Source organism: Manihot esculenta, chromosome 8, assembly GCF_001659605.2.
Source record: "Manihot esculenta cultivar AM560-2 chromosome 8, M.esculenta_v8, whole genome shotgun sequence".
NCBI classification, from domain to species: Eukaryota; Viridiplantae; Streptophyta; class Magnoliopsida; order Malpighiales; family Euphorbiaceae; genus Manihot; species Manihot esculenta.
Genome location: NC_035168.2, coordinates 25,587,951 through 25,732,129, shown reverse-complemented (window position 1 = coordinate 25,732,129; position 144,179 = coordinate 25,587,951). Strand labels below are relative to the sequence as shown.

The window sequence follows — 144,179 nt, the reverse complement described above, 5'->3', positions numbered from 1 at the left end:
AAATACTTAAAAACATTTTAGAAAACTGTTCTCTTACCCTTCTAGAAACCTCTGACATCCTCGAAGTCCACCGGACGGTAGGAATCCCGATGCCTTTGGACCCCTTTGTGCATATACTTGAGTATATGTGAGTTAAGGAGTTGTGTTATGCATGTTTTGAGAGTTGGAAGGATTGAGGAGCTTGGTTGTGCACGAAGCTGAGTTCTGGATGAACTCAGGTTAGGCAGCCGAAAGTGCATTCGGCCGCCGAACCCCTTGAGAGGTGGCTTTGGCTGCCACAGCTCACCCCCGAGAGTTTTGAGGTTCGGCTCTGGAAGGGGGATTCGGCCGCCGAAGGTGCCGCCGAAGTTTAGAGACTTTCGTCTCTGGAGTGTGTTTCAGCCCCTGAACCTTGCCCCCGAAAGGGTTCAGCAGCCGAAAGTAGAGATTCGGCCGCCGAAGGTGCTTGAGTTTCAGCTCTGGAGAGGACATTCGGCCGCCGAACCGGCCGCCGAAAGTGTTCTGTCCAGTCTTCTTTTGCATGCTTTATGTGATTGATCTAGGATGTTTGAAAGGGTTATGGGGAGTTCTATAGAATTATGATTGAGCTAGTTTGACACCTCATTCGAGTCCATTTGTGTAGGATTGGACCCGAGAGATCGAGGAGGTCACCAGGGTTAGGTGTTGCAGAGTCAGTTCAGTTTTCTGCTAGAGGAGCAGAGGTGAGTAGAACTAAACTTAATCTTTTATACTGAGAAAATGGAATGCTTTAGCATAGTTCATGCATCATGGATGCCATGTTATGTACTAGGGTGATTGCATTAGAGTCACGACTATGGTGCATTGCATTATTTACTGATAGTGGGGATTGGACCAAGGCGACATCAATAGCCCATGATCTGTCATGGTAGTGAAAATCCTGTGTGAGTTCCTTCGAGAATCGGGTGCCGACAGAGGGAGTTTTGAGGTCATGTCTAATCCGAGATGTGAAATGTTTGTGTTGTGACGCATTTCATGAAAGTGTGTAATTAATGAACTGTTTTTCGTGTTTCTACTCACTGGGCTTTAGGAGCTCATCCCTTTCCTGTAATCCCAGTTTTGCAGGTTCAGAGTTAGCTGGGAAGTCAGAAGCAGCAGAGTGTTGCCTAAAGGATTGCTTGTGTAATAGAATAGTATGGACATGATGTAAATGAAAGAGACATATGTAAAGGCATGTAACAGATAGTAGGTTAGTGTGATTATGGTTTAGTATGTGCTTTGCCTAGTGTTTGCTTAATCCCTAGTGTATGCATGTATCCTGTTTTATGTTTCTTGATGAGAAATGAGTCAAACCAGGCTTAATAGATGTTGTGTTTCGAAAACTCCAGTGAAAATATAACTGTGAGGGAAGACAGGGTTTGATTCCCTTGACCCAAGACCAGGCTGTGAGGGAAGACAGGGCTTGATTCCCTTGACCCAAGACCAGACCGTAAGGGAAGACCGGGTTTGATTCCCATGACTCTACGGACAGAGTTACTGGTTTGGACCGTTACAGAGAGGTATCGGTTTCCGGGCTGTTACAGATGGTATCAGAGCATAGGGCCTCCTGAGTACGGTGTGTGAGCAGTTTTGTTCAAGGATTAGAGAGATCCCACATCGGAAAGAGGTTGGTTTAGAGTCATAGAAAGGCAAGCACAATAAGTAAAATCATGTCCACTAGGATAGGATGATGAGTTTTGTTTTGCATGATGATGTAAAATGCCATGAATTCATACATGTGCATTAATGGTATGCTATGTATGCATGTATGTGTTGTAAGTTCATGTGTCTTTCATATGAACTATATGTGTGCTAATGTTTGTTTGTTTGTGTTTTGTGCTTCAGAAGAGCTAAGATGAGTGGTGTTAGTCAATCTGTTGACTCAGATCCGTCTGAAGGGTCTTTTGATGAAAGCAGAGAAGGAATGGATCTAGGGAGAGTATCTGGCGATAGGAGAAAAGTAGAGTTAGATGTGCAGAAAAGGGAGGTAGGTCTGCAGGTGAATATGGACGAAGAGTCTTTAGAAGATGCTCAGACCAAGGATTCCAGGATTTCAGGTTTAGGAGAGAATGATCCTTCCATTTGGAGTACAGCTACCTCGAAAGGAGTGAAGTGGGGAAGAACCAGGAAACCAAAAGTTAGAGGGCTTAAAGGGTCAAGGAAAAAGGAGTTCTGGAATAGGGTAAAACCTAGTCTGGATTGTGGTGCTAGTTCGAGTTCTGGTATAGGCAGATCAAAATGTTTGAGGTGTGGACGGCTGCATAAGGGAGTCTGTCTTGCAGGGACAACAACATGTTTCAGGTGTGGTCAAGAGGGGCACATGGTTTGTGAGTGTCCTACTGCGCCTTGGATGGCTCAGTCCCAGCAGACTTTTGCAGGCAGAGCGGCTCAGGTCAGTAGACAAGAGAGAGAGGCAGACACATCTGACACAGAGGTGCCAGGTATGCTCATGTTTTTTAGTATTCTGATGCGTATGTTTTGTGGACATCCTAGAGTTAGTAGCTAGAGGTTAGTGAACCAAAGAAAAGCTAGAAAGAGAATTGCTATGAGATGTTGTGACCTTGAGTTTTATAATTCCAGGTGTAGGGAGAATGATCTCTCATCTTTAAGTATAACCTCGTAAGAGGAAGTAAGATAGAGTAAGAAGAGTAAGTGAGTCAGAGACCAGAATAAGAAGCAGAGGAATAAGTGAGATAGATCAGAAGAAGAAGGAAGAGTAGGTGTAGAAAAAGGTTAGAACCAATCTGGGATTAGGTGGTAGCTGAGGCAGAGGAAAGGGTTAGCTTTTCTTCAGTAGATTCCTGAGGGAAGTTCCGTAAGCTTTAGCTTGGATCTTCACCCTGATTCAGCAGGAGGCTAACACATCAAACACGGTGACGTCAGATACGTTCACGTGGAAGTGTTTGGATGTGTATGCTATTTGTTTTGAACCCTAGTGATTCTCTTTCTTTATTGCTTTGAGTGAGCTGGTGATAAAGTGGGTTTGATGACTTTTGGGCTTAGAGTGTTTTTCTCTGGGTTAGTGGACCCGAGTATGATCCATTTGAGGCAGAGTCAGTCAGTCAGTTCAGTTCAGAGTTTCTGGTGAGTAGATGCCTTCCAGCTGACCTTATGGTTCTAGATTTGACTATGTGATGTCATTCTAGGGCGGATTGGCTAACTACTCGTAGTACTACCTCAGAGGTAGTCATGTTCAGAGTGCCGAATGGATCAGAGGTTGTCCTTGGAGGGGACAGAGTATAAGTGCCTAGAGGTTTGATGTCAGCCCATCAGGCTCATCGTTTACTCAGGAAAGGTTGTCAGAGGGTTCTAGCTCTTGTGAGCAAGTTTAGCAGTCAGGTCAGAGAATCAGCCTCAGTGCCCGTTGCTAGTGAGTCCTAGCTGTTTCCCAGGCGAGCTGTCAAGTTTACCATCTGTCAGGGAGTTAGAGTGTGGAATGAGAGTGGTATCTGGACGCGGAACCATTTCTTTCCTTCCCCTACAGGATGGCACCTGCAGAGAGAGAGAGAGAGAGGTCAGAGGTAGAGGTTTGGGACCTAGTACCTCACCCGGGAGTATTCCAGAGTTGTTATGGGAAACGAAGGATGGATCCTTGAGACTTTGTTGTGACTGGAAGCAGTTCACACAGTCACTACTAAAGACAGGTATTCCTAGTGAGGATTGAAGAACAGCTAGTAGAAGCTGGTTGTGGTTTTAGTGTGATCAGAAATTTGGGTACTACCTGTTGAGAGTTAGAAAGTGAAAAGTGAGAAGAGAGGTCAGTTGAGAAAAGATGAAGAGAAAAAGGTTAAGGATCAGAGTGCGCAGCGGAAGCTGTGGAATTCAAGAGTAGGTTGAGGTCTTGATTGCTTATTTGGTTGTTTTTGTTTTAACATTCGAGGACGAATGTTTTTAAAGGGGGGAAGAATGTAATACCCGGCTAGCTCAGGCATCGGAATTCCTACCGTCCGATGGACTTCGAGGATGTCAGAGGTTTCTAGAAGGGTAAGAGAACAGTTTTCTAAAATGTTTTTAAGTATTTTAAAGGTTTTGAATGAGATAGGATGAGTTTTTAAAGAGAAAAGACTATGGGGACAATTGCCATGTTCGGCCGCCGAAAGTGCTCTAGATTCGGCTTCCGAAGTTCATGTTCGGCCGCCGAATGTTGCATGGTTTTGCATGCAGGTTTGGCTGCCGAAGGTGAGTCGGTCAGCCCCTATAAAGCATCCCTCAGTCGGTGAAATGGACAAATGTTGCCTCCAGGTCATAGACAGAGGTGAGGCCACGTTCTCCATGAGTCCTCTTCATGATTTTGTTAAAGTTTGCTAAGTTTTAAAGAGTTTTGTTGTGGTTTGGAAGGTTTTGAGTTAAAAAGCTAAGTGTTGAGGTTTGGAGAATTTGAAGAAGAGTTGCTCCATATTTTCAAGTTCAGATCGTGCAGCTTCTTGTTATCAAGAGGTATGTGACGATTCTGAGCTTCTTTTGCGGATTTATAGAGGTTTTATGGAGGTTTTGGGTAGAGTTGCATGTTTAAGTTTAAAAGTGTGTTTTTGGTGTTTTGATGATGAAAGTATATTTATGTGTTATGCTATGTTGTTTTGTTGGGGTTGTAAGTTCGTTTTGGACCCCTTTGTGCATATACTTGAGTATATGTGAGTTACGGAGTTGTGTTATGCATGTTTTGAGAGTTGGAAGGATTGAGGAGCTTGGTTGTGCACGAAGCTGAGTTCTGGATGAACTCAGGTTCGACAGCCGAAAGTGCATTCGGCCGTCGAACCCCTTGAGAGGTGGCTTTGGCTGCCACAGCTCACCCCCGAGAGTTTTGAGGTTCGGCTCTGGAAGGGGGATTCGGCCGCCGAAGGTGCCGCCGAAGGTTAGAGACTTTCGTCTCTGGAGTGTGTTTCAGCCCCCGAACCTTGCCCCCGAAAGGGTTCGGCAGCCGAAAATAGAGATTCGGCCGCCGAAGGTGCTTGAGTTTCGGCTCTGGAGAGGACATTTGGCTGCCGAACCTGCCGCCGAAAGTGTTCTGTCCAGTCTTCTTTTGCATGCTTTATGTGATTGATCTAGGATGTTTGAAAGGGTTATGGGGAGTTCTATAGAATTATGATTGAGCTAGTTTGACACCTCATTCGAGTCCATTTGTGTAGGATTGGACCCAAGAGATCAAGGAGGTCACTAGGGTTAGGTGTTGCAGAGTCAGTTCAGTTTTCTGCTAGAGGAGCAGAGGTGAGTAGAACTAAACTTAATCTTTTATACTGAGAAAATGGAATGCTTTAGCATAGTTCATGCATCATGGATGCATGTTATGTACTAGGGTGATTGCATTAGAGTCACGACTATGGTGCATTACATTATTTACTAATAGTGGGGATTGGACCAAGGCGACATCAATAGCCCACGATCTGTCATGGTAGTGAAAATCCTGTGTGAGTTCCTTCGGGAATCGGGTGCCGACAGAGGGAGTTTTGAGGTCATATCTAATCCGAGATGTGAAATGTTTGTGTTGTGACGCATTTCATGAAAGTGTGTAATTAATGAACTGTTTTCCGTGTTTCTACTCACTGGGCTTTAGGAGCTCATCCCTTTCCTGTAATCCCAGTTTTGCAGGTTCAGAGTTAGCTGGGAAGTCAGAAGCAGCAGAGTGTTGCCTAAAGGATTGCTTGTGTAATAGAATAGTATGGACATGATGTAAATGAAAGAGACATATGTAAAGGCATGTAACAGGTAGTAGGTTAGTGTGATTATGGTTTAGTATGTGCTTTGTCTAGTGTTTGCTTAATCCCTGGTGTATGCATGTATCCTGTTTTATGTTTCTTGATGAGCAAGGAGTCAAACCAGGCTTAATAGATGTTGTGTTTCGAAAACTCCAGTGAAAATATAACTGTGAGGGAAGACAGGGTTTGATTCCCTTGACCCAAGACCAGGCTGTGAAGGAAGACAGGGTTTGATTCCCTTGACCCAAGACCAGACCGTAAGGGAAGACCGGGTTTGATTCTCGTGACTCTACGGACAGAGTTACTGGTGTAAGCCCTGGGGGCTATTTCAGATTGATATATCTGAGTGTTTTAAGGTTAAGTCTGGTCGTTTTTAAAGAAAAGTTTTCCAGTTGTCTGTTTAGGTCGGATCATGTATGGGATTTTGTCAGCTATTTGGAGTTCAGGTTAGGCTTGCTACGGGTTCTGGCGGCCTTAAGCCGATCTGGATCCTAGCGCCGAGCAGTTTGGGCCGTTACAGAGAGGTACCGGTTTCCGGGCTGTTACAGCTTGCCATCTAGCAGAAATCTGTTTAGAGGCAAGATTTTTAGCATCTTTCTTTAAAACATCATTTGCCGATTTACAATCAATTCTGACTAAAAACTTTTGATTCAACAAATCAGACTGAAATTTATTTATGCATATTACAATACTCAAAATTTTCTTTTTAATAGTTGAATAATTTAATTGAGCTAAATTTCAGTGACCTGATGTAAACTGGATTATCCTCTCTTTATTATCTAATTTTTGTTTTAAAATTCCTCCATACCCTATATCTGAAGCATCCGTCTCTACAATTTTAAAAGTTTCTGGATTAGGAAGATATAAATATATAAATATGAAATTTCCTTTACTAGTGATTTTATATGCCTTATAATGCTGGTATGTTCTTCAGTCCATGGTCCAGCATTTTTCTTAAGTCTATCATGTAATGGTTTTATCATTCTATTTAAATTTGGGTAAAAATCTATAACATAATTTAGGCAACCTAGGAATCTTTATAATTGGGTTTTATTAGTTATTTCATCAGGAAACCTATCTCCAAATATCATTATTCTTTCTATAGGCTGAATTATACCATGTTCTATATAATGTTCTAAAAATCTAATTTTAGTATGGAATAGATTCATTTTAGTTTTACTTAGAGCTAATCCATTCTTTTTTATTACCATGCAAAATGTCTTGAAGTGTTTAAAATGTTCTTCTATACTCTGACTGAATATTAAGACATCATCTATATAAACAATACAGAATTTTGAACAGGAATTAAAAATATTATTCATAATTCTTTGAAATTCTGATGGCACATTTTTTAAATCAAAAGGCAAAATGTTCCACTCATACTGCCCAAAAGGAACTGTAAAAACTATTTTATACCTATCTTTAGGGTGAATTTGAATCTGCCAATATTCCGATTTCATATCAAATTTACTAAAAATATTTGCATTATATAATCTATTTAAAAGGTCTTTCTTATTAGGAATGGGATACCTAATCCATTTTAATGCTGTATTTAATGGTTTATAATTTATAACTAACCTGGGTGTACCTCTTTTTATTTCTGCATTTTTATTAACATAAAAAGCTGCACACGACTAAGAACTTATCGATTTACTAATCAGTTTTTTATTTTCTAATTCCTTAATCTCCTTTTTACAATGTTCTATTAATTTTGGACTCATCTGAATTGGTCTTGCCTTAGTAGAGATTGTTTTTTCATCAAAACTTTCTTCATATGGTAGGTCTACCATATGCTGTTTCCTATTCCAAAAGGCATTAGGGTGCTCAGCACATAATTCTTTTTCCATATGATTTTTTAATTTTTCTATTCTAGTCTTTATAATTTCACTCCCTAATTGATTTTTAATTCAAGTTATATGTACATTATTCTTTAAATCTTTTAAATTCTCTGTTCTAGATTTTATTATAGAAGTTATTTCCATTGTCCTAATGGAATGTGTTTTTATTAGATTTAAATTTTTTTTTTAGGTTTCTCTGTAAAATCCATCTTAATCTTTTTATTCTTCATTTTAATTTCTATACAATCTTCTTTTACTAAATAAGATGTTATTAGATTTATAAAGGGGTTCCTAGTATTACCATATGATTTATCTGTTGAGACAATAAAAACACAGTTTTTATTTCTAAATCCTAATTTACTATTAATGCCTCTGTCTTCCCTAAAATATTTAAATTAGTCCTATTTGTTGTTTTTAATTTTTCTTTAGTCTCCTGCCAAAACCTTTTAGGTACTAAACTTGATTTTATACAATTTAAATTTGCTCCTGTATCAAATAATGCTATAGTATCTATTAGAGATAAGGGTTGGTTGTTAATATTGATAGCTGTACAGATAGATATTGTTATATTTAAACTTGTAATTCTGGTAGAATAGATAACAACACTCACGTGTATACTCTGTATAAATAGATTCAAGTTATGTTAATAAAGATTAAGCCTTACAGAATTGTCATGGTATCAGAGCCTTAATTAGGTTTAGCAACCATGGGTGATACATCACCAAAAGATCAGAGTCCTGTCAAATTCCCTTCTGCTTCTTCGTCTTCTTCTTCTTCTTCGATTCTTGCTTCTTTGTCTTCTGTCCCTAATGTTAGTAATCAACTCTCCTGAAGATCCTGCTGTATATGCGATTAATAGACTTGTCACACCTTTGTTGCCTCACATGTCACCATTTGCTCGGTTGTTTGGAAAACAACCAAATTTACATGCTTTGCGGACTTTTGGTTGTATTTGTTATCCTTTTACTAGACCCTACAATAAAAATAAACTGGAAAATCGGTCTGTTATGTGCTTGTTTGTCGGCTATAGCACTATACACAAAGGATACAAATGTTTGGATGTTGTTAGAAATCGGCTCTATATTTCGCGTGATGTTGTTTTTGATGAGTTAAATTATTATTTTCCAAAGCAGCAGGTTGCAGCACCTGGTTTATCACGATTCGTTCAAAATATGGAGTCTGGGATTTTAGGTCCTCCACCGGCGCCACTTAATAAAACATGCAGAATTTTTCCACCACTAACTAATGCGAGTTTGCAGGATCCTTCTCTTGGTTTTCCTTCTTTCCAACCAGTGACACCAACTAATACTTCTGCTTCTCTCGAGTTAGTTGATTTCGTGGCTCCAAGAGGAGAGTTGCAGGCAGCTGGTTCGACTGTTTTGCCAGCAGATGCTTCTGACCGTTTCGTGCCGTCGGTGACACTTCCTGTTTCATCCTCCACTGCTGTTAGTAATGTTCATCCAATGCAGACCAGGTCAAAAACCGGGCATTCAAGACCAAAACTCTTAGCAGCCATTACACCTCCAAGGCAGCCAGGTAGTGTCTCTGAAGCTAAGAAATTTAAAGAATGGCGTGCGGCCATGGATGATGAGTTAAATTCTCTCATTAAGCTTGGCACTTGGGACTTAGTTGTGCCACCAAAGGATGCTAATCTTGTTGGTTGCAAATGGGTTTTTCGGGTAAAGGAGAATGCTGATGGCTCTATTGCTCGCTACAAGGCACGGTTAGTAGCTAAAGGGTTTCATCAACGACCGGGTGTTGATTATTTAGAAACATTCTCTCCGGTTGTAAAACCTACAACTATTCGTTTAGTTCTTGGGATTGCTGTTACTAATAAATGGACAGTTACACAGTATGATGTCTCGAATGCTTTTCTCCATGGCACATTGGATGAAGATGTGTATATGGTTCAACCTCCTGGGTTTGTTGATTCTTCTAAGCCGAATTATGTGTGTAAGTTACATCGCTCGTTGTATGGCTTAAAGCAAGCTCCAAGGCAGTGGAATAATTGCTTAAAAGAGGCTTTGATCAGTTGTGGTTTTGTTCAATCTCACTTGGATCATTCTCTTTTTGTTCTTCGAAGTGGTGCTTCTGTTTTATATTGTTTAACTTATGTTGACGATTTGTTATTGACGGGAAATGATTTAAAAATGGCCTCCGATGTTGAAGGCAAATTGGGTGATCGTTTTTTGTTAAAAAATTTGGGCCAATTGCATTATTTTTTGGGAGTGCAGGCCACATGGAAGGGTAATTCTTTGTTTTTGTCTCAAACAAAGTATATTAATGATCTACTTCATGGAGTACAAATGACCAGCTCTAAGGCTGTCTCCACTCCAGCTGCTGTCACTCATTCTAAGTCCACTGAATTGACCACGGCTTTCTCTGATACAACACTCTACAGAAGTACGCTAGGCCGCCTTCAGTATCTATCTTTCACCCGTCCTGAAATTGGTTACTTCGTTAATAAGCTTGCTCAATATATGCATTCTCCAATGGTCTCGCATTGGCAGGAAGTTAAGCGGATCTTACGATATTTGCAAGGTACTGCTGGTTTTGGAATAACAATTTCTCCAACCTCTTTAACTAAGTTAAATGCTTACAGTGATGCCGATTGGGCAGGATCGGTTGATGATAGAAAGTCAACAACGGGTTATGCCATTTATCTTGGATGTAATCTTGTTTCGTGGAGTTCTCGCAAGCAAAAAAGTGTCTCTCGTTCTTCGACGGAAGCAGAATATGGGGCACTTGCCAATACTACTTCTGAGGTCATTTGGATTCAAAACATGATGGCAGAGCTTGGAATTACAGTTCAGATTCCCTTATTATGGTGTGATAATTTGGGTGCAACTAATTTAACTGTTAATCCTGTTTATCATAGTCGAATGAAGCATGTTCAAATTGACGTTCATTTTGTTCGGGATCAAGTTGCTCAAAAGAAACTGACTGTTTGTTATCTTTCCACTAAAGATCAAATAGCCGACATTTTAACAAAATCACTTTCTAAAGGACGTTTTCTACAGCTGCGGGACAAGTTAACTATCTCTTCACCAGGATAGATTAACTTGTGGGGGCATATTAGAGATAAGGGTTGGTTGTTAATATTGATAGCTGTACAGATAGATATTGTTATATTTAAACTTGTAATTCTGGTAGAATAGATAACAACACTCACGTGTATACTCTGTATAAATAGATTCAAGTTATGTTAATAAAGATTAAGCCTTACAGAATTGTCAGTATCTATCCTAAAATCTTTTGATAACTTAATTGTTAATTTTACTAAATATTTTCTAGAAGTTATTTTCTGTAATAATAGAATAAAATTATTATCTACTTCTTCACTTTTTAATTGACTTATTTTACTATGTTCATTTCTTTCCTCTTCTACTTCATCGGATGATGAGGATGATTCAGAGATTAATTGTTCTTCTAAAAATTTTATCCTTTTCGAATCCTTTTGAAGCTGGTGCTTTAAATCTTTTACTTCAGTTTTTATTATCCTAATTTCCTTTTGCAAATCCTCTATAGATACTGTCTCTTTAGGTTTTTTATTTTTACTTAATATCTTAGTTAAATCGTAAGTTTGTTTTTCTATTTTAGGAATGGTACTCTTAACTTCTTCTATTTCATCAAAACTTTTTATTAATTTTTTAAGAAATTTTTCCTTAGTACTATTATCTTCTATATTATTTATTAATTCCAATAACGAACCCTGTTCTTTAGTTAAGACACTTATTGATTTTTCTGACGAACTAGTTTCTAACTCATCTATCTGGTTCTCACTTTCTATGAGTTCTGATTCTGAGCTTTCTGAATCTATCTATAATTCCTGAATTTTATTTATTATTTTCTCTTATAATCCTAATTTGTTTAATTTTTTATTAAACATACAAAACTTAGACGTATGACATTTCTTTCCACAATTATAATATATTAAATCTTTAAAGAATTTTTTATTCGGAGTCTTATTTACTAAGGCTTTCTTTCTATATTTCTTATAAGGTTTATAACTTTTCTTTTTATAATATTCTTCTTTACTAGGCTTTGCTATATATTTTTTCTTATAATACTGATCTTTCTTATAATATTTTTCTTGGTTTAGATTTAGAACACTGACTATTACAATTTTTATCCTGGGCTACTCCATAATCAAACGGTTTACAAAAAAAATCCTAATTATTGCTTTGTTTTATGCATTTCATATTTTAGAGTTCTTTGTAGCTTTAAGTCTTAACAAATCTGTAAACCTTCATTCTATATTATACTAACTAACTGGCCATATATCAATCTTTTATATGGTATTGGATTACCAAATTGTTGTTTTAAATTATTCATAACTTTCTCTCCTAAGAAATAAGAGAGTCCTGCTAAGAATTTTTCTTTCCAAAAATCTTGATTTGAATCTTCTCTTAACATCAACCTAGTAAAAAATGTAGTTTTATAATATTGAAAATCACTTAATTTTTTTACATTTTAAATTACTTAATAGTTCAGCATTTTTATCTTTTAAATGAGAGGGGTCTCCTATAAAATGTAAGGAAATAGTTAGAATTAATGCTGATACTGTATCCTGAATAGTTCCTCCTAATTCATTATATATATATGTTCACCTTCACTATTTACTTGGATTGAGTTTAAAATTTCTAACTGCTGCATATCTGTTAGATGGTAATCCCACCATCCTTTTAACTGTCCTGTGAAACCTGCTATAATTATTTCAGCTATTGCCCTATCTGAAGCAAAGGACTGTGTTTTATATGCATTGGCTGCCATAGTCATCTGTTGTAATAAACTTAGAATATTATATTCAAATAATCCATCTATATTCCATTCATAGACTGTTGAGGCATTATACTTAAACTGGGAAGTAATATTTGGTTTATCTAATAATCCTAGATCTGGTGCTCTACTTACTATTTCTTTGTGTGTTATGGGATTTATTTCAAATTGTTTTATTTCTTCTGACTCTGGCTGGCTTTGCTCAGTTTCATACTCTGACTCTTCTTCTAATGCATTTATATTTCTGGATTGAGGGGTTTCTGGTACTATGTTCTTACTAGATTCTAAAGTCTCTATTTTACTTAACTGATCCTTTAAACTCTGTAGAAATTCGTTTTTATTACTCTTTAATTCCTTTTGACTTGAACTAGATATCTGATAAGGCTTAAAAATATGTGGTTTTATTTCTTTTTTCTCTTCTATTTCTACCTCTTTTCTTTTAAGATTTTTTCTATCTTTTTTAACTGAGTTCCTATACATATTAGACTAGCATTACTAAAATTATTCTATTCTATAACCTTCTTATCCGTATCATTTTCTTTAGCTATTTTATAAGGTGCACAAATTATCTCATTTTCTCCATACATTATTTTACTTATAGTTTTAGGTGGAAAATCACTTTGAATTACATTATCATTTATAATCCATTCTGGCCTTTTATCTCTTACCGTTATTGGATTTATATTTTTTGTCTTTTTTAATTCAAACTACTCAAAAAATTTTATTTTTCCTATTTTACTAACATATTCAAAATATTCTTCTTTTAACTTTTCAAAATTATTTTCTTTAACAATTTTATTTAATTTTCTTTAATTTTTTGTCTTAGTTATTTCTTTTAGGAATTTCTTTTCAATTTTCTCTTTACTAAGAACATTTAATTCCCTATTTATATTATTTATATTCTTTGTTATAGCAGATGCTGATGGTGATGAAGGTGCTATCTCAGCTTGCTGATTTAGATAATTTTCTACCGGATTATATACTGCCTGAGGAACTGAAGAACTATAATCTACTCCTATCATTTTAAGGTTTCTATCTGGGATATCTGATGTAGAAAACCTGGGTTTTACTATAGTCTGAATTACAGGTTTAGATTCATCTTCTCTATATGTAGCATATATTACTGAAGGTATATTTGATACTCTTCCTATATCTTCTGTTACTACTGAGGATGACGATCCTCTATATCTACTACTTACACTTCTATTGAATTTTAATGATACTTTACCATCTTCAAATTGCTCAATTTTACTTAAACTTGTATTTGGTTTTACCTTTTCTAGTTATGGGGGAGGTACTATACCTTCTAATACCCATTCATCTAGCAAGATTATATCATTCCACTGAATTATTTTAGGAATTACTGTATTTGTTTTAGTTAAATCTGTCTGTAAAAATTTTGTTTCTCCCAATTTAGGCTGCAACTTATACTTAGTCTCAAATGTTGAATTCATAGCTTTATAATGAATTTTATATATCAATGCTATAGGAATGGAACCTTGTTTCATCCTATAATTATGAGTTTTTATTTCTAAAACTACACTTTCTAAAATATTTAAATCATTTAATGAAATGATCATATCTGGATATACTTCAAAAGATATGGGTCCTTCACTTAGACTGGTTTCCACAGATCCTAACAAAGAATTCTGAAAATTTAAAAATCTTGCATCCCTAACTACTGCTAAAATGCTAGTATTTAATCCTTCTCGAGTTAAAGGTTTTATTCCTACCTGAATTAATCCTATATGAATATACTTATACTTTTTACTCCTATGATGACTTAATGTCTTTGGTGACAAAAGAGTTATTTTTTCAAAAGGTTTACTTAGCTGAAAATCTTTCTTCTGTTTTTATTACATAATTTATTTTAAAAACATTAAACTTTGGGATTTTATAAATTTGTTCCTTATCTACCTTAGGAATTTCCCACTCATCTATAGATTTTACAAACTCTTCTAATATTAACTCATTTTTATTTATTACCCTCTTAATTTCTGAGGATTCTGAATCATTTGATTTTACTTTACTATACTTGCTGATTTACACAAAAAAGATCCTTTTTTAGTTATGAACTATATCGCGGCCACTGCCTGTTCTACCCTAAAACACGCCTACCAATGGCTAAAAACGGGTTCAATCGGCATACCCAAAACTCATTCACAACATTTAAAATGGATTCTTAATTGTATAAACATGCACATACATCCAATGGCTCTGATACCATATTTTTTACGGGCGGGTCACGGGGTTCGAGCCTCGGGGAGGGAAGAGGCCAAAGGGATTTAATATATCCGAAAGTGCCCAAATGTGGCTCCCCAATGGGCACGTGGAGACGTTACAGTGTGAAAGATTCCTGGGCCATATAAGATTAAAGTAGCGCGCCTCTACTAACAGTTTAAGATTTTGATAGAATGGTATGCGCCCGTAAAAAATATGTTATCATATATATATTTTATTGATAATTATATTTTACAATTTTCTTTATAGTTAATAGGAGATTTTTGATCTGTAGTCATGGCTTCAAATTGAAAGAAGGAAATTTTCTAAGCTTATTTTTTGCTCTTTCTCTTTATCTATATCAGCCATTTTTTCTTATTATTTTTATAATTTTTTTTCCACATACGTCATTTTGTTTATTTCTTATTATTTCTGTACCTATTAATAGAAGGTTTTTCATTCGCAATTATGGTTTCAGTTGAAAGAGGAAAATTTTCTATTTTTTCTCTTATTTTTCATCTATATGAAATATTTTTTTATTATTTTTTATAATTTATTTTTTTTATGTATGTTAACTTTTCTTTTCTCATTAAATTATTTTTTTAATCACTTATCAAAATTTCTAAATGTATTAGTTTAATATAATTTTATAAGTATTGGCATACATTACTTGAATTCAACTCATTGAGTTGTGGAGGAGTTGAGTTGAAGACTATATTTATTTAGCTTGTGCAGTTAGCTAAGTAGTTCACACGTGTTAAATAGATAATTCATTAGTGTTTCTGTGTGTTATCTAACTTCTTCCCTCGATGCACATGATCTAGTCTCCAATCAATTTTTTTTTCTCTCGTTTCATTTTCATTTTATAAAAATCACAAATATTAGTTTAATATTTCTAAATGTTTCAACATAAACCATTAAAGGAAAAAACAATTCTCCAAATTTAAACTCATATATAAAGATTCATGTTTTTATATTTTGGTATGTATTTTAAACAACATAAGTTAATATATATTAAATTAATATTGTAAAAAAATTATCTATTTTTTTCTTTTAAATATAAGGAAGTGAGATCTTTAAAATATTAATTCAAACTAAGTCAATTAAGTGAGGTAAATTCAAATTTCAGTGGGCCTTGTTCACCATATTAATGGTTTGACTACCTGTTAATTGTTAACCGTTTTAATAACTGCTTCAATAGCTATTTCACTAGGTCTTAGCTGTTAGATATTAAATGTCAGCGGTTAATTATTTATATATACCTTGTTAAATATATTAGTGGTTTAAATAGATTACTTGTTTATATAATTAATGATATGAGATCTAGAAAATAGGGTTTTACGAGGGTTGAGTGAACTTGGTATGAGAGGAAGGTGCTCCTCTCCTTTTATTCTTTTCCTTTGCCTACCAGTGACGTGTAACGGCCTCACTGCCATTGGGCCACCTGTCCCTGCCATACGGATATGGACGTACGAGAATATCAGATCTCTGCTCCATTAGTAACGACCATTTAATTCCCCCCTGGCACGCTTGCGGATGGACCCACTAGGTGAATGGGCTGGCTACCTTTTCTCCTCCGGACTGGACTGGTTGGTGAGATTAGGACTGAAGCTCAGGTTCATTTAGGAGGCTTAAGAGCCTTCAAGTAAAGGGCTTTGATTATGGGCTAGGTCTCAAACTGGGGTGGTGAAATCCAGCGGTCATCAATAATCATTACCTGTTTCACTAACTATTAGATATTAGCTGGTTAGTTGTTTATATGGTAATTTAAAGTAGAAGTGTTCGATATAAAATAAAAATTGAATTAGCTATTAAATACAAAATGATAATAAATGACATGAATGAATATCTATAAATCAATAGCTTTCTAATAAATCAATATAGAAAATATAAATTATTTTTAAACTAATAAATTAGTTGTATCTTTTAGTACGCTATAAACGATCAGTAATATTATTATTAATATGATAGGCTGACTACACACCACAAAGAATAGTAGAAAGTGATAATAAGAAAAGTTTATATATAAAAATTTGAATTTATAAATTTGTAAAAAATAAAAGGATATAAGTGTCATTTATTGCTAAACGATAAAGAGAGCGGTTTTTCAATACATACTAGTTCAACTATCAAATACTATTATAAAAAAGAAAACATTGTTAATTACCAAATAAAGTCATAGTGTTATAATGTTCAAAGTAAGAGTGTTGGACACAAAATAAATATTGGATTAGCCGTTACATACAAAATAAAAATAAAGAATATAAATAAATATGTAAATTTAAAAAAAGAATATAAGTATAACAAAAATATAACTAGTCATCGTCAATCATTAAATGTTAGGAAGAGTAACTTTTCAATAACCACTAATTCAACAATCAAATACTAATATAAAATAGTAGCTACTAAACACTAAATAATAAAAATTATTGTTTTAAATTAACCTAAGCATCAAACACTACCATTAAACACGGTTGCCTGAAGAAGATAAGACAGCTTGGTTGGCTAGGAAATAAGCAACTTTATTAGCCCCAATAACAATGTTGAAACCAAACTCGCCAATGATGTTGAACTAAAGACTTGCATTGCAACAACATGCACCCAATTTGCAAATGTGCTTGTGCGGAAGAAGAAATCAAATCTAGAGCAACCTTGGAGTCATCTCTACTACCAATGAATGACAACTATTATTTAAAGCTAAATGAAATCCATGAAAAATAAGCTAAAGTATTATCATACACCTGAGGCTTAATACAAACTAACCTTGAAGGTAAAAGGTAATCCTGATCTCAAAAGACCCATTCATTTTTCCACTTCCAAAATCACTACATTGTAATTTTCAAAACAGTCGAAGACTCAGTATCTTGATAAAACCATGTGGAAAGTGAATTACTATTAGAAAAATAGTCTAGGACTGAAAAACTAGAGTTTGTCATGGAATCAACCTCCCAAACTGGTGATGGTGGAGAAATGTCTTACATGTGGTCCTCCCTTATTTCTCAATAATCTCTAGACTCATCTAGCTTTATTGAGTAGAGTGACCCTTTTTTCTAGCATTAGTAGTTTTGCTCTCCACAACTCCAATACTTCAAATCGATTTGGTATTTTCTATGTTTTGTTATGTTATTTGTCGTGACTTTTATCTAGATGTGGAGTTCTCTAATTGTTTTTGTTGAAACTAGGTTACTAGAGGATCAAGTTTGATAGTTTTTCGTTGATGCTTGTTCTTTATTCTGTTTGGGCTTATTTTCTCTGGGCGGGTCTTGATTGTATGGATCTTGGGCCTTAACTTTGTAATTCTAGTTTTTTTTTTTTTCATTATAATTGTTTTAGGTTTGGATTATTTTTATGAATGGAAAGATCTCTTATTTTAGATAAAAAAAAAGAATTTCAATCGGACTCTGAAGAGACTTAATATACTGGACCCAAACGACGCCGTTGAAGGAGAAAGAGAGGCACAATATCATAATTGGAAACAACGCCGTTTATGAAGAAGTAAAACGACGCCATTTTATTTATAGTTATAGCACATCCTAGAAGCTTCCAGAATATTGTAGAGAGCCAAAAATTGTTACAAAATCAGTTACTTTTCAGTTACTCAGCATGTATATAAACACAATTATCATTCAATAAAGCATATACATTTTTCCTCTACCAAACACAATTATTTTCACATGGTATCAGAGCATATCCTGTGTAAACTACCCTGCCAAAACCAGATCTAGATTTGGAGAGAAACCTCCCTTTCTTTTCCATACAGTTTACCTTACCTAACAGGAATAATGGCACAAATTGCTGAAGAAGCTATACCAAGAATCGCTGACAACGGAGAGAAGATGATCAAATTGCAGAATTCTGATTCCCCCAACATGACCCTGGTCAGCTCCCCTTTGAACGGAAACAATTACCTAACCTGGAGCAGATCAATGGTCATCGCATTGAAGGCAAAAGACAAGCTAGGATTCATAAATGGAAAATGCAAAATGCCAGAACAAGATGACAAAAATTATGAAGAATGGCAGAAAGCAGACAATATGGTAATGTCCTGGATTTTAAATGCTCTCACAAAAGATTTAGCTGAGGCTTTCCTTTATGCTACTAACGCCTATGAACTATGGGAAGAATTAAAAGAAAGATTCGGGGATAGTAATGGCCCCATAATGTACCAATTAATGAAAGAAATCAGTAATGTCAGTCAAGCAAACAACAATATCATGATGTATTACACAAAATTGAAGAAATTATGGGATGAATATGCATGTTTAGAACCAATTCCAGTGTGTGACTGTGGTGCGACAAAGATATTTGCTGATATGGAAAGCAAACATAAACTGATGCAATTCTTGATGGGCCTAAACGAAACATATGACCATGTGAGAAATCAAATACTCATTATGGAACCCTTACCTAGTGTTAACAAAGCTTACTCTATGATACTTAGAATTGAAAAACAGAGAGAAGCTCAAGGTGAAGAATCTGGAAATAGCGCTATGATAGCAAAAGTTCCAGAGATCAATAGAGATAAGGCATGGAAAAACCAGTACAAGAAGAAGGAGGGCAGAATCTGTACCTACTGCAAGGCCACGGGGCACATAAAGGAAACTTGTTTCAAACTCAACGGATATCCAGAATGGTTCAATGAACTCAAGCAGAAAAAGATTAAAGAGAAAGGCAGCATTGTAGCTCATGTGTATGAGACACCCCTGAATTGTGATGACAGTTATATTCAAAATAAAACAGACTGGAATATGGAAACATTGATGCAGGAAATGATGAAGTACATGAAGAATCATGGCCAAGGTACCACAAACAGTAATGAGGCTAATTGTGCAAATTATACTGGCTTTGCAGGTATGTCTTCACCCTACTGTTACTCTAATGCCTATAAGACTGAAACTATGGGAGAATGGATCATAGATACAGGCGCCACAGCTCATATGTGTAATGACCTATCTTTTTTCTCAAACCACAAAATTCTAACCAAGCCAAGTTTTGTTACCTTACCCGATGGCAGTATGAAGGCCATAACCAAAATTGGAACAGTTTATCTCAACCACAACATACAACTATTGAATGTACTATATATACCCACTTTTAAACACAATCTGCTGTCTGTAAGTCAAATAACACAATCAGATAAATTTACCCTACAATTTTTTCATGACCAATGTATTTTGTAGGACCTAGTGACTAAAAAACCACTGGCAATTGGGAGGATGCACCAAGGATTATACAAACTAAATAAAGAATCATTTAGCCATCCAGGAAACAGATTGAAGACAGTCAACACAGCATTAGCATCTCAGCAACATCAAAACAAATATGAAGTATGGCATAGAAGATTGGGACATGTGTCCAGAAATAAGTTGTTGCATCTAAATGTAATACAGGCTAGTGATTGTGATTCCTATGTGTGCACCATTTGCCCCATTGCAAAACAACAAAGGTTGAGTTTCAATAAAAGCAAAATTACCACTGAAGCACCTTTTGAATTAATCCATGTGGATCTGTGGGGCCCGTATTCAGTACTTTCAATCTCAAATACAAGATATGTACTGACTATAGTTGATGACTACACTAGAGCCACCTGGACATATCTACTACAACACAAACAATCTGTATTTTCTGTATTGAAGGAATTCATGGCTATGATTCACAATCAATTTCACAAAACAGTGAAGCAATTAAGGACAGACAATGGGACAGAATTCGTGAATCAAGATTGCAGCAAATGGTTGAAAGAAAAGGCATCATTCATCAGAAATCATGTCCATACACTCCACAACAAAATGGAGTAGTAGAAAGAAAACACAAACACTTGTTACAAGTTGCAAGGGCTTTGATGTTCCAGTCAAATCTACCCAAAAGGTTCTGGGGTGAATCCATACTTACAGCTACCCACATCATTAACAGACTCCCTAGCTCAGCGATCAACTGGGAAACTCCTTATTTTCGCCTACATAAAGAAGCCCCCAACCTTCACCTACTTAAAACTTTTGGTTGTCTATGTTTTGCAACCAACACTTTGCCCCACAAAACAAAGTTTGAAGAAAGAGCTTTTAAGAGTGTCTTCCTTGGGTATATCCCTGGAATGAAAGCCTACAAGGTCTATGCTTTGGATCTTAACAAAACCCTAATTTCTAGAGATGTCATATTTCATGAAACCATTTTTCCCTTCAAAACCCAGCAGGACACTCATGAACTTCCCAAAACAGTTTTACCAAACCCAATCTCAGAACCTGAGTTAGCAGTATCACCCCAAATACATACCCACAGTCCTTCCATAGACATTCATCCCCATGAAACCCCAACAACCACAGACTCTACATATGCAGAGGAAGCCCCCATCACATCTGAATCACTAGACATCTCAGCAGAAGACATTGAAGAAATCACAGATACAATGCCAATAAGGAGAAGCACAAGATTACCAACTAAACCTAGATGGCTAAATGACTTTATTGCAACGTCCATACATACTAATAATCCTGGTGTATCCCCCAATATCTCAGGTAAATCTCCTAATAGCTTATCTTGTTTCATTTCCGAACCTACCTTTACACCTCATTACTTGAGCTTTGTGGCAAACATATCTATGTTTCATGAACCTAAGTCATATCTTCAAGCAAAAGAGGACAACAGATGGGTGCAAGCTATGCAGGATGAGCTAAGTGCACTAGAGCTAAATAATACTTGGTATCTGACTAGCCTACCAAAAGAAAAAAAAGCCATTACCTCTAAATGGATTTACAAAATCAAGCATCGGCCAGATGGATCTGTTGACAGATTTAAAGCCAGATTGGTGGCCAAAGGTTTTCACCAACGGCCTGGAATTGACTATACTGATAATTTTTCTCCAGTCGCTAAACTAGTTACTGTGAGAATGTTCCTAGCTATAGCGACCACCAAAAGGTGGCCAGTGCATCAGTTAGACATCAACAACGCCTACTTACATGGTCATATAGATGAAGACTTATATATGCTACCCCCAGAAGGCTATGACAAAGCCCAATCAGGTCAAGTATGCAAACTTATCAAAAGCATCTACGGTCTTAAACAAGCAGGGAGAATGTGGAATAAAGAACTCACAAATTCTTTGAAGCAGTACAGATTCACAAAATCTTCTTTTGATCACTACCTATTCACAAAATCACAAAACGACAGATTTTTAACTTTGCTCGTTTATGTTGATGACATACTCATAGCAGGAAATTCAGAGGAAGACATAGTAAATGTAAAAACATACCTTGACAAACTTTTCACCATTAAAGATCTGGGTTATGTCAAATATTTTCTCGGACTGGAGGTTGCACGTTCTGAAGTTGGCCTCTTCCTTCACCAAAAGAAATATGTGTTAGATATCCTCCAAGAAGCAGGCTTTATGCATGCTAACACATCTAACTTCCCTCTACCACAAGGGCTTAAACTAGATAATACAACAGGACCGGTTTTGACAGATCCAGACAAATACCGCAGACTAGTAGGTAAGCTACTTTACCTCGGAGTTACCAGGCCGGACATCTCATACGCAACGCAGCACCTCAGTCAGTTCATGCAGCAGCCTCGACAGCAACACTGGGATGCGGCTCTCCATGTACTCCGATACTTGAAAGGCCATCCATCACGAGGCCTCTTTTTCCCAACCCAAAATAACTTCAAGATCCGAGCTTTCTTCGACGCAGATTGGGCGTCTTGCCCGCTGACCAGAAAATCACTCACCGGCTACTGCGTTTTCCTCGGACAATCCTTGATCTCCTGGAAAACAAAAAAACAAAATACCGTTAGCAGATCATCAGCCGAAGCCGAGTACAGAAGTATGGCAGCAACAGTATGTGAACTTAAATGGATTACTTATGTAACGACCCGGAAATCCGACCCGTTACCGGCGCTAGGATCCAGATCGGCTTAAGGCCGCCGGGACCCGTAGCAAGCCTACATACCTCCTGTAAACCTGTGGAATCCCATACATAACAACATATACATGATATGTAAAAAATTTTCTTTTCTCTTATCCAAGCAAAGCCTGTGCATGCACAAAATCATACATAAACCCCACACTGGAGTCCTCATCAAATACTCCAATGGGGTATCATCATCATACATATCAGCTTGGATAATCATGGTCATTAACATCATTACTCATTAAACACTCTGTACATAATGGGGATTCACACACCTCTAGGTCAAGCACTACTATAATCCTCAATACATCATCAAATCATTCATTACATTACATGGTCATAAATACTCGTTACATCATGTTCATGTCCACTACTATCTATTACAATATACATGACTTAACTTCACTCTAGCCGACTTCCCGATCTATCCTGTACCTGCAACTCTGGGGATAAAGGGAGTGGGGTGAGCTACTAGAGCCCAGTGAGCAGAATAATAAAACATCAATTTAAATCATGCTTTCATGTATGCGCCATAACACAAACATTTCACAACAAGGATGAACTTGTCACCATTTAGCCCCTATCTTTCTTACTTATACATGCCGGGGGCGTAGAGCCGTAGCAGGCACACCCGGACTCCCATAATCAGTCATAGTGCCAGGGGCGTAGAGCCGTAGCAGGCACACCTGGACTCACATAGGCTATCATGACATAAAAGGGCTAATGGATCATTCAACATTCATCCACATCAACAACAAAGTATGCAATGCAACATATTCGTGAATTCTAATGCAAACAATCCTGATATATCTCATGGCATTCATGATGCGTGAATCATGCTAAAACATTTCATTAATTTGCTTTAAAACTTAAAGTTTATTCCACTCACCTCTGGCTAGCTCTGAAGAGACTCTGAAGCAGCTGGCTCACTGCTGGGGGTCTCGGTTCCTCGGGTCCGAACCTACACAGGTGGACTCAAATGAGGGACCAAACATACCTGAATATGACTCTAAAATACTCCCCAAAAACCCCCTAAAACATCCTGAAAACATCACATGAAAACATGCAAGAAATGGCTGAACAGGGCACTTTCGGCGGCAGGTTCGGCGGCCGAAAGTCCCTCTGCAGCCGAAAGTCATGCAGGTTCGGCGGCACTTTCGGCGGCCGAACCTCCCAGACAGAGACGAAACTTGAGTTTCGGGGGCAGGCTTCGGCAGCCGAAACTGCCTCCACAAGGGGGTTCGGCGGCCGAAAGTCACTTCGGCGGCCGAACCTGAGTTTCTGCCGAAGGGCAGAAACTTGGCTCCCTTGTGTCCACAGCCTCCAAAACACCTCAAAACATGCATAAACTTGTTTCTACACATGCATACACATCATACATCACACCTAGGGGTCTCAAACTATAATATACCCCAACTACAACACTTCAAACAACACATTTCCAACATACATTGTTCAAATCACAACAAAAACCCATAAACCTAACAACAAGCCTAAACATGCATTCTACCCCATCAACTTGCATAAAACTTTCATAAAACATAAAAGAAGCATAGATCGAAGCTTACCTCTTGAAGATCGAGAGGAAGAACGACCCTAGCTCGGAAAATGGAGGGATCTAGCTCCAAGACTTCCAAGCTCCAAACTTGCTTAAAAACACTCAAAAATCTTTGTGGAACCTTAAAACTCAAAGAAAATGGTGGGGATTGAAGGAAAAACACGAGATTTGGGAGAGGGAGGTCGGAAGCTTGCTGCGGCTGAAAATGGGAGAAAACTCTCTCATTTCGGCTAAGTGCCCCTTTTATAGGTGGCTGGCCAGGCCACGTTCGGGGGCCGAAAGTGCCTCCGCATGCATGCAAGGTTCGGCGGCCGAACTTGGAGTTCGGCGGCCGAACCTGCATTTCCCTCACTCAAAATTTTCGGGCGCCTAAAGTCCCTCCGAAGCATGCATGTTCGGCGGCCGAACTTCGAAGTTCGGCGGCCGAACCTGGGTTTTCCTCCAAAGATTTTTCATGCAAAAAAACTCATTTAATTCTTACTTAAAAACATGAAATACATGAAAACATTTCATAAAATCATAGTTTTACCCTTCTAGAGGTTTCCGACATCCGAGGTCCCACCGGACGGTAGAGATTCCGATACCGGAGTCTAGCCGGGTATTACATTCTCCCCCCCTTAAGAACATTCGTCCCCGAATGTTCCTCAACTAACATACAAAACATGGCATCAATCATAACATACAACATATCATACATGCAACACATAGAACAACTAACACTCACCTCAAAACAGATGGGGGTATTGCTGGAGCATGGACTCCCGTGTCTCCCAGGTGCATTCTTCAATATTGTGGTGGTTCCAAAGGACTTTCACCATCGGGATTTCCTTGTTCCTCAGCTTTCTGATCTGAGTGTCTAGGATCCGCACTGGCTGTTCTACATAGGTGAGATCCTCATGGATCTCCATATCAGGCTCACTAAGAACCTTTCCAGGATCCGACACGTACTTCCGTAACAGAGAAACATGGAAAACCGGATGGATTCTCTCCATCGAAGCGGGCAAGTCTAGCTTGTACGACACATTACCGACCCTCTGAAGCACCTCGAAAGGACCGATGTACCGTGGAGCTAACTTACCCTTCTTCCCGAACCGAACCACTCCTTTCATAGGAGACACCTTGAGCAAAACCAAATCCCCCTCCTGAAACTCTAGCTGTCTTCTACGGATATCTGCATAACTTTTCTGCCGACTAGCAGCAGTCTTGATCCTCTCTCTGATTATGGGTACCACCCTGCTGGTAAGCTCTACTAACTCCGGACCCGCAAGAGTCCTCTCTCCTACTTCCTCCCAGCAGATAGGTGATCTGCACTTCCTCCCATACAAAGCTTCATATGGAGCCATCCCTATGCTAGCATGATAGCTGTTATTGTAGGCAAACTCCACCAAAGGTAGATGCTGCCTCCAAGAACCGCCAAAATCTAGCACACACATTCTGAGCATATCCTCTATTGTCTGGATGGTCCTCTCTGACTGTCCGTCTGTCTGTGGGTGGAAGGCAGTACTGAAGTCTAATCTGGTACCCATAGCGTTCTGCAGACTCCGCCAAAACCTGGAGGTGAACTGGGGCCCTCTATCTGACACTATAGATACCGGGACCCCATGCAGTCTGACAATCTCATCTACGTATACCTGCGCCAACTTGTCCACAGAGTAACCACTCCTGACAGGGATGAAGTGAGCAGATTTGGTGAGTCTGTCCACAATCACCCATATGGAGTCTAATCTGTTGGACGTCGCCGGTAACCCCACTACGAAGTCCATATCTATGTTCTCCCATTTCCATTCTGGAATAGGTAGCGGGTTAAGCATTCCAGCCGGCTTCTGATGCTCTAGTTTCACCCTCTGACACACATCGCAGGCTGACACGAACAGTGCCACGTCCTTCTTCATAGCTGGCCACCAATACACTCTCTTCAGATCCTGATACATCTTGGTGGCTCCCGGGTGAACACTATACCTGGTATTATGGGCTTCCCCCATAATATCTCCCTTCAGGCCAATGTCATCTGGCACACATAATCTGTTCCCGTAGCGGAGGATCCCCTTATCATCAAACTTGAACTCATTACTCTGGCCTGACTGAACCGTTCTGGCTATCCTGACCAACTCTGGGTCCTCATGCTGTTTCTGAGCTACCTGCTCCAGAAACACGGGTGTCACTCTCATCTGAGCCACTAAGGCACCTGTTCCAGACAACTCCAACTGTAATCCCTCACTCATAAGTCTGTGGAACTCCTTCACCACCGGCCTCCTCTCTGCTGAAATGTGGGATAGACTGCCGAGTGATTTCCGGTTTAGGGCGTCTGCCACAACATTCGCCTTACCCGGATGGTATTGAATCTTGCAATCGTAGTCACTCAACAGCTCTACCCATCTCCTCTGCCTCATGTTCAGTTCTCTCTGACTCAGGATGTACTGCAGGCTCTTATGATCTGTGAAGATCTCACACTTTACCCCATAAAGGTAATGCCTCCACATCTTGAGTGCAAAGATCACTGCTGCCATCTCTAGGTCATGTGTGGGGTAATTCAGCTCATGCTTCTTCAGCTGCCTAGAAGCATAAGCGATCACCCTCTCATTTTGCATTAGCACACAACCCAGTCCCACACGGGACGCATCACAATATACTGAGAAGTCATCATCACTTTTTGGCAGAGCTAACACCGGTGCTGAAGTCAACCTCCTCTTAAGCTCCTCAAAGCTTTCCTCACACTGATCGGTCCATATGAACTTCTGATTCTTCTTTGTCAATTTGGTCATAGGAGCCGCAATCTTTGAGAAGTCCTGAACGAACCTCCTGTAGTAACCTGCTAAACCCAGAAAACTCTTGATCTCGGTCACTGTGGTGGGTCTAGGCCAGTTAGCTACAGCCTCTACCTTCTTGGGGTCTACTTCAATACCCTGTTCTGACACAATGTGCCCCAAGAATGATATGCTCCTAAGCCAAAACTCACACTTGGAGAACTTGGCATACAAGCCATGCTCTCTCAAGGTCTGCAAAACTGTCCTCAGGTGATGGGCATGCTCCTCTGCATTTCTGGAATACACTAAGATATCATCTATGAAGACAATAACGAAGTGATCCAGATACTGACTGAATACTCTGTTCATGAGGTCCATGAATGCTGCAGGGGCGTTGGTCAACCCAAACGGCATTACAAGGAACTCATAGTGCCCATACCTGGTCCTGAAAGCTGTCTTCGGTACATCTTCATTCCTCATCCTCAACTGATGGTACCCTGATCTCAGATCTATTTTGGAGAAACAACCTGCTCCTGTTAGCTGGTCGAATAGATCGTCGATCCTTGGCAAAGGGTACTTGTTCTTGGTAGTGACCTTGTTCAACTGTCTGTAGTCGATACAAAGTCTGAGGGATCCATCCTTCTTCCTCACAAACAAAACCGGAGCACCCCAAGGTGAAGTACTCGGTCGGATGAAACCCTTATCTACCAGCTCTTGCAACTGTTCCTTCAATTCTTTCAATTCAGCTGGTGCCATCCTGTAGGGAGGGATAGAGATCGGTCTGGTACCAGGCATTAACTCAATCTCGAACTCTATCTCCCTAGCAGGTGGTAACCCTGGTAGCTCGTCTGGGAAAATATCTAAGAACTCACTCACCACAGGCACTGAGGCGGGCTCTCTGACATGACTACCTAACTCCCTCACATGAGCTAGGAACCCCTGACATCCCCTCCTAAGCAACCTACGAGCCTGAAGAGCTGAGATCAGACCTCTAGGTGTACCCCTCTTGTCTCCTCTGAAGACGACCTCTGACCCATCCTGATCTCTGAATCTGACTACCTTGTCTCTACAGTCCAAGGTAGCACCATGGGTCGATAACCAATCCATCCCTAGAATGACGTCAAAATCTGTCAAGTCTAGAACCACGAGGTCGGCGGAAAGGCATCTTCCCTCTATGAATACTGGACTACATTGGCAGACTGCCTCTGCCACTGACGGGTCACACTTGGGTCCACTGACCCATAGGGGACACTCTAACCCAGAGACCATCAATCCTACCCTCTCCACGACTCTCGGAGCAACAAAAGAATGAGATGCACCCGGGTCCATTAAGGCATAAACATCAGAACAACCAATGATGAGATTACCTGCCACCACGGTGTTGGATGTGTTGGCCTCCTGCTAAGTCATAGTGAAGATCCGTGCCGGAGCTGATGGACCTTCACCTCTGTATCCTGCTGATGAAGAGGCTGACCCTCTCCCTCTGCCTCTGCCACTGGCCTGTGTTGCGGCTGGAGCTACTGGCTGCACCACACTGCCGGAGGCTGTCTGCTGAGACGGTGCTGCAAAGGCTGCTCTAGGACAATCCCGAGCCAAATGACCCGCCTGTCCGCACCTGAAACATGTGTTTGTCCCTGCCAGACATACTCCCTTGTGTGGTCTCCCACATCTCATACATGCTGTAACCTCTGCGCCAGAGCTTGAGCCACTGCCTAAACCCAGACCTGACTTGATCTTGTTCCAGAACTTATTCTTCTTAGATTTTCTGTGGCCTCTGTCCCACTTCTTACTGCCTGCAACTGCTGCACTCAGAGAAGAAGAGTCTAACCTTTCCCCACCTGGGGTCTTGGAACCAGAAGACTGTGCCACTGACTGTTTTACCTTCCCCTCAACGATGGCACAAGCCTCCATTCTCCTAGCCATATCCACTATGGCATGGAAACTCTCCCTCTCTGCTGATTGTATCAAAGAGGAATACCTGGAGTGCAGCCTCATAATATATCTACTTGACTTCTTTTGATCTGTGTCCAAATTCTGCCCAGCATATGGCAACAACTCCAGGAACCTGTCTGTGTACTCCTCCACACTCATCTGTTCAGTCTGCCTCAACTGTTCGAATTCTATTATCTTCTGCTCTCTAGAGCTCTCAGGGAAAGCCCATCCTGCAAACTCATTTGCGAACTCCTCCCAGGACATACTGTCCGCTCTCGGGTTCACATAGTTCTTAAACCAACCACGTGCCTTCTTGCACTCTAGTGTGAACCCAGCCATCTGAATGGCTCTACTGTCATCAGCCCCTATCTCATCTGTAATAGTCTTGACCCTGTTCAGATACTCAAATGGGTCATCACCTGCTCTGTACTGAGGAGCACCCAACTTCATGTAATCGGTCATCTTGACCTTGCTCCCTCCAGATGAGGTAGGTTTGGGTACTTGTGTTTCCGGGACAGTAGGTACTGGTGGTGGTGGAGGTGCAACATCCCCTGGGGTAGGGTTTGCTGTACTGGTATAGGGAGGTGGAGGTGGGTACGTGGGGTACTGAGAGTATGGTGGGTAGTAAGGTGGGTATGGCATGTGTGGAGGATAAGGGCTAAAACTGGGGTAATCCGATGTACCTCCCATCGAATACCCTGGATGGTGTGAATAGGGTGGGTAGTGATGTGGCTGGACATAACTCGAGGCCTGAGCGCCTCCTTCTGATTCTCCCATGCCCTCTTCCGGCATGCTCACACCGAGACTGCCATCCCTCCTCTAATCTACTTCCATATCCTCAGACATTCCTCCCTGCACTGTTCCCCTTACTGATCTGCTTCTACCCAGATCCAAAGACCTTCTAGGGTCTCTAGCCACTCTGTCTCTGTTGGATCTACTGGACATTGCCCTAGGCAAAGCTGAAGGACGGGCATCAGCGCCCTCGTCCTGAGGTGGCACTCCAGTCAATCGTGCAGATCGACGAGTTCCTCTCATTCTATCTTCTGAAAAGCAGCACATAGCATAAACAATCATTAGCATCATATGGTTCATGTGGAAACACATGAACCCTCATCACATACATAGCATCATATCATAGCATTTATGCACATGCATATCATCATGGCATATCATATCATCATATAGACAGGACTCTACATCCTATCCTAGTGGACATGATTTTCCTAGTGTGCTTGACCTTCTAGAACATCTATGAGCCCGACACTCTAGGTCCGACCATATGAACCTAGGGCTCTGATACCACTCTGTAACGACCCGGAAATCCGACCCGTTACCGGCGCTAGGATCCAGATCGGCTTAAGGCCGCCGGGACCCGTAGCAAGCCTACATACCTCCTGTAAACCTGTGGAATCCCATACATAACAACATATACATGATCTGTAAAAAATTTTCTTTTCTCTTATCCAAGCAAAACCTGTGCATGCACAAAATCATACATAAACCCCACACTGGAGTCCTCATCAAATACTCCAATGGGGTATCATCATCATACATATCAGCTTGGATAATCATGGTCATTAACATCATTACTCATTAAACACTCTGTACATAATGGGGATTCACACACCTCTAGGTCAAGCACTACTATAATCCTCAATACATCATCAAATCATTCATTACATTACATGGTCATAAATACTCGTTACATCATGTTCATGTCCACTACTATCTATTACAACATACATGACTTAACTTCACTCTAGCCGACTTCCCGATCTATCCTGTACCTGCAACTCTGGGGATAAAGGGAGTGGGGTGAGCTACTAGAGCCCAGTGAGCAGAATAATAAAACATCAATTTAAATCATGCTTTCATGTATGCGCCATAACACAAACATTTCACAACAAGGATGAACTTGTCACCATTTAGCCCCTATCTTTCTTACTTATACATGCCGGGGGCGTAGAGCCGTAGCAGGCACACCCGGACTCCCATAATCAGTCATAGTGCCAGGGGCGTAGAGCCGTAGCAGGCACACCTGGACTCACATAGGCTATCATGACATAAAAGGGCTAATGGATCATTCAACATTCATCCACATCAACAACAAAGTATGCAATGCAACATATTCGTGAATTCTAATGCAATCAATCCTGATATATCTCATGGCATTCATGATGCGTGAATCATGCTAAAACATTTCATTAATTTGCTTTAAAACTTAAAGTTTATTCCACTCACCTCTGGCTAGCTCTGAAGAGACTCTGAAGCAGCTGGCTCACTGCTGGGGGTCTCGGTTCCTCGGGTCCGAACCTACACAGGTGGACTCAAATGAGGGACCAAACATACCTGAATATGACTCTAAAATACTCCCCAAAAACCCCCTAAAACATCCTGAAAACATCACATGAAAACATGCAAGAAATGGCTGAACAGGGCACTTTCGGCGGCAGGTTCGGCGGCCGAAAGTCCCTCTGCAGCCGAAAGTCATGCAGGTTCGGCGGCACTTTCGGCGGCCGAACCTCCCAGACAGAGACGAAACTTGAGTTTCGGGGGCAGGCTTCGGCAGCCGAAACTGCCTCCACAAGGGGGTTCGGCGGCCGAAAGTCACTTCGGCGGCCGAACCTGAGTTTCTGCCGAAGGGCAGAAACTTGGCTCCCTTGTGTCCACAGCCTCCAAAACACCTCAAAACATGCATAAACTTGTTTCTACACATGCATACACATCATACATCACACCTAGGGGTCTCAAACTATAATATACCCCAACTACAACACTTCAAACAACACATTTCCAACATACATTGTTCAAATCACAACAAAAACCCATAAACCTAACAACAAGCCTAAACATGCATTCTACCCCATCAACTTGCATAAAACTTTCATAAAACATAAAAGAAGCATAGATCGAAGCTTACCTCTTGAAGATCGAGAGGAAGAACGACCCTAGCTCGGAAAATGGAGGGATCTAGCTCCAAGACTTCCAAGCTCCAAACTTGCTTAAAAACACTCAAAAATCTTTGTGGAACCTTAAAACTCAAAGAAAATGGTGGGGATTGAAGGAAAAACACGAGATTTGGGAGAGGGAGGTCGGAAGCTTGCTGCGGCTGAAAATGGGAGAAAACTCTCTCATTTCGGCTAAGTGCCCCTTTTATAGGTGGCTGGCCAGGCCACGTTCGGGGGCCGAAAGTGCCTCCGCATGCATGCAAGGTTCGGCGGCCGAACTTGGAGTTCGGCGGCCGAACCTGCATTTCCCTCACTCAAAATTTTCGGGCGCCTAAAGTCCCTCCGAAGCATGCATGTTCGGCGGCCGAACTTCGAAGTTCGGCGGTCGAACCTGGGTTTTCCTCCAAAGATTTTTCATGCAAAAAAACTCATTTAATTCTTACTTAAAAACATGAAATACATGAAAACATTTCATAAAATCATAGTTTTACCCTTCTAGAGGTTTCCGACATCCGAGGTCCCACCGGACGGTAGGGATTCCGATACCGGAGTCTAGCCGGGTATTACAACTTATCTATTACAGGACTTCCATGTCGAACCAGTACTTCCTATTCCCTTGCACTGCGATAATCAAGCAGCACAACACATCGCAGCCAATCCGGTCTTCCACGAAAGAACGAAGCACCTGGAGATCGATTGTCATATCGTACGTGATCACCTCTCTAAAGGGTTTATTTCGACAGTGCATGTGCCATCTCGGCAACAAATCGCCGATCTGCTCACCAAACCCCTTGGTGCGGCGCATTTTCAAACCCTACTGTCCAAGATGGGATTTCACGAAATTAGGGCATCTCCATCTTGCAGGGGGGCTGAAGAGACTTAATATACTGGACCCAAACGACGCCGTTGAAGGAGAAAGAGAGGCACAATATCAGAATTGGAAACGACGCCGTTTATGAAGAAGTAAAACGACGCCATTTTATTTATAGTTATAGCACATCCTAGAAGCTTCCAGAATATTGTAGAGAGCCAAAAATTGTTACAAAATCAGTTACTTTTCAGTTACTCAGCATGTATATAAACACAATTATCATTCAATAAAGCATATACATTTTTCCTCTACCAAACACAATTATTTTCACAGACTCCCGTAAATGATGGGACAAACACATAGCACATAAAAACCAATATCAACTGAGGCACCACAATTAGTAAGAACAACCATCATAGTAAACTTTTTCGGCTTCTTTCATGATTTGTCATTGAAGAAAGTTATAAATCTATCCAACGTATGGATTCTTTGTCATGTATTTGAATATATAAATCTTAATCTATGTTTAAGTATAATATTTAGAACTATTATTTGTGGTACTAATATCTAATGTAATTATATATATTTAACGAATTATATTAAAAATTTTACAGTCGAAATATGTAACTTGTTTGTAGAATTAAAATGTTTTACACCTTATTTCAATGTTAAAAGTAGGACTATTAATCATAGAAGCTTTTAAATTTTTTTGAATTTAAAAAATAAATAAATAAATAAGTTGTTTAAATTTTAAAGATGCATTAAATAAGACATTGAATAGTGATATATAAACACTTCAAATTTCAATGTAAAAAAATATATCAAAAAGAAATTGGATGATAATTATTTTCAATTCAAACCTAATCAAAATTGTGCATAAAAATCATTTAATTATCGGTTATCATGCATATAAAAACTATAGATAACGGTGGATATCTACTTAATTATATAGCAAATTAGTAAATCATGTCTCATAGAATGATTCAAAATACTTTACGGTTTTTTTATTTTGGTTGTAATTACCATCACTGATTTAATTATTATCTAATAAGATTTGATCCCAATTATTCTAGTGAAACATGAGCAAGTGATATTTACCTACAAATATTACTGGACGATATTAATTAGGGATATGAAATAAAATATGAAATATATATATATATGAATTATAAGTAAGAACTTATTTAATATATTTTATAAAAAAGTTTATTTCTTCTATTTTTAAGAATATAAAAGTTTACATATCTCCAAGAGTTTATGTGGGTTATTTGCAAAATTTTAAAAAAAAATTATTTCAACTATTTCACGGTTGGAAGGCTTATTTAACTTTAAAACACCAAAAATAAAAACTACACATTTTGTATAATTGTTAATTCTCAAGTGTCAAAAAAAAAAACTTTAGTCATAAATAAAATATATTTTTTTCCTTTTATTTTTATCAATTTTCAATATATTGCATTTTGATAAGATCTATTAGATTATATTTTTCAGTATATTACATTTTGATAAGATCTATTAGATTATATATAATGAGATTGAAAAAGTATATCAAAGTCTCATAATCAATGCACTCACAGATTTAACCTAGTTGTAAGTATATCTTAGTAATAAAAGGTTTTAGATTCTACTCTTCTAATCTCTCATCTCAATTTTTTTTAAAAAAAAAATCTCATAATCAATAAAAAAAAATCAAATTGAAAAAGCAAAATAAGTAAACAAACCAAAAGATAACCACCTGACTAGCCACAACAGTTGGCAATCAGAACACCCTCTCTATAAAAGAATTGGAGTCCTCAAAGTATCCAAATTTAGCAAAATAACACTCTCACATAAAGACAACGAAACTTGCAAAACCTATAAATAAGAAAACAAAGAAATTCAAAACAAACTAAAATCACCATATCACTAGTGAAAAGAGCTAGAAAAGGATGGACCTTCAAAAAATAAACAAAAAAAAAAAAAAAAAAAAAAAATTCTAATAGTTATACCAAACCTCTTATCTAAATACCTCCACTCATAAATATCTGAGGTCACGTGTAAGGGACCAACAGCATCCTCCTCTTTCTTTTTTAACAAATCTCATATTGTATAAGCTTGCTTGGATTGGAATGAATCTGTACACAATACATCACTAATATTATTTAATAAACTTTCTGTCGGTTGGTCAGCCACCATCTTTTTATCCACGTGTCTTAAGCTTTATACATTTTAATCCATTTTTCCGGATGATGAAAGCGTCGGCTGCCACGTCTTACAGAAATAGACCCAAGTTCATCAACTGTTGCCCATCTCCAATTTCAAACATATTTTATTCCCATTTCTGGACGGCGATGGATGCAGAGGGACTCAACTCGGTGTCGTTTTCTCACACAGATGTCGTCATGCTATCATGCGAAAATGCTTACCTGGATGTGCAGTGTTGCCAAATCATCATCATGGAGCTGTTGAGCCCCACCTAAGTCCCAACGGGCGGTGATGTCGGACATAGAAAATTCACCATAAACCTCTCTAATGTCTGAGACTTATCCTGCGTTTGGAAAAGTTAACAAGAAAAAAAGAAAGAGAGAGAGAGAGAGAGGGACAGAAAACGTGCTGAGAGCTCATTAATGTTACCATTGATGTGTGTTCATTGTAATTTAGAATGCATTCAGTATCATTACAGAATTTTTATTTTTTGTTTTCTCAAAATTAAAAATTATTTTTTAATTTTTATTATTTACTTTTTAAAAATTATTTTTTAAAAACTGTTTATATAAATATAAAAATAAAAATAAATATAAATTTTTATATAAAATCAGAAATAAAATATTTTTTTAAAATGTTATATTCAATAATAAAAAGTTATAATATATTTGTATAATTTTAATATTTTAAAATACTTAAAATTTTATTTAAAAGTTCGATTTATTTGAATTTTGATATTTTAATAGAATAAACAATAATTAAAGAATAATAAGAGGAAAATCGTGTTTAGTCTCAATATTATAAAATTAAAAAAAAAGTCATGAATATAACTAAATTTATAAGAAAATTAAAAAAAATCATAGATATAACTAAATTTATAAGAAAATAAGGAAGTAAATTCATATTTAAACTCCAACTCTTGGACATATGTTATGGCATAATGTAATATTGTAATATGAATTTAAATTTTAAAAGATTTTGTGGTTGTTGAAAATTTTATTTGTAAGATTTTTTTTTTGTTGAAAATTTGATTTTTAAATCTGATCGTTATGATTTTATTATATTATTTTAAAATTTTTATAACCGCTTATAACTGCCATTTTCTAATTTATTCTTTTTCTTTTCTATATTTTTTTACTGAATTATAAATTAGAAATAAATTTTTATTGTCTGATTCTAAAAATTAAATTCTAAAAGGACCTGTTTAATTTTGGAGGATTGCAAAATAAATTCTTAAAAATAGTATCTAATACGACTCAAATTTTATTATTTTATTATATTTTTTCAACAATTTTAAGGATTTAGTATTATTTTTAAATGGTAGGAAAAAATCTTCTCATTGGAGAAATTCTTATTCTTTACTGATTGGGGAAAATCTTATCTTTCAATTATAAATGAAAATTTTATTTTTTAATAATAAAAAAAATAATTAGAGGCCTATTCGAGAATGGCATTGAACTTTGAACTCATCAAGGTGCGTGTTATTATTATTATTATTATTTTTCACGTTTTGATGATGACCATTACAATTCAACTAAAATCTCTTTTATTATATTTTTTAAAATATTGATAAGTTTATTTCTTGTAAATTTGATTTCCTAATTCTATGTTTAGCTGCTAGATTGATGAGTTGCAAAACTCACCACTTTTTCTTTATTAAATTCTATGATTTTACTATAATTTTGATATAAACAATTAATTTTTACTTCAAATTTAATTTGGAATAGATTTTTAAACAAAAATTGAGAAATACAAAGTTCAGATAAATTTCAGATTAAAGTAAACATAATCAGATTGAGATTGAGATAATATAGGAGTAGTAGAGTTTCTTTTAAATTGTGAATATTTATCTTTTATTGCAGAAAAAGCCTATATAAAGGCTATCCTAGAATTAACCTAAGACATCTCAGATTTTTCTTTTCTCCTCATCTCTCATATTTGGCCCTCTCTAGCCGCCTTCTTCTTACTTTTTTTTTTTATTTCTTTGCAATTTTATTATGGCCTTTAAAGGCTAAACATTTCTTTTTTTCAAAGTTGTGAGATTATGTTCTTGACTTCTCTTCATCTTATTTTTGTTTTCAATTAATTTCTTGTTTTCGATCAACACCACCTCTATTTTTATCATATTAGGAATTCAAGAGGCCTAATAACATATTGCTAATTAACACAATTAAATCTATAATTGTTTAATTGGGTTAATAACAAGTAGTCATTAGTATATTCATTTATGTTAAGGAATTAATTGATTTGATCTAAATAATTCGCGTGTTATTATTGATTAAGTTTGGATTATTCTCTCTTAAAACGGTTAACTAATTGAATCTACACACATGTTGGGATTACTAGTTAATTAGGAATTAATTTAAGCGCGTAGCGAATTAATTTAATCGTAAGGAAGAATTGATGGTATTCGCGTATTTGAACACGATAACCAAATAATAGATAATAAAATGAATTATCTTTTTAATCAATGATTAACTAACAACCCCTCAATTTGATTACCTTCGCTAAATTTTAATTTAATTATTTATTTTGCCATCTTAATTACATTATTTTTCTTCTTTCAGTTTTATTTTTAAATCAATTTCTCCGAACAACGATTCTCTTCTTCTCTCTTTTTGTTTTAAATTATTTTTCTTATTCTACTAGTCATCTAAATTAAATAAAATTAAGATATCCATGGGATCCACACTCATTTGCCCTATCTACAAATTTTTTTAAATCAAAGAAAGGGAAATAAGTTTTAATTGATGGATTCGACGTCCGTTATGAGTTATAGAAAATGCAATAGATGCATTAAAAAAAGAAATTGAGATGAGAAGTAGAAAAAATATTTTATATAGTATCTATATTCTTATTGACAAATGCATACTCTTATATTATTATTGATATATATATATATAGAATTAAGTTGTTCAACCCATATTTATTTTGGAAAGCAAGTGAAGATGTTAATTTATTTGATTTCAACTCATATTTATTTTGGAAAGCAAGTGAAGATGTTAATTTCTTTGATTTCAACTCATATTTGTTTTGGAAAGCAAGTGAAGATGTTGATTTGTTTGATTTTGTTTATTGAATATGCATAAGATAGCAATTTGTTAATTGAAAAAAATAATCATTGATTCCAATAGTTCAATGTGAATTAATGTAATGCATGTAATTTTTTTTTTTAATATTTCATTCTTTGGCCCATTTAATGTTAGTCTTTTTCTAGTTTAATGCTTGATAAATAATTATGTTATATTCTTGTAGCACATGTTGAGAGTCCCTAGAAAAATAAAAAAAAATGACTTAAGAATTTTACCAAGGATAACAACTAAAGTTGAACTTTAAGTAGCATCTAAATTTTTTGTTAATTTTTTGTTTTAGTAGAGTTTTAATGATCTTTTATTTTTGAAAAGTTTAGAGTAATAAATTATTATGAAATATTATTACTCTTATGCATACTTACATTTATTTTATTCATAATAACATTAAGAGTAATGCAATAGAAGCAAACAAAATAATAAATTTATAAGACTCCTATGAATTATGAAATTTTTTATAAGATTAACCTAAAATATTTAAAGTGTGAGGTATTTTGCTAAAAATATTCGTATATTTTGTGTGGTATAAGGGTTGTTTTGTTTCTAATCAAGGAAATAAAATTTTTGAATTTTATATGGTTTGAAGTAAGCGCATGAATAATGATATGAGATATTTCAATATGTTTTGGCTAGTGTATATATTTACAAAGTTTATACATAATAAATATGTGATTATTGTTTATATGTGAATGATATACTTATATTTGACACAAGTTACAATATAGCATATGAAATTAAATATTTTCTATTTATAAATTTGATATAAAATATATAAATGAAGTAAATATGATTTGGGGTATTAAAATTAGAATGATAGTATAATTATATCATAAGAGCATTAATATTGAATTTCTTCTAAATACATTTAGATATTTCAATGTCAAATTAGTGAATACCCCATATAATGCTAATTCTCAAAAAAGAATAGAGATGATATTATTGCTCAATTTAGATATGCACATATTAATAGAAGATTGTTGCATTTAATGAATTTTTCAGACTTGATATAATTTATGCTATATAAATTGAGCATATATATACATGATCTCATATACGGTCGTTGGCTACATTAGTCAAATTAATGATCTATGAGAGGTACCATGAGTTATGAGTTATGGTATTCTATATAGTGGATGTCCCACTATATTAGAAGAATACAATAATATTAATTGAAATTTAGATTCAAATGAGATAAAATCCACTAGTGATTATATATTTAATTGTGGTGCAATTACTTAAAATCAATTATTATTGTCAAAACCACCATGGGTTCAAAGTTTATTGCTCAGAAATTAGATAACAATGAGACTTCAGTGGCTAAGAAGTTTCTTAACAAGTACTATGTTGAGAATAAAATCAATATCATTTGTATATTGTGATTACCAAACGATAATAGCTATTGCAAAGAATAAAACTTTCAATAGTAAAAATAGACATATTTATCCAAGACATGATAGAAATTATATTCATTAATTATGTGCAGTCAGAAGTGAATTTAGCCAATCTTTTGACTAAATCTCTTAAGAGAGAAGTTAATAAATGAAACATCAATGGGAACGAGACTTAGCCAATCTGAAATTAACGGCGATAGAAACTGACGCGGAACCCTATGGCACAAGCCTCAAACCCACACGCACAAGTAAATATAGAATTCAAAGATTTGATAAACCCACCTCCTATGGCACCCCACACTTAGAGAAGCTGAAACACCAATGATCGAAGGATTTAGATGGGAATCCGACAAACGCCACAACGAATAGTTGATAAGTTAGCCACGATTCCTGGTGCAATTGATGAAAGCAAATCCTCACTCTCACTCAAAGCAATACATGCCAAAGCATAAAAAAAATTCTGAAATTTTGATTAAAAGTTGCCTCTTACAAGTGTTTCTAATCCTTATATAGTAAGGAGAAAACAAATAAAACCCTAAGACACTCTTCTTGGGTCTGACTTAAACACATAAGGCCCAAGCCCAATCACACACTAAAATAACACATAAGTAGTAAAACATAAGCCCAAAACATGGCCCAACACTTTAAAATATAAAAGATAAAGTATGGCCAGAATACAAGCCCAAACAAAACTAAAATAAAACAAGTGATAAATAAAAAAAATATAGCAAGCCCATTATAACAAAGCTGATTCTTCACAAAAGCCTTACTTGATCTTTACTTTAGGCTTCCCTTTGTGTAGTTTTAGCCCATAGGTTTGATTAGGCTCCCTAAGCCTATGATTGCAATTGTTGCACCAAATCTGTTCTATATGAGTTGAAGCACGCTCCAAATATATTTAGATCCATTTGAATGACATAAGTTTGCTCCACCATTGTTAGAAAATTGTCGTATTGGATCCGTATCATTCTCCCCTTCTTTAGAAAAGATTTGTCCTCGAATCTTGCTGATATTTATGTCAAAAAGGGAAGCTTTAGGAACCCATGTATCTTCAAAGACCTCCTTTTAAATAGATGGAAATAGGATAAAACTTTCGTCATGAATATTTTTATCAACAACCTGCACAACAAGAACAAATGAACTAGGCATAAAAATATTAGTCATAGAAAGATCCTGTGGATGTAACCCATTCTCCTCTACAACTTCCAAAACAATCTCATTCGCCTCCTCCACCTCATCAATCACGTGGTCCCCATGTCCCTCATTATTCACAACCTCTTCTATAAGTTCATTGATGGAATTCTCAACAACAACTACATTAGATTCATTCATTACAACTTCCTCTTCAATTTCAACCTCTATGGAAGTTGATATTGGAACTTTAGCCTCTTCTTTCTCCTTTTCTTTCTCCACTTTTCCTCCTTGAACTAGTCTTGATTCTTTTCCAGCCTCTTTACCCTCAAACTCACTCTTTTCTCTCATCTTTTCCGCAGAATTCAAGCTCTCACTCCCCTTTGTGGCCAAGGCCGAAGCCTCCCTCTCCCTCTCCAGCATCTTTAATTGATCAACATATACCTCATGAGGTGATAAAGGAGCGAGTATAACCTTCTGTCCTTCATGAGTGAAGGAGTATTTGTTATTGAACCCATCATGTTGCACCTTTCTATCATGTTGCCACGGTCTACCCAACAACATATGGCTTGCCTGCATAGGTATCACATCACACAATATCTCATCCTTATACCTAAAATAGAAAATGGTATAGCCACCTGGCGTGTAACCCTAACCTCACCACAATCATTCAACCATTGCAATCTGTATGGCTTAGGGTGTTTAATAGAAGCCAAGCCTTATTTCTCCACCATATACACACTAGCCATATTTATGCAACAACCTCCATCAATAATGAGAGTACACACTTTTCCATTAACCAAACACCTAGTATGAAATATGTTTTCCCGTTGTTCTAGGCTTTCTGCCTTAACCTGCATATTCAAAGCACGCCTAGCAACAAGCATCTCACAATGTGCAGCAAGCAGCACATTATTAACCAACACATCCGAATTATCACAATCATTATTGCAATTAAGAGTTCTTTGAGGTATTCTTGTAGAAGTGGAAGCTTGTGAGACATTCAAACTCTCCATAGTTTCAGTCAACCTCTCAAGAGTCTTATTGAGCCTTTGTAACTCACCACTGACTGACTTCTTAAAGAGCTTGTAATCGTTATCCATGTTCGATTCACTTTCATCAGTACGATCCACCACATTCTTGTCTTTACTCATCCTACCTTAAATCAACAAAGAGCAAAAAGAACTAGTAAATATTGTGTTAGAAAATAAAGCACTCAAGTGTCTGCACACTTACCACTCTTTTGCTGATTCTTCAATTGCACTTCAGAAGCTAAGGTCAACCAACTAACCATAAGGTGCATTTAATGAAACAAAGAAGAAAACCTAAAGAAAGAAGGAAACGCGCAAAAACTAGAAAGAAGACACTGACAATTTGGAAAGTAAGACAAGAACTAGGTGTTGTGCTACTTGAAAAATATCACCTAGAGTATAGACACAAGCAAACAATACTCCAGCAATGTCAAGGAAGTAAAAACAAGCTTAAACCAAAATAGAAAACTTAGAATTCAAATAAAAACGATTCTGGACAGAAGTTTGAATTTAATTCACTTCAACGCAAATTAAATATTGATCTATTTAAATCTACCCAAAAAGGAAAGTATTAAGACCCTACAAATAGAATCAGAAAAAAAAAATTTAAAATTTCACTCAGTTCAGAAACATGGACGAAAATTCTAGTGTTAAAAGAAGGATTTGACATCAAATCAATTTAGATGCAATTGCCTTAAATGTGCACGTTAGGAAATAGGCAGAATTTCTTTTATCCCCTGATTTGGATTCAATGCAATTTAAAATTCAAAATTTAAAATTGATTCCCATAAATAACAGCAATCAATTGAGATAAGTAAGGCAATTTGGACGAAAAAGGAAGCAAATCGCAATTTCGGCCAGATCAAGATAAATAAAGCAAAGGCGATTTTTTTTTAAGGAGTTCAAAATCTTTTTTTTTTTGTGATGATTAATAATCAAGAAGGTGCAGCCATGGATACACAAGCTTTCACCGAAATCAACAAGGAAGAAAAGAAAAACTCAAAAACCCTAGATCCTAAGATAAATAAGAATTTACCTCACTTTGGCTCTGATACCAACTGACGCGGAACCCTATGGCACAAGCCTCAAACCCACACGCACAAGTAGATATGGAATCCAAAGATTTGATAAACCCACCTCCTATGGCACCCCACACTTAGAGAAGCTGAAACACCAATGATCGAAGGATTTAGATGAGAATCTGACAAACGCCACAACAAATAATTGATAAGTTAGCCAAGATTCTTGGTGCAATTGATGAAAGCAAATCCTCACTCTCACTCAAAGCAATACACGCCAAAGGCATGAAAAGAATTCTGAAATTTTGATTAAAAGTTGCCTCTTACAAGTGTTTCTAATCCTTATATAGTAAGGAGAAAGTAAATAAAACCCTAAGACACTCTTCTTGGGCCTCACTTAAACACATAAGGCCCAAGCCCAATCACACACTAAAATAACACATAAGTAGTAAAACATAAGCCCAAAACATGGCCCAACACTCTAAAATATAAAAGATAAAGTATGGCCAGAATACAAGCCCAAACAAACCTAAAATAAAACAAGTGTTAAATAATAAAAATATAGCAAGCCCATCATAACAAAGTTGATTCTTCACAAAAGCCTTACTTGATCTTCACTTTAGGCTTCCCTTTGTGTAGTTTTAGCCCATAGGTTTGATTAGGCTCCCTAAGCTTATGATTGCAATTGTTGCACCAAATCTGTCCTATATGAGTTGAAGCACGCCCCAAATATATATGGATTATATGAATATGATTTTGAACTCCTTTTAGATCCATTTGAATGACATAAGTTTGCTCCACACCATTGTTAGAAATTTGCCGTATTGATACCGGCACCAAAAGCTATAGAGACGTTTTGATTTCATTCGTGAAAGGTAATTTATTTATTACATTATGTAAAAATCTTTGCAAATTGATTAATTTTCCCTCCAACAATTTCATATTGACACTAATACTTATAAAGACGTTTCTATTTCATCAGCAAAAAGTTGATAAATATTGATAGCTATAAAACTACCATATTGGTAACTTATTTGTGGTATTTTCATGAAAACATTCCTAAAAAATAATTAATTATTCTTACTAATAATGAAATAAAAAAAAATGTCACAATATGGTAATTTATTTATAACACTTAGCAAAAACGTCCTTATAAATTAATTAATTTTCTCTCCATCAATTTTTATTAGTGCTAATATTTATAGAGAACTTTTTTGACGCAGAACCTGATACGGATCCAATAGGACAAATTTCTAACAATGGTGTGGAGCAAACTTATGTCATTCAAATGGATCTAAAAGGAGTTCAAAATCATATTCATATGATCCATATATATTTGGGGCGTGCTTCAACTCATATGGGACAGATTTGGTGCAACACTTGCAATCATAGGCTTAGAGAGCCTAATCAAACCTATGGGCTAAAACTATACAAAGGAAAGCCTAAAGTGAAGATCAAATAAGGTTTTTGTGAAGATTCAGCTTTGTTATGATGGGCTTGCTATGTTTTATTATTTGAACACTTATTTTATTTTAGCTTTGTTTGGGCTTGTATTCTGGCCATATTTTATCTTTTAAGTTTTAGAGTGTTGGGTCATGTTTTGGGCTTATGTTTTAATACTTATGTGTTATTTTAGTGTGTGATTGGGCTTGGGCCTTATGTGTTTAAGTCAGGCCCAAAAAGAGTGTCTTAGGGTTTTATTTGTTTTTCTCCTTACTATATAAGGATAAGAAACAATTGTAAGAGGTAGCTTTTAATCAAAATTTTAGAATTATTTTCATGCCTTTGGCGTGTATTGCTTTGAGTGAGAGTGAGGATTTGCTTTCATCAATTGCACCAGGAATCTTGGCTTACTTATCAACTATTCGTTGTGGCGTTTGTCAGATTCTCATCTAAATCCTTCGATCATTGGTGTTTCAGCTTCTCTAAATTTGGGGTGCCATAGGAGGTGGGTTTATCAAATCTTTGGATTCCGTATCTACTTGTGCGTGTGGGTTTGAGGCTTGTGCCATAGGGTTCCGCGTCAGTACCCTATGGCACAAGCCTCAAATCCACACGCACAAGTAGATATGGTATCCAAAGATTTGATAAACCCACCTCCTATGGCACCCCACACTTAGAGAAGCTGAAACACTAATGATCGAAGGATTTAGATGAGAATCTGACAAACGCCACAATGAATAGTTGATAAGTTAGCCAAGATTGTTGGTGCAATTGATGAAAGCAAATCTTCACTCTCACTCAAAGCAATACACGCCAAAGCATGAAAAGAATTCTGAAACTTTGATTAAAAGTTGCCTCTTACAAGTGTTTCTAATCCTTATATAGTAAGGAGAAAACAAATAAAACCCTAAGACACTCTTCTTGGGCCTCACTTAAACACATAAGGTCTAAGCCCAATCACACACTAAAATAACACATAAGTAGTAAAACATAAGCCCAAAACATGGCTCAACACTCTAAAATATAAAAGATAAAGTATGGCCAGAATGCAAGCCCAAACAAAACTAAAATAAAACAAGTGTTAAATAATAAAAATATAGCAAGCATATCATAACAAAGCTGATTCTTCACAAAAGCCTTACTTGATCTTCACTTTAGGCTTCCCTTTGTGTAGTTTTAGCCCATAAGTTTAATTAGGCTCCCTAAGCCTATGATTGCAATTGTTGCGCGAAATCTGTCCCATATTAGTTGAAGCACGCCCCAAATATATATGGATGATATGAATATGATTTTGAACTCCTTTTAGATCCATTTGAATGACATAAGTTTGCTCCACCATTGTTAGAAAATTGCCGTATTGGATCCGTATCATTCTCTCCTTCTTTAGAAAAGATTCGACCTCGAATCTTGCTGATATTTATGTCAAAAATTGAAGTTTTAGGAACCCATGTATCTTCAAAGACCTTCTTTTGAATAGGTGAAAATAGGATAAAACTTTCGTTATGAATGTTTTCATCAACAACCTGCACAACAAGAACAAATGAACTAGGCATAAAAATATTAGTCATAGAAAGATCCTATGGATGTGATCCATTCTCCTCTACAACTTCCAAAACAATCTCATTCGCCTCCTCCACCTCATCAATCACGTGGTCTCCATGTCCCTCATTATTCACAACCTCTTCTATAAGTTTATTGATGGAATTCTCAACAACAACTACATTAGATTCATTCATTACAACTTCCTCTTCAATTTCAACCTCTATGGAAGTTGAGATTGGAACTTTAGCCTCTTCTTTCTCCTTTTCTTTCTCCACTTTTCCTCCTTGAACTAGTCTTGATTCTTTTCCAGCCTCTTTCCTCATGAGGTGATAAAGGAGCGAGTATAACCTTCTGTCCTTCATGAGTGAAGGAGTACTTGTTATTGCATCCATCATGTTGCACCTTTCTATCATGTTGCCACGGTCTACCCAACAACATATGCCTTGCCTGCATAGGTACCACATCACACAATATCTCATCCTTATACCTACCAATAGAAAATGGTATAGCCACCTGGCGTGTAACCCAAACCTCACCACAATCATTCAACCATTGCAATCTGTATGGCTTAGGGTGTTTAATAGAAGTCAAGCCTAATTTCTCCACCATATACACACTAGCCACATTTGTGCAACTACCTCCATTAATAATGAGAGTACACACTTTTCCATTAACCAAACACCTAGTATGAAATATGTTTTCCCGTTGTTCTAGGCTTTTTGCCTTAACCAGCATATTCAAAGCATGCCTAGCAACAAGCATCTCACAATGTGCAGCAAGCAGCACATTATTAACCAATACATCCGAATTATCACAATCATTATTGCAATTAAGAGTTCTTTGAGGTATTCTTGTAGAAGTCGAAGCTTATAAGACATTCAAACTCTCCATAGTTTCAGTCAACCTCTCAAGAGTCTTATTGAGCCTTTGTAAGTCACCACTGACTGACTTCTTAAAAAGCTTGTAATCGTTATCCATGTTCGATTCACTTTCATCAGTACGATCCACCACATTCTTGTCTTTACTCATCCTACCTTAAATCAACAAAGAGCAAAAAGAACTAGCAAATATTGTGTTAGAAAAGAAAGCACTCAAGTGTCTGCACACTTACCACTCTTTTGCTGATTCTTCAATTGCACTTCAGAAGCTAAGGTCAACCAACTAACTACAAGGTACGTTTAATGAAACAAAGAAGAAAACCTAAAGAAAGAAGGAAACACGCAAAAACTAGAAAGAAGACACTGACAATTTGGAAAGTAAGACAAGAACTAGGTGTTGTGCTACTTGAAAAATATCACCTAGAGTATAGACACAAGCAAATAATACTCCAGCAATGTCAAGGAAGTAAAAGCAAGCTTAAACCAAAACAGGAAACTTAGAATTCAAATAAAAACGATTCTGGACAGAAGTTTGAATTTAATTCACTTCAACGCAAATTAAATATTGATCTATTTAAATCTACCCAAAAAGGAAAGTATTAAGACCCCACAAATAGAATCAGAAAAAAAAAATTAAATTTCACTCAGTTCAGAAACATGGACGAAAATTCTGGTGTTAAAAGAAGGATTTGACATCAAATCAATTTAGATACAATTGCCTTAAATGTGCACGTTAGGAAATAGGCAGAATTTCTTTTATCCCCTGATTTGGATTCAATGCAATTTAAAATTCAAAATTTAAAATTGATTCCCATAAATAACAGTAATCAATTGAGATAAGTAAGGCAATATGGACGAAAAAGGAAGCAAATCGCAATTTCGGCCAAATCAAGATAAATAAAGCAAAGGCGATTTTTTTTTTAAGGAGTTCGAAATCTTCTTTTTTTTGTGATGATTAATAATCAAGAAGGTGCAGCCATGGATACACAAGCTTTCACCGAAATCAACAAGGAAGAAAAGAAAAACTCAAAAACCCTAGATCCTAAGATAAATAAGAATTTACCTCACTTTGGCTCTGATACAAACTGACGCGGAACCCTATGGCACAAGCCTCAAACCCACACGCACAAGTAGATATGGAATCCAAAGATTTGATAAACCCACCTCCTATGGCACCCCACACTTAGAGAAGCTGAAACACCAATGATCGAAGGATTTAGATTAGAATCTGACAAACGCCACAACAAATAGTTGATAAGTTAGCCAAGATTGTTGGTGCAATTGATGAAAGCAAATCCTCACTCTCACTCAAAGCAATACACGCCAAAGGCATGGAAAGAATTCTAAAATTTTGATTAAAAGTTGCCTCTTACAAGTGTTTCTAATCCTTATATAGTAAGGAGAAAACAAATAAAACCCTAAGACACTCTTCTTGGGCCTCACTTAAACACATAAGGCCCAAGCCCAATCGCACACTAAAATAACACATAAGTAGTAAAACATAAGCCCAAAACATGGCCCAACACTCTAAAATATAAAAGATAAAGTATGGCCAGAATATAAGTCCAAACAAAACTAAAATAAAACAAGTGTTAAATAATAAAAATATAGCAAGCCCATCATAACAAAGCTGATTCTTCACAAAAGCCTTACTTGATCTTCACTTTAGGCTTCCCTTTGTGTAGTTTTAGCCCATAGGTTTGATTAGGCTCCCTATGCCTATGATTGCAATTGTTGTACCAAATCTGTCCCATATGAGTTGAAGCACGCCCCAAATATATATAGATCATATGAATATGATTTTGAACTCCTTTTAGATCCATTTGAATGACATAAGTTTGCTCCACACCATTGTTAGAAATTTGCCGTATTGATACCGGCACCAAAAGCTATAGAGACATTTTGATTTCATTCGTGAAAGGTAATTTATTTATTACATTATGTAAAAATCTTTGCAAATTGATTAATTTTCCCTCCAACAATTTCATATTGACACTAATACTTATAAAGACGTTTCTATTTCATCAGCAAAAAGTTGATAAATATTGATAGCTATAAAACTACCATATTGGTAACTTATTTGTGGTATTTTCATGAAAACATTCCTAAAAAATAATTAATTATTCTTACTAATAATGAAATAAAAAAAATGTCACAATATGGTAATTTATTTATAACACTTAGCAAAAACGTCCTTATAAATTAATTAATTTTCTCTCCATCAATTTTTATTAGTGCCAATATTTATAGATACTTTTTTGATGCGGAACCCTATGGCACAAGCCTCAAATCCATACGCACAAGTAGATATGGAATCCAAAGATTTGATAAACCCACCTCCTATAACACCCCACACTTAGAGAAGCTGAAACACAATGATCGAATGATTTAGATGGGAATCCGACAAACGCCACAACGAATAGTTGATAAGTTAGCCACGATTTCTGGTGCAATTGATGAAAGCAAATCCTCACTCTCACTCAAAGCAATACACGCTAAAGGCATGAAAAGAAATCTGAAATTTTTTATTAAAAACTGCCTCTTACAATTGTTTCTTATCCTTATATAGGAAGGAGAAAGCCTAATAAAACCCTAAGACACTCTTCTTGGGCCTGACTTAAACACATAAGGTCCAAGCCCAATCACACACTAAAATAACACATAAGTATTAAAATATAAGCCCAAAACATGGCCCAACACTCTAAAATTTAAAAGATAAAGTATGGCCAGAATATAAGCCCAAACAAAACTAAAATAAAACAAGTGTTAAATAATAAAAATATAGCAAGCCCATCATAACAAAGTTGAATCTTCACAAAAGCCTTACTTGATCTTCACTTTAGGCTTCCCTTTGTGTTGTTTTAGCCCATAGGTTTGATTAGACTCCCTAAGCCTACACGCACAATATTGTTGCACCAAATCTGTCCCATATGAGTTGAAGCACGCCCCAAATATATATGGATCATATGAATATGATTTTGAATTCCTTTTAGATCCATTTGAACCCCAAATAAGTTTGCTCTACTTGTGCATGTAGGTTTGAGGCTTGTGCTGGTTCCACGTCAGTTGGTATCAGAGCCAAAGTGAGGTAAATTCTTTTTTATCTCAGGATCTAGAGTTTGTTTTTTTTAGTTTTCTTTTCTTCATTATTGATTTTGGTGAAAGCTTTTGTGTCCATGGCTGCACTTTCTTGATTATTAATCATCACAAAAAAAATATTGAAATCCAGAAATAAAAATCAAAAATAAAAAAAAATCAAAAATAAAAAATCGCCTTTGCGTTATTTATCTTGATCTGGCCGAAATTGTGATATGCTTCCTTTTACATCCATATTGCCTTACCTATCTCAATTGATTGCTGTAATTTATGGGAATCAATTTTGAATTTTGAATTTTGAATTTGATGTTAAATCCTTCTTTTAACACTACAATTTTCATCCATGATACTGATCTGAAGTGAAATTCAAATTTTTTTTCTTTTTCTGATTCTATTTGTGGGGTTTTGATACTTGCCTTTTTTTGTAGATTTAAACGGATTCATATTTAATTTGCGTTGAAGTGAATTAAATTCAAACTTCTGTCCAGATTCATTTTTATTTGAATTCTAAGTTTCCTTTTTGGTTTAAGCTTGCTTTTACTTCCTTGACATTGCTGGAGTATTGTTTGCTTGTGTCTATACTCTTGGTGATAATTTTTTTCAAGTAGCACAACACCTAGTTCTTGTGTTACCTTCCAAATTGTTAGTGTCTTTTTTCTAGTTTTTGCGCGTTTCCTTCTTTCTTTAGGTTTTCTTCTTTGTTTCATTAAACGCACCTTGTGGTTAGTTGGTTGACCTTAGCTTCTGAAGTGCAATTGAAGAATCAGCAAAAGAGTGGTAAGTGTGCAGACACTTGAGTGCTTTCTTTTCTAACACAATATTTGCTAGTTCTCTTTGTTCTTTGTTGATTTAAGGTAGGATGAGTAAAGACAAGAATGTGGTGGTTCGTACTGATGAAAGTGAATCGAACATGGGTAACGATTACAAGCTCTTTAAGAAGTCAGTTAGTGGTGAGTTACAAAGGCTCAATAAGACTCTTGAGAGGTTGACTGAAACTATGGAGAGTTTGAATGTCTCACAAGCTTCCACTTCTACAAGAATACCTCAAAGAACTCTTAATTGCAATAATGATTGTGATAATTCGGATGTGTTGGTTAATAATGTGCTGCTTGCTGCACATTGTGAGATGCTTGTTGCTAGGCGTGCTTTGAATATGCAGGTTAAGGCAGAAAGCCTAGAACAACGGGAAAACATATTTCACACTAGGTGTTTGGTTAATGAAAAAGTGTGTACTCTCATTATTGATGGAGATAGTTGCACAAATGTGGCTAGTGTGTATATGGTGGAGAAATTAGGCTTGGCTTCTATTAAACACCCTAAGCCATACAGATTGCAATGGTTGAATGATTGTGGTGAGGTTAGGGTTACACGCCAGGTGGCTATACCATTTTCTATTGGTAGGTATAAGGATGAGATATTGTGTGATGTGGTACCTATACAGGCAAGCCATATGTTGTTGGGTAGACCGTGGCAACATGATAGAAAGGTGCAACATGATGGGTTCAATAACAAGTACTCCTTCACTCATGAAGGATAGAAGGTTATACTCGCTCCTTTATCACCTCATGAGGTATATGTTGATCAAATAAAGATGCTGGAGAGGGAGAGGGAGGCTTCGGCCTTGGCCACAAAGGGGAGTGAGAGCTTGAATTCTGCGGAAAAGATGAGAGAAAAGAGTGAGTTTGAGGGTAAAGAGGCTGGAAAAGAATCAAGACTAGTTCAAGGAGGGAAAGTGGAGAAAGAAAAGGAGAAAGAAGAGGCTAAAGTTCCAATCTCAACTTCCATAGAGGTTGAAATTGAAGAGGAAGTTGTAATGAATGAAACTAATGTAGTTGTTGTTGAGAATTCCATCAATGAACTTATAGAAGATGTTGTGAATAATGAGGGACATGGGGAGCACGTGATTGATGAGGTGGAGGAGGCGAATGAGATTGTTTTGGAAGTTGTAGAGGAGAATGTGTCACATCCACAGGATCTTTCTACAACTAATATTTTTATGCCTAGTTCATTTGTTCTTGATGTGTAGGTTGTTGATGAACACATTCATGACGAAAGTTTTATCCTATTTCCACCTATTCAAAAGGAGGTATTTGAAGATACATGGGTTCCTAAAGCTTCCCTTTTTGACATAAATATCAGCAAGATTCGAGGACGAATCTTTTCTAAAGAAGGAGAGAATGATACGGATCCAATAGGGCAAATTTCTAACAATGGTGTGGATCAAACTTATGTCATTCAAATGGATCTAAAACGAGTTCAAAATCATATTCATATGATCCATATAGATTTGGGGCGTGCTTCAACTCATATGGGATAGATTTGGTGCAACACTTGCAATCATAGGCTTAGGGAGCTTAATCAAACCTATGGGCTAAAACTACACAAAGGGAAGCCTAAAGTGAAGATCAAGTAGGGCTTTTGTGAAGATTCAACTTTGTTATGATGGGCTTGCTATATTTTTATTATTTAACACTTGTTTTATTTTAGCTTTGTTTGGGCTTGTATTCTGGCCATACTTTATCTTTTAAGTTTTAGAGTATTGGGCCATGTTTTGGGCTTATGTTTTAATACTTATGTGTTATTTTAGTGTGTGATTGGGCTTGGACCTTATGTGTTTAAGTCAGACCCAAGAAGAGTGTCTTAGGGTTTTATTAGGCTTTCTCCTTACTATATAAGGATAAGAAACAATTGTAAGAGGCTGCTTTTAATAAAAAATTTCAGATTTCTTTTCATGCCTTTGGTGTGTATTGCTTTGAGTGAGAGTGAGGATTTGCTTTCATCAATTGCACCAGGAATCGTGGCTAACTTATCAACTATTCATTGTGGCGTTTGTTGGATTCCTATCTAAATCCTTCGATCATTGGTGTTTCAGCTTCTCTAAGTGTGGGGTGCCATAGGAGGTGGGTTTATCAAATCTTTGGATTTCATATCTACTTGTGCGTGTTGGGTTTGAGGCTTGTGCCATAGGGTTCCGCGTCAAAAAAGTTCTCTATAAATATTGGCACTAATAAAAATTGATGGAGAGAAAATTAATTAATTTATAAGGACGTTTTTGCTAAGTGTTATAAATAAATTACCATATTTTGACATTTTTTTATTTCATTATTAGTAAGAAAAATTAATTATTTTTTAGGAATGTTTTCATGAAAATACCACAAATAAGTTACCAATATTTATAGCTATCAATATTTATCAACTTTTTGCTGATGAAATAGAAACGTCTTTATAAGTATTAGTGTCAATATGAAATTGTTGGAGGGAAAATTAATCAATTTGCAAATATTTTTACATAATGTAATAAATAAATTACCTTTCACGAATGAAATCAAAACGTCTCTATAGCTTTTGGTGCCGGTATCAAGCAGTAGAGGAAATTAATCTTTTAGGGATGTTTAGGACAAATATTACAAATAATGTACAATTTAAGGACATTGTGTTTTATGTCCCTGAACTATAGTGGTGTTTTGGAGGAATGTCATAAAAAATTACTAGTCAGAAATATTTATTAAATAAATATCTCTAAAAAGTTACCTCTAGAGACGATGTTGCTTAAACAATGTCCCTAATTTCTAATTTTCTTGTAGTGATAATAGTAAACGCTATAATGAAATAAGAGTCGAGTATTAACTAAATTAACAATTTCACATTCCATATGTTACTTAACATATTGATATAAATAAGACCTTAATATAATATGTTTGTCAGCTTCTACTTGGGGATTAATCAAGTAGATATGCACATTTAGAACTATGTTATAATATATTATGAAATTAAAGAATGCACAAAATGACAAAAAAAAATTTAAGTAAAGCTAGTTCTTGAAAAATACATTACATAAAATACATTACATGAACTAACAAGTTCTTAAATCTTTTTAATGACTTTCCATGGATATTATTTGATTTTCAATGTAAAATTAGCCTATTTAACTTGTAAATATTTTACATATAGTCTTTTTGATTTGTAAAGCACCTAGCCTCAATTGAAAAGAATTATGATGAAACAATTAACAAATGAAACAATTAATAGTGAGCAACTCCAAGCAAAGCATATTTGGCCTAACATCTTACCTATTATGAATATCTAACAGAGAGAATACAATAATTATTATGAATACCTTTTATAAACTAATACTATTCATGAAACACTTAATTTGTAGGGAACATACAAACATACTACCCATCCATTACTAATGTTTAATACAAAAATTAGTCACTAACATCAAAGGTTATGAAATCATATGGAGGGAACATAAATAAACAACAGCAAAAATTTACATCTTACAGTCATTTAATGGCCTAGTAAAGATAAGAGTTATGCTGGTTTGGCTATTTCAAAGCATTCAAAATACTGTTGCAATGAACCCATCCACAACAATAATCAAATGGCATTAATGGCTTGTTTGGGTGATGTTTTTTCATGGTTATGTAATACATTGTTTCATATATAATCATATTTGAAAAGATTGTATTGTACCTTATATATTTTTAGTGATTAAGTTTCGTGATTATAGAACTATGAAAACTCATATTCTTTAGGGATAATTACAATATGGTTTAACGTAATTTCAAGTAGAATCATATACTTTAATTTATAACAAAAAGGGTCCTGTACTTTTACACTATTAGCAAAGTGTGGTTTTTTTCTTTAATACTATTAAATATCACTAAAAAATTATAATTTTCTCCCTGATATTTAATGAAAGCTATATTTTAGTCCCTATATTTTTAAATTTAGTCCATTAAGTTTTGTTTGATTAATAAAATAATTTCTTAATTTAAATTTTATTTTTTTAATTGAAATTAATTCATATAATTTTATAGATTGATTCCTAAATAATGTAACTACTAATAAGTCCTTATATTTATAAATTAATTTCTCTATTTTTTAAATTTTAATATTTTACACGTGAAAAAAGAATAAAATAAAAATAAGATAAAAAATTGGATAACCCCTTTTTGTCCTATTAATAAAGAAAATCATTGAAAAGGGAAAAGTTAGACTAGAAATAAATCTTTGGATTTAAATTTAGATGCATATTGTACCAAGATTCTTGATTTAATTTCTATTTTATTAATTTATTTCAAGATATTAAATTTAATAAACATGTGAGATTAATTTAAAAAATATATAAGTACTTATTTGTAAATAATTATAATATTTAGGGACCAATTTGTAAGAATATAGGAATGAATTATAATTAAAGGGACTGTTTTATCATAAAATAAAACTCTATAACTAAATTTATAAATATATGGACTAAATTATATATTTTAAAAATTTTAAGGATCAAAATATAATTTATCCTAACTAAAAATTAATTTTAATTAATTTTGAAGTGCAACATCATCATTTATTAACGATGTTAGATAGAAAAGTCTCACTTTACTAATAAAGTGAAACCACGTAACTCTTTTTATTACAAATTAAATAACAGGACTTTACTTGAAAAAGATACCAAACCACATGGTAGCTTTTTATAATTACCCCTATTATTTAACTACCAAATTGGTAGTTTTGCATTGTTATTACAAAATTTGCTTCTTTTTTTCTCTTATATATTTCATATATTTTTAATTTACCCTTTTAACCATAAATTAGATAAAAAAATGTGAATGGCATCTTCAAATAGTTGACTGTTCTACAGTTTAACCATAAAATCATTTACAATGATTATTTATTTAACTATTAAATAACTCATCCCTTCAACCTAATAGGGTGAGCAGTATTCGGTTTAAATCAAAATAACCGATTGAAATAATTAATTTCGAAAATTTGATTCAATTTTATTTTTTATTTGGTTCAGTTTGGTTTTAAATCTTTTAAAATTGGTAATTTTAGTTCGGTTCGATTTTGACTCCAAAAATTTCGGTTAGATCGAACCGAACTGACTAACATATACTATATCGTTTAATAGTTCCCTAATCTAAAAGAAGTCGCTATGCCTTAGTGCCTTTGAGCTCCAACGGTCCACTCCAGCCTCTAGTCTCTCTATCCACGCACGCATCTCGCGCCTCCAGTCTCCTCTAAGTTTTGGCATCGTCGCATCGACCATCATCAGCTCGTCGCTCTTCACTCTTCAGATACGCTGCGGCTACGCGACTCCTCACCTCAGTCCTCTATCACTCTCCAGCCTCTCTCTCCACGCAATCATCTGTGTTGCTCTCCAGTCTCTTAGCTCTCCATGCATCGTCGGCGACTTGGCATCGCTCTCTAGTCTCCACGCATCGTCGGCTCATTACTCTTTAGATATGCGTGGCTATGCAACTCCTCTGTGAGTCTATCCTCTCCGTCCTCTCAAATCTCACATCGCGCTAATCTTTGGGACCAAGAGGCAAAAGGACCCATTGCTTTGCTTTCCTTGTCAGCTCTCGTGCCTCCAGCCCTCTGGCTCTATCGTCCATCGCTGTTGTGTGCTGTTGAGTCAACTGTAGAAGGTAACTAAATATTTTTTTTTTCTTAGGAGTATTGACTATTGAGAGAACTGTATACTGTGTGTTGTTGTCTATTGAAATTGTGTTTCAATTTTGTGTTTGTGTGCTGTTGAATTTGTGTTGTGCTGTTTGCTGTGTTTGTGTGTTGTTGAAACTATATTTAGCATCACATCTATCAAATTCAACAAGAAGAAAAAAAAATGAGAGGAAGAAGATGATCAAATTAACTATTCTTTAATATTTGTAATATTGATTTGTATAATTACCATAATTGTGTATTGGGATACCTTCTAATTTCATCTGTGACTATGAGTTCAACTGTGATAATTATTCCATTCTTTGCAATTATCATTCGTAGATCAGAATCCAAAGGCAGTGAAGTTGAAACAGCCGGGCCCGAACTGGCCCAAATAACTTTTGGATCCACTTTTCACTTGGCCCAAAATGGTTAACCCAAGTTATTTAATAGTTTCGTGCTAGCTATTGTATACGATTCCAATTTCCTATAATCTGCTGATGTGGGACGGATTTGCAGAATATGGGATAGATTTGCATCGCAAATTCGCAAGCAGACAGCTAAAGCAGCTGACCATTACAGAAGTACTAGCAACAATAGCAAAATAACAATATGTTGTTTTCTCTTGAGCAAAACCCATGTTAGTTAGACCCCAAATTTTAGACCACCTATCACATAAAACCAAGATGCGATTTATTACTAATTAGTATTTCTTAATACACAGAGATACACACATATATATACATCTATGAGTTTTAGCAAATTATGTCTAGGATTACAAAATTTCCTTTCCTAACCTAATCGAAACAAAATGAATAATTTATACCTTTTTAGCTATTCTAATTCTTTCATGTAAATTGACTGTCGAAGTTGGTAGTTTCTTGTGGCAAGTTGCATTAGCTTGTCATTGTGTATGCTTGAAAACCTGATGTAAAAATCACTACTATTACTAACGTGAAGTTTGCATTAGCTAACCAATTGCCATCATCTATATATGTTGCTCTATTTGATATTATTATGCATCATGAGTATAAAATTTTACATAAGAGTTCTATTACCTGACGAAGAAGGCTTTTTCCATCACAAAGCATTGATATTCTTTTCTTCAACCCACATCGTGTGTACATTAGATTTCATTTACTATTATAATTGATTGAGATTTATAATTTATTTATTTACAGATGGATCAACAAGAACCATCAAATCCTACGTCACAACCTTCAGTTGCTTCGAGCAATTTTGAAGCTACCGAGGCAACTTTCAAAATGAAAAGGAAGAGTATGAAGCCAAGATCAATTGTGTGGGACTATTTCTCTAAATTTATTGATGATACGAGAACTCAAAAAGGCAAGTATAACTATTGTGAAAAGGAGTTTTATTATAACCCAAAAAAAGGCACATTTGCACTTAGATATTACATGTCTGTATGCATAAAACCCCCCCATAGTGTGACTACTAGATAATCACAATTGTCTTTACAACCACTTCCTTCTAGTACACAAGAGGGAGGGGAAATGATCAACTAAGCATATTAAGTAGTTGGCATTTTGATCAAGATGTGACTAGACATAAGTTAGCTAAAATGACAATTGTTGATGAGTTGCCATTTATGTTTGTAGAAGGGGAAGGGTTTAAGAGATGGATTGAATGTATACAGCCTAGGTTTTGAATTCCATCTCGTTTGGACTATTTCAAGGAATTGTTATGACTTATATTTAGAGGAGAGGAAGAAATTGAAGAGTTATTTTCAAAAGTCTAGTAAGAGAATTTACATTACTACGGACACATGGACTTTATTGCAAAGAATAAATTATATGTGTATCACTGTATACTATATTGATAGTAATTGGACACTCCATAAAAAAATTCTTAATTTTTGTCCAATTAGAAGTTATAAGGGTGATGATATTAGCATAGCTGTTGAGAGTTGTTTACTTAATTGGGAAATTAAGAGAGTATTTACAGTGACTATGGATAATGCTAGTTCAAATAGATGTGGCTATTACATATTTAAAAAAGAAAATTAATGGTTAGAGATTTGAGATTTTAAATTGCAAATATCTTCATATGAGATGTATTGCCTTCATAATTAATTTGGTTGTGGTTGATGGACCGAAAGAAAACATTGAAGCAGTAAAAAAGGTTAGAGAAGTAGTGAGATATGTGAGATAATCTCCTACTATATTACAAAAGTTCAAATCATGTTGTGAGATGGAGGGGATTCAAAGTAAATGTTATTTATCTTTAGATGTTTTCGCTGGTGGAATTCCACGTATTTGATGTTGAGAACTACGGAAATATTTGAAAATGCATTTGATAAATTTGTAATTATTAATTCATATTTTAAGCTTGATCTTGTGTCTAGTAAAGAATGTGATGGTTTGTCTGATAGTTTGGATTGGGACTATATTAGAAAAATTAAAGATTTCTTGGGTTATTTTTATGATCTTACATTAAAGATTTCAGGTTCTAGATATATCACTTCTACTATTTTTTTATGAGATTAGTTCAGTTGATTATTTTTTACAACAGTAAAAAATTAGTGATGACCTAACTTTGGCAAATATGAGTGAGAAGATAAAAGTAAGGTTTGATAAATATTAGTGGGATCCTAATAAAATGAACAAACTTATTTATATTGCAGTTGAATCCTAGATATAGGATGAAATTTATGGGTTATGCACTCTCTGCTATGTATGGGAATGAAAAGGGTTTGGATTTAACACATGAAATTAAATTAGTTGTATATGAGTTGTTTGATGAATACAAGAGAATGTTTACTAATGAAAATGTAAACATAAATGATGGCCATGCACATTCAATTGCAACTGAAAACTTGGATGAGGAAGGATAAAAAAAGAGATCAAGGATGAATTTGGGTAGTCAATTTTTGAAACATAAAATTGAGATTGTAGAAACTAAAAATAAGTCAGATCTGAATTGCTATCTTAATGAGAGTATTCAAGTGGTGGATGAGAATGATGAATTTGATATATTACTTTGGTGGAAACTTAATTCTAATAGGTTTTCTATCCTTTTCTATATGGTTAGAGATATTTTAGCAGCTCCTATCTCTACTGTTGCATCAGAATTGGTTTTTAGCATTGAGGGTAGAGTACTTGACCCTTTTAGGAGTTATTTGACTCCTAAAGTTATTGAAACTTTAATATGTGTACAAGATTAGTTTCAAAAATCTCATTGTCGTAAGTCTATTGAAGAATAAATAGCAGATATGGAAAGATTTAAAGAGGCATGTAGAACTCTTATTTAATTTCTTACATTATTATTGACTTAAATGTTTTATGATCGATAAATATTAAATTATTTTTCTCTTATTTTTTTAGTATTTGTAAATTATGAGATAAGTAACAGTATTAATGAAAACAATCAAAACACCGTGTATTTGGATGGTTGATATAAAATGGAAAGATTTCGAGGTATAATTTTTTTGTTACTATAAAATTGATTTTGATGACCTTTTATAGTTATTTTAATATTTTTTATGTTTGCAAGTGAAATATCAATTTAAGTTTGAAGAATTCACATGATCACATATGTTGGTTGAAGACTTATGGTAAAAATGAGAATGTTCTTTTTTGTTGTTTAATTTTTTGCTCGTTTGGATCATGTAATTTTGGAGTTTTGGATTATGTAACTTTTTTATATTTGTATTAGACTATAAACTATATTTTATATCATGTATAAGTATGATGTATAAAATAGTAGAGTAGATTAACTGATTTGGTTTGATTCTATTTTCTCTTTTATTCGGTTCGGTTTGATTTATATAAAATTTCTCAATTCAATTTTCAATTATTTTAGTTTGATTCGGTTCGATTTTAAATGCAACCGACTGAATGCTTACCCCTACAATAAATATTCTGATTAATATAGAAAAAAAAAATACTACTTAGCCCCTATATTATGGAGAAACTCATTAGTTGATCCCTCAGTTTTGAAAAATACATTAAAATATCCTTAAAATTTTAAAAAGTCTACTAGTTAGTCCCTCCGTTAGTTTTAGCCTTTAAGTATTACAAAAAAGTCTTAAATGCCCCTAATACGGAGTGACTAATTAGTAAACGTTTTAAAAATCTTAAGGACCAACAAATAAGTTTTTCAAAATTATAGGGACTAAATAGTCGAATAATTAATGATAAAATTAATAGAGGGGCTAACTAGTAAACTTTTTAAAATATCAAAGACATTTTAATACATTTTTCAAAATTAAGAGACTAACTGGTGAGATTTCTCATACCATAGAAACTAAGTAATAATTTATCCTTAAATATATCACAAATCTCAACCATTTCTTATCTCTTCTCCTCTATCACAAACTCATACAAACTAAGTTACGTTATTTTCTTAGATTTGTTGGAAAGTGTTGCACCCTACAGGTTCTTATTTTTAATTTTTTCATTTTCAGCTATATTTTATCATGCATAAGTATTATTTTTATTTTATAGTTATTGTGAAACTTTATAGGTTCTTACTTTTAATTTTATTTTTCACTTTCAGCTATACTTTATTATGCATAAGTATTGTTTTCATTTTATAGTTATTGTTGGACTCTACATGTTCTTATTTTTAATTTTTTTCACTTTCAGCTATGCTTTATCATGCTTAAGTATTATTTTTGTTTTATAGTTATTGTGGTCCCATTATTTCATATATTAAACAACCTGATGGCTCTAAAATTTCCTATGAAATTTTTAATAATTATATATTGTATCCATATTTTAAGATGAAACAAAGTGAACTATTAATCTAATTTTGTATAGCAATTTAACTCTTTTCGAATATTAATTATTAAAATTAATGATAAGATTTTACTGGTGCAATTGATAGGCACACATACGTGTTAAGGTCCCTATAAGTGAAGTACCAAAATATTATTGAAGGAAAGAATATCCATTCAAAATGTGTCGGCTACAAGCACATTTAACTTAAAATTTACATATGTATTGCCTGGGTGGAAAGGGACAACATCTGATTTGAGAATTATGAAAAATGCATTAAGAAGACAAAATCCTTTAAAAATTCCAAAAGATAACTCACTACAAGAAAAAAAAAATTACCTATTAACTTTACCAACGAAATTGCTAAGTTGGTGATTTTTGACTACTTATTGATGAAATATATAAAATTAAAAAAATAACACGTGAAATAAAATAATATCGACGCTTTACCAACTAAGTGCCAATGACAATTTTATAGACGATAAGACAAATATTAGCACAAAGACTATCGATGATTGCATTACTATCATCGACAGAAGTACATGTTGAAAAGTACCAACAAACAAGCATTGTCAGTAAAGTAGCAAATAAATAATTTAAATAACAGTTATCGGCAAAATATGTTTAGTCAGAAACTTAAATTAATTATTTAAATTTAAAGATAAGTATTTTAGTAAAATACATTGACAAAAAATAGGATATCGGTAAAATGTATATAACTACAATGTAAATATACTACCAACCACAGTTTGTCGTTGGTAAATTTTATAACATTTTTTAAAAATTTAATATAAAATAAATTACTGAGAATACGTTTGTCGGTAATGTTTGGCTCAATTTAGTTTTTAAAGTATTTTACTGATACCACATCCTCATCGGAAATATGGTTGCATGATTTATTGGAAGGAAGATAGTTCTTTAATAGAGTGCAAATACTATGGACATGCAAGATATAAGCCTCGTAGTGGATAAAAGTCTGTGGCATTTAAGAGAATGTATTATTTTCCTCTGACACTAAGGTTTCAGTGACTCTATGCTTCAGATGCGATGGCTACAAAAATAAGGTGGCATCATGATAATATGGAAGGTGATCACATGTGTCATCCATATGATTTTGAGGCTCGGAAGCACTTTAATCATACCTATTCAATGTTTGCAGCCGGAAGTCAAAATATTTGATTGGATTGTGTACTAATGGATAGGGGTGAGCGAAATTCGATTCAAACTGAAATAACTAACTGAATCGAATCGAATTAAATTTTTTGTTCAATTTATTAGAAAATTCAGTTTAGTTCGATTTTATTTTTTTTTAAAATCAGTATAATTGATTCGGTTTGATTTAAAAAAATAAAAATAGATTTAACCAAATCGACCAAATAAATATAAGTTGAAAATATTTCTTGCACTTATTGAGCTTCTGTTGTAGTGATAGTGGCATTTTTATGACCTTTAAAGGTCATAAGTTCGATTCTTAAGATTAGTAACCTCTCTTTTACCTTTTTTTTTTAACTTAAAATCAATGAGATCTTAGTCGTCCATTTTAGATGGAAAGATCTTAACCACTCAAACTAGTACTATAAATTTATAACTTTCAACTTTATAATCCTAGCTCCTCCTTTCCTCTAAAACGACGATCCTTTTTCTCTCCAACTTCTCCTTTCTTCTCCTTTGTGTTGAATTGACAAAGCCAACTCTTGTTATCCTGTTGACTCACTCTTGTTCTTGCATGTGGAGGTAGCTCTTTCTCTCACCTCTGTTTTCATCTTTGCTCTTTTGCTCTCATCTTAGTTTGATTTTTCACTCTCTCGCTCTTTTCTCTATTTTCATTCTCGCTCGATCTTGCTCTCCCTGTCGTTGGCTTTCGGCGAATGCAAAAGAAAATGCAGCCAATTGATTGCGATCTCTTCAAGACATTGCCAACTAGATTTACTCTCAATTAATGCAGTTGATGGAGACTCCACAAATGATGACAATGATCTATATTTTGTGGTCTCCAATGTAGTTGTTGTTTGGGCTACATCTCCATTTCTTAAGAGTTTCATATACTCAAAGGAATAAAATTCTTAAGGATTTGTAATTTGTGGTTTTGTAATTAAATTCTTTAGTTGTGATTTGAGATTTTGTAATTTATGGATGTGAATGCTAGATTTGTAATTTGTTGATTTGTAATTAAAATTTGGAGTTGTGATTTAAGATTTTATAATTTATAAAAGAAAATTTTTTGAGAGTTAGTCTATGAATGGTTTGGATTGTAGGTTTTGAGATTTTATTAATTTTTTGTTTAATATGCATGTATTGGAAAACAAATCTTTGAACTTGGATTCTTCCTTTCTCTAAATGAAAGGAAAGAAACCAAATGATCAAACCGAATGAAACTTATTTTTTTCAGTTCGATTCAATTTAGTTTATTTCCTTAAATCAGTTTTGTTTTTATAATTTTAAAATTATATTTTCGGTTTATTCGGTTCATTTCTATTTTTAACCGAACTGACTGAATACTCACCTCTACTGATGGAATACAACTATTTGGATAGTCATGAACAAAATATTCATGTTAGCCAGTAACAATTACTCCTTATAACTTGCCTCTTGGTGTATGTATGAAAGAGCCTTTAATGTTTTTGACAATAATAATACTCAGACCGCAAAATCTGAAGCAATGACTAGATGTCTATTTTCAACCACTAATTGTTGAATTGAATCAATCATGAAATGTAAGGGTGCAAACTTATGATATTTCTACAAAGCAAAATTTTCAAAATGAAACTGCTTTAATGTGGACAATCAGCGATTTCCTAGCATACTCTATGTTATTTGGGTGGAGCATTATAGGAAATTAGCGTGTCCTTATTGTATGGAGTATTTAGAGGTATTTTTATTTAGACACGGTAGAAAAATTAGTCGGTTTGATAATCACCGAAGTTCCTTCTCGAGAGTCATTCATTTAGACGTAATAAGATAAATTTCCTCAAGGACAAAGTATGCACATTTGAAGCCCCTCCTATCCTTAGTAGTGAAGATATAATGCGGAACCCTATGGATAAATCCAAGAACTCTATGATAAGATGGAATAGCTCCAAAGGTCAATGATAAACTCCCCTTTATGATACCCAACACAAAGAACATCAAGAACACTAATAATTGAGAATTAGAGAAACAAGACAAATGCCGCAATTGAATTGATAAGTTTATCTTAATTCTAGATGCAAATGGAAGAATGCCATCTCACACTCTCATAAAAATAAAGGCATGCAAATAGCATGAATAATTCTGAATTTTGATTAAAAGTTCTTCCATACAAAGGACGGCTTGAGTTTATATTAAGAAAACTAAACCTAACTCTAAGAGACTAAGGATAAACTAAATCCTAAAGTATCAAATAAGGCTAGCCGAAATTAATAGCCCATAGCAAGGGGGCAACACACTAAGGCCTAAACAACTAAACTAGCAATACTAAAGCAAATAAAATAGCGTAAGCTTAATCCAATCAAATGGGCTTACAAAATACATCATTAAGGTTCAAATAATATGAATAATATGTCCCCTAAGGCTGCCCATGAGTTGTGCATATGCCTTGCACATGCTCCTTAAGTTTATGCATTGCACATGTTTCTTTAAAATCTGCCCACTTGATTTAATGGACTTGTACACCTTCTAATTAGGCCTAATGGACTTGAATCTTCATAAAAACCTTCCTTGATCTTCACTTTAGGTTTTCCTTTGTATAGCTTTGATCCATATGCTAGATTATGCTCTTTAAGCCTTACAAGTGTTGCACTAAATCTGCCCCATATGAATTGAAGCATGCTCCAAGTGTATTTGGATCATATGAATATGATGTTGAACTCCTTTTAGAACCATTTGAATGATATAAGGTTGCCCACACCATTGTTGCAAATATGCCCTATTGGATCCGTATCAAGATATATTTTTATAGATAGATGACTTGGGATTGAGGAAAGTTACCGATATTGACGGAGAAGAGGTTAATGCAAACATAGCTAGAAATAGCGGATGGCGAAAATAGAGCATATTTTGGGATTTACCATATTGGTCTTCTAATTTCATTCGTCATAACTTAGATGTCATGCACATTAAGAAAAATGTCTTTGAGAATATTTTCAATATATTGATATGAATATAAAATAAAAAATAAACGATCATGTAAAAGATAGGGAGGATATGGCACATCTATGTCGTAGAAAGGAATTGGAAAGAAATTTGCAAATAGGTAAATATCCTAAAGCTTGTTACGCTCTTGACAAAAAATAAATGCATATTTTATATAAGTGCGTGAAAAGCTTTAAGTTTCCTGATGGGCATACATCCAACATAGGAATGTGTATTGACATGCAAAAATATAAGCTTTTCGGCATAAAAAGCCACAATTGTCATGTACTTATGCATAGATTATTACCTATTGTATTTTGTGAGCTCCTACCACTTATAATTTGGCAAGAATTGACTGAGTTAATCTTATTTTTCAGACATCTTACTTCTACAAATATAAAGATTCAAGATATGGAATGCTTAGAATTAGAAATATTATTTATAAATTAGAGCGCATTTTTCCTCCTGCATTCTTTGATTCAATGGAACACTTCCTATCCATTTGCCATATGAAGCAAAAATTGCTAGTCCTGTGCAATATCGATGGATGTATCCTTTTGAAAGGTAATAAATATTATATTTTCTTAAAATTTATGAATGCTTAATGAATTTTTAAAAGCTACTTGGGGTATTAAATTTTTAATTTTCAGATTTCTATGCCACTAGAAGCAAAATGTGAAGAATAAAGCAAAAATAGAAGGTTCAATATGTAATGCATACTTAGTCGAGGAAGGATCGTATTTCTGTGCATATTATTTTGAACCTCATGTAATGACACAGAATCGACAAGTATTACGTAATGATGATGGGGGATAATGGTGGGGACAATGTTGAAATAGAGGGCAATTTATTAATTTTTAAGTATTTCGATCGAGCATATGGTAAAGCAAAAACGAGAAAACTATCTGATGATGAATATAAGGCTGCCCACATATATGTCTTACTAAATTGCCCTAAAATTAATATATATGTCAAGTAAATTTATCAAAATTTCCAATTTAAGTATAAATATATCCCAAATTAATTGTGAATTTTATTTCCTCATGACAACTACATCTAAGTTGTATTTATAGTTTATTCCTGAACAAGAAACGATAAGCACCAAAAAATACTAGTGATGTAGATGTTGATGAAGCACTAGAGAAAAAACTTTGCAAATTGGTTCAAATATTATGTAAGTATGAATATGTTTAACTCAGTTTTATTAGTAATGATCAATGGACATAATATGTGATAATAAGGGTAACATATTCTAATTTTTATTTACTAAGCAAAGTATTCTATTGACAATTTTATTAAAGATCTAACAGAAGGACCATTGAGAAGAGTAAAATCCTACTCCATCTATTTCATTAATGGTTATAGATTCATACAAGTTGTCATGGAGTTTACATTAGGAGTTTAATGTACAGTGATAATGTGAATGACTGCTATGGTATTTTGGTAGCAGTAGTTCAATTAGAGTATCTTGCATTGCTAATAAAAAGAATTATGCTATTTAATTGTAAATGGTTCACTCTATTAAGAAATCAATAAACGATGGAGATTAAAGAAATATAAATCATTCATATCTGCTTCGCAAGCTGAACAAGTGGTTTACATTCCTTATCCTAGTTTGTGTAATACACGGCTAGAATCCGGCATCGGAATTCCTGCCCTCCGGCGGAATTTAGGGTGTTGGATCTCTCTAGAAGGGTAAAATGTATTTTTCTAAAATGTTTTTCACATGATTTCATGGTTTTAAAGGGAAATGAATTGAGTTTTGAAAAGGAAAAGACCAAAGAGGCAAGTGCCAGGTTCGGCCGCCGAAAGTGAAGTTCGGCCGCCGAACATGGAAAGGCTTCGGGAGCGCCTTTGGCCTCCGAAAGTCTTGTTTGAACGAGCCAAGGTTCGGCCGCCGAAAGTCAAGTTCGGCCGCCGAACATGCATGAGTTTAGGGGGCACGTTAGGCTGCCGAAGGTCTTCGACCAGGCCACCTAGAAAGGGCCCTCAGATCGGAAATGGGTGAGTTTTCTCCCCATTCTCGAGCTCAGGTGAGTTCTTGTGCTCTTTTGGTCGTTTTCGTGTTTTCTCTACCCATCTCTCAAGTTTTTCATGATTTCTACCCTTGTGTTTGAAGATTTAAAGCTTAAAAGGAGTTTTGGGAGCTTGGAGCTTTTGGAGCTTGGATTCTCCACACCTCCGAGTTAGGGGTCACACCACCCTCGATCTTCAAGAGGTAAGTGTAGATCCTTGTTTCCCTAGTGTTTTCATGAAGTTTTATGAAGTTTTTGATGGTTGAGTATGGGTAGATATGCATGTTTAGGTTTATGTGGGTTTTATACCCAATGTATGTTATGTGATGTTTGTGTTGAGGAGTTTATGTTAGTTTATGCTCCTTTATGCTTGTGGGAGTGAGTATGCATGTTTGGGAGAGAGTATGTAAGGATTTGGGTGTATTGAGCTTGGTTTTTGGCTTGGCAGAATCGGACCTGTCGTCCAGAGGGGACCAGGTTCGGCCGCCGAAAGGAGTTTCGGCCGCCGAATCTGCATGGGAGGCAGTCTTTCGGCTGCCGAACGTGCCCCCGAAGGCTGAGTTTCGTTTCTGTCCTGGGGTTTCGGCCGCCGAACCTGCCGCCGAACCTGCCCGAGTTTCGTCTCTGGAGGGGACTTTCGGCCGCCGAAGGTGCCGCCGAAAGTGCTCTGTCCAGCCTTTTTCTTGGGTGTTTTCCATGCATGTTTAAGTGATGTTTAGAGGGGTTTTTGGGGGTATGTTTATGAGTTGTTAGAGTATGTTTGGCACCTCATTCGAGTCCACCTGTGTAGGATCGGACCCGAGAGACCGAGGAGGCCATTAGTGCTAGCAGGTGCAGAGTCAGTCGGCGTCTGCCAGGAGGTGAGTAGAACTAAACTTAATGTTTTATTTTAAGAAATTCTAATGCCTAAAGCATGAGCATGCATCATGATTATGTATAGTAGGTTGATTGCACTAGTTCACGAATATGTTGCATTGCATTATTTCATGTTGATGCTGAGGTAGGTTTGGACCAAGGCGACTCCAATAGCCCATATCTGTCATTGAGTCTTGTCTAAGTCCTTTGAGAGCCGGACGAGTACCTGTAGGAAAGTCCATGTGAGCTCTCTGTGGACCAGACACCATGTTATGTCTATGTTAGTCCTGTGAGCTTCTTTGGGGAGCCGGGCACCGACAGAGGGATTTTTGGGGTCATGTCCGATCCTTGAGAGTAAAGATGCTAGCAATTCAAGAAAGGAACTCTCAAAAACAGTCCGTGGGGAATATTTATTTGCATGAACCCCGAGACGGACAAGATACAGTTATGTGATTTCTTTGTGTTATGACGCATTTCATGAGAGCATGTAATTAATGAACTGTTTTCTATGTTTCTACTCACTGGGTTTTTTAGCTCACCCCTCTCCCCTAACCCCAGTGTTGCAGGTTTAAGTCAGAGCTCAGAAGTCAGCAGGGTAAAGATTAAGTGACGTATGTTTGTAATGTGGTAGTTTATGTTTACGTTACAGTTTAGTAGTTTTAGAAGTGGACATGTAATATAAGTTGATGTAATGTAAATTGAGATAATGTACGTAACTGATAGTAGAGTTAATGTTTATGGATTAAAGTGTGCTTGGCCCTATAGATTGGTTAATCCCTGTTGATGCATGATTATGTAATGTTTTTATGTTAAGTTGAGAACCAGGCTTGATGTATGTAATGATGACCCAGCTAGAGCATTTGATGAGGACTCTAGCATGGGAAAGTTTATGTTCACAGTTATGTTGTAACTTACGAATCAAGCTTGGTGTATGTTCAGATTTCGGGTTTTATGTTTAAAGTTTTGATCATGCATGGGATTTTACCAGGTAATAGTATGTATGTTTGGCTTGCTACGGGTCCCGGCGGCCTTAAGCCGATCTGGATCCTAGCGCCGGTGGCGGTTCGGGCCGTTACAGAGGGGTATCGGTTTCCGGGCTGTTACAGAGTGGTATCAGAGCTTTGGGCCTCGAGAGTACGGTGTGTTACACATCGGAAAGAGGTTGGCTTAGAGGTCATAGAAGGGCAAGCACAATAGGAGAAATCATGTCCACTAGGATAGGATGTTGAGTCCTGTCTTGTATGAATGATGATGTGATATGCCATGATGATATGCTATGTATGTTGCAGGTTCATGTGTTTTCATATGAACCGTATGATGCTAATGATTGATTGATTGCTTGTGTGTTGTTCTTCAGAGGAGCCAGAATGCGAGGTGCTCGTCGATTTGTGGAATCGACTGGAGTTCCATCTGAGAGGGAAGGTTTGGACACCTTTCCCCCTGCTCTGCCAAGAGCGCAGTCGTGGGGAGTCAGCAGATGGGGAACATCAAGGGACCCTGGAAGGTCTTTTGATGTAAGCAGAGAAGGAATGGCTCCAAGAAGGATGTCAGCTAGTGTGAGGGAAGTAGAGTTGGATGTTCAGAGAAGAGATATCAGTGTGGGAATCAGAGTGCCAGAAGAAGGTATGGGAGATTCTCAGGAGGATGCTCAGACTCAGGATTCCAGAATCTCAGGTTCAGGAGGGGTTGATCCCTCCACTTTGAGTATAGCCTCCACGAAAAGCAAGAAGTGGGGCAGAGGCCTCAGAAGGTCGAAGAAGAAGTTTTGGCAGAATTTGAAGGCTAGTCTGGGTTTTGGTGGTTCGAGCTCTGGCTCAGGCAGTTCAAGATGCTTGAGGTGCGGAAGGCCGCACAAGGGAGTCTGTCTCGCGGGGACGACAGCATGTTTCAGGTGCAGACAGGAGGGGCACATAGCACGTGAGTGTCCTACTGCGCCCTGGTTGGCTCAGTCCCAGCGGACCGATGCGGGTAGAGTGACTCAGCCAGTAGCTCCAGCCTTATTTCAGGATAGTGGTCAAGGCAGAGGGAGAGGGTCAGCCTCTTCTCCAGCAGGTTCCCATAGAGGAGGTCCGTCAGCTCCGGCTCGGATCTTCACCCAGGCTCAGCAGGAGGCAGACACATCGAACACGGTGGTGTCAGGTACGCTCACTTTGATGTTCTGATGTGCATGCTTTTGTGAACCTTGGTGTTTCTCCTTCCTTAGTTGCTCTGAGAGTCGTCGAGGGGTTGGGTTGATAACTTCTAGACTAGAGTGTTCTCTCAGGGTCAGTGGACCCAAGTGTGATCCATCTGAGGCAGAGCCAGTCTGCCGGTTCAGTTCAGGTGTCAACTGAGGGTAGAATCCATCCACCCGATTTTGAGGTCTTGGACTTGAATGTTCAGACGTCACTCTCGGAACGGATTGGGTTTCTACTTGTGGTGCTACCTTGGTCTGCAGAGACAGGGTAGTCAGGTTCAGAGGACAGGATGGGTCAGAGGTAGTCTTTTGAGGGGACAGTGTAGAGTTGCCTAGAGGTTTGATGCCAGCCTGTCAGGCTCATAGGGTGCGCAGGAGGGGTTGTCAGAGGGTTCTAGTTCTTGCTGGAGAGTTAGTAGTTGGGTCGGGAACCAGCCTCAGTGATAGTAGTAGTTAGAGAGTTCTTAGATGTCTGCCTAGACGAGCTGTCAGGTTTACCATCTGTTAGGGAGTTAGAGCTTGGTATAGGAGTGGTGTCTGGACCCAGAACCATTTCTATCCTTCCCTACAGGTTGGCACCTGCAGAGTTTTGAGTTGGAGGAGCAACTGCAGGAGTTAGTAGATGAGAGTTTCAGCCGACCTAGTCACTCTCCTTGGGGTGTCCTAGTGCCGGTTTTTGTGGAAAAGAAGGATGGATCCTTGCGGATCAGAAGAGAAGATCAGAGTAGCGCAGTGGAAGCAGGAGGAGTTTCAGGAGGAGGTTGAGGTATTGCTTGAGGTGTCTCCTTTGAGAAGGGTGATTCATAAGGGAGAGAATCCATTCGGATTTCCACGTTCCACTTTATGAAAGTTCGTGTCAGATCCAAGTAGGGTTCTTGAAGAACCAGAGGTGGAGGTCCCAAGGGATCTCACCTGAGTTGAGCAGCTATTGTGGATCATGGACACATCAGTTAGTTAGTTTTGGAACAAGGAGATTCAGATGGAGAGGTCTTGTAGAATCACCACAGAGTTGAGGAGTGTTCTTAGGAGAACCGGGAGTTTTGACTCCAGCAATGCCGTGACTCTTTTAGGAGAAAGTTTAGAGGTCTTGCTTGCTTGATTGCTTGCTTGATGTGTATGTACGATGATATGTTCTTATATTATGTTTTTATGCATGAGTAGTTGAGGAACATTCGGGGACGAATGTTCTGTAAGGGGGGAAGAATGTAATACCCGGCTAGAATCCGGCATCGGAATTCCTGCCCTCCGGCGGAATTTAGGGTGTTGGATCTCTCTAGAAGGGTAAAATGTATTTTTCTAAAATGTTTTTCACATGATTTCATGGTTTTAAAGGGAAATGAATTGAGTTTTGAAAAGGAAAAGACCAAGGAGGCAAGTGCCAGGTTCGGCCGCCGAAAGTGAAGTTCGGCCGCCGAACATGGAAAGGCTTCGGGAGCGCCTTTGGCCTCCGAAAGTCTTGTTTGAACGAGCCAAGGTTCGGCCGCCGAAAGTCAAGTTCGGCCGCCGAACATGCATGAGTTTAGGGGGCACGTTAGGCTGCCGAAGGTCTTCGACCAGGCCACCTATAAAGGGCCCTCAGATCGGAAATGGGTGAGTTTTCTCCCCATTCTCGAGCTCAGGTGAGTTCTTGTGCTCTTTTGGTCGTTTTCGTGTTTTCTCTACCCATCTCTCAAGTTTTTCATGATTTCTACCCTTGTGTTTGAAGATTTAAAGCTTAAAAGGAGTTTTGGGAGCTTGGAGCTTTTGGAGCTTGGATTCTCCACACCTCCGAGTTAGGGGTCACACCACCCTCGATCTTCAAGAGGTAAGTGTAGATCCTTGTTTCCCTAGTGTTTTCATGAAGTTTTATGAAGTTTTTGATGGTTGAGTATGGGTAGATATGCATGTTTAGGTTTATGTGGGTTTTATACCCAATGTATGTTATGTGATGTTTGTGTTGAGGAGTTTATGTTAGTTTATGCTCCTTTATGCTTGTGGGAGTGAGTATGCATGTTTGGGAGAGAGTATGTAAGGATTTGGGTGTATTGAGCTTGGTTTTTGGCTTGGCAGAATCGGACCTGTCGTCCAGAGGGGACCAGGTTCGGCCGCCGAAAGGAGTTTCGGCCGCCGAATCTGCATGGGAGGCAGTCTTTCGGCTGCCGAACGTGCCCCCGAAGGCTGAGTTTCGTTTCTGTCCTGGGGTTTCGGCCGCCGAACCTGCCGCCGAACCTGCCCGAGTTTCGTCTCTGGAGGGGACTTTCGGCCGCCGAAGGTGCCGCCGAAAGTGCTCTGTCCAGCCTTTTTCTTGGGTGTTTTCCATGCATGTTTAAGTGATGTTTAGAGGGGTTTTTGGGGGTATGTTTATGAGTTGTTAGAGTATGTTTGGCACCTCATTCGAGTCCACCTGTGTAGGATCGGACCCGAGAGACCGAGGAGGCCATTAGTGCTAGCAGGTGCAGAGTCAGTCGGCGTCTGCCAGGAGGTGAGTAGAACTAAACTTAATGTTTTATTTTAAGAAATTCTAATGCCTAAAGCATGAGCATGCATCATGATTATGTATAGTAGGTTGATTGCACTAGTTCACGAATATGTTGCATTGCATTATTTCATGTTGATGCTGAGGTAGGTTTGGACCAAGGCGACTCCAATAGCCCATATCTGTCATTGAGTCTTGTCTAAGTCCTTTGAGAGCCGGACGAGTACCTGTAGGAAAGTCCATGTGAGCTCTCTGTGGACCAGACACCATGTTATGTCTATGTTAGTCCTGTGAGCTTCTTTGGGGAGCCGGGCACCGACAGAGGGATTTTTGGGGTCATGTCCGATCCTTGAGAGTAAAGATGCTAGCAATTCAAGAAAGGAACTCTCAAAAACAGTCCGTGGGGAATATTTATTTGCATGAACCCCGAGACGGACAAGATACAGTTATGTGATTTCTTTGTGTTATGACGCATTTCATGAGAGCATGTAATTAATGAACTGTTTTCTATGTTTCTACTCACTGGGTTTTTTAGCTCACCCCTCTCCCCTAACCCCAGTGTTGCAGGTTTAAGTCAGAGCTCAGAAGTCAGCAGGGTAAAGATTAAGTGACGTATGTTTGTAATGTGGTAGTTTATGTTTACGTTACAGTTTAGTAGTTTTAGAAGTGGACATGTAATATAAGTTGATGTAATGTAAATTGAGATAATGTACGTAACTGATAGTAGAGTTAATGTTTATGGATTAAAGTGTGCTTGGCCCTATAGATTGGTTAATCCCTGTTGATGCATGATTATGTAATGTTTTTATGTTAAGTTGAGAACCAGGCTTGATGTATGTAATGATGACCCAGCTAGAGCATTTGATGAGGACTCTAGCATGGGAAAGTTTATGTTCACAGTTATGTTGTAACTTACGAATCAAGCTTGGTGTATGTTCAGATTTCGGGTTTTATGTTTAAAGTTTTGATCATGCATGGGATTTTACCAGGTAATAGTATGTATGTTTGGCTTGCTACGGGTCCCGGCGGCCTTAAGCCGATCTGGATCCTAGCGCCGGTGGCGGTTCGGGCCGTTACAGAGGGGTATCGGTTTCCGGGCTGTTACAGTTTGAGACGAGACAGGATGGACTAGTATGTAGTTTGCAAAATGGGGCCTAGATCTATAGTTATCATACCTCAAACAATAAAAAAGACTCAAATGTCGATTCAAGCATTCTAAGATAAAGTTGTAGAAGTGATTCAAATTGATACAAATGTAGAAGATGAACAAATCGGGCCCCTAGATGATCCAATTGGTGAATCCAAAGAACTTGCACTTGTTTAAAAAGAAGATGAATTATCAAATGAGAAAGATTTAAATTCTTCATCAGAAAGCGAAGAAAAGTTGAACTTTTGCTATCCAACAATGATAGTGACAGTGAATAATTTATTTTGTAATGAATAGTTTAATGTTATTATTTAGTTTTGTTATATTATTTTCTATTTTTTTAAATTTAATAATGGCAATATTATACTATTGATATTTTTTCAGCTAGAGTTTGCTTACAGGTTGTGTTGATTGTTTGGGAACATCTATTTTTCAAGGGAGATTCTGTCGAATTTTTTGTAGATAAACTCTTTTGTTAACATTATTTAACTATTTATAGATATGGTTAGAAACAAATACACCGCAAGTGATTCTCATAACGTGAATACGAGATCACATTCTGCATCCAAAGATGAACATGCAATGCCACCCTCATATCCGGTAAACTCCAAAGCTGAAGTGGGCGACCACAATGAAGCACCTGTTAGCTCATATGGTTCGCATATGACTCTTCAACTACTGATTCTTTAGGACAACAATATTTAGAATTTTGTGAAGGAAACCAGTGAATTGAATAATTATAATTTGATTAGTTATTAAACACCAAATACATATATAATAGGAATATAGTAATAAATTTTTTTGCATATTTATAGATAATATGGATCAAAATGTGCTCGAGTAATCACAAATAGCTTTAAAGAGTGAATAGACATTGAAGGTTTTAATTGGAAGAATGTCTCACAATAGACAAAATTTTTATTAACAAGAATTTAAGTTAATATTTTTTAATATAATTTTTAACATATATTAATATACTTTTGGGATTCGATTATAGAAGTAGAAATAAATGTTGCATGTAAAGTAAAGACAGCACTGCGCTATAAAAATATTATAGCGGATCTCAATAAACAAGAAAGAGGCCGACATATGTGACTGAAGACGCTTGGAGACGATGGGAGCAGCATTGGAATGACTCTGAAGTCATTCAACAGTCTAAATAGAATTCAAGAAACTGACCGGGTACTATAAATACTCCTAGGCTGACTTCCCATATAGGTGGATTAACAACGTAAGCTAAATGATCGGAGAGACTTGTGAGTATTTTCTACGACACAAATTAAATATTTTATTTTATAATTTACATAAAATTTTGATATATAAATTATTGATAGAATATATATATTGTTATGCGTAGTTTGTGAGGTTTTATTACTGCTAACAGTAAAATTTATTTAAAATTTAGAGGAAACTGTATTCGTTTTTGTATTAATTTATAATAAATTTCAATAATTTAATTTATACATATTGTATATATTTGTGGTTCACAAATATTATTTGTTCAAGAGAAAGAAATGAGTCGAAAGCCAACTTCGACTAAATTGTTTGTCCATACTCACACTCCGAAGCATAATATAGAGACATTTGTGGATCAGAAATTGAAGCAAATACATGTACGGTTAATGAAATATTATATTTTTCATTATATATAGTATAATGAATTAATCAAATGGTTTTTTTATTATGCATATAGGATGCTATTATGGTTAGGATGAATGAGCTTTCACAAACTATGCTCAAAAATATAAATGAAAATCAATTTTATTTAGATATTATCATTGGAGCAGACAAGAGAAGGAAAATGTATGGACTTGGATCCAAATCATCATCATTTTACCCTTCAATCGGACCATCTTCTAGTACGGCATGCGATCCTCAGAATGCTACTTTGCAAGAGCGAGTACAAGAGTTAGAGCAACAGATTGATAATGAAAAAAGTTGTGTTGATCAGTTGGAAATGCAAATGGAGCGAATGAGAAGTTATATGATGTAAGAAGTTAAGAGATTAGTAAGAGACTTATAACTCTTCCACCACCACCTCGCCAAAATTAAAGTATTAGTTATTGTGTGAACATTTTGGATATTGTTATTATATAGCTAAAAATTTAATTAGTTATACTTTATTCATTATCTTGGATTTTATGCTTCACATGTTGGTAATATATTATAGATGTTGCACATAATATTGTCTTGTTATTATGCTCATACAGGTTCATTATTAGCTTTTATTAATTTTATTTTATAAATTAATTATAAATTTATATAAAATTTTAAGAAAAATAATTATTAAGATAATAACAACTGTATTACTTTAGTCAGTACATTTAAAATATAATTTCAAGTAAACACCGACTAATTTACCATCATTACATAATTAGTAATTATTGACCAATATTTGATTGGTAATTACCGACCAACATATGGTGGATAATTACCGATGGTGAATCAGTCACTAAATAATCCTCATCTGACGATTATCAATAGTATTACTAATCAAATTAAAAAAACTAATTTGGTTAGTAAACTTATTGACCCAACATTGCGTCGATGAAGTTTACCTAAAATCGAAATACTTTACAACTCATTTTTGATCGGCAAAGTGATTTACCAATCAATTTTATCTATTTTTGGTAAGTAATTATCATCATAATATTTTTATTTTCTTGTTGTGACTCTTTTAGTGAAAAGAATTTATTTTATAACAATATATCTTCTAAATAATTTAATAATTGGAATTGTTTATTTATCTTTAGGAAAATATTATTTGTTGATGTTGGATTCATGTTGAGAGATGGACTCAATATACTGTATAAAAGATAGTGATATTAATTAAAGAGTATTCAAAGAATCCATCTCGAAATCCTCAAGAATTATTTAATATCAAACATGCATTTTTACATAATGCAATTGAATGAGCATTTGCAGTTCTAAAGAAACAATTTCCAATAATTATAAGCTCAACTGAGCTATCATATTATATTAAAACTCGAAAGCTTAATATTTTTGCATCTTGTATTTTGCATAATTACTTACGAGGTGTGAACCCAAATGAAGCATTAGTTTGCAAAATTAATGCTGAAATTGCAAATGATATTGATAATTTATATGAAATTCAGAATATTAGAGAAAATAATGAGAAGTTTAAGAGAGGGGAGATGATTCGTGATAGCATAGCAGTTGCAATACAGGTTGATTACTATGTATAATCATGCAATTAACATTTTATAATTAAATTATGTGATTCTAAGGACACATGCTTAGTATTTTAATCTTAGCTAAGTATCTGTCTTGTTTGTATCATATGAATATAAAGTTTTATTATTAAATTACACTTTTATATTATATGAATGCATACTACTTGTCTTTATTGTGTAGTAGTGAAAATACCAAAAAAATCAATAGCATCTACCGGTGAGTTAATGGTATCTATAGCTGAACACATGCCATGGATAATGCTTTACTTAAATTTATTTTGCAATGAGGATAAACTAGAAAAGAGAGTATGTCGATGTGGAATTGAAGCCGCAGTACAAGTAAGCAGCTGAATTTTATACTCTTCTCTGCTAAATTTACGATGATTGTATATAATTTTGATTTGACGTAATCTACCGATGTGGGACGCTGTACAACCAAGTAGCTGAATCTTACATTGTAGACTATGAATGATGAAAAAGATTAACATGAACATGTTCCAGCAACTTGCTTGCAACTCATTTGAATAAAATAGCTACTGCTTTTACTAACCTATCTAATAGACCACAAATTCTAGAGGGTGAAATTTGGGAGGTGATGGAAAAATTGGATTTGGAGTCTAATAAGATCTTAAAAGCGTATAAATTTCTATAACATCGCCGTGATAAGTTGAGTAGCTTGCTTGGATGCTTATGGGAGCATAGAAAAGATTACTTATTTATACTGAAGGAAGATGACAATTAGTTACTATCTATAATTCTTAAATATATCTATTATCTATAACTCTTATTAGGATGATACTCCTTTTAGGGACTTTATATTTATTATATTACGTAGGATGATTGTGCACTTAAATGTTTATATATCGATAGGACAATGATAATAAAAGACTTAATATAAATATAATTATGATATATATGTCTTGTGAATGCCAATATTATTGATCAATATTTAATAATATTAAATATTATTTAAAAAAAAAATTGAACAGCTCTTTGAGAATTGAAATAAATATAGAATGTGTATTAAATTATTAAAAATAAAGAATTAATAATGAAATTGCATATAAAAATGAAATGAGGATATTTAGATAATTTAATTAATCTTTTAGAACAATGCAATACAATCAAACAAACAAAAAAAAAGAATAGTTACAGAACCATGATAAACCATATAATATTTTCAAACATTATATGACATAGTACATTGTAAAACCATATAATAGATATAATACGATGGAAAACCATAAATTAATGAAATCATGGAAAAACATCATCCAAACAGGGCTTAACCCACAAATCTAAAACAAAAATAAGTAAATGCAGAAGGATTAATTTTAATCACCATAATCTCAGTCATCATAACAAAAGGAAAATAGTAGTTCAAACTATACCCACACACAAACCCCTTATTTGAATAGAATATCAAAGCTCAGTAGGAAAGGTAGATTGGACTCTAAAGGACAACCAAGCCAACAGGAAAGAGTTGAGTTGTGACAGCCAAGACTATTCACCAAGGTTGGTTAAGGGCTCAACCGATGTGAGGAAGCATTGGAAAAGGGGATCTTCCGTTAGATACTAAAAGTGAATGGAAATCAATCGAGTCAATTTGGGTGCTTTGGTCTGTTGGTACTGACTAGGATGGTTTAAGGATTTGAGATAAGGAATTGAGAATGGAGGGGACTATGAATGGAGGTGCTGATTCTATTAAGGAAGGAGGACTAGGATGGTTTAAGGATTTGAGATAAGGAATTGAGAATGGAGGGGACTATGAATGGAGGTGCTGATTCTATTAAGGAAGGAGGAAAGAGCATCGATAGGGAGCAAGATTGGGTTTTTAAAAATGAAGGGTATAGAAATTAGGAGCTAATGGTTGGGGAGATGAAATTGTTTCATTTGAATGGAGAGTTTCTCTAGACCTTAGGTTAGGTAATTTTAGATTGACCTTCCCTCTCCATTATTTATTCATTTGTGGCGAAATTATATATTACTAGTGAAAAAAATAAATTTTCCATAAATATTTGGCCACAACAGACTAAATTTATTATATTTTGAACAAGGATATCTTTTTGTAAAATTTTACCAAAATGATGTAGAAGATTGCATTATAATTTTGCAGCTGGCAGAGAAAGCGGAAAAACGTATTGATGAGTTGAAGCCCATGGTACCTGATGTTGTTAAAATCATCAAAGAAGCTGTCATGGTTAGATTATTTTCTTCAAACATATAGCAATTGATTTCTTTCTATTAATCTTTTTCTTTCCCTTAATTTTCCTATATGTTTTTGCAGAGAGTTATTAGATTTGGTGCCACTCGAGTTATTGTTATCGGAAATTTTTCAATCGGTTGCATGCCCATATACCTTACAGAATTTCACTCTAATGATTCTAGTGAATACGATGAATTTCATTGCCTCAAGGGACTGAATAACTTTGCAATGTATCACAATGAACAACTCTGGCAAGAAATTAAAGAATTGGAAGAAGAGAATCCAAAAGTGAAGATAGTATATGGGGATTACTACAATGCCTACATGTGGATTTTGAGGAAAGCTGCATTGCTTGGTGAGTCTTTAAAATCTGCAAATTTTCATATATACAAAGCACATAACTGAAACTAACAATGTTTACTTGTTCCATGGAAACAGGTTTTGATCCAAAATCACTGCAAAAAGCTTGTTGTGGGAGTGGAGGCGATTATGAGTTTAGTCTTAATAGAATGTGTGGGGCTCCTAATGTACTAGTTTGTGATAAACCTCAATAACGTATTAGTTGGGATGGAGTGCATTCAACTGAAAAAGCCTATTTCTTCATGGCACAATGCCTATTGCATCATTCCCTGAATGATTGAATTTGTTAGTGACCCAATTAGTTCAATCTCTGAATGAGAAAACAGTTTCTATTCTATCGAGTCTAGCAGTACTCTTTACATGTGTTCAAGGATAGCAACTGGGCCAAGGGGAATTGTTTGGGGAGATAGAGTTGAGGGTGGAAAGAGTATTAGAAGGAGATATTGAGGCAAATGTGGATGCAGCTCAGCAACCTAGGCCTAGGAGAAAAGGCAAAACTGGAATGGTGAACTGAGGCCATGAAAAGTGAATAATTCTGGAAACAGACTGCTACAAGTATTGCAAGGGAGAGGAACTATAGTTCTTACAGCTTCCAATATCAAATGTACTCTTTAAATGGTGTCATGTGAATTGTCTGAAAAGACAACATAAAGAGGTTTTTAAGGAGAAAAGTGGGGATTACTTGCTTGAATTGCATTTCTCGTTAATGACAGTTGTTAATGGACCCCAAAAATGAATTAAATTAAGTTCTTACAAAATTTTTCATTTCAAACAGAGTTAAAAGAAAATCAAATTGTGGTGGACACCATTTAACAGGAGATATGATCAGGCTGGAGTTTCTGATAGGAAGATGGGGCTGCTGCTGTCGCTGCTGGAACTGTGTTTAGCAAACACCATAACAGCATTCTCAGTGGTGGGTATACAATTGAGTTTCTACTTGTTCATAAACTCCAAACCAACATGAAACTAAACTGGATTTTTTTCATGGTCAGATTGCAGCAACATGTGATCTAACCAATCAGCCATAAAGGTAGCCAATAGATAAGAACTCATACAATTTAAAAGCTTAAAGTAACTCGTTTATTCAATAATTTACTCTAAGTGTAATTTTTATATTCTTAATTCTATTTTAAATTAGGTAGAAATTCCATTATTTAAAAATAATCAAATTATTAATGACTGAATGAAATAAAAAAAAAAAAAAAACTCTTATGTGTGCGAAATAATCAAGTTATTAAAATCAAACAATTCCTTCAAATTAAGTATAATTGTATGCATAATAACACCTAGTATGCCAAGTATTCCAATGAACTCAATTATTGAATTTGTTCAAAATATTTTTTTTTTTTTAACTTTTAGAATCTATTTTATATTTTAAGTTCCCTCATACCATTGGCAAATTGTTAATAAAACTCCATAACAAAATTTAGGAAAGATGAAAAAATTTTATATTCAAATCCATAGCTGATAATAGAACTAATATAAATGCTTTCTATTTTCTACTCACACGAAGCCCATATTCTTGCTTTTCAATCAATCTACATAAATCTTTAAATCTTAAATAATAAAGTTAACTAAATACTTATTTGATTAATAAAATAATGACTTCAATCTAAATTTTAAAGTAAATATATCTTATATTTATTATGTTTACTAAATATTTATTTATAAATTAACCCCAATTATAATAAAGCAATATAATAAATATATTTTTATTTATTATACATAAAAATATTTTATTAAATACCTATTCTCATTATTGTAAATTATGCATTTATTTGCTAACTTTATTTAATATGCAATAATAAAAATAAAATACAGTAAAAATATCATATCCATCAATCTATAAACCTTTGAAAGCAGCTAGCCATTGGCACTCCTTACTCTTTAGCTTTGGAATAATTAGGACTTTCATGCATAATAGAATTATAATGATCCAAGAGTATAAGTTCTATATGAGTTTAAAGTATTGTAACCCTCATATTGAGATCTTTTATAGTCAGGGGTTGGAGTCGTCCCAAATCTTTGTACATTAATATCTATATCTTTTATAATGGAAACCATATACTTTTAAGGTGATCTATTATTTCTCATATTAATCAATTGATTTAATAAAATGAGTATTAATAAATAGGCAACTATTAAATTATATGTAAGCAAACTCCTATGACTAAATCAATTGTAACTATTTTATTATAATGATATGCTTTAGTGGGGAAAAATTGAATCAAATTAAATAAAAAATTGATCTGAATCGAATCGATCTAATTTAATTCAATTCGGTCAGAATTTTTAGATTTTTTATTTTTTAGACTTTATTTTAAATATTTATGATTCAATTAAATCATTTTAATATTATTTAGGGTCTAATCTTTTATATTATAAAAATATAAAAATGATATAATATTAATAAATAGTTAATTTAGTTTAATTTTTTAATTTTTTTTATCAAAATCGAATTAAATCGAAATAATAAAAATTAAAATTAAATTAAATTAAAAAAATTAAAAATTTAAATTTAATTTAATTTATTAATTATTTTAATTTAAATCTAACACTCTATCCTACCAAAAAAACCTAATCGATAAACCATTTAAATTAGCGCACCATGTGAAGCAAGTTTCAGTTTACGGTACTTTTTAGTTAATATTGATTTCGTTGACTAATAATCACCAAAATAGAATCTGCCCTCTACAAGAAGGCTTTTACTTAATACACAGCAATTTAAATTGGAAAAATGATATAAAATTACAAAACCCTAATAAAAGAAGAGCACGAACCCTCAAAATTAAGAAAATAAATAAATAATTCTTTAAAATTGTAAATATGACCATTGTTTTTTATAATAAATAAAATTTTTTAAAAATAAAAAGAATAATAAAAGGAAATGGGAAGTTCTCAGTAGTACTGAGAGAAAATCTTACCTTTGGAAAGAGTGGAGTGAAAACGTTTCAGGGTTTCTATTTTAGCCTCCAATAATTTTTTAAATTTTTTATGCTTGAATTATTTAGAAAATTAGTTAATAAAAATTATTTTTTTAATAAGTAAAAAAATTGAACATTATTTATTTTCTAAATTAAAACCAAATAATTTAAAATATGCTATTTTATTAAAATATATTTTCTAAATATAAATTATTATCTGCAAACCGATACTAACCTTAAAGCTTAAAATTTATTTTTTTCTTTTAGAAGTTGTAATTTCAATTTCTTTATAAATCTTTTATTTTAACAAACATTCGTAACTTATTTAGGGAGACAAATGATTTAAATATGTATTTACAACATCTAAATTAATAAAAATAAAATATTAAGTGCTTACAAGAAGGATTCAAAAGCCTTGTTGTTTGATTTAGCCACAGTTCTGTTCCAACACTGAACTGAGACTAGATTGGAATTAATGGGTTGGAATTCAAATTAATAGTTTAGTTTAGTTTTAATTTGATTTTAAATTCTTAAAATATATTATTTTGTAAAATTTTACCATTTAAAATGATATATAAATAAATTAAATTATTAAATAAACATTATTCTATTTAAATATAATATTATTTTATTTTTGTATTATGAAAATGGATATATTTTTAAAAAATTACTTATTTTTTCAATTATCAATTGAATGATATTTAACTAATATTTATTTATTTCTTTATAATTTTATTTAATTTTATCTAAATATTTTACTTTTAAATTTTTTTAAATTAAATTCAAATCTACCGTTTAAAATTTAAATTTAATTGAAATCAAAATTAAAAATGTAAAATTTTGTAATCATAGACTGTTGTAAAACTAAATCAAAATGAATCAAAATTATTAAAAAAATAATATTTTTTAAACCATCTTAAATCGAACCAATTTCGATTTTATTCAAAAATCAAATGAATCTTGTTGCGGGAGTGGATGATAACTGAGTTTAGTGTTAAAAAAATGTGTGGAGCTTCTAATGTCCGGTTTATCATAAACATAAAAAAACCCATTAGTTAGCCACCGGTATGTTCCACATGCTTATTGCATAGCTTGATTACTTATAATTTTATTATTATTATTATTTTAAATGCTAATTGATTAAAAAAATCTAATATTTGTGTCAATTACTTTTTAATTTAAATATTTAAATCTTGAATTAGTTAGCCACAGGTGTGTTCGAGTGATATTTTAATTAATTTTTAAAAATTTACAAAACCAAATTAAGTTAATTATGGGTGAGCGTCGAAGTAAAAAAAAAAAAAAAAATTTATCAAATTCAATAAATATAAATTATGTATAGCTAGAGTGAATAGAATTGTATTCGTGGGAAATTAACATTAAAAATTTCTAATTAATCATTAAAAAATTAAATAATAAAAATAAAATAAAAAACTTTGATTGAAAGTTACTAAAGTAAAAAATTAAGATAATTAAAAATAATAATAAAAAAATAAAAATTAAATAATAAACTTGAAATAAAATTAATGTAAACAAATTCAATTCAAAAATATGATCCGTTCCAGTTATGAAAATTGATTATTAAAGTAAAAATATCTTTATTTATCTTAATAAATTGATTCTAATTATGAGAGACACTTCTTAAACTCAATCTCTCTATAAATATAAATTAATTATGAAACGTTCGCTAATTAATTATAGTCAACAAATAACTTAAAAAATGTATATTAAATTTAATTTATTTACTGTTTTAAAAATTAGAGAGATCTAATTCTAACCAACAAATCAAACTCTAAGATAAGTTTAAGTTAAATCATATAATTTTTTAACAGATTACGCTTACATATTGTTAAACAACTCAAGTAATTACATACTAAAGCATCCAAATTAATAATATTTTTATCTTATTAATATGAACAACAATCCCTATTAATTAATTAACAAAATAATAATAATAATAATAATAATAATAATAATTAAAATTATATAAATATTAAAAAAATAAAAATTAATAATAAAATTTAAATCTCATAATCCTAAAAAAAAAAAGTTGAAATTTCAATTTATTTTTAATTAGAAAAAAAAATTAGCTACCCATATTAAAAAGTACAAAAATCTAGAGAAAATTTGGTAAAAAGGAGAGGATGTGGCTGTTGTCAAAAAGTTTGCTTAAAATAGCAAACTCCTAGAAAAATTTTACCTAAAACTTTCTTTTTAAACAGATAAAATTTAAGTTTTCAAGTAAAATGGAACGTTGATTCGTTTGAGGAGAAGTTTCCTAAGGTTAATGGACAAGAATCCCATAATTTGGGCTGAAATAAAAATCTTTTAATGAAAAATTCTAAATCTGCCGTATTAGTATTGCATCTTTGCTGCAATTTAGAGTCTTATCCACTTGCATACAGCCTTGATCAAGGATTTGTTCAAATCTTTATTTGGCCACTATATAAAATCAGTTTCTTTCCTTTTAAATTTAAATCATTTTTATTATCCTTTTATCACCGTATAAGATCTATAAAAATTATTCAAAATAAATAGCATTTAAATTAAATATTTAATTAAAATATATACTAAAATATAGAGTTTTATACATTTAAAATCATACTGACAAGACATAGTTGTGAGAATGTATATTGCGCTTGAATTTTTGCCCCATTGAGAAAAATAAAACCAAAAATAGATTTGCATTATTATACGGATTGTGAGTGAGATAAGAAATTGGGTATATCTAAAATATGGGCCTATAATGGGATAGATGAGTGTAATTAACTTGAATAAGATGGAATTTATTTTCACATATGTTATATTAAAAAATAATTAAAACTACTATAAAAAGAATAATTAAAAATTACACGTGGAAGATAAGATAGACAAATGAAATCTAATTGAAACTTGACTAAATATTACTTAAAGATAAAGTTGGGACAATTAGTTCAAGATTTAATCTATTAATTTTTTTATTTAAATTTTTTGAGAGTATAAATATATAGACATTTTCTTTTAATTCTTTTGTGGGATAAGTACCTGTTAACTGATTTTCTCATCGTTTTCGACACACAGCCAAAAGTGCACAAAAAGCCTGGGCTACAACTGCGCGTTGGAAAAGAGCATATCATCCACTATTATATTTTAATTTTAATAATTAATAAAAATTACTCCTAAATATAAATATTGAGTTAGTTAATTTAAATTTTAAATATTTAAATTAAAATATAAAATAATAGTAAATATTGATTTTTTAGTTAATTAACAATAATATAAAGTGTGATTTCCAGCTCAAAACTTCCTCCTAACGAGTGGCTCTAGGAAAAGACAGAACAATAACTATTCATGGTTTAGTCCATTATGACAAAATAGAAAAGTTAAAAAAAAATTTCCATATAATGATGTATTATGCCCTTATCCAAATTACAATAACAAGAATTAAAGAAATTAAAAATATAAAAAAAATAAATTATAAACGAATAAAAAATTTTAAACATTTACGTTAATATATATTTATATTTAAAATTTTAACTTTAAATAATAAAATTAACCTTTTCAATTTATTATAACTATAACTAAGAGAATTATATTAAATTTAGAAAAATCAGCAATAAATTATAATATCTTAACCTTTTTTATTAATAACATATATATTTTCTTAATTTAAATTTTATATTATAAGTAAATATATTTTATGTTTAATATATATAATAATAAATATAATTTATGTAACAAATATTTATTATAAATGATTTTGTATTATATATAAATACTAGATATTAAAGTATTTGATTAATGTTTATAATCAATACTATTGGAAATTATGTGTATATTATATATATATGGAAAACTCTGTCACTAATATTAAATAAAATAAAATATTATATATTTTAATTAGTAAAATTTTATTTTGTTTAATATTTTAAATTTTATTAATTTATTATATATAAATATATATATATAAATGAGAATAAGGGATAAATAATGAGATTAGTAAAAAAATATTGTTAAAATATAAATATTTATTTTAAAAATTATTTTATTTAGTTAAATAAAACTTTAAAAATTATATTATAATTTATTATTAATTTCTAGGAGTAAGCAATCGATCGGTTCGGTTTAAAACTGAATCGAACTGAATAAACTGAAATTTTAGTATTTATAAAAATTGAATCGAATCGAATCGATTTTAATCAGAAATCGAATCGAACTGAATCGGTCTGATTTGAATTGATTCGGTTTGATCGGTTTGAATTTTTAATAATTTTTTATTTTTTACGCTTTATATTATTATCAATGATCGATTCGATTTGATTTTTTCAGTTTTTTTCTAATTAAAATCGAATCAAACCGAAATAACTGAAATTTTAAAATTAAAAATCAAACCGAATTGAAATGAATAAAAAATCGAACTAAATTTCAAAATTAATTGGATTTAATTGATTTTTTTAATTTGAACCGAATACTCCTAATCATTTGGCTATCGGGATAAATTGAAAATTTTTTATTTTATTATTTAAAATTGAAAATTTTGAATATAAATATAAATTAATATTAATATTTTTTTTTATCAAATAGCCTTAAATTATATAATGTTAATTAATTATTTAGTGATATGTTTGTGGCCTTTTGACGTTTATTTATTTTTAAGGTGAACCGAGATTAATCTATTTGACAAAGTTGGAGTTCCTTCCAAACTTTTCCAGCAATCAAATTTATTTTATTTGATTAGAAAAAACTTACAAATACTTTAAAAAAATTACAATTTGATGTGATATAAAAAAATTTATTAATTATTTTTTAAAGAATAATATATTAAAATATTATTAAAATTTAAAAAATTTTACTAATTAATTGCTTTATTAATTTTAATAGTTAAGTGTTATAAAAAAATTAAAATACACTTGATATGAATAAGCTGAATAATAAATATTTTATAAAATTAATAAAATAAATTAAATAGTAACAATTAAAATTATTAGAATAATTAATCATTGCTCTTGTCCACCTTGCTGTCTCAAATATTGCTCCTGCATTGGTTGCCGAAACCGGCTTACCCTGAAGCCTCCAACTTAGGTATTTTGGAGTCGCTTATAAACCTGTGAGGTTATAGTTGGAACCAATAAGAGGGAAAACATGAATTCATTTTGCTTCCATAAATGGTGTAACAAGCTTACTTCATCCCGGGGTCAACTGTATAAGGTACAGTTCTTCTTCCTTGTCACCCCTTGATTTTTAATTTTAATTATTTTTGCATGTAATGAGCAATTTCTACTTGTATATTCTATTACAAAAATTAAGATAATATTTTTAATTTGTTACTTTATATATTCTAACTGTAAATATAGTCTAATAGTACAGTTTGAGGAATATTACATCTTCTTTCACTGCCTGTAATTTACTTACTTTTTCATGATAAATAAAAAATACTGATAAAATTATAATTTTTAAATATAAAATAAATATTTTATTAAAATATATATAATAAAAATAAATAAATTTTTTTGGTAATAATTTTAAACTGTTACTAAATTATTCTCTTAATAATATAAAGTAATAATTTCGAAACGTGCTGCTAAGATTTTATTCGCTAAACCCTAAAATATAATAGATATACTTTTGTGTTGGACGATCATTAATTAGTTTCACTGGCATTGCAATTTCAAAGGCAGGAATGATCCCTCTTCAGTTGGAGTTGGGTGGAAAAGATGTCTGCCTTGTGCTGGAGGATATAGATCTTGATTTGGTTGCAGCAAACATTATCAAAGTAGGCTTTTCATACAGTGGCCGAAGATACAAAACCATTAAGGTGGTGGTGGTGATGGAATCTATAGCTGGTGCTCTAGTAGGAAAAATGAATGCAGGAGTTGTAAAGCTGAGAGTTGGGCAGCCAGAGGATAACTGTAACATCACTCCAGTGGTTATAGAATCATCTTCGAATTTCATTGAAGGACTTGTCATGGATGTCAAAGAGAAAGGAGCAAGCTTTTGCCCGGAATGGGTTAATTACCTCATTTGGCCCTTGCTTCTAGATAATGTAAGAGCTGATATGAGGACTGCATGGGAAGAGCCATTTGGATTTGTTCTTCCAGTTATCAAGATCAATTCTAATGAAGAAGGAACCCATCGTTGCAATGCTAGCAATTATACTGAATACATAATTTAGCATCTGATCTTTACACAAAAATTCAGTCGGCATCTTTGACATTTTTATCATTAATTTTTAGCACTTAAACTTAGAGTATAACTATTTAGCACATAGACTTTATACAATATAAATATTTAACTCTAAGTGGGGTTAAATAGTTACACTTTTATAAAGGTTAGGTGATAAAAGTTAATAACGAAAGTATCAAGGTGCCAACTGAATTTTTAGTTAAAATTTAAAGACAAATTATATATTTTACCTAAAAATTATAAGTTTCAAGTATGTGTTCATCGTCCATCATCCTAGTTGTAAAATCTTGGGAATGTATTAAAAAGGTCTTGGTTTTGAATTGAAACTGTTGAATCCCACATCGGTTGTGGAGAGGGGTAATGTGTCTCTTATATAGGTCACAAGTACTCCTACTCATGGAGCTAACTTTTGGAATGAGTTAGATCTGGTTCAAATTTAATATGGTATGAGAGTCTCACATCCGATTATTAAATAATGTGTCCTTTATATGGGTCATAAACACTCCTCCCCTGAAGTTAGTTTTTAAAGCCAGTTAGGTCTGGTCTAAATTTAACAGCATGGAGCTAACTTTTGGAATGAGTTAGATCTGGTTCAAATTTAATATGGTATGAGAATCTCACATCCGATTATTGAATAATGTGTCCTTTATATGGGTCATAAACACTCCTCCCCTGAAGTTAGTTTTTAAAACCAGTTAGGTCTGGTCTAAATTTAACATAAACAAATTCAAGGTTGTTTGTTCATAAAAGACATCAATAGAGCTGTGTTGATAAGTAATGCAACGGAGACCGGAATAGTTCAAATCAACTCTGCACCAGCTTATAGTCCATATCATTTTCCTTTTAAGGTGAGGTGAATATCTAGTAGTTCAATAGTGGTAGAATCTATCTTGTAGTGCAAAAGATCAATAATTAAGATTTCTTTTTTTGCGAAAAAACATTTGTATATGAAATATAGTTTCTAAGCAAACAACTTATTTTCTGCTTTTTGATTGCAATGTTAAAAAATAAACCATACAAAAAGTTCTAATGACAGTGCTTGAAGGACAATGGAATTTCATCACAAGGCAAAACCAACAGCATTAACATGATGACCAAAGTCAAGAGCACTGTCATCAGCTTTCCAAGTTCTTCTTACACCATGGGTTAGTATTGTCTACATCAGATTTAGAGAACCAATAATAACAACTATTCTACTTGATTATTAATTAGTAAGATTTGCAGACAAAATTGTCTCTTCACTTGTATTAATTTTGTATTCTCTTCATCAATCAGTACTTATGAATATAAATAAATAAATAAATTAAAGAATTAAAATAAATTGTTTAATTATGTGCTAACTTTATATCATATACTAGGAAGTAACCCGCATTGCAGCGGGACAAAATTTAAACATAAAATTTATCTGTGGATTATACTTAATAAAAATTTATAAATATATTATCACATAATTTTTTCTCTTTTTTTTTTATCCATCCACAAAAATAAGAATTGAATGTGAATTGTATATTTTCATCTATTATAATATAGTATTTATTTTAATTGTATAATATTCTATTTTTTAAAAATTTAATTATAATATGACAAAGTGATCGGTTAAATTTTAGAGTGAATAAATTTCAATACCTTTAAGGGAATTATTAATTTCGATATAAATATTTAATAAATTTGAAAAAAATTATTTAATTTGGTTAAATATCGGTATGTATCTGCATAATAAAATTAAATTTTGAGCAGTTAAGACAATTAAAAATTTAAATTTGAAATTAAACAGTAAGTATATCGTATAATTATGTTGCAATTAGATCAGCAAACCAGTAATGATAATTAAAGGGGAGGTCAGCACAAAGTTGAATAACTATTTAACAAATGAAAAAAAAAATAAATTGTCAAAAAATAATGCAGCTGGTTATTAAAATAGTATTAGCAGAATGAGATTAAAAAATGATAAAAATAAGTGAGAAAAAGAAAAAGAACACATAAATAATACATTTAATAAATATTCACATATATTATAATTTATATTATCAAAAATGAAAGAAGCATCAAATTCAATTTTTTTTTAAAAAAATTAACTAATACATATAAACTTATTAAATAGGTAATTAGTTTTAATTAAAATAAATAATTTTATTTAAAATTCTATATGCACTAAAATCATTAAAAGGATAGCAATTTTCATTAACAATTATAAATAGGAAGAAAGTCAACAAACGTTCAATGGTAACGTAATTTAACTAAATCGTGTATTGATATATTTAAATAATTATTTAATAATAAAATAATTTTATATTATGTGGAGGAGATTATTTTAATTTTAAAACTATTTTAATTTAAATGTTATTAATTTTAATATTATAAAAATATCTTAAAAAATAAATAACCAATATTATTAAAAATCACTGCAAATATCAATATATAATTATTTAAATTATTGTATATTGGATTATATTTTTGAATAACCAATATTATCAAGTGTCGTTTTAATCGAACGTCCATGAAAAATGTAAAATAAAATCCAGCTTTAAATTCTAAATAATTTGGTCCTATATATCTTTGCTAATGGTTCTATCAAATCTCATGAATTGGAAAAATTGCAAAGATGTCCTAGGCTTCCCAAATTTCCAAATTCGATTTTGCCTATCCAAAAGGTAAGTCTTATTCTATTTAAATACCATGTTGTTTTTTTTGTTTTCTACCTTACCTAATTTTTGCACTTCACTGAAACCGCATGCTTAGCTGAACCTTGCATGCTATTTATGCAGTATCTCAAACCTTTGAAGATGTTTTTCTAATGAATGTGCCTATTATGATACTTGCTATTTAAAAGAAAAACTAATTAATATCCACTGATAAAAAAGTTGCTCCCTGTGTGTGGGGTGAATATAAAAGTATAAGTGATAAAAGCAATGTAATGGAAAAACGATACAACCATAAAATTAAAATTAAATACATAAAAAGCAACACAACCATAAAACTAAGATTAATACCAAAGTCCTTTACAAAAAATCAAATACAAAATGTAAAGTAGAAGCAGACCCAGGGAGCAAACAAAAAAGAAAACAGAGGCACAAGCTATAAGGCCCAAAACCCCGGGCAAAACAACAAAAAGGGCCACAAAAGAACCTCTTATTTAAAACAGATTGTCATTCACCAAATCATTGACAAAAGACTTAATAATCTTCAAAGTTTTGGTTAGCCTTTGGATATTTTTCTTCAACTTTTTAAATTTACATGCCAAGGAAGCATAGGATGCTTGCAAGGCCTGTAATTGACCTGGCTATCAATGTACTTGGCTTGAAGATCGGCGATGGCCTGTGTATAGCTTTCTTTCACAACAAACAATTCTCTATAGTTATAGTCATGTATTTCAAGTTCATACATAGCCCTTAAAGCATCCAAAGCTGACATCTTGGCTATATGTTTAGCCTCTTCTATATTCACAATACTCATCCCAGTTTTGTCAGCTATAGTTTTGTTCCCTTGAGAATCATGGTGCAAAAAAATGCACTTAATATAAAAGCACCATTCATCTGTAGTCTCTAATTGGTAGCAAGGGGGCGGTAAACCCAGCTGAGAAAGAACTTCAGACAACATATTTTCAAATGTAATCTTAATGAGCATTGTCTAAAGAAGAAGAGAAAAATAAGTAAATGAAAACATGCATGTAGAAATCAATAAAAACTTCAATCTAAAGACATCTGTATAAGACAAACAGGCCAATGACAAAGATCACTATCCAACCAAACGTCTTATGCAATTGAGTCTTTTTCAAATAAACAGGTCATCTACATTGCAAAATTATGTTGTCTGCATAAAAAAGGGTCTGAATGATGTATATCAATGCAAGTTTCATGCAAGCCTACCGGCCTGAGTGTTTATAATTCCCAGTCTCTTTAAAACATGTATCCACAATGGTCTCAAAAAAAAGTTTTTCTATTCCTACATTAACTTTTGAATCCACCGTATTACTTTTCTACTTTTTCAAATAGTTAAGATCCATCAGTCTAAGTTTCTTTAACACAGCAGATGTTTATAATGTCTTTTAATATGGTTTGTCGCTGTTGATGGTTATATATATATATATACAAACAATTTCCAATTATAATATGAGAGACCTTTAAACTTATTTGTTTCTGTCTCCATTGACCGGTTTCCATTGAGTCAAACAATAATAGCTCTCGGTTCAAGCAAAAAGCTGCATATCCCCACATAGACTAACAAAAGCAAGGGAAAGAAAACAATGAAGATAACAACCTCAGAACAATAGTGAACAGAAAAAAGCTACAAAATAAAGAACAAAACAAAAAAAGTAAGGAAAAAACAAACAATGAAGATAACTACCTCAGAACAGTAGTGAACAAAAAAGAGTTACAAAATAAAGAACAAAACAAAAAAGTAAAGTCAATAAAGAGAAATACAATCACAAACAAAATAAATAAACAATTATTAGAATATTGAATGAAATAAATTAATGAGCTATGGAATAAATATGGTATTAGTTAATGTAAAACTTTCGGGCGTCTATGAAAAATTAAGGACAGGCAACGGCCAAAAGGAAAGGAAGAATGCATTAAAAAGGGCTACAATGAAGTAAAGGAGAAGCGTAATTAAAAAAAATAGAAGAAAGAAGAGAACCTGAGAGAAAAGAGGGTTGAATGAAAATGAAAAAAACTAAACTGAAGATATAAATAAGATCAGAGGCGTGATTAGCGAAGGGAAGAGGTTGCTCATCTTCTCTGCTGTTCTAATAATTTCTTCTAATAAAAAATAAAAAATAATGAAAATACTGACAGTGAAGTGACAGTGTTTTGGCTGGAGAAGTAATCTCATTAGGAACAGAAAGTGTAAAAACAGTGTCTTTGTATAGAACCTGAACAAAGGCAACCAAAAAGATATAATTATGCCTCGTTAAAGGTGTGGAGAAACAGGCTGCATTAAATGCTCAAAATATATAGGGAGCCTATTGAAAAATGGAAAGGGCATGTACTGTTCACAACAGTACACTGTTCAGATCATGGGTTGTGATTATCTCTTAACAGAAGTTCAATGCATTTATATCCAAGGACTCTGATTGAGAAGCCATATATCTGTAACTCTTTTGCTCGGGCTTCATTTAATGAATGGAAGCTTCCAACGTTCAAGAAAAAAGCTCACTCAACTGTTAATGAACACTGACTTGTTGCAATCACGCTTTAAAATCACCTATTTGCACCATTTCAGGAATTGTATATGAAATGCCTATCATTGAGTTGAATCTTGTAATGTTTAAGAATTAAAAGTTCTTCAACGGTAAATGATATATTGTGTATTGAAATTAATATAGAGTTGAAAATGCTTTACTATATATTGATGTTTTACAGATTTGAAAACTTTGCATTATGACAGAACACTATTTAGATCATGACCTGTGATCATCTCTTAATAAAATTTCTATGCATTTGTATCTAGGGACTTTGACTGAGAAGCCATATATCTGTAACTCTTTTGCTCGGACTTGATTTAATGAATAGAAGCTTCCAACACTCGAAAAGAAAAAAGCTGACTTAACTGGTAATGAATACTAAATTATTGCATTCATGCCTTAAAATCACCTGTTTACACCATTTTAGCATTTCTATATGAAGTGCCTGTCATTGAATTGAAGCTTATAATATCTAAGAATTAAAAGTTTTTCAACGGCGAATGATTTATTGTGTATTGATATTAATATAGACTTGAAAATGTTTTATTATATACTAATGTTTTACAAATCTGTAAATGATTTATTGAGTACTGCCTTTTAAAGAGCTTTTATTCTAGCAGGGAAAGGGGAATAAAAAAAGAGACGATAGAGTCTAAATAAATTACCGAAGGGTGTAGTTTGCATTGTGATGTCTAGATCAGTCGCTGAAGGATGTAGGTTGCACTATTCACGGCCTTTTAGTGCGCTTTCATTCTACTAGGGGAACGGAAAGAAACAAAAGAGAGGATGGAACCAGCACAAAATACAACGTCGTTTTGGTAAAGGGGAGGATGGTTCTAAAATGATACCGTTTTGTTGGTCAGTGCCGGGCAAGAAAGGATGTGGAAAGACTTAAAAACCAAGGGAAAGAAAAGAGGGGAATGAGAGCATTCAAAAGGGCAAATGCGTAACTGGATTAAGTCAAAATCAATTGTCGAATATTGTAGATCGCACTGTTCATGGACTAACCGCAAAAAGAGGATGGAACCATGATAAATTACAGTGTCGTTTTGGTAAAGGGAATGATGGTGTAATACCCGGCTTGAGTCCGGCATCGGAATTCCTGTAGACCGGTGGAATCTCGAGTGTCGGAACTCTCGAGAAGGGTAATACATATGTTTTCTCATGTTTTGTGATTTGTTTTAAGGTTTTAAGCATAAAGGAAAATGAGTTTTTGAAAGCAAAGAGCCAAGGGAGAAAATGGCAAGTTCGGCCGCCGAAGGTGACTTTCGGCCGCCGAACCTTGCATGGTTTCGGATTCACGTTTGGCCGCCGAAGGTGGTCTGGCCAGCCACCTATAAAAGGGTGCCAAGTCGGTGGAAGGATGATATTTTGCTTCCATCTTCAGCCAGAGGTGAGTCCAACACCCTCCCTAGTTGACTTTCATGATCTTGCTCAAATCGTGTAAGGTTTTGAAGAGTTTTCATGTGTTTTTGAAGGTTTTGAGAGTTTTGAGCAAAAGCACCAAGTTTTGAAGTTTGGAGAGTTGTGAGGAGATTTTTCCATATCTCCACGATAGGATCACTTGATCTCTTGTTTGGAAGAGGTAAGTCAAGATCCAGAACCTCTTTTACTGATTTTTGAAGGTTTTCTGGGAGTTGTATGGATAGTATGCATGAATAGGGTTTTGGTTGAGGTTTTACATGATTTTGTGTTTAAGCATGTTTAAGTGTTGTTTGATATGTTTCTTGGGGTTATAAGTGAGTTTTAGGCCCTTTTATGCATGTTTTATGATATGTGCTAGTTGGGAGTAGTTGATATGCATGTTGGGTAAGTTTGGGGGAAAGGTTTGCATGAAACAGAGCAGGGTTCTGCCCAGCGGGCAAAACCAGGTTCGGCCGCCGAAGGAAGGTTCGGCCGCCGAACCCCTTGTGGAGGCAGTTTCGGCTGCCAAAGCTTGCCCCCGAAAGCTAGGCTTTCGGTTTAGAAAGGGACTTTCGGCCGTCGAAAGAGGGAGTTTGGCCGCCGAAAGTGTGTGAGTTTCGTCTCTGGACGAGACCTTCGGCCGCCGAACATGCATGAGTTTCGTCTCTAGAGAGGGGTTTCGGCCGTCGAACCTGTCGCCGAAAGTGCCCTGTCCAGCTTTCTTTTACGTGTTTTATGTGATTGTTTGGGGATCTTGTAGAGGGTTTTTGGGGAGTTTCGTAGAGATGTTCTTGAGTTAGTTTGGTCCCTCATTTGAGTCCACCTGTGTAGGTACGGACCAGAGGAACCCCAGAGAGCAGCAGTGAGCCCTGCTTCAGAACCTGCAGAGTTAGTACAGAGTCAGCCAGAGGTGAGTGGAACTTCTCTTTTCAGAACTAAACTGCTTTGAGCATATGTCATGCATCATAAGATTATAGTAGGATGTTTGCATTAGTTTCACGAAGATGACGCATTGCATAATACGATGTGTATGAGGCTGTGGATAGACCAAGGCGACTCCAATAGCCCAAGCTCTGTTATAAGACCTGGCCGGGCCAGGCAGCCATCTGTAGGTAAGACCTGACTAGATCAGGCAGCAGAGATAGTAAGACCTGGCTGGGCCAGGCAGGCAGAGTTGTCAGACCTGGCCGGGCCAGGCAGATTGAGGTTGTAAGACCTGGCTAGGCCAGGCATCCTTTCAGTGGGATTTTTGGTGGTCATGTCTATCCCTGAGATGATGTGATGTAGTGCATTCCATGAGATCATGTTTTCAAATTATGGTTTATAGTTCTGCTCATTGGGCTTGTATAGCTCATCCCTCTCCCTTATCCCCCAGGTTTGCAGGTTCAGAGTCTAGAGGGAGTCCAGCAGGGTTTGCAAGAAGAAGAGTTATGTAATAGCTAGTGTGGACATGTACATGTAAAGAGATAATGTATAGTGTGTAGCTTTGTGCTTGACTTATAAGAGTTGTAATCCCCTTTTTGTATACGCATGATCATTTTATGTATGTTTTCTTTTATTGTTATGACTATGAGAAAACCAGGCTTAACATTATGAGTTGATAGACCAGATATAGTGCATGCACAGGTTAAGCCCTGGAGGAAAGAAAAGTTTTAATGATTTGACAGAACATGTATGATCATGTATGGGATTTCACAGGTACACAGACAGTATAGCAGGCTTACTACGGGTCCCGGCGACCTTAAGTCGATCTGGATCCTAGTGCCGGTAGCAGTTCGATTTTTGAGCTGTTACAGATTGGTATCAGAGCCCTAGGTTCACATGGTCGGACCTATATAGATAGAGTTGGGCTCATAGAGGTTTCGTGGGTCAAGCACAATAGGAAAACATGTCCACTAGGATAGGATGTTAGTCCTGTCTATCTGCTGATGATGTGCAATGCCATGATGCATGTGCCATTTGTTTTTATGTGTTGCTTATGTGTTCTGTTATGTGTTGTTTTCCAGAGAGAGTTAAGATGCGAGGAACTCGTCGATCCGCGAGATTGTCTGGAGTCCCACCTGAAAGTGAGGGTACAGCTGCTCGTCCTCCTGCATTGCCAAGGGCAAGGACTCACAGGTCAAGCAGGGAGGGAACGTCAAGAGACCCTAGAAGGTCTTCTGGCGAGAGCAGAAGAGGAATAGGCAGAGGGGGAAGATCAGAAGAAGAGAGAGTTGCTATGGAGGAGGATCAGAGTAGAGATGTACGTATGGGTATAGGAAGGTCAGAAGAAGGTATGGGGGAGTCCCAGGGAGACGCACAGGCCTCGGGGTTTGGCTATCCACCCTTTCCACAGGGCCCAGGGGATCCGATGGGAGGCACGTCGGATTACTCCAGCTTTGCCCCATATCCACCCTACATGCCATATATGCCCTACCCTTCCTTCTATCCACCATATCACATGTATCCACCCCCACCTTTTCATCCAAGTTCAGCATCGCCTGAATCCAGAGAAACAGTACCTCCACCACCACCACCACCTGAACCAGCAGCCCCTGTTGTTGAAGCACAACCCAGTTCTTCAGGGGGAACTAAGGTAAAGATGACGGAGTACTTAAAGTTGGATGCTCCTAAATTCAACACGGGAGATGATCCCTTTGAGTATCTCAGTGCGGTCAGAATGATAACAAGCGAGTTGGGAGCAGATGAGAGCAGAGCCATTGAGATGGCAGGATTCACATGAAAGTGCAAGAAAGCCAGAGCATGGTTCAAGAATTATGTGGACCCTAGAATTGACAGCATGACATGGGAAGAGTTCGCCAACGAATTTGCTGGGTGGGCTTTCCCTGACAGTTCCAGGGAGCTAAAGGTTGTGGAGTTTGAACAGTTGAGACAGATGGAGGAGATGAGTGTTGATGAGTATACAGATAAGTTCCTGGAATTGTTACCATATGTGGGACAGGCGTATGATACAGATCAGAAGAAGGCAAAGAGATATGCCACGCGGCTTCATCCCAGGTATTTCTCCTTGATTCTCCACACGGAGAAGGAGAGTTTCCACTCCATTGTGGATGCTGCGAGAAAGATGGAGGCCAGTGCCATAAGTCAGAGAGTAGTCAAGCAATCAAAGGCACAGTCTTCTGGTGCTAAACCAGGTTCCTCCTCACAGAGTACGGCAAGTGCGAGCAAGAAGAGATGGGATAAACTCAGAGGAAAGAGAGGCAAGTTCTGGAACAGGATTAAGACGGGTCTGGGAATGAGTAGCGGCTCCAGCTCTGGCACAGATATTCCAGTTTGCAATAGGTGTGGGAGACCGCACAGAGGCGCTTGTTTGTTAGGATCTACAGCCTGCTATAGATGTGGGCAGGAGGGACATTATGCACGGGAATGTCCTCAGGCGATTTTGGTTACACCATCCCAGCAGATGACCTCAGGTAGTGTCGTACAGTCAGCAGCTTCAGCCCGACCACCAAGCAGTGGCAGAGGTAGAGGGAGAGGGGCAGCCTCTTCATCAGGGATGGGTTCCCGAGGTGCAGGTCCGTCAGCCCCAGCACGGATTTTCACCATGACGCAACAGGAGGCAGACACTTCGAACACAGTGGTGTCAGGTACTCTCATCATTGGGTGTTCAGAGGTGTATGCTTTGATGGACCCCGGTGCTTCTCACTCTTTCATTGCTTCTAGAGCCGCAGAGAGTTTGGGGTTGATCGTATCCGAGTTAAAGTGTCCTCTCTGGGTCAGTGGACCTAGATGTGACCCATCATTGGCAGAGTCAGTCTGTCAGTTCAGTCCAGTGTTTATAGAGGATAGATGCCTTCCAGCTGACCTTGTGGTTCTAGAGTTGACAGATTTTGATGTCATTCTAGGGATGGACTGGTTATCTACCTATAGTGCTACCTTGCACTGCAGGGACAAGGTAGTGAGTCTCAGAGACCAGGATGGGTCAGAGTGTGTCTTCAGAGGAGACAGGAGAGGGACACCTAGAGGTTTGATATCAGCCCTCCAGGCTCGTAGGATGTTGAGGAAGGGGTGTCAGGGGTTCCTAGCTTATGTGAGAGAGCTAGACAGTCGGGTTAGGGAACCATCCTCAGTACCAGTTGTTAGAGAATTCCCAGATGTGTTTCCTGAAGAGCTTCCAAGACTACCACCTGATAGGGAAATAGAGTTCGAGATAGAGTTGATGCCCGGTACCCGACCGATCTCTATTCCTCCCTACAGGATGGCACCAATAGAGTTGAGAGAGTTGAAAGAACAGTTACAGGATTTGGTAGCAAAGGGTTTCATCTGCCCGAGTACCTCCCCTTGGGGTGCTCCAGTATTATTTATCAGAAAGAAGGATGGACCACTTAGACTTTGTGTCGACTACAGACAGTTGAACAAAGTCACTATCAAAAACAAGTATCCTTTACCCAGGATCGATGATCTATTCGACCAGCTGGCAGGAGCAGGTTGTTTTTCTAAGATAGATCTGAGATCCGGATACCACCAGTTGAAGATCAGGGAAGGAGATGTATCCAAGACTGCTTTCAGGACCAGATATGGGCATTATGAGTTCCTAGTGATGCCGTTCGGGTTGACTAATGCCCCTGCAGCATTCATGGATCTCATGAACAGGGTTTTCAGGGAGTACTTGGATCATTTTGTGATCGTCTTTATAGATGATATCTTGGTGTACTCCAGGAATGCGGAGGAGCATGCCCAGCATCTGAGGGTAGTTTTGCAAACTTTGAGAGAGCATGGCTTGTATGCCAAGTTCTCCAAGTGCGAGTTCTGGCTAAGGAGCATTGCCTTTTTGGGACATGTAGTATCAGAGGAAGGAATAACAGTAGATCCCAAGAAGGTAGAGGCAGTAGCCAATTGGCCTACACCCACGACCGTGACAGAGATCAAGAGTTTTCTGGGTTTGGCAGGCTACTATCGGAGGTTCGTTCAAGACTTTTCGAAGATAGCTGCTCCTATGACCAGACTGACCAGGAAGAATCAGAAGTTCGTATGGTCAGAGGATTGTGATGAGAGTTTTGAAGAGTTGAAGAGACGGTTGACTTCAGCACCGGTGTTAGCTCTGCCGATCAGTGATGATGATTTCACAGTGTTCTGTGATGCATCCCGAGTGGGATTAGGTTGTGTGTTAATGCAGAATGACATAGTGATAGCTTATGCTTCTAGACAGCTGAAGAGGCACGAGCTGAACTACCCGACACACGATCTTGAGATGGCAGCTGTTATCTTTGCACTTAAGATGTGGAGGCATTACCTCTATGGGGTAAAATGTGAGATCTATACGGATCATAAGAGCCTGCAGCACATTTTGAGTCAGAGAGAGTTAAACTTGAGGCAGAGACGGTGGGTAGAATTGCTCAGTGATTACGATTGTAAGATCCAGTATCATCCGGGTAAGGCTAATGTTGTAGCTGATGCCTTAAGCCGGAAGTCACTTGGCAGTTTATCCCACATTGCAGTAGAGAGAAGACCGATGGTGAAGGACTTTTATAGACTCATGGATGAAGGGCTACAGTTGCAGTTATCTGGTACAGGTGCTTTGATTGCACAGCTGAGAGTGACACCAGTGTTTCTAGAGCAAGTGGCTCTGAAACAGCACGAAGATCCTGAGTTAGTGAAGATTGCCAGGACTGTTCAGTCTGGCAACAGTGCAGAGTTCAGATTTGACAGTGAGGGAATTCTTCGTCACGGTAAGAGGTTATGTGTACCCGATGATAGCAGTTTGAAGGAAGACATTATGAGGGAAGCTCATAGTACGAGGTATAGCGTTCACCCTGGAGCCACCAAGATGTATCAAGATCTGAGAAGGGTTATTGGTGGCCAGCGATGAAGAGGGAAGTGGCACAGTTTGTGTCAGCTTGCGAGACATGTCAAAGGGTGAAGCTAGAACACCAGAAGCCGACTGGAATGCTTAACCCATTGCCGATTCCAGAGTGGAAATGGGAGAACATAGCTATGGATTTTGTAGTGGGGTTACCGGCGACGTCCAACAGGCTAGACTCCATATGGGTGATTGTGGACAGACTGACGAAATCTGCTCACTTCATTCCAGTCAGGAGCAACTATTCTGTGGACAAGTTAGCGCAGGTCTATGTAGAAGAGATAGTCAAGCTGCATGGAGTTCCAGTGTCGATAGTATCAGATAGAGGACCGCAGTTCACCTCCAGGTTTTGGCGGAGTCTGCAAGCTGCTATGGGTTCAAGATTGGATTTCAGCACTGCTTTCCATCCACAGACAGACGGTCAGTCAGAGAGGACCATCCAGACCATAGAAGATATGCTGAGAATGTGTGTGTTAGACTTTGGCGGTTCTTGGAGGCAGCATCTACCTCTGGTAGAGTTTGCCTACAACAACAGCCATCATGCTAGCATAGGGATGGCTCCTTATGAAGCTCTGTATGGGAGGAAGTGCAGAACACCTGTTTGCTGGGAAGAGGTAGGAGAGAAGGCTCTTGCAGGGCCAGAGTTAGTTGAGATTACCAGCAAGTTAGTGCCTGTGATCAGAGAGAGGATCAGAACAGCTGTAAGCAGGCAGAAAAGCTATGCAGACATCCGTAGGAAACAGATAGAGTTCCAGGAGGGGGATATGGTATTGCTGAAGGTATCTCCAATGAAAGGAGTGGTTCACTTTGGAAAGAAGGGTAAATTAGCTCCACGATACATAGGTCCCTTTGAGATCTTGCAGAAGATCGGGCCTGTGTCGTATAAGCTGGATTTACCTGCAGCGATGGAACGAATTCACCCGGTATTTCATGTTTCCATGTTGAGAAAGTTTGTGTCAGATCCAGAGAAGGTTCTTAGTGAGCCTGAGGTGGAAATCTTAAGCGATCTCACCTATGTAGAGCAGCCAGTGCGGGTCATTGACACCCAGATTCGAAAGCTGAGAAACAAGGAGATACCAATGGTGAAAGTCCTGTGGAACCACCATAACCTAGAAGAGTGCACCTGAGAGACACGGGAGTCCATGCTCCAACAATATCCATATCTGTTTTAAGGTTAGGTTTTCCCCATTTCTATGTGTTTATGTGTTTATGTGTGTCGTTGTTTGAGAAACATTCGGGGACGAATGTTCTTAAGGGGGGGAGAATGTAAAACCCGGCTTGAGTCCGGCATCGGAATTCCTGTAGACCGGTGGAATCTCGAGTGTCGGAACTCTCGAGAAGGGTAATACATATGTTTTCTGATGTTTTGTGATTTGTTTTAAGGTTTTAAGCATAAAGGAAAATGAGTTTTTGAAAGCAAAGAGCCAAGGGAGAAAATGGCAAGTTCGGCCGCCGAAGGTGACTTTCGGCCGCCGAACCTTGCATGGTTTCGGATTCACGTTTGGCCGCCGAAGGTGGTCTGGCCAGCCACCTATAAAAGGGTGCCAAGTCGGTGGAAGGATGATATTTTGCTTCCATCTTCAGCCAGAGGTGAGTCCAACACCCTCCCTAGTTGACTTTCATGATCTTGCTCAAATCGTGTAAGGTTTTGAAGAGTTTTCATGTGTTTTTGAAGGTTTTGAGAGTTTTGAGCAAAAGCACCAAGTTTTGAAGTTTGGAGAGTTGTGAGGAGATTTCTCCATATCTCCACGATAGGATCACTTGATCTCTTGTTTGGAAGAGGTAAGTCAAGATCCAGAACCTCTTTTACTGATTTTTGAAGGTTTTCTGGGAGTTGTATGGATAGTATGCATGAATAGGGTTTTGGTTGAGGTTTTGCATGATTTTGTGTTTAAGCATGTTTAAGTGTTGTTTGATATGTTTCTTGGGGTTATAAGTGAGTTTTAGGCCCTTTTATGCATGTTTTATGGTATGTGCTAGTTGGGAGTAGTTGATATGCATGTTGGGTAAGTTTGGGGGAAAGGTTTGCATGAAACAGAGCAGGGTTCTGCCCAGCGGGCAAAACCAGGTTCGGCCGCCGAAGGAAGGTTCGGCCGCCGAACCCCTTGTGGAGGCAGTTTCGGCTGCCAAAGCTTGCCCCCGAAAGCTAGGCTTTCGGTTTAGAAAGGGACTTTCGGCCGCCGAAAGAGGGAGTTCGGCCGCTGAAACTGTGTGAGTTTCGTCTCTGGACGAGACCTTCGGCCGCCGAAGGTGCCGCCGAACATGCATGAGTTTCGTCTCTGGAGAGGGGTTTCGGCCGCCGAACCTGCCGCTGAAAGTGCCCTGTCCAGCTTTCTTTTGCGTGTTTTATGTGATTGTTTGGGGATCTTGTAGAGGGTTTTTGGGGAGTTTCGTAGAGATGTTCTTGAGTTAGTTTGGTCCCTCATTTGAGTCCACCTGTGTAGGTACGGACCAGAGGAACCCCAGAGAGCAGCAGTGAGCCCTGCTTCAGAACCTGCAGAGTTAGTACAGAGTCAGCCAGAGGTGAGTGGAACTTCTCTTTTCAGAACTAAACTGCTTTGAGCATATGTCATGCATCATAAGATTATAGTAGGATGTTTGCATTAGTTTCACGAAGATGACGCATTGCATAATACGATGTGTATGAGGCTGTGGATAGACCAAGGCGACTCCAATAGCCCAAGCTCTGTTATAAGACCTGGCCGGGCCAGGCAGCCATCTGTAGGTAAGACCTGACTAGATCAGGCAGCAGAGATAGTAAGACCTGGCTGGGCCAGGCAGGCAGAGTTGTCAGACCTGGCCGGGCCAGGCAGATTGAGGTTGTAAGACCTGGCTAGGCCAGGCATCCTTTCAGTGGGATTTTTGGTGGTCATGTCTATCCCTGAGATGATGTGATGTAGTGCATTCCATGAGATCATGTTTTCAAATTATGGTTTATAGTTCTGCTCATTGGGCTTGTATAGCTCATCCCTCTCCCTTATCCCCCAGGTTTGCAGGTTCAGAGTCCAGAGGGAGTCCAGCAGGGTTTGCAAGAAGAAGAGTTATGTAATAGCTAGTGTGGACATGTACATGTAAAGAGATAATGTATAGTGTGTAGCTTTGTGCTTGACTTATAAGAGTTGTAATCCCCTTTTTGTATACGCATGATCATTTTATGTATGTTTTCTTTTATTGTTATGACTATGAGAAAACCAGGCTTAACATTATGAGTTGATAGACCAGATATAGTGCATGCACAGGTTAAGCCCTGGAGGAAAGAAAAGTTCTAATGATTTGACAGAACATGTATGATCATGTATGGGATTTCACAGGTACACAGACAGTATAGCAGGCTTACTACGGGTCCCGACGACCTTAAGTCGATCTGGATCCTAGTGCCGGTAGCAGTTCGGTTTCCGGGCTGTTACATATGGTTCTGAAACAGCACCATTTTCTTGGTCAGTGCCGGGCAAGAGAGGATGTGGAAAGACTTAAAAATCAAGGGAAAGAAAAGAGGGGAATGAGAGCATTCAGAAGGGCAAATGCGTAATTGGATGAAATCAAAATCAATCGTCGAATAATGTAGATCGCACTGTTCACGGGCTAACCGCCCTTTATTATATAGTTATAGATATGGAGTCCATTGATTGAGGTGTTATCATTTTGAAGCATTTTTTTTAATACAATTTCTTGCTCAATGACTTAGAAATATCAAAGGCTATAATGGACAAAAATTATTATAATATAGTGATAAGCTTATTTTTCTTTATTTTTTATTTTCAAAAAAGAAAATGCCATTAATTTGGTAAGGAACTATCAAAGGAAGTTATTATTTATTGTATGTTGATCATTTTGCTCTACCATATAAAAGTTCCATCACCATGTGTTACGGTTCCTTGATATAGATCTAGTTATGGGTCTATATGTTATGATATTTAGTTGGATGGGTGAAGGTTGTGAAGGATTTGAGGGTGTTTTCCTTCGGAGACCTATATTGAAGATAATATTCAGATTCGTTAGAGAGAACCTGGACTTCTTGAGTTGAAGTACTCAAAACTTTGAAAATTTTTTCTGTGCTCTCTTTATTCAATAAACTTGTTTAAATACGCTGCTCAATGAATAACTTCCTCTTATAAACAAGGAAAATATGGAAATATGGAGACTCAATCTCCTACAACTATGCAATGGAAACAACTGAATAACTGAAATAAAATTGATTAGAACATGGAGCCACATTTGTTGATGTGCTCCTACTTTACTGATGTTGTTTGCATCATGGGCTTAACTTGGTTCTACTTTCTTCATATTCCTATGAGTGAACCTCTTGTAAACATGAAACTTTGAATCTGCATTAGCCTTAGTAGTGGTGCTAATATTACTCCCCTCCTCCAAAAGTCGTTTGTCCTCAAATGAAAATTTTGAAATTTGTTGTTGCAAGGATTCAACACTTTCCTAAGAAGCATCATTTGGAGAAGCGTTCTGCCAGTGAATGAGGACCTGTGACTTCCGGCCAACAGTTCGATGGTCAAGAATGGCTAGAGGAATTTATGGAGGAATGTAATACCCGGCTAGAGTCCGGCATCGGAATTCCTGTCGTCCGGTGGAATCCAGGATGTCGGAATGCTCTAGAAGGATAAGATTTATGTTCTAGTTATTTGTTGATGTGGGTGAATGCTGAATGATCCAATAGTTCTAGACAGGAAGTCCAGGACCCCATTCTACGGCCTGGCAAGTATAGTAAAGTCCAGGACCCCATTCTACGGCCTGGCAAGTATAGTAAAGTCCAGGACCCCATTCTACGGCCTGGCAGGTATAGTAAAGACCAGGTGCCCAGTCTACGCCCTGGCAAATGGTAAGTACAGGTGTTATATACACGTATAAATATACAGTACAGGAAGACCAGGACCCCAGTCTACGGCCTGGCACGGAACAGTTACTGGGACTATGTGGTGACAGGTTTACCTTTGATGTGAATTGTCTGTAATATGATGCATTCCATAAGATCATATTTTATGACTTGTTTTACTGTTCTACTCACTGGGCTATAGAGCTCATCCCACTCCCTTAACCCCAGTCTTGCAGGTTCAGTGTACAGTGTACAGGAGAAGTCCAGTAGAGTACAGGAAGAGAGAAGAGTTTTGTAATAGCTTAGAGTGGACATGTAATATTAAAAAGATGTACGAGTTGTGTATACAGTTAAAGTTGTGCTTGACTTAGTTATTTTGTGTTGTAAATCATTTGTTATGTACATGATCTATATGTATATATGTTTTACAGAGTATGTGAAAAACCAGGCTTAACAGGTATGAGTTAACCCATCTAGAGCAAGCTCTAGTCAGGGGTACAGAGTATAGAGTACAGAAATAGTGCATGCACAGGTTAAGCCTTGGTTCAGAAAAGAGTTTTTATTTTCACAGAAAATGTATGATCATGTATGAGATTTACAGGTACACAGAGAGTATAGCAGGCTTGCTACGAGTTCTGACGGCCTTAAATCGACCTGAATCCTAGCGCCAGTGACGGTCCATTTTGGGGTCATTACAAGGAAAGTCAGGTAAATATGGTGGACGCGGGATGGCTGGAAAGTTTTATCCTTCGTGGAAAGGTTTGAGGTTGGAAACATAAAAAACTGGTTAAATTTTAGATTCCGATGGCAAATCCAGTTTGTAAGTCATAATATCAATGTGCTGCAAGATAGGAAAAGGCCCATAGAACTTAGCCAGCAGCTTTTGATTCTTACAATTTGCTATGAACAATTAACGGTAAGGTTGTAAACGGAGCAAAACGTAATCCCCAACTTAAAATTCCAGTTTTCTGTGATGAGTGTCATAGGTGGATTTCATCTTTTGTTGAGCCTTTATCAAATTATTGCATAATGAATCCAAGATAGCGTCTTTATTTTGTAAGGCTTGATCAATGACATCTAGTTTTGAGAGACTTGGGTAATAAGAAAGCAATTGAGGGGATGAACATTCGTAGACCACTTCAAAAGATGTGGCTTTCAGAGATTATAGATTGTATTATAGCAATACTCCGCCAAAGACAACCACTCTATCCATTTAGTTGACTTTTTACTAGTAAAGCATCTCAAGTACATCTCAATAGTGCGATTAGTGACCTCTGTCTAGCCATCGAATTATAGATGGTATGCATAACTGAAATATAGCTTTATGCCACAAAAGCAGAAAAGTTCAGTCGAGAAAGCACTTATGAATGTGAAGTCTCGGTAAAAAATCATAGTTTTTGGCAGTTCATTTGAAAATATTATTAAAAAATAGGTGTGTAACATTAACAGCCGTGTAAGGATGTGCCAAAGCAATTAAGTGACAATACTTAAAGAATCTATCGACCACAACCAGTATCACATTTTTTCTGCGAGACATTGGCAATCCTTCCACAAAATCAATAGAAATATCATACTAAACATGAATAGAAACAAGTAATGGTTGGAGCAAACCTGCGGGTTGAAGTGTCACAGTCTTGTGGCACTGGCAAACCCCATAGGAATGCACAAAGTCAAAAACTTGAGTTCTCATTCCTAGCCAATAGAAATCCTTCATAATATGATAGAGTGTTTTTTAATACTCTTCATGCCCTGGACAATGGAGTGCAGTTAATACACTCTGAATAGATGGAAAAGATATGGCCAAATAGACCCTATTTTTGAATAATAATAGCCCTTGATTGAAACTTCAATTGTTGGCAGCATTGCCTGACTAAACAGCAGCAATTAATTGTTGAACATCAGCTGAATTTTGTTGCTCTTTTCTAATTTCATCGAATAAGTTGTGTTCGACATGAAAATTGCCATTAAAAAGGAGTCCTCAACATATCTTTGAGGTACAACATCAACAATAATATTGTGGCGATCAACTTTGTATTCAACAGAGAAGTCATAACCTAAAATCTAATCAATCCAATTCTGTTGAGGAGATGTCAACAATTTCTGTTCTAACAAGAATTTTTGGTTGTAATGATCTGTACGAATGATGAACTTTTGATTCCAGAGATATGATCGCCAGTGCTTGATTGTCTTGACCAATCAAATCAATTCTTTTTCATAAGTAGGAAGACATTTATGTCGAAGTGCTAATGGCCTGCTAAAATAAACAATATATTTGTTATTTTGTAATAAAACAGCACCAATGCTTGTATCGGAAGCATCACATTCAATAACAAAGCCTTTTAAAAAATTAGAAAGAGCCAAGATTGGGGTTGTTGTCATAATTGCCTTTAATTATTCAAAAGCAAATGAAGATTGCTCGGTCCACTAAAATGCATTTTTCTAGAGTATTGTTGTAAAAGGAGAGGCAATTATGCCATAATTCTGGATAAATTTTTTGTAGTATCAAGTGATTCCAAGAAAAGCTTGAAGACCCTTGATGGTGGTAGGTTTTGGCCAATCTAGAATTGCCGAAATTTTATTAGAGTCAACAGCTATTCTATCAATAATGATGATGTGACCCAAGTACTTCATTTGAGATTGAGCAAAAAAACACTTGGATTTTTTTAGGAATAATTGGTTATGCAACAACAACTCAAAAACATTTCGTAATTATTGCAAGTGTTCCATCCATATACGGCTGTATACCAAAATATCATCAAAAAATACCAAAATAAATTTTCTGAGATAGGACTGAAATATCACATTCATCGCTTGAAATGTGGATGGGGAATTTGAGAGACCAAATGGCATCACCAAAAATCCGAAATGACCATGATGGGTTTGAAAGGCCGTCTTCTCAATATTTGGCTCATACATCCGAATCTGATGGTATCCGCATTGCAAATCCAATTTCATAAAGTATTTGGCACCATGCAACACTTCCAATAGCTCATCAATCACTGGAATTGGAAATTTATCTTTGATGGTCCTAGTATTGAGTTCTCTATAATCAATATAAAGTTTCCAAGAACTATAAGCTTTTGGCACAAGAAGTATAGGGGATGAGAAAGGAGATTAGTTAGGTCTTATTATGACTTGTTGAAACATGATAGAATACTGTTATTCAATTTCATCTTTTCGGGCATGAGGATAAACGATAATGGCGAACTACAATAGGTCCGACATCATTTTCCAAAGGAATATGATGATCACAATGTCTCTGTGATGGTAGGTGAGTGAGTTCAACAAAGAGGGTAGCATATTCCAAGAGGAGTTTTTCTGTTTCAAGAGGCTACTTGAGAATTTCATTTGGTGTTAGGGCTAAGGAAGTACAAGTATACGAATTTGGGCTTAGGTTGTGTTTTTGTAGGTTTTTTAACTCCACTTCTTTCTTTTTCCGAGTGAACTTCATAAGCATATTATCAAAATCTCATAAAATTGAGCCTAATAACCTAAGCCAATTTACTCCCAAAATAACATCAAAGCCACTCAAGGTGAAAATAAATAATTCAGGCATAAAACTATTTTATCCCATTCAAAGAGGAACATCATTGCAAACCACAGGACTATTAATTATCTCTCCATTGGCAACCACTACTTTGAAATTATTTCGTTTGAAAATTTTCACTGTAACGACCCGAAAACCGGACCGCTACCGGCGCTAGGACCCAGGTCGGTTTAAGGCCGCCGGGACCCGTAGCAAGCCAAACATCCATCCTGTAAACCTGTTTAATCTCATACATGATCAACAATTACATAAAAATTTTAAAACTTTCTCATTGATCATTCATTCACTCATTCATTCATTCTTTCATTCATTCTATCATTCTTTCATTCATTCTGTCATTCTTTCATTCATTCACCAAACTTAACCTGTGCATGCACAAATCATAACATAAATCCCCTCACTGGAGTCCTCATCAAATACTTCAATGGGGTAACATAATATACATTAAGCTTGGTTTACAATAATCATCATTAACATTTAAGATCATGTACTAGAAAGGGATTAACATCATACTATGGTCAAGCACAACTCTAAACTTCCATAAGCATCAATACATTACATCATATTCATGTCCACAGCTAGCTATTACATAAAACATGACTCTACTCCTGCTGACCTCCTGGTCTACCCTGTACCTGCAAATCTGAGGGTTAAGGGAGAGGGGTGAGCTATAAAGCCCAGTGAGCATAATAGTAAAACATTAAATTTAAAGTCCATGCTTCCATGAAATGCATCACATCACAAACATATCACGTAAAGGATGAACTTGTCACCAATAGCCCTCTACATAATTCCATAGTGCCAGAACGTAGAATGGGTCCTGGTCTTTCACTTACATGGTGCCAGTGAACGTAGAATGGGTCCCTCTGGTCTTTCATTCCGTACCATACATATCATATCATCACATCATAGATCGAGGGCTATGGATCATCCAACATTCATCCGCATCAACAACATATTATGCAATGCAACATATTCATGAATTCTAATGCAAATACCCTAGTATATCTCATGGCATTCATGATGCATGTATCATGCTCAAAATTTATTTATTTGCTTTGAAACGTAATGAGTTATTCCACTCACCTCTGGCTGAAGCTCTAATGACTCCGAAGCAGCTATCTCACTGCTGAGGTCCTCGGTTCCTCGGGTCCGAACCTACACAGGTGGACTCAAATGAGGGACCACACAACCAAGAACATGACTCTAAAATACTCCCCAAAAACCCCCTAAAACACCTTAAAACAATCATAGAAATCATGCAAAGGAGGGCTGAACAGCGCACTTTCGGCGGCAGGTTCGGCGGCTGAAAGGCCCTCCAGAGCCGAAAGTCATGCACCTTCGGCGACCGAAGGTTCCCTCCAGAGACGAAACTCATGCATGTTCGGCGGCACCTTCGACAGCCGAAAGTCCCTTCCAGAGCCGAAAGTCGTCTTTCGGGGGCAGGGTTCGGCAGCCGATATATGCTACCACAGGCAGGTTCGGCGGCCGAAAGAGCCTTCGGCTGCCGAACCTGAGTTCTTCCCAAAGGGCAGAAACTCAGCCTTCCTCATGCATAAACGCCTCCCAACACATTCAATCATGCATTTTCCTATTCTACAACATGCATACTCAAGCATACAAGCTCCTAGGGGCTTCAAACTATCCTAAACCCCATCTACAACACATCACACAACCCACATTGTTCATAAGCACATATTTAACAAAAAATTCAACATAAACCTACACATGCATTTCTACCCCAAGAAACTTCATAAAACTTGCTCAAAACATACAAGGAACTATGGATCTACTCTTACCTCTTGAAGAACGAGGGGAAAGACGATCTAACTTGGAGATGGGAGAGATCTCAACTCTTTGGTTTCCAAGCTTCCAAGACTTGCTCTTTTGTTCAAATATCTTCAAATCCACATAAAGCTTGTTAAAACGTGAAAGATTGAAGGAAAAACATCAAAAATGAACCATAGGAGAGCAGAAACTCACTGTGGCCGAAAATGGGGAGAAAACTCCCTTGTTTCGGCCATGGAGCTCTTATATAGGGGCTGCCAGACCACCTTTCGGCAGCCTAAAGTGCCTCCAAAACTCATGCAAGTTCAGCGGCCGAACATGAGGTTTGGCGGCCGAACCTTTGAAACTTTCGAAAGCCTAACTTGCCCCCCTAAACCATCCCACGTTCGGCGGCCGAACTTGAGGTTCGACGGCCGAACCTGGAAATGTCTCCTTGGTCTTTTTCATTTAAAACTCAATTTCCTTTTTGCTTAAAACCATAAAATACATTAAAACATTTGTGAAAACATGATTTTTGCCCTTCTAGAGGTTTCCGACATCCGAGATTCCACCGGACAATAGGAATTCCGATACCGGAGTCTAGCCGAGTATTACATTCACATTGTATTATATCAACAATTTAAAATCAACAAAACTATGAGTGGTACCAGAGTCAATTGAGATAAGAACTTGTTTTTCATTTCATTGCCCATGCACACGCATTGTCCAGGCTGAATTCCCGTGGTGGCATTTAATGAGATCTCAAGCATCTATTCCTCATCTTGGGTTTCAAATTTTGCGGCTAATTCAATTTTTTGTTCTATCAAATCGATCCAAAATAGCTTCTTGCATTGATGACCGCGAATAAAAAGTTCATCATAATTGAAACAAAGCCCCTTTTGCCTTCGGTCCTCCATTTCAGCCTGATTCAAATGCTTCACCATCCTATTCGGCAAAGGTGATGCAGATGTTGAGAGTGGAAGCTTCTTCTTTCGAGTGCTAGTGAATCTAGATGAATGAGAAATACTCTTGCATTCATACAATCTGGAATAACTCATAGTTTTCACCAAATTTTGAGGGTGATGGAGCTTAACTTCAACGAAAATATGCTCTTGTAGTCCACTAAGAAAAAGCTGAATTTTTTATTTTGAGTGATGGGGCCAGATCTGGAGACAAGGTTCTCAAATTTGGCTTGGTACTCAGCTACTTTTTCCACTTATTTTAGTTTTGCCAACTCACCAAATTTGTTACTGTGAATAGATGGACCAAAACGTAAATGACACTAGTGTTTGAAGTCCTCCCAAGAAGGATCAAATGTGTCATGAAGCATTTGAAGGAAACATAGTTGTGTTGTACCTTCCATATGAAAAAAAGCGAGGTTGACTTTTTCCTCTTCTAAAATTCGTTGATGGCGAAAAAAATGCTCACAGTAGCTAAGCCACCCCAAAGGATCTTCTTGGCCATCAAAGCGAGGAAAATTAAGTTTTATAAATTTAAGGACAACTGTGCCTCCTCTGATATATTCAGAACCTAGAATCCCTTACGCTCCCGTTGAGTTTTTTCCTTTGGATGTCTTATTATTACTGCTGTCACTTTAGGTGAGAAGTTCTAATTTTGAACTCAAGTCATCGAGTTGGGATTGGGTCTTCTTTCCGTCATCTTCAAATAAAAGAAAAGAGATAGTCAAGTTATTGTTGAATGGAATCTCCCATAACTATTGACTCTGATATAAATTTATTAAGGTTCCTTGATATGGATCTAGTTATGGGTCTAAATGTTGTGGTATTTGGTTGGATGGGTGAAGATTGTGAAGGATTTGAGGGTGTTTTCTTTCGACAACCTATGTTGGAGATAATATTCAGATTCGTTAAAGAGAACCTGGACCTCTTGAGTTGAAGTACTCAAAACTTTGGAAAATTTTTATATGCTCTCTTTATTCAATTAACTTGTTTAAATACACTGCATAAGGAATAACTTCCTCCTATAAACAAGGAAAACATAGAAATATGAAGGCTCAACCTCTTATAACTAAGGGATGGAAACAACTAAATAACTGAAATAAAACTGATTAGAATATGTGCTCCTACTTTTACTGACTGTTATTTGCATCATGGGCTTGACTTAATTCTACTTTCTTCACATTCTCATGAGTGAACGTCTTGTAAACATGAAACTTGAAATCTGCATCGACTTTAGTAGTGGTGCTAACACTATGACATAGAGAAAATATTGATATAGAGAGAGTTTTCTTTCATTTAAAGGCTTCATCTTTTATAAGGTAACAGGACTCAACTGTGTCGGCTTAGCGCGACTGCTCCTACTCTTTCTAGGTGGGGTACCTCCTCCCTTACCTCTACCCGAATATGGGTTTTTTTTTCTATCCATTTCAAGTGAGGGCTATTCAAAATTTTTGTTTTTGTTTCTTATTTCTAGTAGGTGATACTTTTTGTGAGGAAAATTTCTTTAGCTTGTCGGTGTGTTTTTATTGTGTTTTTTTCTTCCTTTTATGAGTTTGGTTTTTAGGCTTCCCAAATCGATGTTTAAAGAGCTTACCTGTTGAGGGAGGCAGTGAACTCTACAGAGTTCCACTTGAATTATCTTCTCCCTTCCACTCGCTAGAATCATCTTTCTAGAAATTTCTTCTCAGCTCTGGAGGTGGTTGCTTGACATAATTGAGAAAGTTTGGCTTCCCATTTGAGGCATTTGGCATTGCTATATCTACTCAATTCGGTTGCATGTGCCTTGCGGTTTTGATCACCAGCCCTCTCGATTGTGGAAGATCCATCCTTGTTTGCTTGTGTGGCTTCTCTTTGGATTTCATTAGTTTATTAAAGGCTTTTGGCTACAATGGAAGATTGGCTTCACTGGCTTTATCGCTAATGACAAACGGACTATACAAAAAAGAGGAGTATTGTTCTTGTCCTTTCGTCTTTCAGGTTGGGGAATTGAGTTTTTTCGAGTTGGATCTTTAAGATTTTGATGCTTCTTGATTTTTTTTTATTATGTTGAGCCCTAAAGACTTGTAAATTCTTATAATAATCTTCTTGTTTCCTTTCGCCCATTAACCCTCTAATGGAACCTATTCATTTATGAGAAAAAAAAAACTCATGACTTGGCATTGGCAGCCTTTTAAACACATTTTTGCCTTCCCATGCCTATTCAGGATTCTCTTTTATGAGTAAAATTTGAAGAGAAGAAAAAGGCAGCAATTGGTTAAAAAGGTAGGTGTTTAATTCACCGGAAAAAGCTTTTCTTTTTTCTTTTCTTTTTTCGTTTTCTTTCTTTTTTCATCTTTGTAAGCTTAAAGTTTCTTAATTGAACCATATTTATAACAAGTGATAGTTATTGATTGAACACAACATAGAATTACTTCATATAATCATGTCAACTGTCAGTTTTAACTCGATGGTATCAGCATCGTAATTAAGCCTGTAATTTCTCAAATTTGATTGCTATAAGACATAATTTTACCAAAAAATAAATTTTTTAGTAATTATTTCTTTTAATATCACAATCTATTTTTTAACGAGCTAATACGCCATTTGCTCGTAGCTTGGCTTCGTAAATAATCACAAATTCCTCTAATGTTTGGAGGGGAATTCAGTATGAATTTAGCAATTATGTGCCGTTTGGTTTACAATTGATAATTGATAGATGTTATTAATAACTAATAGCTTATAGCTAATAGCAAATTGATATATCCTAAACATTAAAATTTATGAAATTCATTTAACATTTACGTTTTTCATTTGTATAGGCTTGTCATTTCATTTAGATATATACCATTGAATCATAACGGCAATAGTGAAGGAAATATTGGAATTCAAATATAACCAAGTTACAAACAAAACGAACTCTTACCACTAGATACAATCCCAACTAATTTATTTGTGATGGACTACAATTATATAATCCTAATTCTAATTACAAATTACAAATTAATCAAATACATAGATGAAACATTATCCAAAACTAGAAGGTGGATAAAGAGAGAGCTAAAGATAATCTAACCCATGAATGAGCAGCACATCTACTATTTGGTGGATTCATGGAGGTAATTAGACAGTCTACAAGCGAGAATCCGTACCTTAATAACTTGGAATTGAAGCAAAGCGATATCCTTTAGCCCCCCTCCATGAATAATATGCTATCCGAGTTTCATAAAAGCCTACAATGCAGCCAGTGAGCAGAGGACAATGTGTGAAAAGACGCTTCAGAAACATGGTCTAAAAAATGCTTCCCTATATCTTGAGAATCAAATATATGATTAAACAGAACAAATTGAAGTAGTAGAACATTTAGTGAATCTGCAAATTGAAATCATGCACACACCAACTTTAACTGTGAGACAAAAATCTAGTTGGCTATCCACACCAACCATACCACAGTTATTTCTTTTGACAGCAACAGACATATCACCATTCAAAATGTCATCATACTATAGTTACCTGATAATATAGCAATGACCAACCACAGATAAGTTTCCATATCAAAAACTAACTAATGATAAATTTCCATAAAGTAAAATATTAAATTTTATAAGTAAATTATTAAGTAACACTAAAGAATGCATTTATTCTCATATATTGTTGCTATGAAATGTAAAATTTTAAAATGACTAATATTGTATAATCTATGAAATAGTCAGTACATGTTATTTATTTATGAAAAAAAAAATAATTTAATATATACATAAAGAGAAAACAAAATGCTAAAGTTTCAAGTGGTGGCCATATAGTAAGCATACAATGAGGTCACGGGTTCAAATTTCCTTATTGGCACTACAACAAAATTTTCCTTCAAGATGACTGGGGCAACCTGCCAATTCACACAAGGTCACATGGAAAATTTGAAAAAAGGCTGGAGGTTGCTTGGCTTTTTAGTTCACCAGTTTACTGGATAAACCCGGGCTGAGAAAGAATCAAAGGAAATTACTTGATTCCAGCAGGCACAATAGCCCATCGAAAAATCTCTACTTCCTTAATGATTATTATGGGGGCTATTCGACTAAAAAGTCTAACTGTTTATGCGAATTATCAATTTCAGCCAAATTCTTACATGTTGTACATCAAAGCTAAATGATTTCAATTTGTTATAACTCTAGCCAAATTTTAACCTAAGGGCTTAATTGAATTCAGTATGTTTAGAATAAATTACAAAGTCCCTAAGTTTAAGCAAAATCTACAATTTAAACCATGTATTTTTTCAAAATCAAACAATTTAATCCTTACTTTATATATATATATATAAATAAATTAGTCTCTCTATCCAATTTTTCATTCAACATACCTTTAATTTTAACAAGAATGATCAAAATGCCTTTACTACAGAGGAAATCAGTAACATATTTTTCAATCTTCCGATGTAACGATAATCTTTAAATTCTTCATAAGTTGAAAAAGGCGACTAATCATCAAAGCATATATTTGTATGTAGGACTCAGGAATTTGTTTAAATCCTGATACCTATTGACTACATAAAATTTATTTCCCAATTATAAGAATAATATTTTGTAGGACGTAGAATACTAATAGGTTTGAAAGCTGAAAACCATTGGGAGATTTTAAGGCCAAAAGGGTTTTCTATAATTTTCTATGCAATTGAAAATATTTTTATTATTTTAGAACTTTTTATGATTGAGATGTTAGATATAATTTTAAAATTAAATTTTAGCATTTTTTTTAAAAGACATAGTAATTAATACTATATTTTTTTATAAACAAATAAAACAATGTAAAGTAAATATAAAATATATTTACTTTCAAATTATAATAAAGGACATTTTAGTTATTTTTACTAAACTTAATGGGATTTTGATAGAAAATTGAGTAGAGGGACCAATTTTCACATATGATAGAATGTGAGGGACTAGACTGTTTGATTTTGAAAATATAAAGACCAAGTTGTAGGTTTTTGTCAAAGTTCAAGGACTATATTTTGATTTATTCTTTCAAATTAATTTAGTTTTTTGGCTACAATTACAACAAATAGAAAATGTTTGGCTTTATCATACAATATTTAAAGATATCGTTATAAATGTGAATTAGCACAAACATTTGGATTTTTCTTGCAATAGGCCTTATTGTAAATGAATTTATAGCATTATTACCAAAAACATCAAGCAGATAGAATACTGAATGGAAACAGGATCAGCCAATAGTTCCAGGAAATCAACATGCGTGAAAAGGTAAAGTTTGTGACTGACATTTAAAATACAATATCCCAATGCATTATGATGGAAACATCAGCTAGTACCTGTCAATATTTAGACATGAAATGGGTAATGAGGAGAAGCCTATACTGAACACAAGCCCTGCAATTACTGACTTCACGAGATGAGACAAAATGCAACTAAATAAATATGATCTTATCTATCCATATATATGCATTCAACTATTCATAAAATTAACCAAAGATTCCAATCAGTAAAGAATGGAAGTAATCTTATCAAATCCTCTCTAAATATAGCAAGGACTCTTTTTTCTTCATCCTTCAGATTATAGAGACAAGATACAGTAACAATTAATTGGACCATAAAGGTACCTGTGCCATGAAGGGGTAAATGACTTGGTGAAGAACATCCTAGTGACGCTGAAGGTTAGAGTCCACATTTATGAGATAGGCAATGCAAAATGAGGAGGAAAGGCGAGAAAGAAAATGAAGAGAAGTTTGTTTTCATCTATTCTCTACCAAAGACAACATAAAAGAAATTAAACAAGCCTCCACAAAACAAAAGAAAGGCCAAATTCATTATGCTAAGTCCTATTAATTGATAACTAATAACTGGAGTCTGGAAGTATAATCAAACATCAAACAAGATTATTATAGAGTAGCTGCTTCTCGAAATCATGGAGTTTATAAGGTTTGAGGCTGAACTACAAATTATGAATGATAGTAAGCATCCAAAATTATCCTACTTACCACAATGATGAGTTCTCTAACTTTCACCTCATATATTTAACCATCAATAATCTGAATTTGTGAACTAAACTAAATTTGCCTTTGACAAAGCTATCCCACTTACCACAATGATAGTTCTCACATTTTCACCTATATATTAAACACGCAATAATCTGAATTTCTGAAGTAACCTAAAATTTCATCTCTAAATTAAATTTGATCATGGACATGTATGAAACGCAAATCCATAAGAATGCATAAATGTGTTTGATTGAAATGTGTAGGAAACTGCTCCTGTTTTACGCTTAATTTTCCTTCTTGGTTCTTAGGGTTCTCAAGAAAATAATAGCTCTAGATAATTTTTATTCCAATTTGGACTTCAAGTTCTAAAACTCAAGGACCAGTTTACAAGAACCTCTGACCTCCAATTCATTCCTCAATTCTGAGAATCAAATTCCAAAGAGCCATGATCATGCAAAACAGTGTGCAAAAATCGTTACTAATGATTCACATAGAAATACATATCAGTGCTATCAAATATCCAGTGTGTTCCAACGCACCTGGCAGGAAAGCAAGGATTCCAAGGGCCAAGAGACCATAGCCTTGGGATTTCTCTCCACCCATGTGGCCAGTTAAGATGAAGAATGAAAGGAAGAGAAGTAATGATCCAAGAAAGAGCAGAAAAAGTGCAAGGGTTATGGATTTCCAAGGGACTTTATCAAAGGCTCCAGGTCTATACTCAAACCGAGGGTCATGATAATCATCATCAGTTTCGTCAACAGGAAGTGGAGAATAACGAACTTGGCGCCTGGACGCCATATTATTTTGTAGAACGCCTAAATATCCTCAATCAGGTCTTTTGAGAAAAACCTAATAGCTGAAAACACAACCAAATTGCTTCACACGTCATATAAAGAACCAAACCAACAAATATGAGTAAAAACACAACAGCAATCAATATCTATATATGTTGTTGCACAACCCATTGGAATTGGCAAGCAAAACAAAATATTTACATACAAAAAGAAAAAAAAAAGAAAAAAAAGAAGCAGAACAAATCCATCCATCTCCAAATTTGGACAATTGGTCAAGCTAAAACACTGGTGAAGCTAAAAACACTAGTAGAAGCTTAACATACGAACTGGAAATGTGAAAGCGCTATGCTTTTGAGATTGCATACAGATATGTGTATATTCACATCACAGGCATCTATAAACGAGCAAAGTACTGCACATATTTCAAATAATTTCTCAGAATAAAAACCCAGAACCAGAAATACAAAATAGATATAAGCCAAACTTAAATCTAACCAAATAAAATGAAATTAAACAGAACGAGTAATCTACCGTAGCACCAAATTGGAAAGGAACCAAAGAAGAATCATCAAACGGGACATAATTCTTCCGATTTCAAAGATCCCAGTAAAGAATCCCAATTCCAGAAGATAGAGGGAGAGAGAGAAGGTTAGGTTTTGGCGTAGGAAGATTTACCTATCCCCGGCAATATAGAGCAGAGGCGACGGTTGTATAACAGTGGAGCTTGTCTATGACTTTAGATCGCATCGCAACAGCGATTTGGAACGTCGGATTTGACAAATTATGTGTTTTATAGGAATGATGAGATGAAAGAGCACACGAAGTGAAAAACTCAATACAGGCTGCTTGACCACAATCTTTGACTTTTCATGGGATGTAAACTTGGAAAAATTGCCAAAATTTGCTTTCATTTAATTTATTTAATATTCAGATTCATCAAAATTAGATAATTATTAATTAAAAATATTAAAAATTTTAATAATTATATAAAAATATAAAAAAATATTTTTACATTTCAAAAATAGCATATCTTTACTTTGTAATAGTTTTTCTTTTATATTATAAAAAAATAAAAATAAATATAATATTTTTTAATAAATCACTCGTTAGTGAAAAATTATCACCGAAAAAAGATTTATTGGATTATAGCTATTAATGATAATTTTTTTATAAAGTTTTATTCTAAAATTAAAAGGATGAATTTTGTCTAATCAGAGACCGATCTATTCTGAAAAATTATCACCGAAAAGAGATTTATTGGATTTTAACTATTAATGATAATTTTTTTATAAAGTTTTATTCTAAAATTAAAAGAATGAGTTTTGTCTAATCAGAGACCGATCTATTCTGAAATACTCGAGTTTTATTTTTCTTAGTTTCGGACACCATAATCATTCAGTCCTATTTTTTATGGATGAAAACCAATTTTAAAATATAACTTACTGTTTACTTTGGACGAATTTTATATAATATCAATAATCTAATAGTTTAATATGCATATTTTAACTCAACCAAATATTTTGTTAAAATAATTTTTTTTAGTTTAGTAAAAGCATTTTAACTCTACCAAATATTTTTGTTAAAAAAATTTTTTTAGTTTGGTAAAAGCAAAATTTATGAACTAAACTATTTATTTTTAAAATTTAAAAATATAAAAATTAATTTTAATATAATCTAAAAAATAAATAATATTATATATTTAAATGCAGTTTAATTATTTTTATTAACAATCAAAATATAAGATTAAATTATTGAATTTTAAAAATAAGGTCAACTAAGTTAAAAAAGTTCCAACACTTCCTCGTATTTATATTTTAATTTAAATTTTTTAATTTTAATTTAATTGACATAATCTTTGCTAGTGCAATTTTAGCTAATCTATGAATTCTTAAATTTGATAATTTATGTGACAATTTAATTATTTAGTTAACATGCCATATATATTATTATAATTATTTTTTAATTGATTAATTGATAAAAAAAAGCATAATATTTGTATTATTTTACATTTTAATTCAAACATTTAAATTTTAAATAAATTGATCCAACATTCATGTTTAGGTGTAATTTTGATCAATTTTTAAAATTAAAATTAAAATAGAACAATTTAAATATTAAATATGTAGTTCACATATTGAATAGTGATTGATGACCGTCGGACTTCTGGCACCCAGACTGTAGTCGAGCTCTCATAGAAAAGACAAGCCTAAAACCCACCAGAGCTCACTATGCAAGCCTGTCCACTAGCACACAACCCAGACTAAGTTCAACCCAGACTACGTTCGAACAGGCTTGGCAGACCAGGGCCCGGACTCAACAAAGAGGGATTTAGCTCACTTGACTTGATGGGTCAGTGGGGAACGGATCCATCTATACCCATGACCCTGTCTGCATGAGCGCCAGAGGGAACTAAATAGCCACCTAACGATGAAGAGAGGGAGGAGTACATCTGTATGTACGGTCCTATATGATAATGACAGGTGGCACTATAGCAGGGTGGCAGTTAGACGTCACTAGAGGACAAACGGAACAGGGAATAAAGGAAGAAGGCGTGAACTATTCAAGTTAAGCTTACTCACACATACCAAAACCCTACCTCCTTCTGGATCTCAAATCATCAATTGGCGCCATCTATGGGAATGAAGGAGATCTTTTCATAACCGGAATTCTCATCCTCATTACACCCATTGAGATCCACATGGCCAACCACAATGAAAACCACACCGGAAACACCCCAAACGACCTAAGTTCTACCCATGAAGGTCATCATTTTTCATTCTCCAGTCCTACAACTCCATCTAGCTAACCACCTGCATTGCTTAACCCCTCACCGAGTTCGGTAGGGAACGTGCTCAGAACCATCATTTCTGAATAAGAACTACAAAATATGGCTATCTAACTATAGAACACCGCCCACTAGCTGAGACAAATGTTATAGCAAAGGAGACTCAACACCCCGTTGAGTGTACCACCTATGGCTGAGGCCTCAACCTATCTTGAACCACCAAGTCCCTCAGCAAAGCAGCAGGAGGACCAGCGAAGGAGGTGAAGAGACCTGCAGAAGAAGTGAGCCAACAGCTAGAGCAAGGGGCAAAATGCTTAGAGAGCTCATCGAAAATGATGAAGTCCAGAACTATTCCTCTAAGTTGATACGAGGATCGGGACGTGAGGAGTTGGAAGGAGGATACTGCCTAAAAAAGAGGTCAAGACAGGAAGAGATAGATGTAGACTAAAAGCTGGAAAGGTTGAAGGAACAGCTCCTAGCAAAATTAAGGGCACGAGATAACAGCAACCCCCTGCTGCCTACGTCCTCCCTATTCACGAGATGGGTGTAGTGGGAGACCATTCCCAAGAAGTTTATGATGCCGCCGATGGCAGCTTACGACGGCACGGGAAACCCTTGAGAGCACATCCTGAATTACAAGACGTTTATGGAGCTCCAGACTCATTTGGATGCCCTGATGTACAAAGTCTTTCCCACTAACCCCACAAGGCCAGCTCGGGCATGGTTTAACTATCTGACAATAGGAAGCATCAAAGGCTTCATGGACCTGGCTAACGTCTTTATCAATAGGTTCATTGTGGGAGTCTCGGCGAAGAGGAAAACGAGCTACCTGGAGATAGTCTCGCAAAGAAGGAATGAGTCTCTAAGAGAATATGTGGCCAGATTCAACTCTGAGGCCCTGCAAATCTTCAAGCTTGATGAGGCAAGGGCAGTGGAAGCCATGTAGAAAGGGACCACATCCCTTGAGTTTTTTGGCTCATTATGCAGAAAGTAGCCCACTACCCTGGTTGAACTGATGAAACGGGCTGAGAAGTGTATCAGGCAGGATGATGCCTTGACCACAAGCAGGTTCGCCAGGGAAGGAGGAGATAGGGGAAAGGCAGTGGAGGACACACAACAGGAAAGGTTAGAGAAAAGACATAATCGAGGGCTAGAGATGCTGAATAGACACCCATAGGAAAGGAAAGAGCAGAGGCCGTATCAATCCTGAATCCCCGAGGTAATCACTCCTCTAAATGTGTCTAGGGTCGAGGTGCTTGTAGTTGTGCAAGAAAAAGATTTTATACAGTGGCCCAAACCCATGAAAGCCGAGGCCAACCGAAGGGATCCGGACAAGTACTGCCAGTATCACCGAACTCATGGCCATGACACCAACGACTACTACCAGCTGATAAATGAGATAGAAAAGCTCATAAAAATGGGGCACCTCATGAACTTTGTAAAGAAACCGGAGGGGCAGAGACCTCAGCAAAATGTGATGGGGGAGAGGCCTCATAGGCAGACGGGGGGAGTCGTAAATAATGGGTCCAATGGGACAATCAACATGATCGTGGGAGGATCTGGAGGAAGAATGAGCAGGAGTGGAGAAGGAAGCAGTGCTGAAGTCATGCAAATAGTAGAACACTCCCATGTGACCATCTATTTCTCTTCAGAAGATGCTCATGGTATCCAAATGCACTGTCAACTGCTTTAAGTAATAGAGAGACTTAATTCTAACTGACCAGCCGCGTGGTGAGTTTGAGTTAGATTATTTAACTTCTTTGTTGTTATACTAATTGTTACTTGTGTTTGAACAACCTAAGCAATTACGGACTTCAAGCATTTAAACTAATAATACACTACTTTGAAATCAAGAACAGCAGACTCTATTGATCCAATGACAAAACAATAATAAGATGAAGAACATAATTTGCATAAATATTGAAGAATAAAATATTAACAATAGAGTTTAGATCTCTCAATTCATATAGAAACTGAAATTTCTTCCGAACTTCAACTAGAGATAGAGTTTTTAGCCACTCGTGGCTTACAAAGAAGAAACAAAAGAGAAAAGGGATGAGAAGGGTGATTCGTTGCTGTGTTCAGAATCGGGTGTATGATGATCTTGGGCTGCCTTCAATGCTGTGTTTAAATAGGTGTAAAAACCCTAGCAACAATTTTTTTTGGAATGAAGTCTGTCTTTGATTTAATTTTGGATTCCTTCCTTAGATGTGTTTCTTTATGAATAGAAGTCCTTAATTTAAGGAAGTCTTTGTGCCGCATATTTGAGGAGATTCTGGCGTGGGTCCTGCATTTTTAATATGATGACCAAGTCTCTAAATTTTCAAATCTGAAATTTTTTCCGCTTGCTACTGATTCTGTGCATACTGTCAATTTTTCCGGTTGATTTGGGCAAACCATTCTAGGCAAATCACTATCTGAGAACTGTTTATGCAAGCCTGGGCAGTTTCGGGTTTTCGTACAATCCTCTGGTTGATCTGTTGATTTGTCCAGTTGATTTGAGCAAATCATTCTGGGCAAATCACTATTTGCAGATCTAGTCAGTTCCGGATTTCTGTGCAATCTTTTGGCCTCTGTGAAGTACACTAGACAATTTTTCCAAATCGTCTAGTCAAGTCAGTTTCTATGCTTTTTATGCCCTTTTTCACCAAATCTTCTTTTTTTTTTTTATACTTTTCTGCAAAATATGACAAAAATCACAAAATTAGCTAGAAAATATTTAATTTAGTACTAATAATAGTAGGAAAAATGTGCTTAAGAGAGAGAAAGTTTATATATCCATTCATGCATAAATTTTGTTTAATTTGACTATACAATTTTTTAGAATGATCTACCCTTGCCATTCCAGCACATTTTCAGCTTTGTGCACTTTACTCTTACTTGAAAAAGTCATCAACCTTTTTACGCGAAGGTGCATATTTGTGATACTCACCCCCGATTACTCAGTTGGTCACTTGTTCAAGTGGCTACTAGCTCTGCTCATAGCCTTTGACCGTTGGAGCAGGTTTTTGATTTGTGCCTTCAATTTTTTTTTTTATAATTTTTTTTAGTAATTTGACTGTCATGGTTTGGGCAAATCAAGATACAAATTGCTGCATAAGTCATTCTTCATCACACACACAATTTCATATTTGTTCATCTTTCTGTTGAGTTATGTCATATCCATATGAACCATAATAAGTAGAAAGATTCATTTATAAAAAAAAAAAACTCCCAAAATGAATGCAACTTACTACGAGTGATTCAATATAGGTTTAAAGAGTTGGCAAATCAATGGGTCAAGAGAAAGAGGTTCATATAACTTAGCTATCATACTGAGTAAAGCAGAAATTGTGAAATCTTGTGCATAAGGGAGAAAAATTTTTTTGATAAGGTAAATATGAGTATATCTAAAGAGAAATATGTGTATATGTAAAAAGAAATAGAAGACAAAGATGTGTGAAAAGAAATAGATATGTTTTAAAACTAAAACTGTATGTACAGTAAAACAGCAGAAAAACATTCAGAAATAATACACCTCCACACCTATCCTATCATTGTCCTTAATGCAAAAGATTGAAATCAAGAGAAAGGGACTTCCTCGAATGTGGATTTGAGCAAATCTAGTGGCCAAATCAACAGTGCCGGTGGCCTCCAGGTAGAAAATGATCAACCAACAGTTGCAGCATTCATTCTTTGTCTGACTCTCTCCAAGTAGCTCATTTTTCTCTCCGCTGGGACCCCTGCAATGAACCTGTTGATAAATACATCAGCCAAGTCCATGAAGCTCTTAATGCTCCCTGCCTCTTGGCTGTTAAACCATGCCCAAGCTAGTCCAGTGAGGGTGATAGGAAACACATCAAAGCATCAAAATGGGTCTGAAGCTCCATAAACATTTTGTAGTGAGGACATGCTCTTAGTGGTTTCCCATGCCATCGTATGCGAGCCATCGGCGGCATCATAAATTTCTTAGGAATAGTCTCTTGTTGCACCCATCTCGCGAATGGGGATGAGGTAGGTAGCAAGGGGTTGTTGTTATCTCGTGTCTCTAGTTCTGCCAAGAGTTGCTCCTTCATCCTCTTCAGTTTTTGGTCTACATCCGCTTCTTCCCTTCTCGGCCGCTTCTCTAGGTGGTAGCCTCCCTCCGACTCTTCACTTCCTAATCCTCGTATTGGCTGGAAGGTATAGCTTTCGACTTCTTCATTTTCAATGAGCTCTCTTATTACTTGGCCCCTTACTCTAGCTGTGGGCTCATTTCTTTTACAAGCCTCTCCATCTTCTTCGCCTATCCTCCTGCTGCTTTGCTGAGGGACTTGGTGGTTCAAGGTAGGCTGGGGTGGTACGCTCAATGGGGTGTTGAGTCCCTTTTTTTGTAACATTTTTCCCAGCCAATAGGCGGTGTTTTGTAGTTAGAGAGCCATGTTTTGTAGCTCTTGGTCAGATAGAGTGGTTCTAGGCACGTTCCCTGCCAAGTTCGGCGAGGGATTAAACAATACAGATGGTTGGTTTAATGGGACCGTAGGGCTAGAGAATGAAAACTGTGGACTTTCATGGGTGGAGCTCAAGTCGTTCGAGGTGTTTCCGGTGTAGTTTTCGTTGTGGTTGGCCATGTGGATCTCAGCGGTTGTTATGAGGATGAAAACTCTAGTGATGAAAAAATCTTCTTCGTTCCCCACAAACAGTGATACGGATTCAATAAAGCAAATTTCTAACAATGGTGTGGAGCAAACTTATGTCATTCAAATGGATCTAAAAGGAATTCAAAATCATATTCATATGATCCATATATATTTGGGGCGTGCTTCAACTCATATGAGGCAGATTTGGTGCAACACTTGCAATCATAGGCTTAGGGAGCCTAATCAAACCTATAGACTAAAACTACACAAAGGAAAGCCTAAAGTGAAGATGAAGAAAGGCTTTTGTGAAGATTCAGCTTTGTTATGATGGGCTTGCTATATTTTATTATTTAAACACTCGTTTTATTTTAGTTTTGTTTGGGCTTATATTCTGATCATATTTTATCTTTTAAGTTTTAGAGTGTTGGACCATGTTTTGGCCTTATGTTTTAATACTTATGTGTCTGATGTGTTTTTTTAGTGTGTGATTGGGTTTGGGTCTTGCATGTGGTTCGGCCAGCCCTAAAAGGACTGTTTTAGGGTTTTATTTTTTCTCCTTACTATATAAGGATAAGAAACACATGTAAGAGGCAATTTTTAATCAAAATTTTCAGAATTCTTTTCATGCCTTTGGCGTGTATTGGTTTGAGTGAGAGTGAGGATTTGCTTTCATCAATTGCACCAGGTATCTTGGCTAACTTATTAACTATTCGTTGTGGCGTTTGTCAGATTCCCATTTAAATCCTTCGATCATTGGTGTTTCAGCTTCTCTAAGTTTGGGGTGCCATAGGAGGTGGGTTTATCAAATCTTTGGATTCCGTATCTACTTGTGCGTGTGGCAACTCTTTGATTCCTCAAATGTGCTGCCAAACTTATCTAAGAGGATTTGTAAGGATGGGAGGTCAGTTACACCAATTTTAAAAGTGTCACAGTTCACAAGGGGTTGGATTGGTTGTTCCTCAGATTCAATCTGCACACAGAAGATAGGACTGGTAAAGTCAGCCTCCTTTATGCATTAGTAGAGACAAATTGCTGCAAGCTAGCAATGCAGGTGGAGGATTAATATCAGTTAACACTTGCAAAGTCACATATTTCCCATCCTTTTGAAGAGTAATTGTAGCTCCCTCAAAGTCAAAAAGGATATATTAAAACTCTTCATCAAATCTACCTCTAATATCATGTCAAATCCCTAAGATCCAAAATCCTCGTGTCAAATGAGAATGTAGAATTTTGAATTTTCCAATTAAAAGCCTTACATACAACTGTGTTGGCTATTTTTCTGCCATCTACTACGGTCACAGCTGAAATGGGGCTGGCGTACAACTGTGTTGCCTATTTCTGTAAGATGCCTGCACCTTAATGGTGTCTGTTCCTTGGCTGCTCTTTAATGCATGAACAGACAAGGTCATTTCCTCATTACCCTCTTCTACTATCTCAACAGTCACTGTCCTTGCTCCCTGCTCAATCTCTTCATTGCCCATACTTTCAATCTCTTCTATCTACACAGCCATCACAAATTTGGCTTTACATATGTGCCAAGAAAGTATCTCTCCCCACACCTACGGCAAGGTTTAGCTAGTCTTTTGTCAACTTGAGTGGACTGTTAGTTATTGTAGGAGGGTTTTTGAAAAATGGAGGTGGAAGGTTGAGTGATTGCAGCTTTAGATATAGTAGGGTTCGCTTTACAGTTTTAAGATGATTCAGAATTGAGAGATTTTGGTGGATAGGAAAAATTTTTATTAGGTAAGGTAGTCTTGTTATAGGTTGCAGGGTTTTGATAATAGGCGTTGGTTTTGTAAGTTCCAGGATTTGATTGATACGGTTTACTGAATGGCTTGGGCTTTCTACCATTCTCTACTAACTGTTCCTATAATTTGGTACTCTCTCATGTTTGGGACAGAGTTTTAGGCTTCAACATCTTGACCATAAGCCTAATATCATCTCTTAATCCACCAATAAAGACTGGCAGAAAATAAGGTTCCTCTAACCCTAGCATTAAGGTATCCATTCTAACCCTTGGTTCTTCAAATTTATCTTGATATTTCCCAACACTACCCTCTTGCCTAACCCTCATGAATTCTTCCACTGCATCCTCTAATCTGAGCTCACCAAATCTGTGACACCTCACAAACATAAGAGTTCTAATTTTTCTTTCGATTATGATACCATGCATTATCTCTCTCGATTAAGAAAAGACTTGCTATCCCTACTCTCTATTCATTAAGGACTTTATAGACTTCAAAATACTTTACACAAAGTAATCAGCTTAATTTTCGGGAGGTGATTACCTTTGGATTCTGGACTTGTTGTAATTGCAGCTCCGGCAAGCTGAGAGTTGCTTCCCTATTTCTCGATATGGGCAAGATGCCTCTGCTTTCTTCCACAATTCCTTTGCCCTTATTTCCCACCAGATGGATCAACAATACTTTCAACTCATCAAGAACAAAATTCTTGAGGCTGGCGGTGACCACAATCAACTTTTCTCATATACAAGTCCTCATCTCATCCTTGAATCCTTTCAATTCTTCAGAATTCCAACGGCAATTACCTGCAATTCTTGCAATTGCTCTTCGAACTCTGCCAATTTCACAGCGTGAGCACTAACAATATGAGATCTAGTCATCTTGCTACTCCAATGCACCACTTTCAGTCAGAATCAACTGCGCTCTGATACCAAATGCTAGGAATCCCTAACAGATCTGGTAGTCCCAGTGATAGTTACTAGAATAACAGAAAGAGAGAGAAGAGAAAGTGAGGGAGAGAGAATTTTAGGAGGGAAAAACAGTTAACTTTATTGATGAATGATTGCCCTGAATAGGCCTTTCCAGCTGTTTATATACAAGTCAGCTAGCTAAAACAATTGCTCCCGCCCAAACGCTTACTTATTTCTATACCTAGTTCTTCTACATGTCACATATTGATATTATGAGTATGAATGAAATATTGATATTATAATGATGTTTATTGATTTAAGTGTCAATTACTAGTTTTGGTGTCAAACAATTATTTTTTCTAACTACTGCTGTGTGCATTTGGCCCCTTTCCCCTTTGACAAACATGCCATTAATTAAGATAAGAAAATGACTAAATAGAAAAAACTACATGTGTCTTCATATAACTTTCTTTTCCTTTCATTAATTTTTATTTTTAGCTTAAATTGTCAACAGACGAACAGATAATGCAGGATCGGATGTAGACAAGAGAAGGCTTTAGATTCCAATACTCCCAAGCAAATGAATGATGCCAATGGAACTACAAATTCAAGTCCAAGAGGGCAAGGCATAGTGTGTATAAGAAGGGTACAGGTACAACAAATCAGAAAGAAAACAAAAAAAATTAGTACAATTCCATAGGCTTTATGGAATTCTAATAACAACGAGATCAATCACCATTTCCCAGATTATAGAAACTTAACTTAGTGCAAAGAATGGTTCATCCTGGAAAAATAAAAGCACTCATTTCTTCTAGATACTCTTAATCAAGAAACCTTCCAACTCAAACACTATACCAAGGATACATTAGGGTTTCAGAAACCCAACCAAAGAATGTGCAGAGGAAAGAAGAATAGAGAGAGTTTAGGTAGAAAAGAAAAATGAGAATTCGTTAGAAGATAATAGAAAGTATTATTCTTGATAATTCTGGAATGAATTACAATAAAGGTCACTGAGTTTGTTAGCAGCAATAAAGACAATGTGCAGGTGACTGCATACTGAATCTCAATACAAGTGAAAGAACTCAAATTAAGACAAACACAGCAGTACAATAATGAAAATAGAATTGCATGGATAAGCCTAAACCAAGCAGAAGTGTTAGCAAACCAAGGGTTGGAACATCCTCTAAGAACCTTCAACTTTTTTTATTTAATACGTATTGAAAGTTTTATCCCATGAAACCAAACTAGAAAAATAATAATAACTTTGAAGTTAAACCAAGTGTCATAAAACAAGAATTTCCTAACGGGAAAAATAAAAATAAAACAACTAAAATTAGGTGCAAAACTTACAATGATTCGGCCTTCAATTCTCAGATCCTTCTACTCAAAAAGCCATATTTGAATGCGGGCTTTCTATGAGAACCACATAAAAAAGAGAGAGAAGAAGAAGCAAGTATTAAGCTTCCCATTAAGGACAACCTAATTTAAGCAAACCCAAATGAGTAAAAGAATAGAATAAGCGAAGAACTGACTTACACTTTGAAGAAACCTGAAAATCAGGTTCTGATGCAGCATATCCCAGTAAGCACAAAGTAAAGCAACAAATGAGAGGAGGAAGGAGACAAAAAAGCCACAAATAAAAGTTGGGGGTTAAAGACAACAAGAAGCATAAGTGTTAAACGTACAATGGGTTGGGTTATAATCCTTTGGACCTTGGTACTAGCCATGTTGATGAGCTCTGGAGGATTCCGGAGGCAAAGAGAAAGTTGAGTTGGAGAGAAGTGCAACCCTAGAACGATTTGAGCCAAGAGGCAAATTAGTCATATTTTTCTAACCAAATAGATTTTTTTTTAGCCAAACCAAATAGATATTTTGTTTTGAGTAATATGCGGGGGGATAAATTACTCTAAGCTCTCTATGGTTTGTTAAAATTAGTTACACAATACATATTTTAAAAAAATAATTAAAACATTTATTTTAATTTTAACTACAGAAATAACATAATATATAGCAAGCCTAGTCTGGTTTGATCCAATGGTAAAAAGAAATATTACTCACTTAGGAGACTCAGGCTCAAGTCTGATACCCCCAATCCCCTACTTAAAAATATATATATATAGAAAAAATTACAGATATTAAATAATAAGATTCTTAAAATTACAACAGATTAAAAGATATAAATATTAAAAACTAAAAAAAAATATAATTAATATGCCCTTAACAAAATTATTAAAGGATTTGATTTTAAAAGTATCACTATGTTTTAATTGGGCTTTAAAAAGATAACAACTAATGATTAATTTTAGCACAATATAAAAATGTGTCAATAATTTATCCTGTGAACCAAAAATGGCTAACAAATTGATATGGACAAATCACAGTTACATTCTTTTTTTCCTTTTTTGAATAAGTTAAGTTGTTGAATATTGGCTTATTAATAATTTGATTATCTTATTTTCTTTTTAAAAAAAAAATCATAGCTTCTTTATCACTTACATATAGATCATTTCATTCCGTTCTTTTTTTTAAGGCTCCTTCTGTTTCCTAGGAAATATTTTTCAAGAAAATGTTTTCTACATTTGTTGGTATTTGAGGCACTCAAAAAAATTAGTCTCACATAAAATATTTTTCTAGTTAAAAGAAAAATTAACTTATTTTACAGAAAATGACTTCCTCTTTTGAGAATCTTATTAACACCTTTATATATAAAATTGTCAATATATTTTATTTTTTAAATTAATAAACAATGAAAAATAAGTCATTTTATTAGAAATTTTTTCAATGAAAACATTTTCCACCGGAAAATATTTTTCAAATGCAAGTTATGTTCCACAAACAAACGGCGCCTTAATTTTGCGATTAGAAAACCCTAAAAATAACAAAAGTGTTTTTACTTAAAATTCCTAAAACCATTTGAATTCACAAATAAATGTTTGATTAATACAAGTGCCAGTAAATACTTTGCATACTGAAACCCATAAAATTCGGATAGCTTCATACATTCGTCACTCTTTTTAATTATAAACAAAGATTCACACAAACTTTAAGCACAAAACTGAACAGGAGCTGAGACATAAAAGAACGAAATAAAAGAATAAAGTGAAGTTTTTGTATTTGATTGCCAATCATTTTTTGCATGCTATGGTATCTATTCATGCAGTAAACCAAAGAGATGTTACTGAGGAAAAGGACAGTTAGAAGGAAGAATAAATTTAAAAGTCACCTTCATCATGAAGGAATGAAGACATGAAGCTAAAGAAAAATGTTTTATAAAGCTCATTTTTACATTTAAGTCATTACTTTTCATCCATTTTCTCAAAGCATTTTTTTATTTCTATCTTTCTTCTTTTCAAATCACACTCTAAGAAAACAGATTTTTTGTGGGGAAAGTTTTCCACATTATATCTTGAATTACACCACTATAAAAATTTGTAGTGAATATAAAATTAGTCACAACGTTGCCATTAGAAGTGTGAAACAAAAGATCACAGTGGTGAAATTATTTCACCACAAAAGCTATATTTTCTATGGGGAAATATGATCCATTAAAAATATAGTTTATTAGAGAAAAGTTTTCCCACTAAAAATAAAACTTTTGCAGCGAAAATCTTCCCCACTAAAAGATATGACTTTTGCAGCAAAACTTTTCTTCATTAAAAGTTTGTCGATTTGTGGGAAATTTTTCCCCACTAAAGCATATCATTATAATAAAATAGTTACAATTGATTTAGTCATAGGAGTTTGCTTACATATAATTTAGTAGTTGCCTATTTATTAATACTCATTTTATTAAATCAATTGATTAATATGAGAAATAATAGATCACCTTAAAAGTATATGGTTTCCATTATAAAAGATATGGATATTAATGTACAAAGATTTGGGACGACTCCAACCCCTGACTATAAAAGATCTCAATATGAGGGTTACAATGATTCAGTTGAGTTTTGAGTCAACAATAGCACCTCTATGGATGCACTAGTTCTGATGTGATAACCATCTGTCAGAAGTTGACATTCAGAATAGACAAAAGCAAGAAAATTCTCTTAGAACAATGAGTAATATTCTGGCCTCCACCTCTGTTTGTCTTGTCCAGATGTTCAAACAGAAGCATTTGTCAATATGAAATACACCAACTTCCATGCACATAGTCCAAAAAATAAATGATGCTTTAGGTTCATTAGTTAGCTATTGTGTTAAGCGTAATTGCCCCAAAAAACAAGTGAGCAAAGACAGCTTTCTTAGAATCTATGTTTTGGATTTTTACAAGGTTCCTTTTAACTTCATCTATATTTTATAGTCATTTCTTATTTGTTTTCTTTTGCATCGAATTGGAACCTGCAGGTTCAAGTTTTTGCTCTTTCTCATTGGTAATCAACTCATTTTTCATACTTTTCATTGAATTTGCTGTCTTTCAAGTAAAGAATCCATGTTAATCTCATCAGAAATGGTAAATAAAACATGTCAAGCTCCAATGGGATTTTGGCATTATCAATTTAACCATCAAACTGAAAAAAGAAAAATCAAAAGGAATTTTCTTGATCTAAGACTATATAGACACATGGGTACCTATTACCTAAACTAATCTTGTGTTCCTAAACTGATAAATTTTGAATTAAAAAAAAATCAAAACCATGGAATAATGTGTGTTTTATAGATCATTGTAATTCAAGGGTGGATGTTATTTTTTTGTAATTGACAGTCAAAAGAATATAATTATAATAAATTGAACTCAAATAATTTCATAAATCAATGAAGCATGTCTGTCAGATTTGTTTAAAAATTGTACCACTTCAAAAATTCAACATATCAATATAAATATAAATATATTAATTAGGATAATAAGATAAAATAGAAGTTGCAATTGCTTACTTATTGGAACCAGAATATTTAGACTTACTATGAGGCTGGAGATTAAAGTAGCAGATGTGTCGAAAACAACTAATCTGAGAGTTTCTTGATCCCCCAAATGCAGACACTAGCTAACAATTATATTATTAAATCCACATGATTCCATTGCTACATGGAACTTTTGTTCCTGGTGCACACCAGGAACTGGTGTCAGTTCCTGGTATGCACCAGGAATTAGAAACTGAGACCAGTTCCTGATGCACGATCAGGGACTGATATCATTCCCTGGTATCCACCAAGAACTGAGATTCAGTTCCTGGTCCATACCAGTTTTCTATACACAGATTTGGTGATACAAGTTTTTAGACATACATATTGAAGGCAAATTTACTTGGCACTTTGACAATCAGCTCATAGGATTTTACTACTTAGGAGTAGAAATAAATGTGGGAATTTTTCTTAATGTTATCCTCTATCTACAGCTAGACAAAAAATAAATAAGAAAATGAAAAATAAAAAGTATAATGGGTGCCTTTACACTATCTCAACTGTCAATAATCATATACCTAATCATTTGATAGTCTTTAAAACTGTGTATTCCTTCTGTATAGAACTATATCAGCAGCTTGTAAGTGGGATTTCTTCACTCTCTCCGTTATCTTCGATTCATGAATTTAGAATGACAATAATTTCAGTTCCACCAGGAACTGCTCTAACAATCCATCACTTAGGGGACATTGAGAATTATTCAAAAACAATTGGGGGCTACGAGAATCCATCACCCCTAAGATTATTGAGCTAAAATAAAATATCGAAAATCAAACCCACAATATATTGTGCCTCCAACCTTATCGAGCATTATAGGTTCTTTTGAACTTTATAGAAAATCAAAACAAGACCTCCAACAGTGAATTTCATTAATCTTCCAACAGTCATTGGTTTGTTAACATCATCTATGGACAAATTCTCACAACAAATAAAAGAAAAATAGAAGTGAGATATCAAACCTGGTTGCAATCGGGCGAAGGAAGAAGAATGGGCGCCGCAGGTCCTCCAAGATCAACTACTCGTCAATCTGGTGTTTGGGGCGATGGAGATTGTGCTTTACCAACAAGCAATATAGAGAGTGGAGAGGAACTTGACTCGCACGATATGGTCCTCCAAACCTTCGTTTTCAGTTCAAGACCCGAGTAACTTCAATTTATTTATTTATTTTTCAATTAAGCAAGTATACTTTTTATGGAATAGGCCAATAAATTATTATTTAGAGAAAAATAATAAAAAAATACCTTAGTGGGTTTTTTTGTACTTTTCGCTATTATTTAATATAATATTATTTTTTAATAATAAAATATTATTTTTATATAATAAAATATTATTTTTATAGTTTTAAAAATTATTTACTACTTTTATGTATTTTTTTTAAATTATATATTAATTGAAATACTAAATTCTTATATTTTAAATTATAAAATACAATATTTACTATTAAAAAACATTATATTATATTTGAATTTATTTGACCTTTAATAAATCTATAAAAGTTTATTTGATCTAAAAAATTTGAATTTAATTTAATTTGACTTTTTTTCCAAATTATTAAAATTTAATTTATTAAAATGATTTAAAATTTTATGTTATTAAAACTGGTAGAAACTTTAGTTTAAAATACTGAAACTTAAGCCAATGTTAACTAAATTTATTAAAGTTTCTGAAATCTTAAAAAAATCAATATTTTAATAATTTAAATTTCTGAAATGTAGGCTAATTTTAATTCACCTTATTTAAATTTAAGCCAATTTTAATTAAAATTATTACAATTTTAATTTATTAAGTTTTTTAAATATTTTATTTACTAAATTGTTAAAAGCTTAATTTATTAAAATATTAAAATTTTGATTTAGTAAAATTAATAGTTATCTAGAGACGTTTTTAGAAATGTCTCAAGTAAATTAATATTATGGAACCTTTTTATACAGTCGCTATTAATTATAAAATTTTACGGAAGAAAAGTCCAAATATATCCTATGCAAACTCTTCGATTCCTTAAACAAGAGTTATACTTCACAAGAACGTTGCTTTCTAGTTCATGTTTTTAAACCCATAATAATTAACAAAATTGTTACTTCACATTTTTATTTTTTAAATTGAAATTAATTCATATAATTTTATAGATTGATTCCTAAATAATGTAAATACTAATAAGTTCTTATATTTATAAATTAATTTCTCTATTTTTTAAATTTTAATATTTTACACGTGAAAAAAGAATAAAATTAAAATAAAATAAAAAATTAAATAACCCCTTTTTATCCTATTAATAAAGAAAATCATTAAAAAGGGAAAAGTTAGACTAGAAATAAATCTTTGGATTTAAATTTAGATGCATATTGTACCAAGATTCTTGATTTAATTTCTATTTTATTAATTTATTTTAAGATATTAAATTTAATAAATATGTGAGATTAATTTAAAAAATATATAAGTACTTATTTATAAATAATTATAATATTTAGGGACCAATTTGTAAGAATATAGGAATGAATTATAATTAAAGGGACTGTTTTATCATAAAATAAAACTCTACAACTAAATTTATAAATATATGGACTAAATTATATATTTTAAAAATTTTAAGAATCAAAATATAATTTATCCTAACTAAAAATTATTTTTAATTAATTTTGAAGTGCAACATCATCATTTATTAACGGTGTTAGATAGAAAAGTCTCACTTTACTAATAAAATGAAACCACATAACTCTTTTTGTTATAAATTAAATAACAGGACTTTACTTGAAAAAGATACCAAACCACATGGTAGCTTTTTATAATTACCCCTATTATTTAATTACCAAATTGGTAGTTTTGCATTGTTATTACAAAATTTGCTTTTTTTTTTCTCTTATATATTTCATATATTTCCAATTTACCCTTTTAACCATAAATTAGATAAATAAAATGTGAATGGCATCTTCAAATAGTTGACTGTTCTACGGTTTAACTATAAAATCATTTACAATGATTATTTATTTAACTATCAAATAACTCATCCCTTCAACCTAATAGGATGAGCAGTATTCGGTTTAAATCAAAATAACCGATTGAAATAATTAATTTCGAAAATTTGATTCGATTTTATTTTTTATTTGGTTCAGCTTGGTTTTAAATCTTTTAAAATTGGTAATTTTAGTTCGGTTCGATTTTGACTCCAAAAATTTCGGTTAGACCGAACCGAACTGACTAACATATACTATATCGTTTAATAGTTCCCTAATCTAAAAGAAGTCGCTATGCCTTAGTGCCTTTGAGCTCCAACGGTCCACTCCAGCCTCTAGTCTCTCTCTCCACGCACGCATCTCGCGCCTCCAGTCTCCTCTAAGTTTTGGCATCGTCGCATCGACCATCGTCAGCTCGTCGCTCTTCACTCTTCAGATACGCTGCGGCTACGCGACTCCTCACCTCAGTCCTCTATCGCTCTCCAGTCTCTCTCTCCACGCAATCATCTGTGTTGCTCTCCAGTCTCTTAGCTCTCCATGCATCGTCGGCGACTCGGCGTCGCTCTCTAGTCTCCACGCATCGTCGGCTCATTACTCTTTGATATGCGTGGCTATGCAACTCCTCTGTGAGTCTATCCTCTCCGTCCTCTCAAATCTCACATCGCGCTAATCTTTGGGACCAAGAGGCAAAAGGACCCATTGCTTTGCTTTCCTTGTCAGCTCTCGTGCCTCCAGCCCTCTGGCTCTATCGTCCATCGCTGTTGTATGCTGTTGAGTCAACTGTAGAAGGTAACTAAATATTTTTTTTTTCTTAGGAGTATTGACTATTGAGAGAACTGTATGCTGTGTATTGTTGTCTATTGAAATTGTGTTTCAATTTTGTGTTTGTGTGCTGTTGCTGTGTGTTGTGTTTGTGTGTTGTTGAAACTATGTTTAGCATCACATCTATCAAATTCAACAAGAAGAAAAAAAATGAGAGGAAGAAGATGATCAAATTAACTATTCTTTAATATTTGTAATATTGATTTGTATAATTACCATAATTGTGTATTGGGATACCTTCTAATTTCATCTATGACTATGAGTTCAATTGTGATAATTATTCCATTCTTTGCAATTATCATTCGTAGATCATAATCCAAAGGCAGTGAAGTTGAAACAGCCGGGCCCGAACTGGCCCAAATAACTTTTGGACCCACTTTTCACTTGACCCAAAATGGTTAACCCAAGTTATTTAATAGTTTCGTGCTAGCTATTGTATACGATTCCAATTTCCTATAATCTGCCGATGTGGGACGGATTTGCAGAATATGGGATGGATTTGCGCCACAAATTCGCAAGTAGACAGCTAAAGCAGCTGACCGTTACAGAAGTACTAGAAACAATAGCAAAATAACAATATGTTGTTTTCTCTCGAGCAAAACCCATGTTAGTTAGACCCCAAATTTTAGACCACCTATCACATAAAACCAAGATGTGATTTATTACTAATTAGTATTTCTTAATACACAGACATACACACATATATATACATCTATGAGTTTTAGCAAATTATCTCTAGGATTACAAAATTTCCTTTCCTAACCTAATCGAAACAAAATGAACAATTTATATGTAACGACCCCAAAATGGACTGTCACCGACGCTAGGATTCAGGTCGGCTTAAGGCCGCCAGAACCCGTAGCAAGCCTGCTATACTCTCTGTGTACCTGTAAATCTCATACATGGTCATACATTTTCTGTGAAAATAAAAACTCTTTTCTGACCCAAGGCTTAACCTGTGCATGCAATGTCTCTGTACTCTGTACTCTGTACTCTGTACCCCTGACTAGAGCTTGCTCTAGATGGGTTAACTCATACCTGTTAAGCCTGAGTATTTACATACGCTGTAAACAGTTATATAAACAAACCATGTATACAAAGATTTACAACACAAACATAGCTAAGTCAAGCACAAATGTAACTAGTACAGCTCTTTAATATTACATGTCAACTCTAAGCTATTACACATCTCTTTACTCTTTCTGTACTCTGCTGATCTCCCCTGTACACTGAACCTGCAAGACTGGGGTTAAGGGAGTGGGATGAGCTCTATAGCCCAGTTAGTAGAACAGTAAAACATATTATTAAAACATGACCTTATGGAATGCATCATAACAAAGACAATCCACAGCAAGGGTAAACCTGTCACCAAATAGTCCCAGTATCTCATACCAGGGCGTAGTCAAAGGCACCTGGATTTCCTGTCTCATATATGTATATATGTATATAACACCTGTACTTACCATTGCCAGGGCATAGTCAAAGGCTCCTGGACTTTACTATACATGCCAGGGCGTAGTCAAAGGCTCCTGGACTTATCTCAGTGACTATTGGATCATTCAGCATTCACCCACATCAACAAATAACTATGCAATGCAACATCTTCGTGGATACTAATGCAATCAACCTACTGCATAACCATGATGCATGAAATATGCTAAAAACATTCCAGTTCTCAAGTAAAAGAATTAAGGTTAGTTCCACTCACCTCTGGCTATCTGGACTGACTCTGCAGGCTCTGAAAACTCTGGAGCAGCACTCACTGCTGCTCTCTCTAGTTCCTCTTGTCTGTGTAGGCACAGATAAACTCAAATGAGGGACCAAACTAACTTATAAACAACTCTATTAAACTCCCCAAGAATTCCCTTAAACTCACTCAAACATCCCTGAAAAGCAAGCAAAGGAAGGCTGGACAGGACACTTTCGGCGGCAGGTTCGGCGGCCGAAAGTCCTCTCCAGAGCCGAAACTTATGCACCTTCGGCGGCCGAATCTCAACTTTCGACAGCCGAACCCTTTCGGGGGCTGAAAGGCACTCTAGAGACGAAAGTCTTTACCCTTCGACGGCACCTTCGGCGGCCGAAACTCCCCTCCAGAGCCGAAAGTCCAAAAGCTCGGGGGCAAGCTTGGGCAGCTGAAGCCACCTCCTCAGGGGTTCGGCGGCCGAACTATTCTTTGGCGGCCGAAGCTGGATTCATCAGCAAGGCAGAAACGTGCTCTGCCTCTCGCCAAAATGCACAAAACCATCCCAAACTCAACCACCTCAAGTCCTCAACTTGCATACACCCACGTATATGCTCAAAGGGGTCAGAACCTACCTAAAAACCCCAACAACACAACACATAAACATGTTGTTGAACAACAAAACACCAAAACCCTCACTTTTTACCCTTTTCATGCAACTCTACCCAAAACCCTTCTAAAACCTTCAGAAAACATGAAAACAAGCTCAGGATCTTCACTTACCTCTTGACAACAAAAAGATGAATGATCCCAACGTGGAGTTTTGGAGCAACTCTCCTTCAAACTCTCCAAACTTCACAACTTTGTGTTTTTAGCTCAAAACCTTCAAAAAACCATAAAAATCAATAAACTCTTGGCATGATTTGATGAAAACATGAAGAAAACGTAAGAAGGATAGGGTCTCACCTCAGAAAGAGAAAGAAAAGGCAATCCTTATCCTTCCAACCGACTGAGAGCCTTTTATAGGTGGCTGGCCAGACCACCTTCGGCGGCCTATCGTGAAACCGAAAGCCATACATGTTCGGCGGCCGAACCTCACCTTCGGCGGCCGAACCTGGCTTTTCTGCCTTGGTTCTTTTCTTTCAAAAACACATTTCCTGAAGCTTGAAAACTTATGAACATATCAAAACATTAGAGAACAACATAAATCTTACCCTTCTCGAGAATTCCGACATCCCAGACTCCACCGGGAAGTGGAATTCCGATGCCGGACTCTAGCCGGGTATTACATTCTCCCCCCTTAAGAACATTCATCCTCGAAGGTTCCTAAACAAACAAAGAAACACATAAAAGGAGGAAAATTAACCTCAAAACAGATATGTATATTGCTGAAGCATAGACTCCCGTGTCTCCCAGGTACATTCTTCTAGATTATGGTGGTTCCACAGAACTTTCACCATTGGAATCTCCTTGTTTCTTAGCTGTCTGATCTGTGTGTCAAGAATTCGCACTGGCTGCTCTATATACGTGAGATCTCCAAGGACCTCCACATCAGGTGCACTCAGAACCTGATTCGGATCTGACACAAACTGCCGTAGCATAGAAACATGAAATACCGGGTGAATTCTAGCCATAGAAGTAGGTAAATCTGTTTTACGACACATTGCCGATCCTCTGCACAATCTCAAAGGGACCGATGTACCGTGGAGCTAACTTACATTTCTTCCCAAAACGAATCACTCCTTTCATCGGAGACACTTTTAGCAATACCCAATTGCCTTCCTGGAATTCTAACAGTTTTTTGCGAACGTCTGCATAGCTTTTCTGTCTACTCTGAGCTGTTCTGATCCTCTCTCTGATCATGGGCACTGTTCTACTGGTAATCTCCACCAACTCTGGTCCTGCAAGAGCCTTCTCTCCTACCTTTTCCCAGCAAACAGGGGATCTGCACTTCCTCCCATACAATGCTTCATAAGGAGCCATCCCTATGCTAGCATGATGGCTGTTATTGTAGGCAAACTCCACCAGAGGTAGATGCTGCCTCCAAGAACCGCCAAAGTCTAACACACACATTCGGAGCATATCCTCTATGGTCTGGATGGTCCTCTCTGACTGTCCATCAGTCTGCGGATGGAAAGCAGAGCTAAAATCTAATCTCGTGCCCATCGCACTTTGCAGACTTCGCCAAAATCTGGAGGTGAACTGAGGTCCTCTATCTGAAACTATAGATATTGGAACTCCATGCAATCTCACTATTTCATCCAGATATACCTGTGCTAACTTATCCACAGAATAGTTACTCCTAACTGGAATGAAATGAGCAGATTTCGTGAGTCTGTCCACAATCACCCATATGGAGTCTATCCTGTTGGACGCTGCTGGTAAGCCTACTACAAAATCCATAGCTATGTTCTCCCATTTCCACTCTGGAATCGGCAGTGGGTTAAGCATTCCAGCCGGCTTCTGATGTTCTAATTTCACCCTTTGACAAATCTCACAGGCTGTCACAAACTGCACCACTTCTTTCTTCATGGCTGGCCACCAATATACCTTCTTCAAATCCTGATACATCTTGGTGGCTCCTGGGTGAACACTATACCTTGCATTATGAGCTTCCCTCATAATGTCTTCTTTCAGACTGCTACTATCTGGTACACAAAGTCGACTCCCATAGCGAAGGATCCCTTTGCTGTCAAATCTGAATTCTGCACTGTTGCCTGACTGAACAGTCCTGGCAATTATCATCAACGCAGGGTCCTCATGCTGTTTCTGAGCGATCTGGTCCAGAAACACAGGTGTCACTCTCATATGTGCTATCAACGCACCTGTACCAGACAATTCTAGCTGTAACCCTTCCTCGATGAGCTTGTAAAGCTCCATCACTACTGGTCTCCGCTCTGCTGCTATATGGGATAAACTGCCTAGTGACTTCCGGCTTAGGGCGTCTGCCACAACATTCGCCTTACCCGGATGATACAAGATCTTACAATCATAATCACTGAGCAATTCTACCCATCTTCTCTGCCTCAAATTCAGTTCTCTTTTACTCAAGATGTACTGTAAACTCTTGTGATCAGTGAAGATCTCGCATTTCACTCCGTAGAGGTAATGCCTCCACATCTTGAGTGCAAAAATAACTGCTGCCATCTTTAGGTCATGGGTGGTGTAATTCAACTCGTGCTTCTTCAACTGTCTAGAAGCATAAGCAATCACCCTATCACTCTGCATCAAAACACAGCCCAATCCCACTCGAGATGCATCACAGAACACTGTGAAATCCTCGTTACTAACAGGCAGAGCTAACGCTGGTGCTGAAGTCAATCTCCTCTTGAGCTCCTCAAAGCTCTCTTCACACTGGTCTGACCAGATAAACTTCTGGTTCTTCTGAGTCAGTTTGGTCATAGGAGCCGCTATCTTCGAGAAGTTCTGAACGAACCTCCTGTAGTACCCTGCCAGTCCCAGAAAGCTTTTAATCTCAGTCACTGTCGTGGGTCTGGGCCAGTTAGCTACAGCCTCTATCTTCTTGGGGTCTACCTCAATCCCTTCTGCTGATACCACATGTCCCAAGAAGGAAATGCTCCGCAACCAAAACTCACACTTCGAGAACTTGGCATATAAACCATGCTCTCTCAGTGTCTGCAGAACTATCCTCAGATGCTGGGCATGCTCCTCTGCATCTCTGGAATACACTAAGATGTCATCGATAAAAACAATAACAAAGTGATCCAGAAACTCGCTGAAAACTCTGTTCATGAGATCCATGAATGCTGCAGGGGCGTTAGTCAACCCGAACGGCATCACTAAGAACTCATAATGCCCATATCTGGTCCTGAAAGCTGTCTTTGGCACATCTGCCTCTCTGACTCTCAACTGATGATATCCAGATCTCAGATCTATTTTAGAGAAACAACCTGCTCCAGCTAGCTGGTCGAATAGATCATCAATCCGAGGTAAAGGATACATGTTCTTGGTAGTGACCTTGTTCAACTGTCTGTAGTCTATACAAAGTCTGAGGGATCCATCCTTCTTTCTGACAAAGAGCACTGGAGCACCCCAAGGTGAGGTACTAGGGCGGATGAAACCCTTATCTACCAAAACCTGCAACTGTACTTTCAACTCCTTTAACTCTGCTGGTGCCATTCTGTAGGGAGGAATAGAGATAGGTCTGGTCTCAGGTAGCAATTCAATTTCAAACTCTATCTCCCTACCAGGTGGTAGTCCTGGAAGGTCGTCTGGAAACACATCTAAAAACTCTCGGACTACTGGTACTGTGGCTGGTTCCCTAACCTGACTATCTAACTCCCTCACATGAGCTAAAAACCCCTGACAACCCCTCCTAAGCAAACGACGAGCCTGAAGGGCTGAAATCAAACCTCTGGGTGTACCTCTCCTGTCTCCCCTGAAGACACACTCTGACCCATCCTGGTCTCTGAGACTCACTACCTTCTCTCTACAGTCCAAGGTCGCACCATATGCAGATAACCAATCCATCCCTAGAATGACATCAAAATCTGTCAAGTCTAGAACCACAAGGTCAGCTGGAAAGCATCTACCCTCTATGAACACTGGACTGAAACGACAGACGGATGCTGCCACTGATGGGTCACACTTGGGTCCACTGACCCAGAAAGGATACTCTAACTCAGAAATCATCAAACCCAACCTTTCTATGGCTCTCGAAGCAATAAAGGAATGAGAAGCATCGGGGTCCATCAAAGCATACACATCTGAACACCCAATGATGAGATTACCTGACACCACTGTGTTCGACGTGTTAGCCTCCTCCTGTGTCACTGTGAAAATCCGTGCTGGGGCTACCGAATTTCCACCTTGAGAACCTGCTGCTGAAGTAGAGGCTGATCCTCTCCCTCTACCTCTGCCACTATTCTGCGGTACGGCTGGAGCTGCTGGCTGTACAACACTGCCTGAACTCATCTGCTGGGATGGTGCAAAAGTCACCTGAGGACAATCCCGAGCAAAATGCCCTTCCTGTCCACACCTAAAACAGGCTGAAGATCCCAACTGACAAGCTCCTTTGTGCGGTCTCCCACATCTTCTACATACTGGACTGCTTGCGCCAGAGCTTGAGCCACTACCCATTCCCAGACCTGACTTGACTTTACTCCAGAACTTACTCTTTGTTCCTTTTGCTCTATCCCATCTCTTGCTGCCTGACGTTCCTGAATTGGGGGCCTTCGAACCCGAAGCCTGTGCCCTTGACTGTCTCTGAATATTGGCACTTGCTTCCATTTTCCTGGCTGCATCCACAATAGAGTGGAAACTCTCCTTTTCTGCTGGAAGAATCAAGGAAGAATACCTGGGATGCAATCTCATAGTATATCTCATTGCCTTCTTTTGATCAGTATCATAGGCTTGACCCACATACTGAAGCAAATCCAGAAACTTATCTGTAAACTCGTCAACACTCATCTCGTCTGTCTGTCTCAACTGCTCAAATTCTATTACTTTCATCTCCCTGGAGCTATCAGGAAAAGCCCACCCTGCAAACTCATTGGCGAACTCTCCCCA

At 35.7% G+C, this 144,179-nt stretch overlaps 3 protein-coding genes across 13 annotated transcripts; 2 read left to right on the top strand and 1 right to left on the bottom strand.

Annotated features, from left to right (window-relative positions):
* Nucleotides 1-78,121: 78,121 nt before the first annotated feature.
* Nucleotides 78,122-89,168, top strand: LOC110621503 (NADP-dependent glyceraldehyde-3-phosphate dehydrogenase). The gene is made up of 10 exons (XM_021765784.2): nucleotides 78,122-78,196; nucleotides 78,483-78,566; nucleotides 78,654-78,927; nucleotides 79,011-79,099; nucleotides 79,309-79,437; nucleotides 79,779-79,849; nucleotides 87,014-87,043; nucleotides 87,485-87,984; nucleotides 88,736-88,866; nucleotides 89,055-89,168. Exons 1-10 carry the CDS (start codon nucleotides 78,122-78,124, stop codon nucleotides 89,166-89,168), a joined length of 1,497 nt encoding a protein of 498 aa, XP_021621476.2.
* A 20,235-nt stretch (nucleotides 89,169-109,403) lies between these two features.
* LOC110620888 (transmembrane protein 230) lies at nucleotides 109,404-119,123 on the bottom strand. 11 transcript variants are annotated; one of them, XM_021764831.2, is made up of 5 exons: nucleotides 118,937-119,123; nucleotides 118,007-118,323; nucleotides 117,090-117,137; nucleotides 116,802-116,859; nucleotides 114,385-114,714 (listed from the first exon to the last, which is right to left on the bottom strand). In XM_021764831.2, the coding sequence occupies exons 2-5, from the start codon at nucleotides 118,263-118,265 to the stop codon at nucleotides 114,705-114,707; spliced, it is 375 nt and encodes a 124-aa protein (XP_021620523.1). In that variant the 5' UTR covers nucleotides 118,266-118,323; nucleotides 118,937-119,123; the 3' UTR covers nucleotides 114,385-114,704. The 11 variants fall into 11 exon arrangements, with proteins under 11 accessions (XP_043814991.1, XP_043814990.1, XP_021620523.1 ...); XM_021764833.2 differs by having other exon boundaries at nucleotides 117,090-117,128; XM_043959056.1 differs by lacking the exons at nucleotides 116,802-116,859; nucleotides 117,090-117,137 and adding an exon at nucleotides 109,404-109,422 and having other exon boundaries at nucleotides 114,634-114,714.
* Nucleotides 119,124-121,692: 2,569 nt separating this feature from the next.
* Nucleotides 121,693-122,739, top strand: LOC110621504. Its single transcript, XM_021765785.1, has 3 exons — nucleotides 121,693-121,988; nucleotides 122,088-122,171; nucleotides 122,292-122,739. Exons 1-3 carry the CDS (start codon nucleotides 121,693-121,695, stop codon nucleotides 122,737-122,739), a joined length of 828 nt encoding a protein of 275 aa, XP_021621477.1.
* The last annotated feature ends 21,440 nt before the right edge of the window (nucleotides 122,740-144,179 follow it).

Bases quoted from the DNA above. Each gene is read 5' to 3' on its own strand.
- LOC110620888 (XM_021764828.2), bottom strand. From the start codon at position 118,265: ATGGCGTCCAGGCGCCAAGTTCGTTATTCTCCACTTCCTGTTGACGAA. The intron at 117,138-118,006 runs GTGCGTTGGAAC...TCTAACCTTCAG, and splicing joins AATCCTTGCTTTCCTGCCAG to CGTCACTAGGATGTTCTTCA. The intron at 114,715-117,089 runs GTACCTTTATGG...GCTGCATTGTAG, and splicing joins TTTACCCCTTCATGGCACAG to GCTTTTATGAAACTCGGATA.
- LOC110621504 (XM_021765785.1), top strand. From the start codon at position 121,693: ATGGAGCTCCAGACTCATTTGGATGCCCTGATGTACAAAGTCTTTCCC. The intron at 121,989-122,087 runs GTAGAAAGGGAC...GAAGTGTATCAG, and splicing joins GCAAGGGCAGTGGAAGCCAT to GCAGGATGATGCCTTGACCA. The intron at 122,172-122,291 runs GTTAGAGAAAAG...AAATGTGTCTAG, and splicing joins GAGGACACACAACAGGAAAG to GGTCGAGGTGCTTGTAGTTG.
- LOC110621503 (XM_021765784.2), top strand. From the start codon at position 78,122: ATGGAGGGGACTATGAATGGAGGTGCTGATTCTATTAAGGAAGGAGGA. The intron at 78,567-78,653 runs GTTAGATTATTT...ATGTTTTTGCAG, and splicing joins TCATCAAAGAAGCTGTCATG to AGAGTTATTAGATTTGGTGC. The intron at 87,044-87,484 runs GTACAGTTCTTC...ATCATTAATTAG, and splicing joins CCCGGGGTCAACTGTATAAG to TTTCACTGGCATTGCAATTT.